Source organism: Drosophila mojavensis, unplaced genomic scaffold (genome assembly GCF_018153725.1).
Source record: "Drosophila mojavensis isolate 15081-1352.22 unplaced genomic scaffold, ASM1815372v1 contig_277, whole genome shotgun sequence".
NCBI classification, from domain to species: Eukaryota; Metazoa; Arthropoda; class Insecta; order Diptera; family Drosophilidae; genus Drosophila; species Drosophila mojavensis.
Window position 1 is genome coordinate 387591 of NW_025318822.1, and position 144179 is coordinate 531769.

General features: G+C 41.9%; 1 protein-coding gene across 1 annotated transcript; it reads right to left on the bottom strand.

The window, feature by feature from the left end:
- Positions 1–10316: 10316 nt before the first annotated feature.
- Positions 10317–107941, bottom strand: LOC6573951 (nucleolysin TIA-1). Its single transcript, XM_001999974.4, has 9 exons — positions 107737–107941; positions 106065–107078; positions 50929–51016; positions 21988–22063; positions 12583–12685; positions 12323–12515; positions 10718–11065; positions 10465–10633; positions 10317–10405 (listed from the first exon to the last, which is right to left on the bottom strand). Exons 2-9 carry the CDS (start codon positions 106357–106359, stop codon positions 10364–10366), a joined length of 1314 nt encoding a protein of 437 aa, XP_002000010.2. The 5' UTR covers positions 106360–107078; positions 107737–107941; the 3' UTR covers positions 10317–10363.
- Between the last annotated feature and the right edge of the window lie 36238 nt (positions 107942–144179).

Sequence of the window (144179 nt, forward strand, 5' to 3'; positions counted from 1 at the left end):
AGTTAATTCTTGGCAGTTTGGCCGCTGGGAAACGGCCTCCGGCCTGATGCAGTGGGGCATTGCCGTAACAGTTGCTTAAAGAGTATATTGGCTTGATTGTTTGCACGAAATTCTATATATTTTATTTTAAATTTTATATCTGTGGTTGATCTTTCCATACTTCAATCAAGTCAAGATCCGTTTGCGTATCTGTTATATAAATTGATCATATAGTGAAGTTTCTTATAAGAGTAGATTATATAATCCATTTATATTTTGATGTTTTTATGGCTAATCTTTTCATGCTTAACTCAAGTCAAAAGCCACTTATCTGCTTAATAAGTATTATTAATAAACAATATTAATATATCACATTATAAGACTAGCAATAAAGAGTATATTGGCCTCATTAAAAAAAAGAAAAAGAAATTATTTATATATTTTATTTAATTTTTTTTCTATTTTTAGTACTCTTTTCAGGCTTTATTTAATAACGTCTCTTCAATAATTATAATGCTAAAATTAAGCACAAAACAAACAATATAAATTGATCTTATTTTAGAGTTGCTTAAAGAGTATATTTTATTTATTCTTTATACTAAATTAGATATTTTCTAGAAAAATTTTTCATTTTTGGTTTGCATAAAAAATGAATTCTGAATCATTAAAATCCCTTCAATTACCTGCATTCTATTCCAATATTGAAGCGTATAATTATGAGCTAATTTTAAATAATATAATTCCATCAAAGAGTTGCCAATTGCCACCAATATTCATCTTACATTAAAGTAAGGTTTGTGTACAGCTTTTGTTGTGTTTATTTGGATCTCAACCCTTATTTGTGTATGTGTATATGCATATATGTATACACATACGTATATAACAGTCGCATGCAGATTTCCATCCATTTTCGTTTTGTTGAATCAAAGTTTTGTTGGCACATTAAACAACCTCTGCCAGCGGCAATTAATTTGGCTTAGTTGAGTTTAGTGCACTTCCGTTGCACACGGCGGCCATTTTGTCGCAGTGCCGGATGAACAACGGATAGACGGATGGACGGACGGACGGACGGACGGGTGGACGGGTGGACGGGTAGGCGAGCAGCCAGGCAAACAGGCAAAATGCAGACCAACAGACTGAATGGACAGGCCATGCTGCTGCAAATTCATGAGTGCTCAAATGCAGCTTTAGTTTTTATTACCATTAAAAGCGGATGCTTCATTCCGACGCCCCAAAAACAAAATGTCGCACATAACTCAAATACATAAACACAAATGCCTAAGCTCGATATACATAGGTAAGCATATGTGTGTGTGTGTGCGTGCGTGTGTGTGAAAGGCAACACAACAGGGCCTAGATGCTCAGCATTGTATTGTTGTTGGCTGGCTGCATTGATATGGCGCTCTTTGTGTGCATGCTTAACAATTTTGGCAATGCTTTTTGCTGGCAACACCTGAAATGAAATCCAGCCATGACCCCATGAGTTAACTGCTGGGCGTGGCAGCGCCCGCAACGACAACGACAATGACAACGACAGCGACAACAACAACAACAACGACAATGACAACGACTGTTTGAAAGGCTAAACTGAAATCAACTAACAACATTAACAGGGCAGCGAAATTTTAGCGACGCCGCTGCTTAGCCAGGAGATTGGGATTGGTATTAGATTTGGGTCTGGGTGTCATGCATGAGCCTCGGCATGCCAGACAATAAGCATGCATTGCCAGTGCCAATGACTGAGCGCTGGTGGTGCCGGCGGCTCTGGTGGTGCTGGTGGTCATTGCATATGCACACACGCAATGCATGCGCCTGGGCGAAACAGACAAAGCGCGCCGCATGCAGCCCGAGGCTGGAGGGGCACGAGATGCGAACGCATTTAGGTACTCCGGTGCAGTTGTTGTAGTCACTTGGCAGGACTCTGTATGGTGCGGATAGGTGGGCGGCTGGTGGGTGGTAGGTAGGAAGATTGGGCCTTTGGCGCTTCAACGGCGTCACATATGCTGCTAACGATAATAGTTTTCTGCGTAATTTGTTCGCAATTTCAGAGAAGAGCCGCGTGGATATCGCGCTGCCGAACTTGGCTCCACGCGTGTGTATAATTTAGTGGCACTGGCTAGGCATATGGAGCTGGTTGAGAAGAGCTGGGAGCTGGCACTGAAACTGGAGGTGGAGTTGGAGCGCCCCTTTGCTCGCTGACACTTTTCGCTTTGACTCGTTAAAATTCATTTTAATTTGTAGTTGTAGCTGTAGTTGGTGCTGTAGCTGTAGCTGTTTGCCCGGGCACTGCCGCTGGCCATAAGGAGAGGCCAAGCCGCGTGACAGACAGCACGAGTATTGGAGCGAAACAGAGACGGAGACAGCGCCACAGAAACAGAGAGCAAGTGAGAGAGATAGCGTGGGCGAGCGAACAGGATGGCGCACGTGTCTCTGAAGCCGCATCCTGCGTAGCTTTATAAACAATTTTGAATTTTGCGGTTGCGCGAAAATTAATGGACGCCTCGCTTTTGTGCGGTTTTTGGTTGCGCTGCCAGACGACCGAGCAGCACATGGCGCATGGTTGCGGGGCAACGGCTCAACGTGACGTTTAGGCAAAGGGGTAATGGTGTGGGGAGCGGGAAGTGGGGGACACAACGCGTAGCACATCGTTTGCTTTTAGCGCTGGCGACGATGGCGGCTAGATTTTAGACATTTTGTCATTAGTGTTTGCATTCTAGAAACGAGATTGTTGTTTGTCGTTGCGGTTGCGGCAAGAAATTGCAGCTCCTGATGCCAGAAGATGCCTGCAACATCATACGCTTATTTATGGCCAGAGCCCGCATCCAGCAATCAATTAAAGCAATAACAGCAACGCTAAGCCAAACAAAGCACAACAACAGGAAGCCCCGTCAAGTGCTATTTAAGATACAACAAATACACACACACACACACACATACATACACACCCACACAGACATGTAGAAAAAAGTTTGTTGCAAGTTGCCAATGATTGTCAGGCAGTCGCATGTGTGTATTATGAATAAGCTAAGAAACTTTTGCCTTGACTCTGGCGCAGCTCTTGCCACCGCCACACTCCTTGCCCTTGCCTCTCTTATCATTGCGATGCAACGAGCTAAGGAGCCATTGCTGTTGCTGCTGTTGCTGTTGCTGCTCCAGCTCCTGCTGGAGTCAGCGAGCGAGCGCGGTTAATAAAACAGACAAACACTCAAACTTTTGCTATAAAAATATCTGGCTGGATAAGCGTGAGAGGCGGGGGCGGGCGAGGGCGGGCGAGGGCTGTGTTTTTTAAGTTGGCAGTGTTGTTTGCTTGCTAAACAAGTGCTATTAAAAGAGCATAAAGGTGAAAGGTGGGCGTGCCCGAAAGCACTCATAGTGCGCAGCGTCAGTCGTAAAGGGTCTCCATTTGCAGCTGTACTACAGCGAAACGGCTCCGTAATAAGCCCCCACCAAATCTATATGCAGCTCACAATGCCAGCAATCGCTCGATGCTCTTGATACCCTGCACTTACAATTTGGAAAAGGCATATTCAGCACCGAAATGCATATTGAAACTTATAGAGCTCGTCCTTACTTTACTTTGTATAATACGGAAATTAGATTCCTATGCCCTAGTAAAATTGTTTGGAATCTCTGTGAAAAGCAGGGTATTCGGCATTCCTGTATACCTTGCCTATTTGCATTGTTTTTTAGTGTTATTTTGTGTATGCTTGGTTTTTTGTATTCTATTTAATATATAAAGAAACTTAGGTGCACTTTTGTAGTTGGCCTCTTGGCAAGCTTTTTTATATGCCACAAAATGAAAGAAAGCAGCTCAGGTAAAACAAAAATAATCAAATATAAGAAAAACTTGCAACACACTCAAATTTTATAAGTTTTTTTAAGCTTCATATTTTAGCATTGCCGAGTAATAATAAAAAAATATTAGCCACTAAAAATGCTGTGATGTCAAGTCTGAAACTTCATCAATAAACAACTGTTCAAATCTTTAACAACTTCTAAGAAATTGAGAGAAAATTTAGGTCACAATAGAGCTTGTCAAGTAATGCGATATTACTGCGAGAGTTCAAGTCGAACTGATATTTTCCAAGTAATTATTTATGTGACTTGTGATTTTGGATCCTAATACTTGAGAAATAGGCTGATAAAAAAACGGTAAAACTGCATATTTCATGGAATTTTGTATTTAAGATTTGTATATTTTGTGGCCTGTCTGGCCGCTGATAGGCTGGTATAAAAACTCAATTTTATTATAAAAAAAACCATTATACCCTGATTTCCCATTGAAAATGGGTTCAGGGTATAAAAATAATTTATATCCTAATTCAATAGGAAATATTGTTCCTGCTCACGTCATTAATAAGGATATTCTGCTTTGCCTATTATGGGAATCCAGAGAGATCGAAGAGGAAGCTAAGCAACGCTTGTGACCTACTGAACTTATATCAAATTTTCAGAGTTTCATTAGACTCTATAATCTTATCTTCACTTCTTTTCATTGTTAATTTTGTAAACTCTCTAATCTGCAAAGAGCAAAAAACATATACATATGATAAATAAGTGGAATGCAATAAACTATATGGGTATGAAAAGAATCATAGTCAAAAGTAATTAATTAATTAATTGCAGCTGTAGCCGAGTAAATTAAGAATTAAGTAATTGTTAAATAATAAAGAAAAGCTAGTTGTCGTATTTGTATTGATGGTTCCACGAACGAAGAAACCGCAAGTCGCCAGATTACAGTAATATTAAAGGAACCTATTATTAATATTATTATTATATAAATTTATCTTAAATATGAAAATCATATTAAACTTCCAGAGTAGAAAATATTTTTAAATATATTTTTAGGAATATTCGTTTGAGTGAGCTTGTACGATTAAATGCTTTAATAATATTCTATTTATTAGCTTAATTATATATTATATTAATATACAGTAATATATAAGTGTAAGTAATTAGAGCAGCATATGAAGTTTGATTTGTTAAAGAGGAAAAATCATTCTGTTTGCGTCGTTCTCCCTGCTCCCGTTCTGCTTCTGCCCGTTCTCCTTTTACTCGCTCTAAAAAAGCTTGCTCTCTCTATGTGCGCTTCCTGCAGCTGGGCAAATGAAGAATGAAAGCATTGAAACAAGGAGTCGCAAGCTCAAAATTAAATATCTTTGAACTAATGATAATGTAATATATGTATATCAAAACTATTTATGCTTATTAAATATTCTGTATTTTCTTATAATTACAATTAATTCATTTAATTCATGTTCCATATATTCCTGTTTCGTCATACAAAAAAAAAAAAAAAAAAAAAAAAATAATTAAAAAAAAAAAAAAAATAAATAAATAAAAAAGCACAGATATTGTTTTGAAAGTCTCTCTTGTAATAAATTTAATTTGAATGAATTCGTCACCTGCATCAATTTCTGGCCAAGAGAATGTTTTTTTAATAACTACACTGAGCTTGGCTCGTGCAAATGGTCGTATGAGTAACAAATGAATTTAATGGTTGCAATACTGAATAGTCGTTGCTATTAGCTATTAGCTGTACTTTTTGCTGGCTGTACCAGCGCTGCAAAAGCGGCACAAGCGGCATAATAGGTTCAATGACAAAGGCGACTGCGGCGATCCCAAAGTGCAAAATGCAGTAAAATATTGAAATTGTACAGTTTCCCGTTGTGCAATGATGCGTGATGGCAGTCAAGTTTTTGCCGCTGACATCGAGTGACGCTACAAGCGAGTTGAAAGGTGCACTCAAACACACACGCACACACACACACACACACACACATGCATGTAGACGTGTATGCGCAGTGAGATTTGGATTTTACGTGACCAGCATGTGGCAGTTGCATTTGGCGTTCTTGCTGCCATAGCAGCTGCAGCGGTGGCAAACCGAGTCAAGTGGAAACGCGACATGTGCAAATGCAGACAGACACATTCAGTTGTATTTATGAAATTTATATGTATAAATACATACCAACTGATAGCTCTCACTCTTAAAGTGCTTTCCAGATTTTTCCAGAATCCATTTGAAATTAAGCAAATTCGAATAGCCAAGTCCGACTGAAGCGTGCAACTAGGCCAATCTCGAACGTTCTTTTGAATTAGTATATAAATTGATAAAAGTTTAACTGTGCTCAAAATAATCGAAAACTAATATCGTTTCAGTGTACAAGAATAAAAAAGATTATTCATTACAGCATTTAAAAGATGTTATATATAATTTCTATAATTTATTTTATATTAATATATACATAAAAATATCCAGGTAATTTATAATAGTTGTATTAATATTATATATTATTTCTATAATTTTTTTTTATTATATATAATTTTTTGAAATTTATTCTTTATAAAAAAAAATTCAATTTGATTGTTTCGAAACCATCTGCAAATTTCCCGATATCAATATATAGAAGACAGAAGACTTTGATTTTATTAAATTAATAAATTATCAATAGAAGACTTTGCTAAGAATTTCTGGAATAAAAAAAAATTTTCAATTTCTACCCACTACCACTAACCACTAAAAAGTATTTTTTTTTTACAAATATATTTTTAATTATTCACTTGATGTCCTCAATTATATACACATATCCGCTGATGCATGCATAGATATAGGTATGCATGCTTAAAGGGTATGTCTCAGTCTTGCACTCGGTTAAAGTGCTTTCTCAGTTATTCTTTGTCGTTCTCATACACGCTTCAATCAACGCTCCATAATAGACGTTAAGGATTTACTCACCTCTGCCCACCTTAATTGGTATTCCATAAATGCAAAAAGAAAAAATGCAATCATTTTTTATTTATTTATTTATTTATTTCTCCTTTTATTTTTTGATTAACATTTCCATTTTATTTGATTATTTTCCTGCTTTTCCGCATTTCACTATGCATATTTTAACTGGTTCGCCTCCACACCTTACGTGCAATTGTGTGTGTGTGTGAGTGTGTGCATGTGTCTGTGAGTGCATATGTGTGGTTTTGCTATGTGCGTGTGTTCGATTTGATTGGATTGGATAGGCTTTGAAAGGCTCTTAACATAATTATACCATTCTGCTTTCACGCTGTTCATAATTATTCGTCTGTTTTACGCTCTTTCTATTTAACCTGCTGCTAATTCCAATGCAATTACATGTGTGTCTGTGTGTGTGGGTGCCTGCGTGTGTGTATGTGTGTGGGTGGCTCTTGTCATTTTCAACATATTTCTGTTCTTTTATGCAGCTTTGTTTAATCTCTGGCATTTTGTTGTTTTATACATTTAAATTTATATTTTTATTTATTTCTGTATGGATGAGTGTTCATGTGTGCTATTTGCTTTCACAAACACAAACACACATACATTGATAGACATTCTTTAATCATATGCATTCTTTTTTGTTTTGTTTTTGTTTTTTCTTTTTTTTTTTACCATTTATATATATATATATATTTATATGTACATACACAACATTGAATCATTTATTGTTTTAATTTTTGTTTTTGCCCTTTTATGTATATGCATTTCGCTTAAACCATATATGTGTATATATGTATATGTGTACATAATTAAATACAATTATGCTAAATACATAGCCATATCTCATATTATAGGTATTATAGGTATTATAAAGATGTTTGCTCCACACTCATTCTATTTCATTCTGTTTTCTTTTCTTTTTTTTTTCTTTTTTTCTTTTAACTTCTTGTATTGTATTCTTATAATTTTGCTTTAGCCCTTTATGTTCAGACACTTATCAACACACAAATGCTTAAAGGTATATTCAATTGTTTTTCTTTGCTTTCTGCCAAGATGTCTTCTTCTTAAATATCTGCGCTCCTCTTCTTTTTTCTATATAGTGTATTCATTTGTGTGTTTATTTAAAAGTATGCATAGCTTTTTTCTTTGGTAAGCAGACAGTTTTTTTGTTTACTCAAATAACATTTAGTATATATATATAGATAAATATATACATATGTATATATATATATGCATACATATACATATTTATATATTTATATAAGTATATATAGATTTTTGTTTGTTTGTTTGTTTTTGTATATATATATATAATATGTAAAGTTAAAGTTTGCAAACAACGCTGCACAGTTTTTGCCATTGGCTCTCAAAAAACACGGTTTGCCAAGTTTTAAAAAATAAATCAGTTTACTTTGTCAATAGCATCGTTTACTCTCATCGCATTTAATCACAACTTAGAGAAATTAGACGCACTTCCTGTTGGGCTCTCCACAGTTCCCCAATCCGCCAAAGTGGGCTAATTTTAATTTTAATATATAATATATATATATGTATTTTTTTTCTTTTTCGTTTTTGCATTCTTGTAAAAAATAGTTTACAATTTTGATGATTTTCGATTTTGTGGTTCGCCTTAGCCTTTGTTGTTTTTGTTTGTTTGTTGTTTTGTAAATACCATAGATAATTGTGTTTCGTTAACATTTAACATATAGTATATATATAATATATAGTTACAATTACAATCTTAACTAAACATTGACTAAACTTTGAAATTTGCTTTACTACACGTCGCAGCTGACGTCACAAGGTTCGCGCTGACCATATATATATATGTATTTATAATTTACTTTTTAATTTTAATTTCATCTTCTTTTCTTTTGGTTTTCTGTTCTATTTGTTCTCATGCTCATTTACTTTCTCTAAATAATTCACTATCCTCTGCCTCAGTTGGCTCGACTTTTACTTACTTAATAATTGTATTTTGTTCACATTTACATTACACAAATACATGAAGAGATTTCTATATAAGTTACACCTCGATTAATTACGCCCACATATCAAGTGCTGCACTCCTAAGTAGTTGTGGGTTCTCATGGGTACATCTAGATGTATTTTATGTTAATAATTTTTATATTCTTCTTAGAGTTTCCTTTTGGTTTGTGTTGCTTTATCACTATGTTTTACCTATGTGCACATTTTCTAATTTTGCCTTTTGACTCGTGTTTACATTTAGCTATTTCGAAGGTATTTCTGTGTTTTCATTTGAAATTGTTTTTATATATATATATATATATTTTTTTTTTATTTTTTATTTTTATATCTATATAGTTTTTGACGATCATATTAAAATTGTAAGTTTTAGTTTTCGATTTCATTTTGTTTTGGTTCTTTTGCTCAATGGTTAAACTTAACAAACTTTTGGAATTAACTTATTGAAGTAAGTGGGACCGAACTCATTCGCCGCATCTGTTAAACCGGATCTTAAATTAGGCACATCTAATAAATTAGTTAGTTAAGTACTCGTGTCGAGTATCTAATGCTTCAAGGTGGTGTCTGCTCAGCTCAGCTCAGCGTCCGAAGATAGTAGCGAATCAGCTTAAATAGTTTGGATCTCAGTCAATAGAAAGATTTAGCTCGAAATCTTCTTCCTCTGGCTACAAACACCAACTATGCGAGTGGAATCGAAAAGACTCTTTGCCCCATCAACATACAGAAAACCTTGGACCTTAGCATCAACTCTATTCCAACTCCGATTTCTGCTGCTATATATGTATGTCTACCATAGTTACGACTATAACTAGAGCTGCCTTAGCGCCCCACGACTGCGAGCATATAGACACCAAATAACACACATGTATATCATTTAAATAATTTTTTGTTTCTTGATTGAATTAGTTGTACATTTAATGTTTATTTAGCTATTGCACATTTGGCTTTATTGCTGTTGCTGTTGCTGTTGTTGCTGTTGCTCTTTAAACTTAAACTACGTTTGCCTTCATTTTGCAGCTAATGGCATTTATTTCTATTTTCTGTTTTTCGTTTCTATATTTATACTAGATTTATTTAATATGCTTTGCTTGAATTCTGAATATCTGATGTGATAATCTTCGATCGGCTTCCCTTCTGTTTGCTATTCAAACGTGTCCACTCTTTAATGTACTGGCTACTGCTTCACTTTTCGCTATGCTAATTTCGCTAACATGTCGACGCGGGTAATGAAATAAAACTTGCCGTTGCTCATTCACTCGAATCTTAATCTTTGTACAGTTCGGGCATGCCATAGACTGGATTTACTTGGCTCGCAGGTGGTTGCTGCTGCTGAAGCTGTAGCTGCTGCTCGCTGCTGGGCATCTGCTGGGCCACCCACTGTGGCTGCGCGTAGTGCAGCTGTGGTGCGTACTGGGTCGTCGGTTGTTGTTGGTGGAATTGCTGCTGCTGCTGCTGTGGCTGCAATTCGTAGGTCTGTTGCTGGTGGTGGAGTGGTTGCACATGGTGGTGCTGTGGTTGCTGTTGTAGCTGGAAACGCGGCTCCTTCACATAATCGCCGCACGGTGGCTGCTCCTGTTGTTGCTGCTGCTGCTGCTGGTGCTGCTGCTGCTGTTGTTGCTGCTGCTGCTGCTGCTGTGTGGGATACATGGCCACCGCTCATGGCAGCTACACTAGCAAACTGGGTGCCAGCCACTCGTCCTCTGCCAGCTGAAAGTGCCACAAGCTAAGTATCGAGCATACGCCGTAATGCTGGCCCGGCAACTTACCTGCGGACTGACCTGAAACTGTTGCATGGGATAGGCAACAACACCAGCCGCCTGGGGCAGAGCCCCGCCCACGCTCTGCGTGATCTGTGGCGCTGCAGCGGCCGCTGCGCTGGTCAGCTGCGCCTGCGGCGGCACACTCTGCCAAGTGCCCGGCAGCTGAACGCCCATGCTATTTGGGGGTTGAGATGTGAGAGTGGCGTTATACCTATGCCTTGGCTTGCTTCTTCATATTCAATTAACAAGATTCGCTTACCCCATGTAGCTGGCCTGCTGATAGCCCGCGAATTGACCGTAGGTGAAGCCCTGCATGCCCTGCAGGAACTGGCCCGGCTGCAGGGCGCTGGCCGGTGCTGCAGTGGGATATGTGGGAGCTGGTGGATACCAATAGCCGGCCACTTGCTGCCCATAGGCGGCAGCTGCTGCGGCTGCGGCGGCCGCCGAGCCGAACGGAAAGCCCTGCGCCAGCGCCTGGCCGGCGATTGCGGACATGTGATTCGGATCGCCGCTCTCCTTGCCCCACGCGCACTTCACCGGCTGCTGGTTGATCTCCGTATTATTAACGGCCACGATGGCGTGTGTGGCGGCTTCTTTTGTCGAGAATCTAAGGGCGCAATTTAGTATGTGTGTAAGTGTGGGTGTGGTAGCAGAGTGTAAAGTTAGAGTAAGCTAATTTTCTAGGGGGAGCTGGCAGCAGATTGACCTGCTTAAATTTCCATTTAACCTGCAGCAGCAGCAGCAGCAGCAACTTCGACAACAAGTTGTGTTTGTCAGAACAAAGCGTAAAAGTGGTACAAGCGTCTGTGGAATTGTTCTTGTGCTTGTAGTGGCTGCTAGTTGAGAGTCGATTTTGTTCTTGTTGTTGCTGTTGTTGTTGTTGCTGCTGCTGCTGCGGCTGCTGCTGTTGTTGTGGCTGAGTTTGAGTATAACTGGTGCAACTGCGCAAGCAGCGGCTACGGCAGAGACCACTTGTAGTCCCCAAGCTCATTATGTTACAAAGCGCCAAACAATGCCAATGCGGCTCATTCGCTCTCTTTTTCCCCCTGCCGCCGCGCCACATTGCCGGCTGTTCTACATGACCCGTTAGCCCTCTCTTCCCCTCTCTCTCTCTCTCTCTCTCTCTCTCCCTTTACATACCACAGAAATGAGTTTTGGACAGAGCACAAAAGGCGCACATGAACCTGTCCAGCAGCAGCAGTAGCAGTGCATTGCCCCGCCCTCTTTGCCTGCTGGGCTTTTCGGGGCGCCCTTAAGCCCCAGCACTCGCCTGGTGGCCCAATGGCGCACCATTAAAACCCTATCAGCATTCGCGGCGGCAGCTGCGATCTGCCCGCAGCTCAGATGCATTCCCTCGACTCGTGTTCCTCGATTTTGACTACTTTGTGGGCGGATGGGAGAGGAGTGGGCTACATGCTTTTTTTTTAAAAAATATTTTCATCTTTCATCTTTTTTTTTTTTTTTTTTTTTTTGCATTGGCATCGAAGTTGCTGCTGTTATTGCGTTTCATTGTTTAGCTGGCTCAAAATTGAGCTGATTGTTGTTGTTGTTGCTGTTGTTAATGCGGTTGCTGAGTGCAAAGTGTAGTTGATTTATTAACGGTGCTGTGGCGCACCGCCGTGCATTCAATTGCAACGACAGCGACAGTAGAAAAAGAGAGAGACAGAGAGTGAGAGAGACGGAGAGAGCGGGGCAGGGGACTAGTTGCCGAAAACGAAATCAAAATGGCGCTAAACAATGAGTGAATGTGGCACAGGCGTCCGCTGCTCGCCATTGTTACTCCCCAACCAACAAACTCTGCGCCTCTTTAGACATAGACATTGCGAACATTGCGTATACGCAATGGGTGACTGGGTCTACTTACCGCACAAATGCGTAGCCTTTGTCCTTGAACACGCGTATCTCCTGGATGGTGCCGTACGGCGAGAATGTCTTCTGCAATATCTCCTCGTTGAGGAAGCCAGAGAGGGCGCCGTTGATGCCGCCACAATACACGGTGCAGTTGGTGGGGCTGCTCTGGTTGTACACCTCGTCAAAGGTCAAAGGCTTCACGTTGACTGCGAGTAGGTAAATCACACATAGATACAAGAATATTATTTTGGGAATGTGTCTGTGTGCACTTACTGTCTGCCTTGGTGGCCGGCGGTTTTCGTGTTGCCCAATTTGTGCGTATGGAACGCGAGCCTAGCCACTGGCCGTTCATGGCATTGATGGCGGTTTCCGCTTCCTGCAAAGTGCCAAATTAAATGGAAAGCAATTAGCTAAAAGCTGAGCGCTATTTGCCACAGTTTGTCTAGCCGCTTAAGCCGCTTACAGCCCGAGCTGCCGGCCAGAGCAGCCAGCAGCAGCCAGCAGCAGCCAGCAGCAGGCTCCAAGTAAAAACATCAACAAACAGCTCAGAAAGTGTTGAAGAAAAAACAATTGCGTTCGTCGAAAAGTTGCTCCTTGCTGCCAGCGACATTGTTGCTTGGCCACCGTTCGACTCAGGCTTCCTCTCGCTAATCCAGCCACCAGCCACCCCAGCCTTCCCCCCGTCGGCCTTTGGCGGGCGCCGCATGCACAAATTATAATTTCAATTTGGCGAAAAAGGTATTTCGTGCGTATCAAACGTGATTCATATGAAAATGATTGCAGCCAGCTGCAACTCTTGCATGCAGCTGCTTAACTGCGTGTGTGTGTGTGTGTGTGTGTGTGAGTTGGGCGTTACAGAGCAATTTTCGTTGCCGCATACTGAAAGACCAAGTCGCAATCGAGCTACATTGCCATTATGAAGTTTGTTGGCATTTGGCGGTGCACGTTTCGTGCCGAGCGGCGGTGGTGCAACACGGACTGTGTAACCAGGCACCGGCCGCCGATGGTTCTCTTAAGCTTTTTCTACTTTTAACTTTCCAGGTACGTGCCACGCTCGAAATCAGGCACAAAAAGATATTGAAAGTGTCGCCCCACGCTATGCTCTGTAAAAGCAAATTTGTCTCTATGTGGAAGTCCCAGTCATAAGCTCATATATACCGAGCTGAGTGCGATGGGAGTGGTAAATAGCGAGAGAGGTATATGTATAGTAAAAAGACAATACTAAAAATACAAAAACAAAAACATTTATATACATTTGTGTACATATGTATCAATAAAGAAATCTTAGCACTGCTTCATCATAAAAGAGATATGAGGAAATCTTTAATGAGCTCTTATCTGAAGAAAGATCTGAGAATCGATTCGAAATTGTATTGTATATATATACTACATTTGAAAATATGGAAATTAATGGAGAATATATTAAAATCTTACACTCTATTTTATATCTAAAGAGAGATCAGTAAAAGAATAAGGGAAATTAATTATATTAAGGAGACCTGACATATAAATTCATTACAAATTGCAATTCATAAAAAAAAAAAAAAAAAAAAAAAAAATGGTATAACTGAAGAAGGAATGGATTATGGAATGTAAAGTCAAGCACTGGAAAACATAGAAAAAATTAAAAACTTTACAATATATGCTTAATAAAATAATTGTTACACAGCAGTTCTTCAATCATATTCTATTCTCTATCTGATGAGAGAGTAGATGAGTTGAAATTTAATTTAAATTATATATAATAAACTTATAGCTTCACTGAACAGTTCATTGAATAGTATTTTCGCCTGTCTAAGGTTATATTTGCTTTATTGCTTTGATTTATTTGAATTAAGCAGATTATTAAATATTTAAACGCGAGATAGCTTAACATTTCATTGCAATAAATATGTAAATTAGTTATAGCAATATCTGATAGTTCATTCAAGAGTATTTCCTAGTCTATCCATGTGCCTTGACTCTTTGGTAATTTTTTGCTTTAATTTAACCACTTGAACAGAAGTCAACAATTGAGTGGCTGCCCCCAGCGATAAACCAAGCAACTGTCGCGCAACTTTGTCCATAATTTAAACTGAGTGAGTGTATGTGTGTGGCTGTGTGTGTGTGTGGCTGTGTGTGTGTGTGTGTGTGTGTGTGTGTGTGTGTGCATGTGCTTTGCCTCGGTTAAGTCACGCAGTTTGCGTGCGTGCGCATTTTTATGCATTGCCAGTTGCATTTTTCATATTTGCATAAACTATAAATTTTACATTTTTTAACCGATACGCATCGTTGATTGCGACACTGCAGCAACAACAGCCAGGACAGCCAGTACGGTCAGGACAACAATCAGGACAGCACCGGCCCAGCAGGGCAAACAATGCGACGGCCCGCTGCACCGTCTCCGACCCCGTTCAACCGAAGCTATTTAAATATTTTACATTTATTTATCAGCCGTGGCACTGAGGCGACTGCAACTTTAAACAGCCACATGCAATATTTAATTTACTGCCAACAACCAGTTGTTGTTGTCGTTGTTGTGGCTCCCCATTTGGCATGGCTTCATTTGACAGGCGGTCTTCAAGTGCAGTCGCTGTAACAAATGCAGTTTGCAGCTTTTTGCTGTTGTTTCTGCTTCTGTTTCTGTTTCTGTTGCTGATTCCGATTCCGATTTCAATTCTGTTTCAGTTGCTGTTTCATTTTCTGTTTCTTTGGCTTTGCCAATTGCAATTGCAATTCCATGTGTCAACGGAAATTGTCTTAACAAACGGTCAGCTTAGCTGTTGGCTCGAACTTTGGCAGCAGCCAGCTGATGGCCACGGCTAATGCAATGCCACCGACAGAGTGAACTTTGGCCAAAACTTGCCTTTGCTGCTGGCCAACATGTTGTTGTTGTTGTTGCTGTTGTTTGTACAGCCTGGCAAAAAGTTTATCAATCATTTTGGTGGTAAATTGCTCAGAAAACATTTGGTGAACATGAACTGCAAGGCGTGAACTGAAGTGCATCTTCTCGAGACTTGTTTAAGACTCAGGCAGCAAATTTGCTGCCATGATATTTATGAGTCAGCCATGAGCGTAAATACGCTTTTAACTGCTCCATTGCCTGTCATAAGTTTGCATTTACGGTGCACAGTGCGAGGACCTTTAAATAATTTGCCAATTCATCTGGTGTGCAAGTGTTGGTTGAGTGCCGCAACCTGACACCCGATTGCCTGGCCTCAACTTGCCAAAACTATTTATGAAACTTCCATTTAGAGTACAAACATACACACACACACACACACACACACAGAGAGAGAGAGCTCGAAAACAGCATGAACAAAAGCAAAACCGCTTCAAAAAATGTGTAAAACTAATTGCAAAGTTTCCGGACAAAAACATGGGGAAAATAACAAACGGAATGAACAGAATATTTTGGTTCTATCAAGACAATTTGTGGCAATTGCTTTTCGTATCATTGGCATTGCCACTGCCATTGGAGTTTTAGGCAATCTTTGTGGTATGGCTGAGATGTCGAGATGTGGCATTGCCATTGCTGTAGCATCCGTTCTGGGTAGACAAAATTAATTAATTGTGTATGGAAAATTTGCAGCTAATAGCGAAGAAAACTTTAGACATGTTTGCCTGCTTGCGGTTGGGACAACTAGCACAACCAGAGCCAGAAACAATAACTGGAATGGAGACGTTTGAATTGAACATACGACTAGGAGATACCCTGTATAATCTGTGATACACATAGCTCTAAGAAATTGGATTGATCATCTAGATATATTTCTCTATATGCATATATTTTACCTATAACATATGAATGTATTCCAATTGAGTGAATTGAGGCAGCTGTAATTTGATTAAATTTTATTCAAGATCTCGCCCTGTTGGCTGGCTACTCGAGTGGGAAACAGAACGTGTGCTAAGCTTCAGGAATTGCACGAATGCTGAAATTCGGTTGCTGGGGAAACAAGTTTATTTAATGGAGACGACAACTTCCGCTTAAGGAGAGGATAATTAATTTCCACGAAAGATGGCGGCAAAAGTTTCTGGCTCGCTGGACGGCCAAATTTAAAGAAAATTTTCTGTAAATTCAATTTGATGTTCAACTTGTTGTAAGTCATTTTGTTGGAACTTTTGCCGTGCGCCTTTGTAAATATTGATTACTTGATAAGCGTTGAGAATCCTTTAATGCCCCCGCATGGCCTTAAAAAGGGAAATGAAACTGCCAAGCGGCCAGGATGGCTTCCTGGCAATAGTATTGGGATATGGTAGGGGCAGAGTCGGTACGTTGGTATAAGTCAGAAAAAGTTTTTGTTGCTGTGCAGCTCGAGAAACAGAAGCAAAAAGGCGAAATACCTTCATTAAGCGAATGAAGAAAGCAAAGTAAGTTGAAGAATTTTTAAGTGGTTTAAAAGGGTTTTGTCATACTTTTCATCTGGATACCACCAACATCCTAGGCCGGGGTGGGTGTCCAGCCCCCATTGTAACTGCCGCAAATGGGTGGGCTGACGTTTTGTGTACGCAACACAAGTCGGCAGCAAGACATTTTAAATGTTTATTAAAACAATAAGGAAATGGTTTGTGCCCAGCTCGAGCAACAAAAAAAGAAACAACAAAAAAAAAAAAAAAAAAAAAAAAAAGGCTAAACAGGAAAAGGAAAAAAACTGTAGCGAGCGAAAAGGTGAAAAAAGGCAAAGTCAAACATACAAAAGGGGGATTATCCTCACACAAATATTCTCGAAGAAAATGAGAATGTGTTGCCTTTTTTTCCACTTGCTGCCGTTTTGTCTTTCAAATAAGGTAAGCAGACGCCGAAGCATTTAGTGTTGGTCAATCCGCCCATTCAGCTCGCCGGCCGCACATCATCAGGCTAAAAGGATTCGCAAGTCGGGTTTCTAAGCCAGTTTTGTGAAGTTCTTCGGTCAGATTCATTAACGTGGCTATTTAGATAAGCGCCCGACCTGTCAAAGCAGCCGCTGCGTCTTTAAGGTCGCCCCTCACATCCAGTTCGGATCTTTAAAGTCGCAACGTCAGAAGCGACAACGTCTCCAGCAATCACCAAGCAGCAACGGTCAATTCGTCTGGCAAACTCATGATTTCTGGGCATCTCTGATGATTTCTTGATATTTATAGAATAACTCAAGTGGCAAATCGTTTACACACTTAAAACGCTGTCCCATTTGTCGCATTCTAAAGCATCAAACATATATCGATGTGTAGACCGACAGTGAGCGGGGCCAGCTCACCCTCACCCGCCCAATCGATGGCTAAAAAACTGTTTTCATTTCGTTTTGACCAAAAACGTTTTCGATTTTTGCCCATCGCCTGGTCGGTCACACATCACAACATTTTCAATGGAGTGGGTGTGGGCGAGGGCATGGGCGTGGACGTGGACGTCGGCCTGAAAATCAGTATTTTACGCAAGAGCGCATTTTTGTCAAGACATAATTCCATGGGATTTATTTGTGTATGCCATTTTTTTCCTTTTCATTTTTGCTTCTTTTTTTCCTGTTTGGATTCTCTTTTTTTTTTTCATTTCGATTCTGTTTCCCATCAGCTTCCCGCACCCCTCTCAATTGTTTTTTATAGTCGCTGCCCCCCAGAGCCGGCTCTGTGGCCGTCTCTGTCCATGTGTTCAGCATGTCCAGTGGGTCAGCTTATGCGTGTGTTGGCAGTTTTGGACCTAAAATCACTAGTTTCTGAATTATTATGGAAAGCACAAAATGAATGTTCAGGCCATTTATATTTATAACCGAGTTTTGTCCGCTTCACCGAATTTATTACACAGAACTTTTATTCGCTATTTTGTATTTCCAATGAAATTAGCTTGAACTCGAAGCGAGCTTTAAAGAGCAATTGTAAAATACTTGACTTTGGTTGGCTTTTCGAATCACTAAAATATGGATAAAATATATATCAGAAATAAAAAAATAAAAAACAAAGTCATATCGCATATGGAAATGATTTGATGCATTTTACATATCTATTTACCTTCTCTTCTATCTTCATCTATATTTCTTCTATTCTTTATATGTCGTTATTTGCATATCTTTGCATATAAAATCTCTGACAATGCATATGCTCTAAGGAATTTGGTGTTTCTGCTTTCCTTCAGTTCACAGTGTTTTTTCCTCAAATTGAAAAAAAAAAGCTTTAGGTCATTTCCACAGTCGTGATTTTATAAGATTTTTCATTGACAAATACTTTTCTATTTTGAAAAATATGAAGAGCAGAGAAGAGATATATATATAAGTATATCAGTCGACCAGCTCGACCATGAAAGGAATAAAATCAAGCATCAATAGAAACATTCTATATAAAGCACGCGCAAATTGTTTCCAAGAACTTCAAATTTCAGATCATATATATTTAATATATATTTATGTACATTTATATAAATACATTATATTATATTTTATAATATATATATATATATATATATATATATATATATATATATATATATATATATATGAATTCATTCATTCTGAGCTGAAAGCAACAGCAATCATAAGCACAGTTTATGAAAAGCAGAAAAGCTGCACTCACTGCCGAATCAAAGTGTCGCAAGCATTGTCAGCAAGGGGCGCCGCAGCAGCAACAGCAGGAGCAGAACTCGTTGGAGGGACTCGGGCATTATATCTTGTTCACTGCACACATTTTGACAGTTAAAAAAAAGTGAAAAGTACACTCTAAAAAAGTTGATCGCATTGTGCAACGCACAAAGCTGCCAACTATTGTTGCCCGCCGCCTCAGACAGTGGCAATGGCACCTGCTGCTCTAATGCGATTAAAGGCAGTGCCTCGACTTGAGCCGGCGCCGTACATTGTCTGCAATCACTTTGAAGTCAATGGCAGTTGTGGCAGCGGCCACTTAAGATGTAAGCAACAATAGCTGCAACAGCAGCAACTGCAACAGCAGCAACAGTCGCTCAGCGGCTGTGCAGTCGTTGCTCATATGCCGCGTGAGCCGCATTCTCGCTTTGTCGCATTGGCGTGCAATAATATGTTAATGTGATGTGTGATAATAACTGATGCTGCCAACGATGCCATTAGCATTTTCAAGCAGGCAGCTTCAGCCGCTTCATGCCTCTACTTCAGCTTCGTGTGTATTGCATTTAATGTTTACGCTCGCGCTTCGCATTTTGTTTTTCGTTTTTCGTTTTTTTTTTTCCTTTTCTGTTGTGATTTATGATGCTAATGACACGCAGCCAGGAGGCGCCAGGGCAGACTTCTAGGGCTGCTCCTGCTTCTGCTGCTGCTGTTGCTATTGCGGCTCTCGCCTCTCTTGATGGTTATTAAATTAGGGCAATTTGTGTACATCGTCAGCGTTGGCTGGTGTTTATTTAAAACATGTTGCCAAACAATTTACGCTCAATATTTGAGGGCTCCTTCAGCTACGCATTATGCAAAGCTCCCGGATTGGCGAAATGCTTATGCGCAGGCGGAAGTGCAAAATGAAGAAAATGTTTCTTCCTTTTCCGTTTGCAGTTGCAATCGAAGTGCACACAAATACACACACACACACACACAGCGTATGTGGGGTTAGCAATGCGAATCTCTCTCTCACTCTGTGTGTGTGTGTGTGCAGTAAGCCATTCGAAAAATAACTTTTCAATTTCCGCAAAACCACAGAAAATATATAAACTTTGCACAAAAATTTAATAAAACTTTTCGCATAAATAAAATTTGCATTAAATCAGCTGCAAGCGACGGCAGCCATGGGTTGGGCATCGGCTTAGAGCGGCGCATATGAGTGTCTATGTGTGTGTGTGTGTGTGTGTGTGTTGGTGTGTGTGCGGTCGTGCTAGTGTTTGTGTGCAAAACTCATGTCGAGAAACTTAATTTGAAATATTTGAGTTTGGTATTTGGAGCGCGTTTGTTTTTCTTTCATTTGCCTTGGCTGCCGCATCGAAACTAATCGAGAAAGTTCGAAAATTTGTCGTTAGCCCCTCCCACCCGCCTCCCCACACCCTAGAGCATTGATGCAACATAAAAAGTTAACTAGTTAGTGGCAGCGATGCATTTGACACATCGCAGCCGCATTTTGAGAGCGCACCGAAGAGCTCACCAAATTGCGTATACGCCGCATTGCCGCCGCCTCCGCACTCACGTTTGCTGGAACAGAACAAGAGCAGCAGCCACACTGGTAATATGGCTTAGCCCTCGGCTTACGACTGACTGACTGACAGCCCAGCCAGTGGCTATGTGGCCGTGGCAAAGTCTAAGTGTCATGGATTATGCCATGTGTATATGTATTTGCAATAGTTCGCATCTCGTTCAGCTACCGTCTCACTTGCTGCTCCTCGCTCACGCTCCTGCCTAATCTGTGTACGCTTTGTGAAAATATTGATATTGGCATTAAAATTTAATTAACAACTCGCAACGAATGCTGCGTAATTAACTTGGTGAGCCCTTGGCTTTAACGTCACTCGCATGAACGACGTGAGCATTGATTTGACTTTAGCTTTGATTTTGATTTTGATTTCGATTTTGATGTTGATGTTGGTATTGATTTCGATGCTTACGCATTTTTTCTGCATGGCTGCTTGCCAGCTGAGTTTTGGATTCCTTTGAACCCAGCCTCACACTCGGCTCGGGCGTCAACTTTCGGCTTTGTCGAATTTTCTACCTATTAAGCATATGAAATTCAATCCCAACAAATACAAACACCCACGCACACTCAAGCATTGCTACGAGCCATTTTTACCCTTATCACTTGTGGTTTAAACACATAAAATATGAAGCGAAAACGCTTTCCGGCAGCTTCCTCTTTTCCTCTGTCGAGCCACCGTGAGACTCGTTGCATCTGTGGCAAAGACTTGGGGCAAAATATTGCCTATGCGTGACTCAAACTGCACACTTTTATCCATACTCTCTTTCCCTCTCTCTATCTTTCTTTTCCTTTATTAATTGTAGGTGGATTTGAATTATTCATTTAAGTTTATCCCAAGGCTCAACAGAGCAGGGAATCATTACCTATGTGCATAATAATTATAATTAAGTATTTCCCAAAAATATTCCAAACTGAGTCAACATTTCAATTCTGCGTAAAAATATTCTAATATAATTTTCCTTGCCTATAATTCATATTGTTACAGAAAATTATATTTAGTTGTATTATATTTAGCTGCAGTCATCAAAATATTAGTTGATTAGTATAAAAAATTATTTAAAAATAAATAAAGGAAAAAATATTAAATTAAATAAAAAAATCTATAATTATAATAAAATAAATTAATACTAATTATAAAATTATAACAAAATTTAATTAAATATGTATTTAGTTATTTAATAATAGAATATAAATTTATAACAATATACATTAATATTAATATTCATTGAATTTTATTTATTTATATATATTTTAATTCATTATTTTGAATTTACTACTAAGTTTTATTCTTGCACAATACTATTATCACTACTTCTTTTTTAACAGTAGTTGTATAGTTTCCCAAGATTTATATGTACATATTCACCTTATGGGACACTATTCACCTGCTGTATATATGTATATAAAAGATGAAAATAGTTGCTATCAATCAATGTGGCTAGCGAGTTGGAATGTTGAAGAATGACATAATATATTAATTGTTTTCACTTTGAGCTTTTATTGCTATTTTGTTTTGCTATTGTTGAGTGCTGCTGGCTGTGATGGCCTTTGATGTTCGGGTGTGACAGCTAAGCTAGTTGGCTGACGACTTACCGATTTTTTGACAAAGCTGACGAATCCATAGCCCTTTGATTTTAGTGTCTGCGGATCGCGCACAACTCGGCAGTCTCTGCAAATGACAGATGAATAGGCATTAAAACAATATTAACATTGCGATGAATAACCTCTTATTATCTAATTATTTTAAAGGGAGAGACTGGGAGACTCGTTTAAATTTATAAATTCTATATTAAATTCTTACTTCACCCCGTCAAAAGTGACATAGAAAGCCTGAGGATGGCCGCAATGAAGTGCATAAGCTGAAAGTCAAGTGTCGCTTGCCAAGAAATCCAATAGAATTGCATGTGTGAATAAAAGGTGTTGGGAATTGGATTTCCGTATGGACGAGTCAAGATAGAAGTAGAAGAGGAAGAAGAAGACGAAGAGCAGCAGAATTATAAAGACAGCTTCTTAAGCACCTTAGCATGCGGCTTATGCGCTGGGCGTGGCGTTGTTGGCCGTTAGCCGTTAGCCGTTAGTTAAAAGGATTTCAGCTGCAAAATGCCACAGAAAGTGTTAGACCACGTGTCGGATGTTGGGCTCACTGGAGAGCAGCAGCAGGGCTTTAAATATGTCTGCCCGTCTCGCTTAAGCCACGAAGAAATATTTTGCGCTACCCACTGATGAGTGTGTGGTATATATACATATATATAAGTATGTATGTGTGTGTGTGTGTTTGGGCTTGTAATACTTGGCTCGACCGCAACACTAACACGAACAAACATCGAGTGAAGAAAGGCCAGAGAGAGTGAGTGGGAGAGAGAGAGAGAGAGAATGGGCGGACAACCCGCATGTCGACCGCGGCATTTAAAAAAGGCCAACTTGATTGTAAATCACGATAAAAGTCAATTTTTAATATGAGTTTTAGCTTAGCCCATGCCCACACTTCGGCCCATGTAAAGCGGCAAAAAAAAAACAAAAAATAAAAAAATAAAATAAAAATGAAAGAGAGTAAAAAAAATTTATTTTAATGGCCTTTGGCTCGGCTTTAGCTTCAGTTTCAGCTTTCAGCTTTCAAGCTTCAAGGCTGCAATTTATGGCGCTGACCAAGAGCGAAATTGCATTGGTGCAGGCCAATGGACCGCGCGCTCGCTGGCCAAGCCCAGTGTAATCGATACGCACATAAATATTGGGGAAAAAGCATATTTAATTAAACTTTAATATTTATTAGCTACCAAAGGAATTCGACTGCAATTGCTCGGGGCCATGAAATTGGGCTAGGGAATGCCGATTGGACATGGGCTTGTGTTTGGGATTGGGCTTGGGCTTGGGTTTGGGTCTGGGTTTGGGTTTGGCCGGAATTGGTCGGGTCTTGTCTGGTTACCTCTGTCTCGTTCTCTGCGGTCTGGCTGACACGCAAACAAACTAGTGTACATGATATGAAAATACACACACACAGGGTCAGACACACACACGTACATACACACATTCATAAGTCCGGCAACAATGCACACAAATAATGAAATAATGCAGCCGCCCTTTTGCCTGGCTTTGATTGTGCCAACAAATTAAATATATGCAAGACAGAGAGAGAGAGAGATAGAGAGAGAGAGATAGAGAGAGAGAGAGAGAGTGTGAGAAAGGCACGCACATGCAGATATATGCATTGCATGTTTGCCGAGGCTCCAAGCAAACTTATCATATTTCACAATCGATAAGCATCAGTTCATATTTTCCTAACATTTTTGTTCAAACATTTCGAGCAGCAACAAAACAGCAAGGCTTTATATATATATATATATATATATTGGACTATATATATATATATATATATGTATATATGTCTGTGTAAGGCAAATAAATGCGTAAATTTCGATAAGCACTCGCTGGAGTATCGTATTGCAATAATATGCTCGAGCATTTAACATAAAGCAAACATAACCTTTGGCATGGCTCAAGAAATAAATCCGAATGTGAAGTCAGCTGCTGCAATAAATATATTTGTAAATGAAACATATGATATACAGATATACATGCAAGCGTATGTATGTGTAGATGCATATACGTTGCTTGGTCTGCCACTTCGCTTCAATGGCTCTCAAACTGTTGCCATAGTTGTTATCATGCACGAAAAACTCAACTCAAAAATTTTTGACTACGTCTCCGAGTGCGGCAACAACTGTGGCAATTTATCCGCTGACGTTTACTTATGCAGCAGTCAAGTGTAGTGGAGCGGGACGGTATGGGGACAGGGCGGTGCGAGGTGGTGCGGTGTGGTGCCATGGGCGACGTGTCGAGGGCGTGTGCATACCCGTACACTCTGTTTGCACTAACAATTGAGCAGTGATGTTGGGTGGCAACGAACAAACCCCACACACACACTCACACACACACACAAGGCATGTCTTATTGAAAGGATAAATTTATGTGCATAAGCAGGACTCGTGCATGTGTGTGTGTGTGTGTGTGTGGTGTGCGGAGTGTATGCAGCTCAGGCCAATCAATATCTTTTTTACAAATATTGGCAAAAGTTTTGCGTTTGCTTTTACTTTGGCTTTGGCTTTGGCTTTGGCTTCAGCTTCGGCTCTGCTTTTGGCTCTTGGCTCTGTTTCTGTCTGCAGCTCAAAAATAAATTTCCAAAAAATATTTTCGTATCTTAAGTGCATAAAACTATAAACGTTAAACAAAATATTTCGCACACACACACACACACACACACACACACACATACCCGAATGCGGTTATTTATACTACATATTTTGGCTAGAGTCCCAAGCCTTTAGCCCGTGCCTCGTGCAGCTTTTGGCCCGCACTCTCTGGGGGGCAACTACTCATGCCCCCGGCCCGAGGCTGAGTCTCTTCAGTGTATCTTTGGGGCGCGTTGAGCGCATTAGTTGGGAGGTTGTCGCTATTTTGGCTCTTACAATTGGTTTATGCTAACAATGCCCCCAAGTCTCGGCGAGCGAGTCTGTGTGGGCTTATCTATTGTGCGGCATGTGCGGTGGAAATTCTTTTGTGTTTGAATTAAAATTGCATAGTTGATTTATAGAGAAATTCGAGATCGTGATGATGCAGATGCAGATGCTGCTGCATCGAACTGGCGCGCTTGCCGTTTGTCGTTTGTTTGGCTCGGGTAAATAAGATGAAAACTTATGCATGAGATTTTTACCGTAGAGGACAACGAAAGTGAAATGGCCTGGCCTGGTCCTGTCTGGCGTAACCCATCGAAGAAATGCTGTAAAATATCACACAAGCAACGAATGCCCGATTGCATAAACAATAAATTGCCAAAGCGAATGCCACTGAATGGCAATCCACGAGGACTCCGCACCCCGCACCCCGCTCACCACTCTTCGCTTATCGCCAGAGCCAATATTTATTTTTGAGAAAGCTAAACTATCATTACAAATTGTGAATGGCTCGAATGTGATGTATAAATGCGAAGCATATCAATGGCTAGCGAGCCTGAGTCGACTCAACCAGCAATTTGCAATTTCCTGGCCACTTGAAGACGCCTTATCGATACTTCATCGCACTCACATAACGGCACTTTCTATATGTTTTGCAGCTCGTGTGCGATATTATGCAACAGAGCGTGAGCGCCAGCTCCACTGCATGTAAACACAAATTACTCAGCAGTGCAAACAAATAGGAGTCGATAATATCGGTAGAGCAGCGTGTGTCGGGAGGAGGTGAGGCGAGGCGAGGCGAGGAATAGCTGAAATCCATCACAGAGTCAATGAATTGCGGCTGTCCTTAAATTTCTTTTGGCCAATTTTGTTATTGGCCTGGTCCAGACATGTATCAGCGTTCAGCAATCAGCATCCAGAGCTACTACGTCCACATCGGCATCCAACAACATCGTCAGCTTCATCATCATCATCATCACGATTATTGTCGTTGGCAGGATGTTTGAAATTTTTGAAATATATATAAATATATATATGTATGCATATATATACATATCTTTTGTGGCCATGTTTGCATATTGGCCCATTGACTGGGCAGCATTTTTTCGCTGCTCCGAATTTTTTGCCAAATATTCCAGCGAATTTTTATGCGATTTGCTCATCTCATTTCTCTCGTTCGCCTTTAACATTTTATTGGCTTGCCTGGCGGCATGGGCTAACCGGGTGAGTGGGCGTGGCGTGGCGTGGGGACGTGGGGGTGTGTGGGCGAGGTTGGATTGGTTGCAGTTACATCGATCAGATTAAATACAGTTGTAAATTCAAATGAAATGCAAGCGCGCGCATTGCTTGAAGTGGTTTCAGTGGTTCGGGGCTGGGTGGGTTGGGTGGATTGGGTTTTTGCTTAGCCAAGTATTTAAAGTGGCTTTACCCGAGAATTTTATGAGTGGCTCTGTTATTTGAATTGACTTCATTTGCTGGCCAAAAGCTAACAGCGCTTCAATTTAATTCCAAGTCATAAATCGATGCGGCATGACTCAAAGTGAAATCGCCAGGCGCTGAGCTGCGGCGCACCCTTTGCATGCACTCAAGCTCGCCGGCTCGGGGCGGGCGTGGAAACTGGGGGCGTGTCACGTAGTGTAGCTCGGCGACAGTGCGGCATTTATTTACACTAACATGGTAAATTCGCATTGAGACAATTTCATGCTCATCTGCATAAAATCAATTCCATTTCGGAGACAATTTGAAGATTGGAATACAAATTTCGAATTATCAACGTGGGACACGAACAGAAGTCAAATGCGCCCAGCTCTGTCGCACCGGCCAAACAAATGGCCAAAGCAGCGATCGTAATCAGCATTGAACTGGCCAAAAAGGGCCAGCATAAAGAGAGAATGAGAGAGGGAGAGTATCTCCGCTCTTGCTAAGCAATGCTGTTACTGCATGCCTGCTCACTCCTGTGTTGGCCGCCACGTTTTTCATTCCTTTCAAGCATTTACACCATCGACGCGCTGGACGGCAGCGGCTTGGAGTTTTGGGGCAAGCGCCAGCGTCATGCATACGTAATGCGGCCGGGGATGCCAGCGACGCAGCACAGCCAGCAGCAGCAGCAGCCGCAGCAGCAGGGGTAGGAGAGGAGTATTAGATGCAAAGGCAGAGGCAGCTGCTTCACTAATTCCACAGCAGCAGCCGTCTGTCTGCCTGTATCTCTATCTCTACCCCCCCCTCTCTCTCTCTCTCTCTCTCTCGCTCGCTGTTTGAATTGGAGCGCGCAGTGCAGCGGCAAATTATGTGGTGTGTGATTTGCCACAGACATTTCACCCAGCCTCCCGGCTTACACAGCAATTGCCCCAGCTCACAGTCTAGTTGCAACTCGACTTACTTCTCCTGCTTTTGTGCCCAGAGACGCGATTCGAAGACACAGCCGCGGCGCAGGCGATATTTCAGCACCAAAAAGTCAAAGAGCCAAAGGCAAAGCCGCAGAAAAAGAAGAGGCAGAATAAGAGGAAAAAAATAAAGAATGGGAAGACAAAAAAATCGGTCACGAATTTGCATGCAACTCGTTACGCCTGGCACTTGTGTGTTAAGCCCGGGCGGCGCCACCAAACCCCCCCACTCACACTTACACTCTCGCACGCTTATAAAAAACCATATCGATTTTGCAGTAAATAAAACATTCAAAGATTGAAGTTACCGCTTTTGAGCTTAGCCGAATGGTGTGTGGCCTCTTTTTATGGAGTGCGCCGACAGTCGGCGGCAGCGGCTTCTGGTGGCTGCTTGGCCTGCCTCGATGGCGCTTCCTTTTATGGCTTCCGTTTTCATTCATTTTTTCCTCTTTTTGTACAGCAGCAGCTGTTGGTGGGCTGGCTTTAGGGATTGATATGTGGCGTGAAGAGGGGGGCACAGCCAAATTGTAAATATTTTTGTCGGCCACGTAGCGGCACAGGAGAAAATATTGCATTTTTCGCTTGGCATAATAAACGATGTGCCAAAAAAAGCCACAAAAACCTCGAAAAAGCAACGAAAAATACAAACAGTTTCAGAGCATTCACACACACACACACACACACACATACATATATTAGGGTTAACTTAGTGTAGAATCGTAATGGAGCGAAACGGGCAACTGGAAAGGTCATTTTAATTGTTGGCTTGGCTCATTAACAAAAGCAGCTGCAGCAGCAACAGCAAAAGGTCTGATATAATTAATAGTAATTTATTTATTTTATCTTGTTGTAGATTAGAATAAATACAAAATTAAAAGTAGCTTAATAATTAAGCACAGGCAACTGGGGCCTTCGGATTGATTTAATTACAATTAATTAAGATCGAAAGTCTGTTTTAATATAAGTACAGCAAACTTCTGAAACAGTCGCTCCCAGAGTCAATGGGACAAGCTGACTAATCGGTTGAAGGATCTTTAAATTTAATGATTACTGATGATGATTACTCGACTACTGCAAAATAGTATTGCATTGCACATTAACATATGCAGATTACATCGGCGAGGCGAGCTTCTACGAAAAAGACTCGCGTTGCATACTTAAAATATACAAAATAAAATAAATAAATAAAAAGCAAACAAAATAAAAAAAAATAAATAAAGCAAAAAAAAAAAAAAAGACATAAATTAAAAACAAATAATTTAAGCAAATAATATAAAATAAAATAAAATAAAATAAATTAATTAACAGAAGTCTTTCTTGCTCACGTGAGAAATTTATTAAATATTTTTGACATACATTAAATAAAAATCAGTTTCCACAACAATTTTATGAAAGTTTTCGTCAACATTAACTTTTCTTCTTTAACTATGCTGGCTGCCTAGTGCTTTAGGGGTAAGTCATCTCCATTGCGCTCATACCCTTACATATAACTGAAATCGATTCCATAACAGGAAAACTTTGACATATGACAGCAACTGGTCAACCATGATAGCATCAGCTATCAGCTCATCATATCACCAACAGCAGCTCCTGTTTTTTTGCAACTGTGGCCAGCCTTCATTCGTATTTTTCATACTTCCCATTGAACATTTACAAAAATCAATTGCCTTAACAATTTCAAAGTGAACTATTTGCTTGACCTGTCCATTAGACTGTCATTATTGCTTACATAATATATATCTTGGCTCTATGGAGTATCGAGTGTGTAATGTGCCCTTTGTTTTAAGCTCTTCGGATTGCGATTGCACTATATATAAATATGACTGCTGCAGAATACTATATTAGCTGAAACTAATATAGACCCTGTTTCCACGGAGGTCAAGAGAACGTTCAGTATATTTGCAATCTATAACTGTCCGCTTGTGTGCGCTCTGCAAAAGCCATCAGCTAAAATCGCCCAAGCCGGTCAACCAACTGTCACACATGGCCAAAACGACGCCGACGTTGACAAAAAAAAAAAACACAAAAACAAAAGAATTGGAAATCAAATTAAAATGGCGCCGCTGCCATTTTGCCGACACAAATGTCTCTATATATGAGTGTGAGTGTGTGAGTGTGTTATGCAAAAGTTGCTCGATAAATTACGATTTGCCTGAGGCATTTGATTTAGCATGAATTATAGAAATCACAGAGAAATTGAGAAAGAGGGAGTGAGAGAAAGAGTGAGAGAGAAAAAGAGAGAGAGAGAGTGAGTGAGTGTTTTGAGTCTATATTTTTAAAGTTTAATTTTCTTGTTTTAGCAATTTATATTTATATATGTATGTATGTGTATCTGTATGTATATTTATATATGTAGATTTGCATGAAATGCTGCCTGCCCCCGGCTATACATTGAAATGAGTACAGTTAACCCCAATGGGAAGGCCGCTTGATGGTGAGGGTAAACGGGTTTTATTTATAACGCAACAGCTATATCCCCATTGTGGCAACTATAGTTTCCGCTGCTGCCGCCTTGCACTGGCCACGCCCGGACACACGTCAATAAAAGCGCTTCAAACTGTCCACATTGAAGCAACGACCAGAGCACTGAGCACCGAGCTGGTGCAGCAGTAGCAGCAGCAGGAGGGGAGCAGCAGCAGGAGCAGGAGAAGGGGAAGCAGTGGTCGCGCTGAAGCAGATGCGATGTGTGGTTGGCGATAAGGCTACTTTAACGCTGTCCTGTCCCCATTTTGTGCATGATACGAGTATACCACGTGGACCGGCCCCTTTCATGTTTTGGCCAATGACAGCAGGGTGGGGGCTGCGGGGCAGCGAGGGCGGTGCTGTGGACGGATTCAGGGCTAGCCGAGAAGGCTGTGGCGTTGCATGGCGTTTCAAACATGCAAATTGCTTGCGGTTCGCTTCGGTTTTTCGCTTTCAATGAGTGCCTCGCTTACAGTTTACTCGACTTTTATTTTACGCCACACACACACACGCAAATCGAAACTCTCTCGCATGTGTGTGTGTGTATGCGTGTGTGTTGGGTTGTTTTTATGCGCCAGTGCCAGTGCCAGCGCCAGTGCAAAATGCAGCTACAAAAAATCCATTTAGATTAATTAGTTTTAAAGCGAAACAAGCGCTGGCATAGAGCGAAAGAAGGAGAGCGAGGTCGAATCGGTTCTTGTGGCTAGTTTAATGGCCGTTGCGCTCAAATCTCTGCCTAGATGGACCCGAAAATAGCCCGGGCCGCAAGTTGCGTGCTCATAAAAATTTCAGCCCACAAATAAACACACACACAGAAAGAGAGAGCGAAACAGGGGGTGAGAGAGAGAGAGGTGCTCAGAAAATGAAATACATAATAAAAGTGAATTACTCGCTGTGTGTTTCTTTATGTGGGCGCAGCAGCTCAAGTTGAGACTCAGTTTCTGCTCGACTACACTTTGGCAACTTTGTTGGCCAAATCTGAGCAGCTTGTAGTCACCAGCTCACCGCTCCCCTCCTGCTCAGTTGGCACCTGCCAACCCACTGCAAAATGGCGTTTAATGATGTCAGAGATGAGCGACCGCAGCTGCCGCATGCCATAGACCACCTCTCTCTCCCTCTCACTCTCCCTGTGTGTGTGTGTGTGTGAGTGTGTCAATGGACGTTGCTCCGCTTGGCTGGCAGTTGTCGACCTGGCCATCTACATAACTAACTAAGCGTGCCGTGTTGCACTCGCTTTTCGGTGTTAAACTTGTCGTACACGAACTGCACAGCACTTTGCAAATAAAAAACAAGATGAAACCGAAATAAAAAACGCATAAGAAGAGCAAAGCAAGAAGAAGAAGAGGAATATAGTGAAGTAAAGTTTGCTCAAAAGTTTGTGTACTACTCGCCGACAGCCGACAAAGAAAGTCAGTAGCTTACAGAGCGCGCTGCCCAGACAGGCCAGGAGTCGGGAGCTGCAGACTGGCAAGTTTATAAAGTCGGAAAATTCATCATCTTTTTAGCAGTTTATGCGGCTGTTATGCCGCCTACGTCGCGTTAGTCAGCGGACAGTTTTAGGAGAATGGGTCATGTCACAACCGATTGTAGAGGAGTCCGTTGGTCTTAACTGAAGATGCTGATACTCTATTCGAATATGGGTCTCAAACAGATACAGAGGAATCTGTTCATAACGACGCTCAAGGCACCTTTGTTATACCCGGAAGACGCTACCGTATGAGTATACTCATATAGGCTAACTGTCTGTGGATCAGAATAACCGTACTGACCAGAGTCGTTATAGCCGGATTCTACTGTATATTCGAGTGTGATTAGGAATTCAACACCAAAATCGAGTAGTAAAAAATAAATGAATATTTTCAAATATAAATTAAGTAGTTCAAAAATTAATATGTGATTTGTTTAGCTGCCAGATGCTGAAGCATTTTAGTATATATATTTGAGAAATTATCTGTGCAGAGCAGAGTTGCAAAAAGTATTGAGACTCAAGCAAGCAGTGATTACCATGATGATGCAATAAGCTATAAAAAACTAAATGATTTCATCTAAATCTTAAAATTGTAGCTTGGAATCATTCACATCATATAGAACTGATCAGATAATATATATATTCAATATTGAATTTCGTTGAGTGTATATATTTTCTAAATAGCTAGCAAAATCTATGCGTATATATAAAAAAAAAAAAATAAATAAAATAAAATGTCCTGCATTTCAATAACCAGGTCTAGTGCAGGGTATCTCTTTCGCAAGACCTACTCCCATTCATCGTTCCCCTTTTGTTGTTCAGTCGCCATTTGATAGTTTGCTCTATTAAAAACTTGTAACAACTTGGCTCGTTATCCTTTTTTAAGCCTTACATACATACACACAGACACACACACACACAATGGGAGGCCCGGCAGATATGGCGTGTAATTTGATTTGCATGCAATATCATCAGCGTCGTCTATAGTTCTATTGATAGATGAGCGCTGGCTGCAATTAAAAATGTGGATGGCGACGGCGACTGCAGCAGCAGCGGGAGGGACAAATGTTTTTTAGGCATTTATTTAGCTGGCAAAAGTTTGATTGCTCCGAGGGCAAAGCGTCTGAGGATGTGGACTGTGGGGCGGGTCGTGTGAAATAGCAGTGGAAAACTTTTGCCATTGGCTCCATTCTTTAAACTGCAAACTCTGTGTCCTCTGCTCTGTGGCCAGGGGCAAGAAAAAGAAGAAGAAGAAGAAGAAGCAAAACGAAAGAAGAAAAAACATTTTACTGCATCATTAAGGATAAGCATCAAACTGGCTTTGAATTTTGTTTGTAGCCATTCTGCGTTTTGAGCACAACTTCCTTGAGATAAGCAAGGCAGCGGCCAGGACAAAGGATGGCAATAAAATAAGGCTTTGTCCTTTAAATGGGAAAGTCGCTGCAAGTGCCACGACAATAATGCTTAAATTTGTGGCAATCGAATGGAGCCGCAGATGCGCCAGCCCTGATACGAATTCCCGCCCCCTCCCCAATGGGGCTGGACAACATGTGAACGTGCTTTAAATGAACTACCCAACTAATTAGGAAATAATTTACAGCACTAGCGAGCTATCCAAGCCTGAAACCTTCAGCCATCGCATGTCGATTGGACGCGGACTCGGCAAATAAAAGTGCAGTAGCCACCAGTTGCCATCGGCAGGAATAGCAGGAGGGGCGAACTGTGAACCTGCCCCACACAGGCTGCCCCACGTTGGCTTTACGCGCGGGTTCGCGGCGCTCGCAAGGGCGCTCTGCGAAATCCTGGCGAAATCCTTAGAAATGTTTTATTGGCCCAAGCTACGCTCGAATAAGCTAGCTTAGCGGAAGCTATTGGATTTTATGCTCATGACTTTTGCAACGTCGAGTGGCGATCCAACGTCGTAGTCGTAGTCTGAGCTGAAGCTGTAGTCGGAGCCGGAGCCGGAGCGAAAGCCGAAATCCAGCTGCTGAGAAGGGCTCGAGTTGCATTCGATGCGCCGTACGTATGTCTGAAGCACTGTCCGTCCGACTGTCAGTCAGAGTTGCCGCTTGTCGAATTGCTGGTCAGTCGGTGCATCGCCGTGCTTAAGCTCTGCGCATTGCAGCAGCTTTGGGGCATTCTTTTTGCAGCTATCCGTATTGCTTTACTGCCGGACGCGATATACTCATGGCATTCAGGTCCACCTTTGGGCGCTGATTATCTGCACGAGTCCGGCCAAAAAATCGCCATACAGCTGCTCGACTGGGCTTATTGTCTAATGAACGACTGCTGGTGTCAGTGGGCAGCAGTTTCAGCTTCCAGCTTCAGTCATTTACGGTATGTTCACCGTTGCCTGCTGGCAGTTGGCAGTTGGCTTAACAGAAGATGCAGAGCTTCACATATCGAATGGGCTGAGCGGGGCGGCTGTCATTCCAGCTGCCAGCGTTTTGTATTGGCCAAATATTTATGTAATGCTTCCAATCGCATAGCACACATGCAATCTGGCTCGTTGTCAGAAATTTTTGGTATTTTGTACTCAACAGATTTTGTAGCGCATAAGGGTTCAGCTGCGAGTACAACTATGACTTCACCCGCACAGCACAGCAGATGCTATGTACGCATCCTATATTGCCACACACACATGCACAGGCACACACGGGCACACACACACATGCATGGGAAACACAATGTGTTGCCCTGTTAATCCCGCAACAGCAATGGCAACTTCCGCCGCACCGGCGCCCCATTTGTGCCAGGTTAGAAATATTGAAAAATGTTTATTGAACAACGATATATGAAAGTGCCAACAGGCTGAAGCTGCCGTTTGGCTCTGCAAAAAAAAGGGATATGGCCTGTGTGTTGAAGGCAAAATAAACTGAGAGAAATCAAATTCCAAATTTAACAGGGATGGATGGCAGGGCTGGCACAGCACGCATGGCTGAAGTAACTGTGCTTCCCACGCAAATATCAGAGTAGAAATATTTAAGATTTTCAACAGATGTTGCTTCTTTTATAATTTACATAATACGCGAGCGGCAAAGCCAGAGGGCGAAAGAGAGAGAGTGAGTGAGAGAGAGAGAGAGAGAGAGAGAGAGAGAGAGGAAGAGAAAGATGTGAGATGTGAGCGAATTCGTATTTCTATTGTGACATCCATACTGTTCATCCATTCAGATTTTTTATTTATTTATGTACTGAGCGTATTTTAGATATTTTATTTATTTATTTATATTTATTTAGATATTCGCGCCCCAAGTAAATTTGTTTTACTGCCGTTGCTGTTGCCGCTGCTGCTGCTGTTGCTGTTGTTGTTTTATCTCTGTCTGCAGAAAAGCATCAATTATACGATGAAAGCAAAAACAATCAGCGTTCTGGTTGCAATCCGCCCACATCCCCACACACCCCTCTAGCCAAGTCTCAATAGCCTGCTGAAGAGTCTGCGCTATGCTACCTCCTCCTACTCCTGATTCTGCTCCTGCTCCTGCTCCTGCTCTTGCTCTTGCTCATGTTGATGCTGTTGTTTTTCAAAAACAACATGAAGATACATACATATACAAAAATGTAACTTCCGTTTGAAATAATTGATGATATGCTACAGCAGCAGACACAACATCCACTCTCAAGTATGCAAGCACATACATACATATATACATACATGCACATATGTATTATGTGTACATAGAGTATATGCGATGATATCGATACGTAAGTGTATACCTAAGTATACCTATGTCGACTTGACGACAAAACATACATAAGTTTATCAGTAAGAGTAAGTGTATTTAAGTTCTTGAAATGCTCGTCAAGGCGATTCAATTGCTGCATGACATGTTAGAGTAGTTACAGGTAGAAATGAAAATATAAAGTATCTTCTCTTGTATATTGCAGAAAAATTGTGTATAATGAGCACGGACATCTACCAACAAAAATTGCAATGATTTATTAATACGAATAATATAGTTAATTTAATTTTTAGAAATTTAATAATTAGAATCAAAAATTTCAAGTAATTCAAATTATTTATTTGAATGTATATATTAATAAAATAAAAAAATAATAATAAATAATTAATTGTAACAAACAGAAATTATTCATGTAAATAAAATAAAATATAAATGAGAAATTAACTATTTATTTATTTTAAATTTGTATGTATGTAAATATTATATTCAAAAATAAAAAAAAATAAAAAAAAATAATTACAATAAATAAAATGTAATAAAATAAAATGTAGCATAAACATTTTTATAACTTTTTAATCATTTCCTAATACATCGCCAACTTCATCATATATACTATATAAAAATCACACCAATATATATCTGTTCTACCTTTTCTCTTGCCAGCTGCTTAGCAATACGAGAGCGGAAGTAGCGTCAGCAACGTATATAAATATTCCATGGCCACTAATCTACATCCAGTTCACTTCCGCTGAGGAGATGCTTCCCTTGCCTTACCTTGCATGTTGGCTTTCAGGTAATTGAATGCTTTGCATGCCTAGGCTCGTTTATCTCGAGTCTGTCGTGTGAGCGAAGACATCAACTTCATTATATGCTTATATTAAACGTCATCAATAAATGAAATATACATGACCTGCTCGAGGGACTGCTCTTTGCCATCTGCTTGCCAGGCAGGGGACAGAGCGATAGAGAGAGACAGAGAGAGTGGGAGAAAGAGTGAAACGGCGAAGCAAAAACAAAAAAAGAAATACCCTAAAATATCTATCATCTCTCAGGCAAACAATACGAACTGCGAATGCGAAATCTGTTGGATGCTGCACGTTCCATGCGTTCCGTGCGTTGGCGTTTGGGCTATTTGTCAATTTGACGATTGCCGGCAATCAGCGCCGAGAATTGACAAATATCTGGGTCCCTCCGTACGCCTTGTGGCTGCTGTCAGAATTTGTCATAATTTTGTTATTTAGTCGCTCAGCTCACAATGTGATTGAACCATTCGCTCGATTTCCAAAAAAAAAAAAGAAGAAAGATATGAGGCTTTGATATTCAGTTCAGTTCAGTTTATTTAAATTAAAGAGCAATTGATTTGACTTTTTGCTGCTGGCAAAAATGCTTTATATATTTCATTTGAAAACATATATAAACTGCGCAATATTTAAACCTAAAATGGCTGAATTTATTTTTTACCCAACTACCAACAATGGAAAATGGAAAGTATAGTAAAAAAAAAGAAACTTGCACCAATTTCGAATTTCGCCATAAAAAATTGAAAATGTCAAAAACAACGTCAATCGTTCTACCAATTGGGGATTCAATGTGTTCTGTTGTTGTTATTGTTGTTGTTGTTGTTGTTGTTTCTGTTGTTGTTGTGTGTCACACAAAACGTAGAAATAAACATTGAGTGTGCTTGTTGTGTATGTTTGCCTATGCCCCCGCCGCTCTGTGTCTGTGTGCGTGCGTGTGCGTCCGTGTGTGTGTGTGTGTGTGTGTTGGTGTTGGTTCAGTTTGGCCGTTGTCGGCATGTAGTTGACATCATTGATTGATTTAGCTGTCAATTGCATAATCACTCAAGCGTTATTGTTCAACTGCTCAGCCGACGCCTGCTGGTCCCGCCCCCGGTCGCGACCCGCCCACTGGCTGCAGGCCATGTGATTCTATCTGGCGCTGACTCTGACTTGGCCGGACTAAAACAGTGGGTGGCTGACTGACTGGCATGCTGGCTAGGTGGGTGGGTTTGCGGGTGAAGGGGACGAACGCACACATATGTACGTGCACTGTCCACGTGTATGTGCGTGTGTGTGTGTGTGTGGCAAATAAACCAGCTGCCGAGTGTCGGACAATTGTCAGCAGGCTGCTGCTGCTGCTGCTGCTACTATTGCTGTTGTTGTTGTTGCTGATGTTAATGCTGCTCTTGTTGTTGTTGTTATTGTTTCTGTTGCTGTTGTTGTAATAGTTGTAGTTGCAAACCGCAACAGTGTCAGCTGTCGGTGAGATTGTTACGCAGGCAGGCGCAGGCACAGGTCCAGACAATGTCTATCTGTGTGTGTGTGTGTGTGTGTGTGGGCCTCGATATGTGCCTCGCATATTGGTAGCAGCAATTGGTGTGGCAACAAATTAACATGCCGCAAATGGAAGTAATGGCCAAGTGTTAATTGTCGTGTGAGTGCCGTCGACTTAACTCACATATTCACACACATTCGACTACTTGTGGCCGTGTCTGCCATGGCAATTCGATAATGACGTCATTGCAGATTGATTCAATTAAAAGGCAGATTCAAGAAGGTGCGGACTGGCTGGCCACAGCTTGCCAAGAACTAAGTTCACGCTATAAAAATAATAAATTACTTTCTAGTTGATTGTTATTGTTGGCATTCCTCTACATCTGCCGATTCGTCTTATATCCCTCACACACACACACACACACACACACCGATAGACACCCAAATCAACTTCTGCCCAACGGGCTGCCAAACAAGGCTCGTAAAAATGGATATGTCAACGTCCGGCATGTCAACAAGATAACAGCGAAGCGAGTTGACCCAAGCAACGAAAAAGAAAATAATAAATAAATAAAAAATAAAAAGAATAAATAAGGCCAAACAAAAGTTCAAAGCAACCATTTGCAAAAGTCAAAGCGAAAGTGCGGCTGAGTCAGTGGGCTGCTTAGCCCAAGACGTGGATCCAATAGAATACAAAATATAGGCAATATTCAATATGATTATTAGAGATATATAGCCTTATTTTAGTTAAAATAAAGTTCAATAAAAAAATAAATAATAAATAATGCTTATGGCCCTTGAATGTAAAGTTATATGAAAATTACATTAAAAGCAACTGAAAGCTTGTTTAGTAAAATTATTTATAAATAATAATAAATTAATAAAAAAATAAATAAATAAATAAATAATTAAAAATAGTCATCAGTTATATTTAATGTGATATATATATTTTTTTATTATTATAAATAATTAATAATAAAAAAAAAAAGTAATAATAACAATCATTGTTTATCTTTAATAGGTATACAAATTTGTATTGAATTGTATCTAATAATAAATTGATTAAAAAATAAATAATAATACTCTTTAATATTATATAAAAAATTTTAATAAATTATAAATAATTATAAATTAAAAAAAAAAAAATATATATATATAAAATATAAAATTAAAAAAATCTTGTGCGTTCTTTGAACGGATGTTCATCCACCACAAAACTCCTTTTGTGTCTCTTCACTTCCCTCTTGGGACTTTCGACTATTCATCATTGGACAAACGTCACGATCGATGTTTCTTAAGTAAACCTCTCCTATATATAAGTTTCTCCCTTCTAATTGCTATTCCTACGTTACTTGTTCTATTCAATGCTCATCTTAGAGTATTTCACTTTCGTGTGATCTCGCTCAGCAATTTGTCTGCAGCTCCATCTTGGCCCACAGCAATTTGAGGGTTTAGCGTGTCGGCGCCGGCCAAGCGCTAAAGTGAGCTCAATAAATCTCGAATCAACTCAAAACTCTAAAAGAGCGAAACGACGACAACTCAGGGTCAATGCGGACATTCAACAGCCCAATAGCTTGAGCCAAATTACAGAGTCATTAAAGCTTCCGGCTCTTCGGCTTTATTTATTGGCTCGGGAGCATATAGAAGGGTTTGCCTCACTCTTAATTGCTGCGATGTGAGACTGGCCAATGAGATCTGCCTGCTGCGGCGCATTCGCGACACTTGCGTGATTTTGCTTAGCTGATTTCTAGCTGCCAGATGCAGGCAAATAAATTTAAGTTTGAGCCGCGCGTTAGCAAGCAGTGGGTGTGCATTCACAGCTGGGAGCTGGGAGCTGGGAGTTGGGAGCTGGGGATGGAAATGGCAGTGGCAATGCATGTGGGTGCTGCTGCAATTGCAGCCAATGAAGGCCTGTTGTTGTCCTTGTTGGTCAGGGCGGAGCAAAGGAGGGCTGGCTGGGCGAGAGGATCGGCATGTTGCTGCAATTGCACGTCAGCGACATGTTTGTGCACTTGACAATTCATTTCATTGTTTGTAGATTGCATTTGTCGCCCCAGCTACACCCTCAATACGGCGTTCATACTGAAATTGTAAGCGTTCATGTGTGTGTGTCTGCCTGTCCTGTTGCTGTTGTTGCTGTTGTTGTTGTTGCTGCTGTTGTGGGTTGCTCCGAAATTGCATTCACAGCACGCGACGAGCGCATTTCACTTGCGCTCGACGAGCACAAAACGCTGCAGTTTATTTCTCAGCAGCCTTTTGCTACCTTTTTCATGTTTCTCGGTTTTTGTTATTTTCCTTGTCGTTTGCTTCTTTTTTTCTTCCCCTTTTTGTTTTCTTTTGGCATACGAAAATGCAATTTTCTTGGCACTTTTGCCGAAAACTTGGACTTTGTTATTCTCCTGCTCCTTGAGTGTCTCTGTGTGTGTGTGTGTGGGTGTGTGCTTGTTGGCTGCTTGAATTGCAGTATGCACGTGGTCAACAGGTTATCCTGTGGCCGCCTGCTACTCCTGGCTGCGCCTTTGCCGTCCGCCTCTGCATTTGGTGTCAGCTTTTAGCTCTCCTCTGCCTCTGCCTTTGCCACTGCCTTTGCTTTTCCTTTTACCTTTACCTTTGCCAGTTGCCTGTTGCCGGCTGCATTTATTTCCGTTTCTGAAGCTTTTTGGCATTTTGTTTGCTTTTCTCTTTGCCTTTTTGTGCATTTTTTGTTGCTGCACTTTGTGGTTTTCTCATTTATTTGGTGCCGTTGCAACAGCAACAGTAAAGCGTTTGTCCAACATATTGCCATTGCCTGCTCCAGGAGACCTTGTTGTTGTAGCTGTTGTTGTTGTTTTTGGTGTTGCTGTTCGCGCAGGAAATGACTTCAATTTGCTGTTAACAAGTTTAAAATTTCGAAATTGCTACGGAAATACACAACATGATTTCAACCTGAGCATTGGCGCACATAATTACTCAAGAGGTGTGCCCCGAACTAGAGACGCCTCCTGCACCCCCAGCCACCATAAATATGCTGGGAAAATATTGTGGCCACAAATTTCAAGCTCCTATGATGGCTTCATTGCAGCTGCTGGGGCGCTAAGGGGCGACAAGTTTCTCTCTGCTTGGGGTAGAAAAACACAGATCATCCGTTTTACCACTTACTTATATAACAAAGGGAAAGTGTCTGTCTCTCTCTCTCTCTCTCTCTCCCGCTTTACACTTTGTTGTTGCTAGATGCCAATGAACTGCTGCTGTCACATGGCGTTGCCTTGCCACTTGTTTTCAACTGGAAAATAAATTTCGCACCATTTGGCAAAATCTTTCGAGTTTCTGTGACACGGTTCACGTTTGCTCGGCTTATTCATATGCGACGTCTTTGCCCTGTCCGTTTGTTAGATTTATAAATGTGAGTACGTATACGTGATATGCCTAAGCCGCACTCCTCTCACTCTCTGTCTCTCTCTCTCTATCTCTCTCTCTGTCTGTCTGCGATAAATCAACAATTAATCAAACATCATATGGCCGTCGGCAGTTGCCAGCTGGAAACAGTGAGCTGACAGAGTCCCGAGACAGCGACATTTGCCCAAGCTCTGTGCCTATATATCATTCTGTAAGATGTTTCACACTTTGCATGCGCAATGGCACTTGAAGTGCGCTAACTCTTTACATAATATATGGTAAAAATTATTTAAAAATCATTGCCATTTGGTTATGCTCCTACTCATGCATTACCTCTAGCCATTTCACAGAGCTTTCGACAGTCGACTTTGATATGAATGCAAATAAATTGTGGTAGACTTCTCCCTCGGCGGAGGAAGAAAAAGGCAGGCAATTGCCAGTCAAGTATTTTATTTTGGCAAAGAACAGAGAGACAAAGCAAAACAGAAAAGGGTAGGTAAAAAAGATTCACAATTTGCGTCAATTACGAAATTGTATTTTGCCCAAATGAGGTATGTGAAAGGAGGTTTTTTATCTAATCAAAGGGCTGCGCTGCACCGTAAAATGAAATTTGTTAATTGCGCAGCAGGCCACAGTGCCTGACTTGTTTTCGTGATAGGCAAGGGGGAGGGAGGCAGGCAAGGGATTGGGTTGGGAATTGGCTTTGGGTTCCGGCTCCAGTTCCAGTTCCAGTTCCAGTTCCAGTTGTGGCACTTTGTAAATTGTCGACGCTTTTATTAAATTTGTTTTGGCTTTGCGCTTTGCTTTTTGTTTTGCCTAATTAATTTGAGCACTCGACACAAAGAAACGCGCAAGCGAATTAACACACACGCACACATCTGCACACATTCACGCATATACATGCATGTGTATATATTTTTGTTATTTTAATCATAAAAAGCGCGTGGCCATGCGATAGAGAGACAAAGGCACATTATCTTCGCCTGCTTGTGGACGTAGAAATGTGTTAGTTGATTATTAGCCGAGAATGGGCGAAGCCAGTGGAGGAGGGGCCGTTGCTCCCGTGTCTATAATTACGTTCGTGCCCAGAGCTAAAGAGGAACAGCACATGCAGAGCTGAGTACAGGGCATTAGGCATGCATGGCTATTTAGCCGCACACATATGCAGCCACGCCCACTCAGCCCATGTCGCGCTGGCTCACATGTATGTGCTGATTTCATTAGAACGCGTGGTGTGTGTGTGCTTGAGGATTTCGCTGCGGCTTCTCAATTATAATTTCATCCATGCGCCTGACGTGTCCTTCGTCCTCTGTGTGCTGCACCAACAACAAAGAAATGAAATTAACTCAAAGCTCAAATTAAGTATACGCATGTGACTGTGTGTGTGAGTCTGAGTGTGTGTTTGTGTGTGTGCGTGTACTGCTTGAATAATCTAATGCAATTAATCGGCTCGTCATTGCGTTGACTAAGTACAAACGTGTAACTGTCGCTGCTGCTGCCTCAGTTGCTGCTGCTGCTGCTGCCTCAGTTGCTGCTGCTGCCTCAGTTGCTGCTGCTGCTGCTGCTGCTGCTGTCAGTGTTGCCTTTGTTGTTAGTGTTGTGCATTTCAATATGCAAATTAATCTCAAATTACAACGCATCACAATGAGTAACTTTTCATAGCTGAATTAACAAACTGGGTTGGCCCTCGCATGCAATGCTTGATTAGTTCAACTCTCTCCCCCTCTGTCTTTCTCTTCTCTCTCTCTGTCTCTCTCGAACGAGTCTTGTCATTCAGTTATTGCTATAATCAAATATATAATTGTGACAAAGCAGGCTGACGTAAGCCTCTGATTTGCAATCATTCAAAATCGTTACGTCTTTAGAAATAAACTTACTCTAACCCAAATTAAAAGGATGCAATGCATTGCAATGGTTATACCTCTACTATTCTGATAACATAGTTCCATTACATTGCTTACAATGTTATATCCTATATTTAACAGTTCTCTGTTAGATAACTAAGCTAGGCAGCTGTCTCACTCTAGCATATGTAATCAAAGGCGCAGAGCTAGCAGAACAAAAATCTAATGTATAATGTGTTATTTTATTTTTTATTATTATTATTATTATTATTATTATTTATTATTATTATTGTAATTTTTCAAAAAATAAATTGATTCTTGTAATAAAAAAATATTTATAAATTTTATTAAATTACAATTTATATCAAATTAAATTTTATAATGAATTGTTTATATTTATTTATTTGTATTTAATATAAAAATATAAAATAAGCATAAAATAAATAATACAAATTGATAAATAATTTATATAATTTACATTTCAAATATTAAGGCCCTTTAAAAAGACATCTAACTGTACAAAGTTGAGTGAACTATCATTATGCAATTGCGCAAAGTGTATACAATATAAATTTCCAATAGCTGTCTAAACCTAGGATCATGTCCCGTTTCTTGCATGCATTTCAAGCTACAACCTGATGAGCTCATTCAAACAATTTAATATTAAAAAGTCGTTATGCAAATACTGCTGCCAAAACATATCAAATTGATATCAATCTGGGAACACGAGTGTTTCAATGTATTTTATGAAATGCATGGGTGAGCCCACGTGGACAGGACGAGGAGTTAGCAGAAGAAGGAGAAGAATAAGAAGTGTATGGCTAGAGCGAGCCCAAATCCAGACAAATTCAATCAATCAAACAAGAGGCAATGCCAATGCCGTTACGTGCCCGTAATGAAGTCCTGTCCAAATTTGCCTTTTCCTAAATTAGCACAAATGTTCTTTTTATGACTTTGACAGCGGCCAACGGCGATAGCAATGGCAGAGCGGCCAGAGCAATCGCAATAGCAACGGCAATGGCAACGGCGATAGCAATGCCAATGGCTGGAATGCTTTCGCTTGGCTCTGTGGCTGTGCGGCCCTGGCGTTGTCTCTAATTTCTCATTAATTTGCAAGTGAAATCAGTGAACACGTCTGCCGTCCAGCCAGCCTGGCCGCCCGTTAAAACGACAACGAGCAAAGCGTAGAGCGTGCAAAACGTAGCGACGTAACGTAAGCGAAACGAGAGACAATGGGGCGTATGAGTGCTGTATGCAAAAGGACAGCTGCGAGCGAGCAGGAGGCGGGCGCCTGGCTCGGCTCGGCTCCGCTCGGCAGTCGCTGAATGTAGTCGAATGAATGCTTGCTAGGTGTTTGCGGTGGTTTTTCGAGTATTTCGAGCGAATGGCAGCCAACGTGAGCGTTGTCAACGCCACTGTAAACTCAATGGGAAAACCAGAGGAAGAGAGACAAAGAGGGGGAGGGAAAGTGAGACGCAGGTGCTTGCCACAGAGGGTCGCGACTGTGGCTGACGCTTGGACTTAATTGAAAGGCGTTTATTTGGCTTTAAAAACGTAAATCAAATTCATTTAAATCCGCCCCCCCCTTCCCCATTCATCGTCCTCCTGCTGCCTCACCTTTGTGCTGCAATTACACGGCACTCGGCACTCGGCACTTGGACAGCGCTTGACTAGCGATTGAGGGGATGGGGCGTGGTGGTCCTGCTGTGTGCTGTGTGCTGGGGCTGGTGGCAGCTCATTTTATAGCTTGTATTTTAAATAAATGTTCAGCGCATCTCCGCGTGGCTCACCTTGCCGCAGCTGTGCAAATTCCAGCGCTTACGCCACTTTGGGCAAACAAAAGGAAGGAAGGCTCTTGACATTGGCCGTCATTCGCTTTTGTTGGATTAGCTTTGATTAGATTTGTTCCCCCTATTTGCGCAGCCAGGCTGCTGGACTACAATGAATGCCACAGAGTGTCACTCAGTGGACGAAGCACATCTGACGTTGGCTCAGCAGTCTATTGGTCCATGATTATGGGACTTGTGCGACGTCCTTTCGCCTTACTCCTGTTCGCTGCTAATTTTTCGGCTTCAGCTCTCGTTGCTCGAGTGCTTTAAAGTAAGATTTCCGTGCGGCAATGCAGCACCTGCGGCTCCTCAGATGCCAGGTTGCAGGTCGTCCAAAGGCCCATAGGCCCGCTTTGAGCCCATCATAAAGTGGGGGCCCCACTCAATCTGTGTGACTCATTGTGTCAAATTATTTTGAGGATTTATGCGTTGGCAGCCATTTTTTATGCCTCGCCTTGGCGCTTACTTTAATGGCAGTCAATTTATTGCCAATAAATTTGTAGCCAAAAAGTTTAGAGCAAGGCCAGCAGCAAAGCGGCAGAAATTTCAAACATTTTTATTTGCCCCAGTGATAAACTCGCAACATATGTGCGCGCCGGCTGGAGGGGGCGCCCCACAGCTAGGGGTTGCCGCTTTTTGGCAGCTGCTCAACATGGCCGAGCCACTGGCCAAAGCCAAAACTGCACTTAAATTCAATTTGGGCTGCGCTGCCTGCGACTGACAGCCGCAATGCGAGCCGAAACCTGACACGAAGCAGGGGCAATAGTAATAGCAATAGCTATAGCTCTAGTTGTAGCTGTAGCTGTAGCTGTAGCTGAGCATAAAGTGCCATTTTAAATGGCAGCCAAAAATTGTCGTCTTCATTGCAGCATAATTTTCGCTGCTGCTTTGTTGGCGCGATGAAAAAAAAAAAAAAAAAAAAAGTTGCTCCAGCCAGCGGCGCCTCTGGCGAGCCTTTATTCGGGATTTTCTGTTGATTTAATTTTAAATGGTGACGGCGGCCATCGTCAGGCTCTTCATTGCGCAGCGAAGCAATTTTATTTATATATTCGAGCTGCCGGCCCCTGCTGCTGGAGGACAGCGGACGATGGCGGGCCCTGCAAATTGTTTGGCTTGCCAACTGAGAGCCGTTTAGTTGGCCCTCGGCGCAGGACAATGCCAGTGTCCCATGCCCATTCAGCGCAGCTCTGTGGCAGACAGCCAGTCAGTCAGTCCATCAGTCCGGCAGTCAGTCAACTCAGTTAGTTGCAGAAGTTGGCACAGTGCTTGTCAAAAGGCAGCCAACCATGTTTGGCACTCGTGCTTTGCCTGTTTGTCAATTTTAATGAATTAATGCGTATTTTATGTGAAAAGTTGCTGCGAGAGCAAAGTAAATGAAATAAATTTATGTTGCACACGGCGGCCTCGCATCTAAGCGGATTTGTTGTCTATTATCTGAACATTAGGTTGCTCGCTCGGCCCCTGCTTGCTGCTATTGATACACAATGTGTACAAATTGAAAATAGGGATGGAAATTGTTAGCAATTTAATGATTTGGCTGCCTGAATCGGTCGCCTGCTCGGCCTCCTGCTCGGCCTCGGGCGCAAACTTTTCAACGAGCGGCCATTAAAATTATATTAAAAAGTTTACACGGCAGCCGTTTGGCCTATTTCAATTTAAGTGCTGACACTTTCGGCCCGAGCCGGGCAATGCTTTTAATTTGCGTTTAATGAAGTGGCATTTTAAAGCCAGAAGTTTGGCCGTCTCATGCTAGCTACAAATACGTATGTATACGGCTCAGGCGCGCTCTCGATATGCAGCTTCTTCGTCTAGAACAACTTTTGACACTTGCCAACAAATATAAATTGTTGCAGGCAGCGTGAAAAAGTGTCAGGCTTCTGCGGTTGCTGCAGTCGCAACTCCCAAGACTCATTTTTCACACCCGGCTAAGATCTGTGGGGTAGCAGGGGGCGCCTGGTTGACTGCCTAACTGACTGACTGACTGACTGACTGATTGTGCGGGCTCTGGGGCAAAAGTTTTTCGCATTAACTTCCGCTGCACGCCGCGTCGCGTTTGAATGCGATTTTGATTTGTCATTCGTTGCGTCGTGACAAAAGCCGACGCCTACTTAGTGCGACGCGCACAACTTTTTTACCCCTACCCCTACCCCATCTCCTTCGCATTGCCTTTGCCATTCCCATTTCCATTTCCGCAGCAGCATTCAGAAATGAAAGCAGCTCCATCAGACGGCAGGCGCCCACTTGTCGCCGATCATTGGTTTCCGTTTCCAGCCAGCCCAGCTGCAAGTCGAACTCCGCGACGTGCACAAGCGCATTTTGAAGTTTATGAAACAGCAGCAGGCAGCAGCAGCAGGCAGCAGCAGCAGGCAGCGGCGACAAATCCAACTTTCTGAATAGATTAAGTTAAAAGTTTTGCTCATTTTCAGCATCGCCTCAATTGAGAGCTGCTGCCTAAGCGTCGACGAGCTGCATCACCTATGTGAGTCCGTTGGCAAAGAAAACAAAAAAAATGAAAGGAAGAAGAAGACGAAATCAACGTAATGATGTCAACGCCACAGAACTGGAACTGGAGCTGGGCCTGGCCACGTTGCACACAGCCAAAATCAAAACTTTCTCAAGTATCATTAAAACTAACCGAAAAATGGAAAAGCGCGAACCAAAGAACGAACGAGTGAGCGAGCGAGTTTTCTTTCCATTTGCCGGTGCCTTCATTCAGCTATTATCTTGTTGATTTGCTTTCTTTGGCGCGGTGGCACGTACTTGGCCCACCTTGTTGCCGCAGCAGAAGGTCAGGTCTTCATTGTGTGCGAATCTGTTCCTGCTGCAGCGCCGCTCTTAAAATATGTTTTCCAAAGTTTGTCCAGAAGCCAGCCAGGCCAAGTTAAGCCCTTTGTTGCCAACAATAAATAGACCAGCAGCAGCAGCAGCGGCAGCAGCAGCAGCAACAATTGCCAGCCGACTGCCAATTATGGCGCGCAGAAAAGTATGCTACAGCAAATGTTATTCAATTATTTGGCAAAGAAATGGCCGCTTGTTCTGATGTGGTGGATGTGAATTCCATCAAACGAAATCCGACTAATAATGCCACTCACACAGACAACGTGTGAGGGCTTCGATTATTTATGACGGGCACATTTATGAGAGGCACCCACTCCAGCTGCACGCCATAAATATATTGCATGTAATTAATTAATCAGCCCAATGTACTGGAGTGTGCCGCTCGGGCCGCTCGTTAAGTGCGCCTGCTTAATTGCATCAATCTTAATCGCATAGCCCGGCAAGCAGCTGTAATTCGAGCAAGAATCGCCCCGGGCTCATAGATAATAGAAATTCAATATGAAGCCCCAGTCCCAGTCCCAGCCCCATTTCCAGCTCCAGCTCTAGCAGCGCTTGAATGGCTGCTGTCGACTGATTCCATCTAATTGTTGGCTGGGCTGCTCTTTGCTTGGTCCACTCGAGTTTCATTCAATAGCCAAATTATTTATTGGCCATATACGAACGACTACAGCTATGTGCCTGCCTCTAATCAAGCTGTGGACAAGAGCTGGGTCATGTGCTGGATGGCCATTGTCGGCCATATCCGACAGACGTTGCTTTATTACTTTATCTCGACTCGACTTTTGCTCCGAATTTAATAAGCAAACCATGAAAACTATTATAGCCAAATAATTGGCCTGATTAAATGCGCTTCAATGTGAAATTGCAACAGCTACGACGGAGGGAGCTCGGGTTCATGCCTTAAGCCTTATTGAACACGTGCTCGAGCTCGTGAGTTTGGGAAATTAGACTCGAACCGGCTTCCCAAGGCGTCGTCTAATGAGTTTCGTGGCAACGCAAACCCGCAAAAACTTGAAGACATTATAAATTTACGTAAGAACTTGTGCTGTCATTATTTAAAACCACGCCAGCACACAGAGAGAGAGTGAGAGAGAGAGAGAGAGAGAGAGAGAGAGAGCGAGAGCGAGATAGAGCGATGCTCATATACGTATGCATATACACATATCTATATTTATCAAAGCTTTTCTTGGTGATGTTGTTGTTGTTGTTGGCTAGGGTAAAAAGTGTATGCAAAGAAACTTTTAGTTAATTAAAAAAAATAGAAGCAGCAGCAGGAGCAGCAGGGGCAGGAGGAGCAGGAGCAATGGGGCGAAATTGTTGTATAAATTTTGCTCCTTATGCGCGACTAAATGAAAAATCTACCCATGAGTGTTGTTAACCTGATGAAAAGTAGGTAAGACCTTAAGCGAAACAGGCAACGGCGACTGAGAATAAGACTTTGACTGCGACTACGATGGCGACTGCGACTGCGACGCTGGCAGCGGCAGCACATTTGCGATTATTTCCCACGCGGGCACTCAAAACATAAAGAGCAATAAATTAAAAGCTAAGGCCACAGACTACGGCTAAGTACGACAACTACCATGACAACGACGAATACGACGACAACGACGAGGATGAGGATGGGGATGAGCAGGAGACTGTAGACTGTCGACTGCCAGGCCATCAGCGACATCAAGGATTCTGATGAAGCAGCGCGCGCGAGCGTCCTTCAAGACGCTAAAAATCAAATAAAGGAGCACCGTTCATTTGCCCCGGGCAGCCACTTTAGGTGCAAATGAAAAATGTAATTATTTCGTAGATTTGCGTTCACAAAAATAAACACGCGGAAAATGTTACTATTTGACGGCCTCGGGCTCCACTTGAGCAGTGGGACGGACGCCGGCTCCTGGTGCCATTGCTGCCTGCTGCTGCTTACTGCTGCTGCTCACAGCCTAATGAGCAAGAGCCAAACGGGAAAAACTTAAAAAGGCAAAAAGGCCCATAAAATGTTAAATAAATAAATAGTGGCTGACACAGAGCATTGGGCCAAATGAGAGCAACTTTTGTAGCTGGCGTTTGCAAAATCTCAAAGAAATTAGCGCATACAACTTGCGGGCATGGCTCAGGTGCACTGGGGGGCGTGGCAGCGCCCGGCTGCTGCTCATTAATTAAGAAAGTGGCAAATGAAAAGCCAGCAAAACACGCTTCAAATTAAGGGGCTTCCTAGTGCGACGACGACGACGACGACGAGTCGTTTGCCGTTGACCTGTGGGCGGTGGGTGGTGGGCGGTGTTCAGGTGGGTGGTGGGTGGTGGGCGCTGTGCTGTAGGAGTGGCAGTGGTCCGTTCGTACTGCGAATAAATCAGGTTTTATTTGCTTTCACTTGTTCGCTGCTCTGATATTATGCTTCCCCCATTTTCATTCGGTTTGAAGGGCGCTTTGTTTGCTGCCGCGTCGCCGCTTGCGGTTTTCCAGCATTGGGGCCACTGCATTTTGTTGTTGTTGGCTCAAACAAAAAAGTCGAAAATTAAATTATTAATTTATTGCCCGTTGCTCGAAGCCTCGACACAGCTCCACTTTCTATGGCCCGGTCTTCTTTTCAGCATAAAAAAGAAAAAGGCAAACAGAGAGAGAACCAAAATAACCTGCTCGTTACGTTACTGTGGCGCCACATTCTGTGGCTTTCCTCAGCTCAGCTCTCTGCTCACAGCTCTCAGCACTGGCCCCCACGGCTTGCTAATTATTCATAAATAAAGCGTACATAGGTCGCTGCTGGGGAATAGCTGCGCCGACAGGGCACAGCATTCGACGTTTGCTTATTTATTTAATAATTTGCACAAGTGCCGCAAAATGTTCTTTGATTGAAGTTAATGCGCCGGCCAAAAAGCAATTCGCCAGTCGCTGCCATAAAACCAAACGGGCAAACTGGGCTCATGGCTGCTGACTGTTGGCTGTTGGCTGTTGGCCTACTTAGGCTCGTCGATCGCAGTCGCAATGAAAAAGCAATTAACAGCCTTAAATGCTCATAGATATATAAAATTAATTTTCATGTTTAACAAATAATCAGAGCATACAAACAGCCCCATTTGCCCAGCTTCCGTTTGCTTTTTGTTCCTTTTCCTTTTGTCGGAGAAGTCTTGAAATTTCTGTTATCAATGGACATCTGAATGGTTTTGTTCTTTCAATGATTAATTATTTGAGGCGCATGAGAATACATTAGAGGCCAGTTATAAATGTAATTCGAAAAATGAGTATAATATATTACTATTGAAACAAAAACCGAAGACAAACTAATGTCATAAATCTGATCAGAGTTTTAGAGTATGACATTAATTCAATAAAAATATTAAAGAGAGTAATACGTAATAAAAAATAAAATTAAAATAATAATAAGTAATAAAAAATTAAAAAAAAAAAAAAAATTAATAAATAAATAAAATTAATGATAATATTAATAAATTAAAACAAAATAATAAACAAATAAATAAAATAAAAAATAATAATAATAAATACTTACATACATACATACATACATATTGAATTGAAATATTCTTATATAACACAAGCAAATATCTCTTTGGCCTTCAAGACACAGCACAAGCCTGATGACAATAAATTAGATTTGATATTTGGTAGTAGATAATAAATTTCATCTGAATAAAAATCTTGTATACTCGACGGCTAACCAAAAACGAAATATTCTCAAGGTAAACAAAGAAATATTTTCAGCTTTTCTGAAAATTTAGCTCTGATATATTTTGAATAATATTTATATAAGTCAGATCATATATATACATGTTTCATCTCTTCCTCAAATGCATATAGAAAAATTCCTATATACTTTTGTATACATACTATTAAATATATTAATATAATTAATATAATATAATATAATTATATATAATGCGGACTCATTTTGTTCATCAAATCATATTGTTTATTCAACTTACGATATTTCTCCAAATGGTGTGAATGCATCCTTCAGCTGCTGCGTCTCGATCTCAGCACTCAAGTCGCCCACAAAGATGTGAAACTGTTCTGCAATGACAAAAGAGACGAAAACACCGAAAGGCAATTACAAAGTGGAACGCTCACAAGTTCAACTAAAACTAATTAAACGCCTGGCAACCAAAACTCATCAGCAGCTCCAGCCTGAGGCCAAAGCACTTGACGTACACTTGAGACCCACACGAGAATCGCTGGCAACACTTGCCGCTCGTCGGTTGTCGGTTGTCGGCTACTGAAATCGCAACGTGCAATTGCGGAGGTGGTGTTTGGATCTGCACTCGTGGCTGAATTTTGGGCTTGACATTATCAAATGCCGCTTGTCGGGCAGCCGGTCCGCAGTCGCACGTCCGGCTTAGTTGCGTTGTCGAGTTGTTTGGCAAGCGGCGCTTCCAGTTCCAGTGCAGACACTGCAGACACGCTTCTTTAGGCTACTTGAGGCCAGGCAGCCAGGCAGCCAGCCAGCTGGTTGCCGCAGATACTGGCATATATAGCTGTGCGTCCAACAGGAGCTGTCGCCTCGACTGCAACGTGCCAACAGGCAACAGGCAGGAGGCAACAAGCAGGAGGCAGCAGCAGGTGCTGGACACGAGAGGCGCCCAAGTGTTGTGACGAGTCATCTCTCTGTGTGTATGTGTGTGGGTGTCTCTATGCAGAGAGATGCCAGGCACTCGCAGATGTAACAATTTTCTCTGCTATCTCTCAGCTGGCCAACTCGTCTGCTTTTGCTGTTGCTTCCGGCCCGTGTCCGTGTTCGTGTCCGTGCCGAAATGACATAGTTTCGTATTACAAGGAAATTGCACTTGAATATGTCAGTCAGCGGCAAAGGCAAATGTATGAATGGCACTGTGGGCGTGGCACTCATTTGCTGCCACTGTGGCAACAGCGTTGACAAATATGCCAAAAAACGTATTTCCCAGCGTGAGTTTCCCAGTTCCCTTTACCCATTCTCGTCTTTCGCCTCCTCCTACTCCTGCTCCAGCTCTTGCCAATCCGCCTGGCCATTTGGTTTATCGTGTCTGCAGCTGGCTTTGGCCACGTTTAAGCTGCGCGTCGTCCTGTAGCTTGGCACGCGCTCCTCCATTTGTCCGGCTAAACGGCAGGAAGTTGTGCTAAGCGTCATTTCCGTTGTTTTGAGTGATTGCAATTGAGATACGGTTTTTGCGGTTTCTTTTTTCGGGTTTGGGCTGAAGCGCCGGCACTTCGCATAAGTGGTTCGAGTTGCACCACACTGATGTCTGATGTCCGATGTCCGATGTCAGGCGTTCGAGTCTGCTTAACGCTTAATATAATTTAAAGAGTTTACAAACATGGCCTCTTCTGCTCTACTCTGGATTGTTTCAATGGAATATATTTAAATTTGAAAATGCATTGCCCCATCAATCGTGGTTCAATTCATCTTCTCGAATCACAGAGTCAAACATTCCGTGTGTGCAACTAAATCTGCTCCAACCTACAATTTATTGCCCCGAGCCTGACAAAGTGCAGCAGGAGAACTCGTTACACTCAACAGCAGACTCGGCCGTAAACAACAGGCCATAAACTTCAAAGCGTATTCACACAACAAACTTTTTTCCCTTCCGCATCTGGTCAATTGGTCAGCCGAAAACAATTAAATCAGCGCATTTCATTTAGCAACAACAACAAACACAATGGGCGGATTTACACATCGGGTCTGGTCTCGTCTGGTCGGGCATGTGAGCCAATAAAGTTCCAGCAGATGAAATGGCGGTTACTGACCTATGCTCTCGGCTGTAATGATGTCGGGATATCTGCGAGGACTTTGTAGAAACAGCAATTAATCGCCTGCAATCTGGCCAAAGCATTGCGAACAATTAAGGATGGGCCACATAAAAAAGTCCAGCCAAACTTGAAAACGGGGCATAAAGCTAGACAAAGCCCGGCGCAATGAATTCGCAGCCAAACGCCAACAAACGAAAATGAGCCAACATCAAGGCTGAAGGCGTCCAGCGAGTGGGCGGGGCAGACGAAGACGGAAATGTAATTCAACATAAAAAATATCGTAAATCTTAAATTAGAAATTTCGCACATTAAAAACTTGGAAATTGCATTTAGCTGCTGCTCCTGCTGCTGCTGCTGCTCTTGCTGGTTGTTGGTGCGTTCTTTGCACGGCCTTCATTCATTGAGTCGGCCGGCAAACGAATCCAAATTCCCACAGCAGAAATGCCCCAAAGTTGTGGGCGTGGCCGCAGCGGGTCGACATAAAGTCCATTGGCGCACATTTTTAATGAGTTGGACATAAAAAAGTTGGAGTTTTTTGAAAAGCTGGCGGTGAAATAAAGCCAATGAAGCAGTGGGAACACTCACACACGCACACCTACAGAGAGAGAGAGAGAGAAAGTAAGACACGACCATTGTCTCAGCTCGCAGCTCTATCTAGTCGCTCTGCTGTTGTCCTCGCCTGTTGTTTTATTGCATAATCGTGAGTCAATCAGCGACCTGGGACCGTCGCAGCTGCGCAGACCACGCGGTGGGCAGCGGGCAGCGGGAGGCGAGCGACCTTCATCAGTGCAAGTCAGCCAATAAATACGTGCAGCTGCCGGTCCTCTGGGAGCTGTGGGCTAAGCAACGAGCAGCTTTTCACACACCTATGAAATTACATTTTGCTGCAGCTGCCCTTTAATACGGCCTCTCAATTTTGCCATTTACGATTGAATTGCGAGCCCGTCGAATTGCGCATACGCCCCGTGGGCAGTGACCCTACTTGTCTCTAGTCATCGCATTGTGATTGCAATTCGCTTCAATTTAGCAACGCCTTTATCGCACTTTAGTCGTTGCGCATCAATTGGAAATTCAAAATTTTCACCGTGTCCCAAGTGCACGAACTGCATAAGAATCTATATGCTGCCTGCCCACTGATGACGTCATAAATGGCCTGCAAAGTTAGTGAGCTCGTGTTTTACTTTTATCATTCCTATGTGGAGGGCTTTACTTTTATTTATTTATGAAGAAACGTAAAAATTGTTATCGTGCCTATTCGGTTTGTAACTATCGATTTTTTTGTTTTTTTCCTTTTTTTTTTGCATATGCAAATAGTTCTAACTTTAATTATCGAAATGATGTAAAGGTTTTATTTTTTTTTTGTTTTTTATTTTATTTTTATTTTTTTTTTCAGGGATGAAACTACGTTTAAATTTTGAATCTGAACTAAATATAAATAAGTTAGGATACAAAAATGTATATTTAATTTTTATTTTTATTTGTATAGCAAAGTAAAAATAAAAATAAAATTAAATAAATAAAAACAAATATCATATTTTTCTATTTTATTTATGGAATATCTATACTTTTTCTTTTAATTTCTTTTTTACTTTTTGCAACTATCGATATAATTGTATTTTATATTATTATACCTATCGCAGACTTTCTTCAGCTTTAATAATTGGCCTGGCATATTACACGAACAATGTTTATAATGCCAAAATAAAATGCGCTACATCTCCTTCCATACATTAAAAAAAAAAAAAAAAAAAAACAAAACTGAATAGAGTCGGCCGAGTCAGTGTGGGTCTGCCTACAGGCAGCGCTTGAAGTATGCACACAGTTCCAGCAAGTGTTTACCTTCATTTGCGTGCAGGCAGCATAAAGTGAACTCAAGTGAAGCTTGTGGCAATGGAATGTTGCGGGGGCCAGCATAGCTGCCTCGATCCACCCCCGGATGAGGCATACATTTTGGCATATGTCCAATGCGCGAACTGAAACCGGACTGACTACAAATGTGGTTGAAATGTACGCGAAAAGCGGCAAACCGCAAAAGTAGCTGAACAAACACAAATGTGCGACGCCAAATCGTTGGTAACTATATATGTATACAAAAAAAAAAAAAGAGAAGCCCAGGCCCAGGGTGGAAAGGTGATGGATATATGCATATGTGTGGGGTCTTTGTGTGTGTGTGGGTGGGTGTGCAGAGTTGCCCCACCGTTGCCATGTTTTAATATCTCTGTATTGGTATGAGTGGAGCAACAAATGCAAACACAAATACAAATATAAACACAGATGCTAACTAACCACAGCAATCGGCCATGTGTGCGTGTATGTATATACACTCACGGTGTCCAACACAGACACACACACACACACACACACATAAAGCGGGATTACCACGTTGGCGAATTTTGATGTATTTTCAACGGAAATAATGTTACACTGGCACTTGTACCTCTTTAGAGCAACACCCGCAAGACACACCGTGCTGCCAGCATCAACAACAACAACAACAAAAACAGCAATAACAATAACAGCAGCAGCAGCAGCAACAACAATAAATGCAACGACTATCAGCGTACATTGTTGGTTCGAGTGCCTGCATGCATGGCTCCAACTACATTCAGTGCATCATCCAAAACAACAATAGCACTGATAAAAAGGATAAAAGCGTAAGTGGGCAGAAGTCCTGACTCGAATTGCTGTACATTTTTCATATGAACACTCGACTGTAAAATGCATTGCCTCTTGAATGAAATCAACAACAACTCAAACACACATCTCCTGCCAACAACAACAGCAACAACAACAACAACTCGAACAACAATAAGCGGAAGTGCTCCGTAAATATATTCAAGGCGCAGCCACAGGCACAGCCCCAGCTCTGACCATTGCTATCGACGTAGCCCCAAGATAAGATTTGCCATTCAGTTTTCAGCATGCAGCACACACTGTATACGGTCTGCCATGCAACAGGCTTACACTTGTGGTAAATACTGCTGAGCATTGAATAGAGGACATAAGGATGCGAAATTAGGCTCGCCCACCTCACATCGTCTTCATATTCAATTTTGCTCTTCATTTCTGAATAGAACAAGAGATCAAAGCCTCAGCTGCACAGCCGAGAGCCCCACAGCTCTTCAGCAACTAAGCTGATTATGATATTTATTCCCAGCATCGATTCTACATACATACATACATATATGAATGAAATATGACTACACGCTGCAAAGTTCTCTCGAAAGCAGCATACAGGAATATGAGAGAGATTTAACTACCCCTAAGCCTAGTAAGGGTTTTGGTCAACAATAATCTAAAACTTAAATTTGCACAAGATTTTAAGGCCAGTAATTTTTGGCAACCAGTTGATAATTAAGTCGACTTTTGTGCGTTTCTCTATTCCTATTGTAGTTCTCAATAATCTCCGGCTGTTGACTTAATATGTTGGCTTAGGCATCTAAGGATTTTAGGCTCACAGTCGACTTGAATTCTTTAATATTTTTGTGCTATATAAATTGATGATATTATATTTCTTTCTGTCTGAGGATAAGTCTGTCGATGTTGGCCCGTATTTTATATACCAATATTATATATAATATGGCCAATCATTGACAGACTGAAATGCAGATAGATAGCTATACAATATAAAATACCCAGATTTTAATTCGTATTATTCAAGTAAGTTCTCTCGCTTAATAAGTTTGTAAACTATGCATTTAATATTAAAAAAAAAATAAAATAAACTGGTAAATAGTTTAATGTTTTCCTCTTGAAATAAATTCTGTACAACGCCTTAATATGTTTCAGATTCCTTAGTATCCTTTAGAAAAGGTAATTGCTTTGACTCCATTGATTTTCAGGGAAGCTCGAGCTTTTTAATTTGAAGCAAACTGAGTTTCCTTTAGAGAATTTGTTTTGTATGTTGAAATGTGTACAATGACTCTTTCAATAAATATATTATGACTCTATTTGATTAAATAAAGATGCTAATATGTTTTTCTAGCTAACCTAGGTAAATAAATAAATAAATAAAATATTGTATGGATATTAAAAAAGAGGATGATGTACAAAAATAGTTCATTTAAGATTCCCATTTAGCTGATGCTATGTCAAATATGAGTGCTAGTGCTTTCTTCTAAGGCTCAGTCATTTGGCATAATTTAATTGACATATTTAATTATTATTCCTGGAATAATTTAATTACTACTTATTCTGCCAAAGAAGTTTTTATCATCATGTTAGTTTACTATGTAACTCTCGTTGGCTGAAGGTTGCTGTCTCCCAGATACGTATATTCTTTAGATGATATTGTAATAGGACTCGGCAAACTCCTATTCCATATCTGCCCATGCAGGCCAGTGTACTTGTATATGTATTAAGTTATAAACAATTGGAAATGCACTAAGCTTTGTAACAGCATTCACGCACATGCTGTAAATACCCATAACATTAAAAGCATTTCAGCTGTTGGGGAAATAAAATGGAAAGGCATTGCGAGCTGCTGCCAAAGGTTTGATGCACACTAAGCGCGCGACCTCAAAGCGCATTATATGCTGTAAAATGTATTACTTTCTCTTTCACACATACGCATACGCAAAGAGGGGACTGCAAAAGAAGAAGAGGGAAAAATGTATATATATATGTATATATATATAATAAGCTTTTGTGCAATTGCGAGCAGTTGCGGTCTTTTCTCGCCAACCAGCTGAAAGCTAATTCCAACACACGGCACAAAAGGTGGCACAAATAGACGAGATATACCTATTGTGTGTGTGTGTGTATGTGAAGGGCATATGCAAACGTCGAATGGTGTGCGCAACACAATGCAATAACAACAACAACAACAGTAACAACAACAGTAGCGGCAACAACAAGAACAATAACAGTAACAGCAACAATAAAATCAAAAGGATTTCTGCAGCCGCAAATGCACACGGCGTATAACATTTAGCCCGCGGTATGAATGGCTGGCGGGCGCTGCAAGGACGCGGCTGCCTTGTAGGTGTGGCTCCCGACGATGTGGACTGCGGACTGCGGACTGCGGGTTGTGGTGTGGTGCGATGCATTAACACACGGGCCAATAAGTATGCAATGCGCTGTGACATTTTTAACGCCGTCAACAAAGGCAGCAGCGCCAACAATGTCGACCAGCTAACCAAAGCAGCTAACCATCCGCCCCTCCCCCTCGTTCTCATGATGCTGACGGCGTCTGCTGCGCAGGAAATCACGATTACAACGAGTCAAAGCACCTCACACAAACACAGAGAGAGACATAGAGAGAGAGAGAGTGAGAGAGAGAGAGAGACACATGAGCAGCAGCAAGAGCTGCAGCAGGGCGTCATGTGTCTTTGCGCGTAAACGTGTCGTTATTTGCATGGTGACAAAATTAGATTTAAATATGGCACACCCGGGCACTCCCCTCCGGCCTTAGAGCTGTGGGAGCTGCTGGCGAAATGTCAGCGCATGTCCTGCTGATCGAAATGAGCTGACGTCCCGGGCGCAGCCATTAGCTGTGACACACGTCTATCGAGTGGCTCAGTTTTTTCACCGCATTTACGCTGCTTTTAATTGGCGTTAAGAGGATGTTCGGCATGCCCCCGCGATGTGGGGCCAGCAGCTGCAATTGCTGGGTGAGTGCATCGAAATTGTTTTTTAACACTCACTGAACACGGAGTGTTTATTGAAATCGAAAACAACACTAAATGTAATTGGAAAAACTCTTTGAGTCCTAGTGAGGATTTAGGTGGATTTCATGTAGTTGCCGCTCTCCCTTTCTCTCTCTCTCTCTCTCTCTCTCCCTCTATTCTAACTATTTCTGTCTCCTGACTCTCTCTATCGCAGCGAAATCAATTCGATTTCATATTTACGTTTATGTGAAAAGTTTTTCAATGTAACAAGAAGCGACTCAAAATCAACGAGCTCGTCATAATGGAATGAATCTAGTGAAACTCATTCCATATTGATCCTAAATTGAGAACAGCAGAACAAGAAATATATTTTTGTTTTATTTCATTTTATTTCTCGCTGAGAGCTGAAGAAATTTTAGCAAATATATTATTTTCATTGTACGCATGAAAATTCTCACTAAATATCGGATTATATAAAACAGAATGAGCTCACAGAATGAGCTCACAGCTACTTAGTTATTTTGTATGTGTATTTTGCCTGGTTTTGCCCATTGTACTTGACAGCGGCAGCGCCTCGGCTGTCTTCATCATTATGAAACGTAAAACGAAAGCGATTTACAGTAATGCCAACACTTTGCCACCCCGGCATTTGCTTGGCCCAATTCGCCTCTCACCCACACGCCCCCTTCTCAATCCACCACTCCCCGACATTGTTGTTAAATGAAGAAAGTATTTTTCAAATGCGAATTTCCGTTATGCGCATCGCGTTGAGCATGAAGACATTTTTGACTATTGTCTGCCGCACAGCAATACGAAGAGCAGAGCGAGAGCTCGAAAAGCAGCAACAGCAACAGCAACAAAGTCTGTGCGAAACTATTGCCAATGACAACGACAACGACAACGACAGCGACAAGGACAACAGCGACGACAGCGACAGCGATGAGGAAGACGTTGATGATGGCAAGCGCTTCCGCCTTTGTTGTTGTTGCTGTTGCTATTGTTGTTGCTGCTGTTGTTGTTGTTGTTGTTGTTAGCGTCCTCGTTGTCGGTGCTCTGTGTGCACGACACACAAAACATTGAATGACATTATCCTTTATTGCTTATCCCATGCTTTGCGCTCTTTACGCTCCACGCTCCATGCTCCATGCTCGATGCTCGACGCTCGATGCTCGATGCTTGGTGCTTGGGTTTCGCCGACAGCTGCGCTCGGCACATTGGCACGCAAATGGCAGAAGCAGGACATGAACTCAGTCCGTTTGCTCTGGCGGAGAAAGTCAAAAGGGCAACGCGGCGTATGCGTTATATTAACTATGACACTGCTCGAGCTCGAGCTCCAGCTCCAGCTCCAGCTAGAGAATCGAATGCAGTGGCCCAGCGGCGCTGTGTGGGATGGGCGGGTGTAGCGCGGCCAGCCGCATTGTGTCCGCCAGGACAAACTTTTTCATTTCCCCGCGGAAAAATTTTCAAAAATTTCATTTCACAATGTCTAAAGAAAAACTTTGCGCCAAAGACATAGAAACTAGTTAGAACTGATTGCGGAGGGGACGAGGTCAACAAAGCTGAAAGTCGTGTCGTTCGTTTGGCTAGTTCGCTCTACTCTCTCTCTCTCTCTCTCGCTCTCGCTCTCTTTTACACACGTTCACACACACAGCCGCTGAATAAGACAGAGGCAAACGCATTTCAGCGAAATAAAGTATTCAAATAAAATATGCTAAAATCTTTGAAGTACTTCAAATAGCAAAAAGTGCAAAAGAAACAAACTGAAACGAAAAGCGAAAATAAAATAAAAATTGAAAATGGAAATGGGAATGGAAATGGCACACAGTCGAAAAGTTTTGCGTTCGGTTAAGTTCGACTTGGAATAAAATGGCAAACGCGCATAAAAACCATAGACGGGCATAAAGAAATGGCTAGAACGGCTGAGGAAAGCAAAAAATAGAGCCGACAAAATGCAAAGAATAGCAAGAGCAAGAGGAAAAGCAAAAGCAAAAGCAACAACAAGAGCGAACCAAAAAGTAAATATCGTTTATGTTGTCATAACGCGCCATGCCCAGCAGCCACAGCTGCTTCGTCGACTCTGGCTCCTTATCATTTGAATTTCTCGACGTGTTTCTCGAGCTGCCTCTGCTGCCGCGGCTGAGGCGATAAAGATGCGATAAAGTGAGAACAAGTTTGCGAGATGACTGAAACAAAGTTTTGACCGAATTTCGCAGTTTACGAGCCAGTCCCGCCCGATTCTTGACGGACGTTTGCTCGCCCAGCGAAATTGCCAATTTGTGTAAATTATTAGTTCAAGTGGCTCAGCAGCGAGAACTAAATCGGATATCGCATTGTTGACGTCGCTTCATGACTTTTTTCTCTTCTTTTCTCTCTTCTATATCTATATATATTTTTTTTGCGTTGGCCTGTCGGAAATGTCCAATTTAATATAAATAATTTAATTTGATTATTCGCATCGTGACGCATCTGAGTGCAGGCATATGTGTGCGAGCGTAGGTGGGTGGCTGGCCACGCCCACTTTTAGCATACTTAATTAAGCAGAAATATTGCAGCAAAGTTTCCAATGCGCAAAAGTTGAAGCTGAAGCAGCCAACAAAAATAACGTACAGCAATTGTATTAAAAATTCATATTTGCCTAAATTTGTTTTCACAAGCTGTTAAAAGAGTGGGCATGCAGAGAGATAGAAGGAGACAGAGAGCGAGGGAGAGAGAGAGAGAGAGAGAGAAGGACGTGCTTGGTCCCACATATGTAAAATGCACAGCTGTTAGGTTTAATTTAACTGCAAATAATATATAAGCTATTCCATCTACGTTACGTTATGCATGCTGTGTGTGTGTGGGTGTGTGTGTGTGTGTTACGAGTTTTGTGTGTGTATTTGTCTTGTGTGCTATTGTTAGCTTTTCGCTGCTTTGCCTGCTCCGCTGCTGGGAAACTCAAACACGCAACACTCATGTGTTGGCCCAGAAAATTGTTAACCAAATTTTTGGCTTGCTCGCCGGGCGACAAAATTCATGCATGTTAAATTGTAAATGTAGAAAGTATATATACATTTAACATACGACAGCAGCAGCAGCTCACATGCACGAAAAAATATCATCACACACACACACACAGAACTCGCGCCGCTGCATTGCGAATCGCAGCCAACTTTTAGGCGCAAATTGCACGCTGATTATGACATATGCAGTTTGCGCCTGTGTGTGTGTTTGTGTGTGTGTGTGTGCAGGGTAAATTGCAAATGATGACTCTATTTGCATTATGCCGCAAGCTGCTTTAGCCAATATTACAAAAAAATTTCCCGCACAGCCGCGGCTATTTTAACTATTATTGTCATTATTGCAATCTCTGCTTCTGCATTTGTTTTCAAAGTGAAAACTGAGGCTCTCCACGGCTCGCCGTGAAAATGCAATTATCATATTATTTACTGCTTGCAGTAAGAAAAAAACTTTAATCAGAGATAGCAAGAAAAAGAAGAGGCAGTGTTTCATAGAATTATTACAAATTTTCATAAAGCCGATAATCACCTTGCAATTTGATTTATTTATACTAAATTCATTTGTCATTTTATTATTATAGTGTGGTCTTGAAGCTTCCGTTTGAAAACCTTTTCAATTAAAGCGAAACAAATGGGAAGATTAAAGAAAAATGTATAAGTATTATAAAAGCCTAATATTTCTATAATAAGCGATTGCTTTGCATCTTTTTACTTCCCCAATTTACAAATTTTTCGTCTTAAATTTCAATCAAAAATGACTTTATTTAGTAAAAACAAAAGTTAAGATTATGCACAGCGAACGAATATAGGAGCGATATTATGTCTCTTTAAAGCGATAGAATAAAATAATAATTAAATATCACATTCCAAATTACGCAATGTAAAGTAAAGCAATAGAAAATATAGCTGGAGATCAATCGATGGTGACTATAGTTATTTGAGAGCCATTCCAAGAGACGATAGTGATTAAACATCGATCTTTAGTCTGTTGACAGTCTCAAGTGAGAAGAGATGCAACAAGAAATTTGGTGTGTTTTATTTTATAAATTAGTCGCTCTCAGAATTAACTTCCACAGCGCATTCCACACAGCCGTAGCTCACTTTGCTGTTTCAGGCATTATCTACTCCCGACTCAGCACTCTCACCAACCTCAGTATGAAATGGAACATATTTATTTCTATTTGATGACTGGAATTTTCAGTGGTTTTGTCTATTGTCATTGGTTGATGGCTGCACAGGCATAACAAAGGCAAGCGGCAATGGCAACCAGCTCTGGTGTGCTCCTGCTGTTATATTAAAATTATTTGCCATAGTTTACACATCAGGCATTTAGCTCAGTGTGTGTTTGCGTGTCAATATGTCTATATGCCGCAAAAGGAAAAACCAAACAAAATGAAGAGCCTGCCTCATTCACGCAGCGCACTTTGTTTGCATTGGCATTTGGTGCATTGATTGTTGACATCATAAATATTTCTTTCGCGCACCGCGTGAGCCCTGGAGTCGACGTTTCGTCCGCTGGCCTGCCGTGCAGTGCCCTGTTGTCTTTATTGCACTCGTCATATCAACATTTGCTCTCTAAAAGAGCGCGTTGATTTGACCTGCACACACACACGCACACACACACACATACATACACGTGCACTGTCGCTGCAATAACGTTCAATTTGTTTGCACAAAACGAAAGCTGGAAGGCGAATGCAAATTGACTTTCTGCCAGCAGGCGACTGCTGAGTGAATGATGAGAACAAGACTGTGCTAACTACATAACTTGAACTACTAAAAGTAGCTCTAGTCAATTAGTAGCGGCCAATGGGTCGTATACGCAATATTCAGCTTAGTCAATTGCTGCCTCTCTCTCTCTCTCTCTCTCTCTCTCTCTCTCTCTCTCTCTCTCTCTGTCTCACTTTGTCTTCTTCTTTGGTTGCTTGTATTGGTCTCTTCATGTGTATTGCCCCTTGAACTTTTGCAATGCACACACAGTGAATGGAGCCAAGGCAAGCCACATTTATTGATGTCTCAATTTCCTGTTGGCAAATCACCTATTAGGAATCGACAGGCAGCTTCTTGCTGTTCACTGATGTTGCTGCTGCTGTTGTTGTGTTTGTAGCAACTGCTGGTTTTGATGGCTTTGTTGGCTCTTACAACTGCTCTTGCGATTCGTACAAATTTGGCTGGCAAATAAAACGCCAGGCATGAGCTGCAAAGTAAAAATTACCCTTCACTTGGTAATGGCCAACAATTTGTTTGGCTGCCGCCGTTGCCATTTTCGAATTGCAAAACTGCAGCGAACGTGTGTGAGTAAGCCCCTCTTCGTCTCCTTCTTCTTCTTCTTCTTTTTATTTCGCTGCCAAACTGAAGCATATACACAGTCGAGCTGCATCAGATTTGAAGCCTCATTTCTGCTCAGTTAGTTCAGCTTACGCTGATAGCTGTTTAAGCATGGTATTATGTCGAGCGTGGGCGTGGGAGTGGGCGGGGCAGGCAATATGCCACAAATTTCAATCAAACGTGCTAGCCAAAAGTTGCCACACAAGTTTCGAGCCAGGTGAACTCCCCTCGGTGCGTTGCGCGTTGCGCGTTGCCGTTAACAAACTTTTGCATTAAGACATTAGCGCAAAGTTTTTTCCTGTTGCTACTTTTCCTTCTACCTCTTATGGTTGCAGCTGCAACAATTTCTCAACAACTAATTTCTTATTTGTTTGGCTCTAGCACAGCAGCACAAACACACACACACACACACACACACACAGACGGACCGTGTGGTTATTTGGTTGATTGGCTGGTCAGCAAATGGAGTTTTCCATTTTCCATTTTCATTACATTGCCAGCGGTTTTTATAGCGGCCAGCGTGTTGCACATGAAAAGTTTTTTGGCATTTTCATTCATTGTGATTCGTCGTAGCTAGTTTCCCGCTGATGCTCGCAAATGAACCCTTTGCCCATGCGCCCGACTCCTGCCCCCATCTCTACTTAGTGGGATGCACGCCTCAATAATGCACAACATCGTATTTTGCCATTATACGGACATTAACTGCTACCTACGAACGCTATAACCTTGACATTTTCAAACAGGTTATAAAACACTTGCGCCATCCTGGCCATGCCCATGCCGCTGCCCCCCCTCTTTGGATACGCGTTAATGGCGGACAGGCGGTGCCATCTGAGCACTGCTGCACTGCCCAGCAGGGGTGGGCTGCTGCAGATTGGTGTGGTGTGCTGGGGTGCCGTGTGGTGTGCTGTGGTGCGGTGGCTCGTGTTATGGTTATGGTCACAGAGAGGGGCTAGCTGGCTGCCAGCCATGCAACGGCGCTACGCAATTTCCGTTTCCGGTTGCTGCTTGTCGCAGCGCAGCGCAGCGAACAGACAACGACAGAGGCGAGGCGCTCCAAAAATAGCGGATCCTTGCTTCGGCCTGTGCCACTGCCACTGCCTCTGCCTCTGCCATTTGGCGCGCAAACAAACCGTTAACACTTTGCTGTGTATCCAGGCTCTTGCTGTTAGCTCTGCTGTCCTGCCCCCACCCCACCCAGCAACCACTTTGCTCAACTGCAACTGCAACTTTGTGGCACTTGTTATGTTGTTGCTGCAATTTCTCTGTGTGTATTTCTTTTTGTTTCTGCGGCTGCTGCTGCTGCTGCTGCTGGCTTTGACGCGACTGCAGGTAGTAAATTTCCATTAAATGTGCATTTTTGTACAAGTTTTTGAATTAAACTTTTTGACTTGGCCATAGCTCAGCTGCTTTGGGCTTTTGGCGTCGCTTGCATCCTGCGCTGCTGTTTGCCATTTACCGCTGCCGCTTTGGCTTCTAATTTTGCAATCTTGTCCAATAACTTGAGAGAGATCGAGACAGAGACAGAGAGAGAGAGAAAAGTTAGCCTGCGCTCGCAATGCAAGCAAGTTCATTTTGGCAAGCATCATTATTTTGCGAGTTGCAGCATTTTCTTTGTACTAGCAGATTTAATCAGTTCAACTTTCTCTCTCTCCTCTCTCTCTCTCACTCTCTCGCATGCTGGTCCCCTGCGGCACATAAATTGTGTCAGTTTTTTCTAATCTATGCAGCAAATTTGTTAAGCTTTTGCTTTCAGTTGCAGCCAAGCGACATTATTTTACCAAATGTTATAATTTCACACTCCCAGCCCGCTGGCAGCGCCTGTCTCTGGCATAGAGTCATAAAAGTCCGAGCACCGGGTCAGCTTAGTGGGTCGCTTGACCAGGCTCAGCCATGCCATATGCAAGGATATGCATATACACACAAATGCATATACATACACATACATATATTTATATATATATACATATATGTATGTATGTATAGCTGCTGCTATTATTTTTAGAATATGACCGAAACATGCAAAGATTTCTGCTTCTTCTCGGCTGCCGGCAGTCGCACACAGAATGCAGCGCCACAGTTTGACATTGAAAAATGTGAAAATTATGCAGCAAACATTAAAGAAACTATGTAAATTGGATGCTGCTGTGGCTCCCTTTGTTTAATGGGCTTGAGAGCGGACAGACAGCCTGCGACTCTCTGGCCGACTCGGCCGACTCGAGACTGGGGCCATTCAATTTTATTCGGCCAGCCAACTTCGGGCCACGTCTAATGGTTTTAATTAAGCGACTCGTCGCGAGAATTGCATGTCATGCATGAAATTCATTAGGTTTTGCCGAGTCTGTTTAGTGTCAGTCCGCCCGCACTCCTGCCGCCGCAGCAACGGCGGGAGCAGCAGCTGCCCTCTGCCGTGCCCTATTTGATATACTTATATACATACTTGCTGGCATTTTCTTAAGCAAAACTTTGCTGGCAACTAAAACCAAACTTGACATAGTTCTAGCCAAAAATTGCAGCTACAAACTTACTTAATTTCTGCCAACTGCACTTACCCAGCGCGCCAAGTGTCGTCCTGACTCGGTCGGAGCGGGCTGGGGTTGGGCGGCCGGTTGGCCGGGCTTCTGGTTGGGTTCGCTAGAAATGGGCGTGGCACACATGTCGCACTTATTTGCATAGTTAGTCAAGTTTTGCTCGGGCCACGTCGCGCCGTAGTTCTGGGCGCAGAGTATGTGAAGAGCCACTCAGTTTGGCACTATTTCTACAGGCAAATAAATACTTTGGCCTAAAAACTGAATACGGCTGAAAGTTTCGTGCCTAGATTGAGGGAAGCGTCCGTTATTTATATTTGACACTTGCTAATTTTTCATCGTCTTGATGTCTGGCTGATGAACATGCTTATATAAGTGAGTCTGTGTTAGCTTCCTAAGTTGTTTTGCAAATAAACATTGAAAGAGCTACAAACATATCTCTATTTATATTTATTTTTGTTTTAAATTAAAAAATAAATGTATAACATATAATTGACTTTTATAATATATACAGAAAAAACATACTTTTGATATTTGTAAACCCTGCAGCCATTGAAAATGGGAAGCCATTGTGTAATGACAATTTCTATAGTTTTTATTATGAATAATTCTTTGAAAACAATGTCTTTATTTTTAAAGAAATTAATTAGATTTTATATGTATATAAGTTTGTTTAATGTTTATTGATTTATTTTTTTAAGAATTTAATGAGGTTAATTATTTTCATAAAAAGTGTATACTTCTTATGTTAACAATACATTATTTTTAGAATTTTCAGTATTTTTAGTATTTTTTCAGTATTTTTAGTATTTTAGTATTAATAGTATAAATAATAATATTTACGCTATTTATGGATTTATTTTTAAAGAATTTAATGAGGTTAATTATATTCGTAAAATATTTATAAGTATATTATTAACAAAACATTTTTGTTTAGTATTATCATATTTTTAGTATTTTTTAGTATTTTTGTATTTCTAGTGTTATTTCTATAAAATATTATATATTTTATTATAAAATAATATATTTATTTTTCCAAAATTTAATTGAATTTAATATACTAAACTTTATTATTAATAAACTATTATTTTCAATATTTTAGTATTTTTAGTATTTGTGTTATCTAATTAGATGACTTCTGTTCGTTCAGAACATATTATGTTCTGTTGATCGACCCAAATTGTTAAGTGCAAAATAAATAATCCTACGATATAATTGATTTGCTTCTTCTTTTTACCCATTAGGGCTTAAGTAATACGAAATATTGTCTAACTGCTCTCATTAAATATTTCGATTCATTTTCAATTCATGGTTTCCTGAGTTGATTCATTAGCCAAATTCATTTCGTTGGCTGCACACAGCTTGTCGGCGTGGCTGGCACTTATTTGCCGCATATGAATTTGTGCATGGATGAAATGGTGTTGAAATCTGTGCTGGGCCCTAATGATTGTTCATGTCAACAATTTGCAAAACTAAATGAACACATTTTGCAATCATAAATTATGCAAGCGCTTCGAGTGAGTTCACAGCAAGCAGGAGAGCAGCTTAAACTAGCTGCCAGCTGGACCAGCAGCAGGAGTAGCAGGAGTAGTGCCACGTTCAGCATATTCGCACCTGTGTGTGTGCATGTGTGTGTAAGGGGATGGCAGGCAGGAATACAGGTGTCAGGCGGCAACTGCGGCTTGTTAGCTAAACTGCCAACGCAACTATTACGGTGAGAGCAGCTCATAAAGCAGAAAACAGCAGCGACGGCAGCAGAGCGTCGACATCTGCATGAGGTGTAGGGCACGGGTTGAGGGGGCCTGACATGGCATCCTACTGACAACATGTGTTTGAGGTGAAGCTTATAAATAAATTATTGATAAGCATCTGGCATGAAGAGAGAGAGAACGTCAAAAGTTCCATGTTAAAATAAGCACGAAATAACAAGCTTTACAGCAGACAGTTGAGCAGGCTGACAGGAGGCGGTCCAAAGTTGTGCTAGCCGCAATGAGCGAACGTTGCGAGTGTGTTGTTGGTAGTGTTAATATGGTTGCTGTAGCTGTTGGCTTTTATATTTTTGCAAATGCATAGAAATTACGAGCGAAACTAAAAATGCGAATTGCAGAGCAGACAACAGCAACAACAACAACAACAACAGCAACTGGCACAAAGTTGTTGCCAGCGTGTTGATTAATTTTCGCCTCTACTGCCACAGCACATCTCTTCCGGCATGGCCGCTGTCTGTGCACAAGTGTGCCAGCGAATTTTGGAGCGGCACACTTTTAGGCAGCCCTGCACTGCTGGGCGTCAATACGAAATGAAAATGTCGCGAGCGCTGTTGCAATTAAAATGTTAAGACAAATTAAAAATGCCAGCTGCATATGTGGAACCAATAGCGCATTATGTGAAAAGCTTTGCACTTGGCTGCTGATTGCAGTGCCTCCTGCTGCTGCCCAGCTCCCTGCTGCCAGCAGAGCGAGCAGTGCCAGCAATGCCAGCAATGCCAGCAATGAGCCGCTTGCCCAACTTGTGTCCTCAATTTGACATTTGTGTCGGCGCAGTCAGGCGGGAAGGCAGCCAAACAGGCAGAGCGTTGTTCTGTTCTGTTCTGGCCCTGACAATTGTGCATGTGTGCCTCTGCTTGGGCCTGTGTGTGCCTGTGTGTGTGTGTGCGTCTTTGTTAACGGCGACTGCCTGGCGTCGCAGCTAACATCGACAAACATCGCGCATACGCCGCGTTGGCCAAGCAAAAAGTTTGATACAGCCACGCACTCAAACTTTTAATTAATTTATTTCTGCTCAACATGCGCCTCTCTCTCGCTCGCTCTCTCTTTCTCTCTGTCGCTTTCTCGCTTTATTCGTTGTCTCTTTTACGTGCTGTGCGTTCGAGCTGGCAACTCAATAAATATTTTCGCTGTGGCCATAAATGATTTATTTGTTATTTATGCGTACAGCGCCCCACCGCACCACCGCACCACCGCACTAACGACATCGTCCAGCCTCTGGCACAGTGACTCGGCCCTGAGTTGTGTTGCAAATTAAAAACGCAGCTCGACCAAACAACTTAATTTAATGTCAAAGTAAACACGCAGCGCAATGCAACTGTCGTCGTTCTTCTTCTGCACACACACAAACACAAACACAGCAGAGCAGAGCTGAGCAGAGCTCAGCTGAGTTCAGTGCAGTGCAGCAGAGCCACGCCTCCGGGCACTCTGCTGCGTTTTTAATTTGTATGCTGCGGTCAGCGACTGGGCGAATCGCTAATGAGGGAGATCCAGAGCAGCAGAGCTGCCTGGAGTTGGGCACTTAAACGATTTTCGGTTAATTATACGCAGTTACATAATGACATTTGCACAGTGCCACGCCTACTTGGGAAACGGAATTGCGGTGCGATTGACTGAATAGTCGATCGATTATATTGATGTTGCATGCCTCGCGGTCGTTGCTTCTTACCACGACATTTGCTGATTACAACACAATTGACACATTGAATGTGCGTGTGTGTGTGTGTGTGTGTGTTGAATATCCAAAGTAACTTAAGGCCAGCCGCAAAATCTGCATGTGTAATTATGCAGACAACAAACTGGAAGGTTAAAGTGCGAATTGATGACCCCAACTGAAATTCTATACATGCTTTACCGTCTTTGGTTAACTGAGTGCGATGTTTTGATCAGGCTATAAAAACCAGAAACACTTGAGCATTTATTTATTATTTCTACTTCTTGACATTTATATTTTGCAGATAAAATACGAATTGATTTTGCGAGTCTGCTCTGGGTCATAACTCGAACAGAGACTAGAGACACAATGCAGTTTATATTCATAGTCTTGTAAAACATATATGCAATAATGACAATCCTCAAATTTTCTATTTGCTTGGCAATTTGAATTCAAGATGAGTCGTAGTACATATCATTGGGTATCTTAATTAATTCATCTATTTCAATCACTTATATATACTCATTATGATATACATTCTGCATGAGCATGGCAAATCCCGACAAGAGTTTGGCTTACTATTCATTGAAAAGGGAAGAATATGATCGGCGCAAACAAATTTCCTGTGCGCTTACAAAGGGAGAGAGCAAAGAGAGATAAAAAGAGTAAGAGAAATAGAGAATGAGAGAGAAATAATGAAAATGTGATAAATCCTTTTGAGCGGTTATAACGCTCCTATTTCGTCGTGCCTCATTTTCCCCGCCCGAGCTGCAAGCGACCGAGCCGAAGTCATACGAAGTAGTTTATACTCGAGTCCATTGTTGCCATTTTAGCCTATTTATGGCTAGATCTAGCCTATTTGGAAATGAAATAGCCTGGAAGCCTAGACTCCAGTCGAGTCATTATTCTCGCTGATTTTACTTAAGTAAGAATGCCTAAAGTGCACTCCAACCCAAACTCAACCAATACGCTAGTTACCTCTCACTCACTTATTCGATTTCATATCAGATCTCTATGTGGTATATGTTGTGAGTGAAGTCATTCAGCATTCTATTGTGTATTGGTCAAAAATTATTACAGTATATTTTTTAGAATATTATTTATTTTTTAACAGCGATACCTAATTCATAAAATGAATGAAATTGAATAGAATTGTTGCATTTGGTGTATAAAATCACATCACAATCACATGATCTTCATGATTGTGATGATGAGGCCGGAAGTATACTTAACCAACCCATTAAAACTGTGCTCTCTGGCAATTGATTGGCCATATGCAGCTACAAGGGGAAACAAAGTAACAATAATTCAAGTAAACAAGCAAAAAATAACAGACTTTAATAAAACAAACATGGCCATAATTTAAAATTATAAATATTTAAAGATTAAATAAAAAACGAATAAAAAAAATGGCACTGCGAAAAGGACAAAATAACAAAGGGACATATTATATGAGTTTTATACAAAGGAATTTATTTACACTTATGAGCGTGTGTGTGAGCGCGGGCGTATGTATTAATATGTGGCTTAATGTCTGAGGGTGTGTGTGCGTGTGCATTATGTCCGGGTTCTGCTGCAATTTGTGCCGTGTATTTATGTATTTAAATTCAATTAATAATTAAGGTGTAAATGCATTTCCATGCCGGTTAATTAAATTTGTGCGGCTTTATTAAAGGAAATTAAGTATTTTTTATGCGCTGGCCTTGTCGCAACTGGCCGCAGCAACAACCGCTGCATTCATAACAACAACAACAACAACAACAGCGGGAGACACAATATCAATATTTGAGCCAGCAGCGGCGCTGACAATGCATCATAATTACAAGTGATCATTATGTCTTCGATGCATATACATATATTCACAAATTTCAATGATATACGCAAAACAGAACCTTTGAAATGAGTGCGCAGCCCCCCAGCCGGGCTGTGTGAGGTGTGGGTCGGGGCCTGGGGCTGACTGAGTCGTATCCATTCACATCTATAAATATTTCATGCGTTGCATTGCAGTCATTATGGCATTCATTAAATATAAAGTGGAGAGCAGGCCAAGCCCAACCAGGACCGGCACAAATGCAGATAAGCACCAGCGCTCAGCTGAGGGAGACGAGCGTCAACTAAAAACCGTTGCCGTTCATAAATCTCTTATATATACACACACACATGCATACATATAGATGTATGTGCGTGTGTGTGAGTGTGCCCCTCTGTGGTCTGTAAGTGGGGGCTGGCAGCTCATGCTCACGGCCATGTTGCCACGCTTGACAGTAGTTATTCATACAAGCAAAGATACACGCACCCACACACACACACACACACACACATACACACATTGTGCGAGCGAGACGACAGCCAGCAATTGCGGGACTTGGGGACAGATGTCATGGTGTTAGTGTATTTCTGATTTGTGGTCTGACAGTTTAACCAAAATGCATGCATGTAAATTTATTTGTGCTCATTTTTGTACTCCTCTCGCCGTTGCAGCCTTCATTGTTGTTGCCGCCGCTGCTGCTGCGCTTACATATGTCAAAATATTAAATTTATGCAGCGGCAAAAACAAAATGAGCGCAAAGACGACTACACAGCCATTACACACAGCGCGGCGAGGGCAGAGCCGAGTGGACAGAACGTTGCAGGCGGACAGATGGGCACTGAATGTCAGCTCGGCTCTCTGCTGTCTACTGCCTGCTGTCGGCTGTCGGCTGTCAGCTGGCACACAATGACAACCATGGGCATCACGATTTCGTCACGCATTTCGTTTGAATAAATATATATATATTTGGATCGAGGCAAATTGAATTTCATATATTTGTTTATAACTATGCAGGAAGAGAGCTTGATTGATTTTGCGTAATGCTTCCTTTGAGTTTCAGCTGATGGAAAATTTAAGTGAAATTAATACCATAAAATGTAATTGAAAATAAATTAAATAATAATTATTAAACACACAAATTTACAAATTCATTATATTCTGAAAGATTTTTTGCAAATAAAAAATAAATGAATGAAATAAAATAAAAATAAAATAAAAATAATTTTAAAAATATTCTTTCGTATTATTATTATTATTATTATTATTATTATTATTATTATTATTATTATTTTTTATTTATTTATTTTTGTAAATGAGAAAATAAACATATGAAAGCCAAAATATTTTAGGAATAATTATGTTTTCATTTATTTTATTTTTTTTTTAAAGCTTTTAGCATTTCATTAAATAAATTATTTATAAATTATTTTTATATATATTTATTTATTATTATTTTTATTATTGTAATTTTTTTTTTTTAATATATAAATATATATATATATATTTTTCTTTAGAATGTACAATTCGTATATTATCTAACTAGTGTATATAAAATAAAAGAATAATTAAAATACAATAAATGTAAAAATAAAGAAAATTGTAATAAATACAATCTTTTAACAAAGGATTTTAACCATAACATAATAACATTTAATAGCTGTATCATGGATATATGTAAATATATGTATACTCTTCCTGCTTTGAAAAGCGCTTCAGATATTTAGTTAATGTAATTAAATTGATAAAAAAAAAAAATAAAAAAATAAAAAAATAAGAATCAATAGAAATCTAGAGATGAATTAAAATTTGATTTTCAATTAACTCTTTATTTGTAATGAAACTTTGAGTTTATATAAATTGATATCATTTTGATACATAGCATATGCAAATACTGATAGCTTTTCGGCCTTTATATAGCTTGAAAATTTGTCTAAAACTTGGATGAGTTTAGTACTTCAGAAAACATTTAATATGCATAGATTTTAGTAATCATATGTTGTACTTTTGTAGATTTATACGATTTAAGCTTGGCACAGGTAGTACTGCTTCAAACTTAAACTCCCCAAAGTCAGATCTTTGCAGGGCATTTATCCTGCGCCTGCTTTGATTTCGAGCTATTTGAAGTTGCAGTTGCAAGCTGCAAGCTGCACTTGAATTGTTTGTGCAGCCATCAGTGGCCGTTCACTCCACTGTGTTGCTCATTTCAATAGTATTTATTCAGCTAGTGTGACATTTATTTTTGCCCAGAGCCCACTGACAAGGGCACAGCGTCCATTGGCCAGTTCCGAGTTGTAGTTGTAATTGTTGTAGTTGTAATTGTTGTTGTTAAGCTTGGGTCGACTAGGTCGACCGCTCAGCATTTTGTGCTGTCGGCTTGGCACTTCTGACACTTGCAACATTTATGGATCGCTGCAATTTCGCTGGCAGCGCCGTCAATTGATGGCGCTCTGGCGACAGCCCCTGCCATACGCTGAGTAAACGCAGTGTAATTTGCAGCTTTTATGGCGATTTGCTGAGCTGTCATCCGATAATTTCCCGGAGCTGCTTCGCGTTGCTCAAGGACTTTTGGCCAGCCTCTGGCTGAGCTAATGCGGGCTGGCTCAGCTGTTGCATTCAAATGGATTTAAACACTGTTGCACGCCCACGGGCCACGATGTTTGGCTGAGCTTAATCCCTTATATTTGCTTAATTTTTTTCGTTTTCTCCATTTTAAGACCTTTTTTGTTGTTGGCACATTTTTATGGAGCTCATATCTTTTTATGGATACTTATTTTATTAAGCCTTTAAGGCAGCGCCAGCAGCCAGCGGCTAAAGCAAACTAAGAACCTTACTTTCAACTTTATTTCAACTTATTTACTTGCCAGCCATCGCATCGCCTTGGCCTCTCGGACTGCAACTGCATCTGATGCTGCCGCTGCCCCTGCCGCTGCAGCTGCAGCTGCGGCTTCTTAGATTCTATGTAGATGCAGTTATTATTTGAAATTTCATAATACTTTTACAACTTTTTGTGCAACTGTTTCGCCTGCTGGCGCTGCCTTAACGCGGATTTCATTCTCTGCCGGGCGGGCCATCCAAACCAAGCCAAACCAAGCCAAGCCGAGTGCCGACTGTCGACTGCCAAGTGAAAACCTCTGTTCCGGGACCTTCTTCTGAGCACTACCTAGTTATTTACTTTTGCAATTTTCAACGCTCCAACTACATGCCATTTGTTCCAAGCTTTCTTTGTTGATTTTTTGCTTGGCTTGTGTTGCTGCGGCTCCTTTTTTTCCTCCGTTTTTTTTTTTTCGTTGCTTTCGAAAGTTTATGTAAAACATATTTTTCTTAAATAATTTATTTTTTGCTGCTGCTGCTGGTGCTGGTTTTCTGCTGCTTGAACAACCCAAAATGAAGCTTTTATTGAGTTCAGGTGCGCTGCCTTGTTCGCCTGCCCTTCGCCCCACGTCCCGCACCGAAACTCTTTCCCACTCTTTTCCACTTTATCCCTTCAGATTTTGTGCTTGTTTCATTCTTTTACTGTTCTTTTTCAATTTGTGGCCACATTAACGTTAGGAAAATATGAAAGCACACGAAAAGTGCAAAGAAATGGCCTGCCATGCTCTCCAACTGCATTGCCCCCCATTCAGCTCAGCTCGTCCCCCCACTACACCGCTTCGCGCCCCTATGCAAAGCAGCCTGGACTAAGCAGAGCCGGAGCCGTAGTCCTGCGATTTTTTCGCGTGCACGGAAACGTTTAGCTGCCGCATATTGGGTAGAAGCGTGCCACATCGAGCTGCAGGCAAGCAACCAGCGTCTGTTCCTTTATTTTTAGAAAATATTGGCACAATTCACTGTGGCCCTTGCTCGAGCTTCTGCTTGAGAATAACCGTGCATTATACGCTACTTTGGCCGGAGCTTCAGAGCTCTGGTGTAACGTTTAGCCGAGCCGGAGGAAATGTGACTAGAGCGCCGGGTTCATAGCTCATCGTCTGATATGTATACCATAAATGTAGTCTCACCTTGGGCCAGAGCTAATGGGCTCAACATTGTTTTTGATTGCGTTGCCGCTTGCGTGTGTGCCGCTTACCTGGGGAAATAGAAGAGAGATGGATAATTAATTAGAGAGTTTATCTGATATTGTAGATATTTCTTCTGTCTGTTTAGTTTCTGCTTTTGTTTTCGATTAATCGCACACATTATGATGGATATACATGTCTGAGAAATCATTCCCAATCCTTGCCTCGCTACAAGCTATATATAAATCTATATCTATATGTATATATGTATATATATATGTATATTTTTTTGTGACATATAGCAGAGAGACGGACACTGCGGCACAGAAAACTTAATTTATTATTTTCGTCTAATGCAAACACATCAATTTGTCGCAAGTAAACACTTCAAGTGGCTTTCGTTATCTCTGTCGGAACACTGACGGCAGTCAGTGGGCGACCAGGACGGGGCGTGGCTGCTGGCCGAAATTCATTAGAAATCTAATGGCAAATAGGAAAATATATTTCGGCCATTTGGCGTGACGTACAAATTGTTTATTTAGGATGTATCCGCACAGAAATAACTTGCAGGCCCACGCCTCGTCTGGGCAGCTGGCTGTTTTTCCGCCCAGCTTTTCCAGCCACCTGACCTGTGGCCATTGACGACGTGTCCTTTTCATAATTTTTCAATAAATTCAAGAGCCATTAGGAGACACGTTCTGAGACATTTATGTCGATAACGGGTCTTCGTATTCAATAATGTGCGCATTACGTTCGCCTCTCAAGAGCAGCTCTCCCAGACAGCGGCTAGTTTATTTCAGCTGCTTCTTCTACTTCTTTATGTGTATGTGTGTGTGTGTGTGTGTGTGTGTCTGTGTGTTCTGGTGTCTGGCACTTTGCTGCTTTTCTACTTGGTTGCTGTTTAACCGCAATTGAAATTACGCGCTCGCTTCCGTTTCGGGGCTCGTTGTGGCTGCTTCAAATTTATGCAAATTGCGTCACGTGCCCCAATGATTTCTTTGTCGTTGCACGAACTCAACTGACAACCGGGTAGCAGCGTTATGCTGATGATGACGGCACCGCCTCCGCCCCGCTGCCACGCCGCGGCCACGCTGCTGCCACCGTTTGCCACTCTTTCGTGACGCGCTGCTCTCGAAAGTGTATCATTATTTAATTTAATGTAAAATAATTAGCCTGCGCCGAGCTCTTGGCCTGGTCTGGCCTGGATTGCTCTGGCCCGGCTTGGTCTGGCCTGGCCTGGCCTGGCGCTGACATTGACGTATTCCCACTGCCGACAAAACGTGCCACCATATCCAATTGACTTTGAGGCGGCACATTTGCTGTCTTGAGTTCCATTTGCGGTCACTCGATGATATATTACGCACACCCACACCCACACACACACACTCTCGCACACTCACACAGTTGCGATTACAATTGTATTCAGAACGCCTCGCATGCCCACATTTGTCCTGTAAAAAGGCAAAAGGAAAAAACTTTTCCTGCTGTTAACATAATTTCCGCAGTTGATTGATTCAGTTCGAATCGGCAGGAGCCACATGTCGACAGGGCGTGCCAGCACTTAAGCCTCTAGCCCCCCTCTCTTCACCCTCTCGCTGCTTATTGCTCGACGAAGATCCAGCGCTTAGACAAATTGTTCTTTAATGTAATTTTATTCCAAAAGTTTTCAATTTGCATTTAGCACGACGCAGCTCAATATGGCCAACAATAATTCCGTAAGCGCCCCAAACGCAGCCTCCCCTTTGGCCACGTGTCTGAAATGGAAATATATCTGAGCATAGATGTTGCATGAGAGAGAGGGGGTTGGGGGGTGTGGAAATGCTGTCGGAGTTGCTTAACTTTGTTTGAACTGTTTTAACAATATTTCAATGAGGCTCAAAGAAATGGATTGAGTTGCATGCGCTTCATCTTTTGCCAATTAAAGGTAATTCTGCATGTAACTTGGTTAAGTTGATTTTCATGCCTGCTTGGCATTCGATTCATGGAGGAAGGTCGCTCACACACAGCCACACACACACACACGCACACTCTGATCCCTCGAAATGGATGCAAAGAAGTCAACCTTCGGGTCATCGATGTGATTGCTTAACAAAGCGACAGCCCTGCTGAACTTTGGTATTAGCTCAAATTGGCAGAGGACGGACACGAGAGGGACGAATCGGCAAAGGGTATTCATTTTTTATTCGTAAATATTCATGTTGTGTCGGGCAGCAGCTGCAGCCAATATTGGGCCCTCTTGTCCCATTCACTTTAGCTGCCTTTATGACCATAATTTGTGTTGATTGATAAGCCATAAGTTTATGGCTGCGACTCGGAACGTGTGTAGCTCTGGCTGGGGGCTGGCTGTCAAAGGGGGTGTTTTTTTCATCAACACTTTGAGAGCCTTTTTATTGAGGCTCAAGTGGTTTTGTAAAACTTCAGACTAATCGGTTATCTCTTGTCGAGGCAAAGGACGATTTGATCACGTTCCACTAATGAAATGCAGCTACGCACTTGTAGTTGGCCATAGTGCACATTAAATATACTCTTTATATGCTCTGGACTCCGCCTTCAATTGCGGCCAACTGATATTTTTCTCCATTAATTGTTAGCAATTACAGACGAGGTGAATGACGCCAGCTGCGCCCATTCTATATCTGCGCGTTCAATGTGTTAAGAGGGCAAACTTGAGTCTGACTGAATTCAATTCACAATTCATACTTGTGCTCTGCTCTCTGTTATTATATTTGCCAGAGCTGAGGGCTCAGCCTAATTGCAGGCCAGTCAGAGATCTCGCGTCTGGCTAATTGCAATACATTTGCATATTGAAAATACGATTGTACATATATGATAAATTGAAAAATTTAACATATACATATATACATATACTAAATATATAATATTTTAATATATAAAATATTTTGGTATATATAAAAAAGATATAAATATATTTAAAAAATGTAAATAATAATATAAAAAATCTACTAAATCTATATATATTCTATATAAATATATAATATTATAACATAATAAATATGTTGATAAAGATAAAAATTAAATATATATATTTATGTAAAAAGATTATATACAAATTTAAAAAAAAAAAAAAATAAAATAAAAACATTAATTATATATATAAAAATATATAAAATTTTAATATATATTATAATTGTCAGATATAAAAAAAAAAAAAAATAAATAAAATAAAATAAATAAATAAATAAATATATGTATTAAAAAATATATATACAAAATTACAAAAATGTGCTAAATATTATACATATATATTACATTATAGATATTTAGCACATTCTTCATATATAATATATATAATATTTTCATATATATTAAATATTGATATACATACATGTATATGCCTGAAATAATTATGAAAGAATTTAAACTAAAGATTAGACTTATTCCTTCTGGGCCACATATGCTGTGCAGTCGGCCGCTTGACAGAAAGACTTCTATTACAATTATCGTTATTTTCATGATTGCCATTCGACAAATAGCAGTGGAAAGTTGTGAAAGCAACAACAACAATAACAACAACAGATAACAACTAATGGTCAAACATTAGTAAGAACACGATTTACATTTTGTCTTTCCACAACAACAATAGCAGCAACAGCAACAGCAACAGCAGCATTAGCAGCATGGAAATTTACATTACCAACAACAATAGCAGCAACAACAATAGCAGCTGCAGCTGCGGCTACGTCGACTGCAATGTTGGCTGCGCATAATTGCATTTGCGTTAAAACGCAAGCAAACAATTCACTTAAAGTGTAAATAAGTGCAGAAAGCAGCCAGCTGAAGCAGATGCCTCAATCGATCCATCTCTTTCGCTCTCTTGCATCGAGTGCATATGCTCTGTTTCACTCTTGCTTTCATGTTGGCTATGGCTCTTCCTGCTCGCCTGCTGCCACTCTGTCCATTTGTCTGTCTGTGTGACTGTCTGTCTGTCTGTCTGTCTGTCTGTGTAGCCGGGTCGAGTCAAAACCAAAATGGCCAAACTGACAAACGTAGACAACGGAAGTCAATCAGACAAGCAGACAGACTTTGATACGCAAGCGCACCGGATATGCTGCTGCATTGAGCCGGCGACGTACTGCTCGACGTCGTCTCGTCCTGGCAGGGGGCGTGATGGGGGAGCGAAGGCTGCAAATGTCCTGGCGACAGCAGCTGGCGATTAGGTGCACTGCGGACAGCTGTGGTCGGTCACTGCGAAGGCGGGGCGTGCGCGTGGGAGAGGGGGGGCGTGCCAAGTCTGTGGGGCAACTGTCGAGCACGACAAACGTTGTTTAACTAAATTCAATAATCGTTGGCAATTGCAATTTACGGGCTGGCAATGCCGGCGACATTTGTGCAAATACAGAAATTATAATAATGACCTGCAGCCCCGACAAGGCATCAGCCTTATGGAAGGGAGGAGGTGGTCACGACGCCCGTACCCGGACCCGGACCCGGCCTGACCGACATATGCAGCGGGCCGTAACGGAAGGGACGTCAATGTCCTTTGCTTGTCGCCAGCCGCAATTGGATGCAAATAGCATTAAGTGGCTCAAAGTCATGCAAAGGCGATTTGATGACGCATTTAACAGAGCCATCGTCCTACAAACGTAATGGTGTGTGTGTGTGTATGAGTTTTTGTGGTTTAGTTTGGCAATTACCAGGCACTTCATGACATGCACTGACCTGACGCTGACATGTGATTGAAGATACCGGCAGTTGTCAAAGACGACGAGAACGTGACAATTTCACCAAAACCGAAACTTTGTCTATTCTGAATATGACTTGACACTCGAGCAGATACATATATGTATATATATACAAATAAATTAATCATTGCTGATTAATTAATTTTCAAATTAATTCTAAGGCAAGCCGAATACACAATTCCAATTCACAAACTTCATCATGTAATTTCTCAAGTGTGACCATGCAACACAATGGGGCAAGCAAATTGAATTGTGAACAGTTCGGACAGCAGTTGAGCTCGACTTACAATCGAGCCCAATAGAACATAGATTATAATTAGTATGCGCTCATTGATATTATTTGCAATATCAGTAATGTCTGCTTTCATTGTGCCCAATCGAATATTTGCAATATAAATAGAAGAGAAAATATAAATAAATGAAAAAAAAAAAAACAAAAACAAAAAAACCAATTTTAAATATAAACATTTAATTAAGCTTACGTATATGGCGAATGAAAATATATATATGCATAAGTAAATATAATCCCATCATAGATTTTCTATTATGCAAAATTTGACCATCAAGTTTTTAGTATTTTTATTGCGGCTGCAAGTGCGTAATTCAAGTAATAGTAGCAAAGCCTTCTTTTATTATTAATTATGCAGAATCACACACACACACTCACACACACACACACACACACACACACACATGTATATATAAGCATACATAAATTTGACGCCAAGTCATTATTAAAACATAAGCCGAACATGAAAGCACTTAATGGGGGGGCGGCGGTCCTCGATAATTCTGAGGTAAGCGCCACTCGTGGCATATTCCATATTGTGGCCGGCTGGCATGGATTTCATGTGAATTTTTTGTGCCTGTTCACTCATGTTTTGTTTTAGGCATTGTTTGGCTTTTAATGCCAATTAATTACATAATATTTAATACACATGTTCCACCGCCCCCACCAGCTTGTCGTTATCATTGTAATAATGAGTAGCTAATTTATGCATAAGCTACATATTCAGCGATTACTTGGATAAATTTAGCTCAAGCAGAAACTTAATTAGTTGAGCAGTTTTTTTTTTTTTTTTTTTTTTTTTTTTTTTTTTTTTTTTTGGCATAAGTTGACAAATATTCGATTTGATATATAATTATTTTCAAATATATTATTGGCATTAATTACTTGAAGTTTTAGATATATATATATATATATAACTCTCTTCAAGATTTGACTGACAAAAATACCAAAACATTTATTTATTTAGCTTCGAAAGTATTGCTATAATACTTTAATTTATTTTCTTTCTTGTTTTCAAACTTAATCTGAATTTTGTTCACTTTATAAAAATAAAAATTTATATATCTTTTTCTCTATATTTCTTTTAGCGTAAGCAGACTTTTGTTTAAATTTAAATTAAATTTACAAATTGATATTTCGCGTGAAAACTAAAACTAAAGTTATAAACGACATTTTATAGAAGGATTGACTAAAATAAATATCAAGAGACTGTGAGTTCCCTATTTATTAATATTTATAAAAGAAAATTTTAATAATAATAACAACTGACAATAAATAAAATAAATGTAATTCAAATATTATAAATAATATTAAAATTTAATTTGATAAACAAATCAATAAATAATAATATTGTATATATATTATAATAATAAATAATTTTCTTATATTGTATTTAAGCAGATAATTCGATGTTCCGACTAATAATAATAAATTAAACCCATCAGCCCTTAATAAAGGCAAAGATATCTTCATACTATATCTGTTACATCAAACCTTTTTGTCCAGAATCTTACGGCTTTTTATCTTACGCACAGCATCAGAATCTGTTGCTCTCAATCTGAAATGTTTCCTAATAATTAAGTTGTAAAAACAAGTGTAGAAATATGTTTTCATTCGAAATTAGAATATAACTATAAGGCCAAGAACAGGGACCGAATATTATTTGTGGACTCTGTGGAAACATAAGCTCCGACAAAGGCATATTTTTGTGATGTCTGCCTTGGCTACTTTAGCAATAAATTTATGAACCATTTTTAATGATTTAAAAATGAAAATCTCGGCGTGTGGAAAAAAACGTAAAGACTATTTGGCCGAGGCGCAATAAAACTGCGTCATTTTGCTGGCATAAAAAATCGTTTTGTCCCTTGACAGTGAACATCAGCATCACAGAGAACATGATGAAAGCGAGTGAGCGATAGGGAGAGAGAAAGAGAGAGAGAGGGACAGGGAGTGCGAGTGGGAGCAGAACAAAAAACGAAAGAGAGAGAAAAAAAAATCATGTCATGTCATTGTCGGCATCGTAAAAATGTTATCAGCCATAATAACGAGCCACGATTTTCGGGCCACAGCGCTGTGGATTGGGCAGCAGATTGAACACGGATCGGGGGAGGGCGCGGTCGACTGACGCCGACACTAATGGTGCGCAGCTAATGACTGGAGAGCAGAGAGCCGTTTCTATTTCATGAAGTGCGAGTACTGCGAGCTTTAAATTTCAGCGCTCGATATTTTGCTCAGTCAGCGAGGATGCAGGAGTGGGAGTGGGAGGAGGACTGGGTGTGATGCTTGCCTGGTCGGGCGGGCGGTCCTTTCCATTAAATCGGCGCTGTGGCGGCATTTTGTCAACTTATACTTAATGGTAATAAAAAGTATATCAAATCAGTATCCTAAATCCCAGAATTGATGTTGGGCTTCCTCGTTCTGTGGCGCGGTCCGTGCTTGTGGTGCTTTCGCCTTTGTCGTTGCCTTTGCTGCTGGCTTCTCGACTGCCGTCTGCCGACTGCCGACTGCCGTCAGAGCGGGTCATAGTTTATGTTTTTTATTTGTTATCGCATTTATGCGACGGCATTTCTAGCCTTACTTACAATTCAATTTCTGAGCAGACATTGACTGTGGCCCGAGCGCCGTTTGGCCGCCCGTGCGCTTCCTTCCCGGCATTGTTATTGAATTGAAATACACGGCGGCGAGGGGAATAACCGCAAGCGAGCCCACGAAGGGCTTTAAAGCTTTAAGTGAGCCCAATGCAGCCGATTTGCGTAGCTCCCAGTGTAGTTCCACTAGAAGAGTAAATATGAAGTAAAAGTCTGAACTGCAATTCACGCTCTTCTGTTCAGCCAGCTGCATATGCAATGCCAGTTGCATTCGATCGATGATGTCGTAATTGCAAGATGCGCCCGATAGAGCCAATCCGGCGTATGCGCAATATTCGCAGCTACTGTCGCTACATCCGCTTAAGCTGCCCTGAGTGCGCCAAAAATGAACTGCCAACGCGTTGTGCACTCATTAATCAAATGTTAAGGAAGCGTAGACAAAAAAAAAAAAAAAAGGAAATAAGAACTGCCAATGTGAACCCTTTTGCCAAGATTTTTTTGTTGGACCAAAAGTATGCATCGTACTCTGGTATGTGCCCAGTGAGTGTGTCTGTAAGAGTGGCTATGTGTGTGTGTGTGTGTGTTTGTCGAAAATGCATTTAAAATATACAAAAATCCACAGCGAGGAGTTAAGTGAAAAAGGGCTTGAGCTGGAGAGGAACAGAGCCAGAGATGAGAGGAGCTTGAGCAGGCACTTCAGCATTGTATTTTATGCTATTTGCATTTCTCCCATTTTCCTCCCTACTTTTTGATGTTTTTTTTTTTTTTTTTTTTTTTTTTTTTTTTTTTTTTTTTTTTTGGCTAGGTTAGTAGCCAGTACATAAAAAGGGAAGTTGAGAGGCCCAGTGCACATACACATTCCAAAAGACACACACACACACACACACGTAGAGAGGCACATAGATATACACAAATAATACGTCTGTATGGGTCTGTGTGCACAGTTGGCGTAAAAAATGGGCGTGCCGCCCAGCGAAACACGAACAACAACAAAAATGAAGAAAAGAAAATAAAGCTGAAAAAATGCATTTTGTATGCAGATGCATGGCGTAAATTGCAGTTACGTACTAAATAAGTAAAATCGCGCTGAGTATTTTTCACTTAAAAACTTACACCCCGTCCTTCATCAGCTGAGCGCGGGACGGAGGGAGGACAACAAGCAGAGAAGAAAACGTACAAGGAGTGCCTCGGGCGGGCGGGCGTTAGGTGGGGCGTGGCAGAGGGCAAACCTCTTAATTGGATGCATGCAGGCAAAATAACATGCGAGCCTGTGCTGGGAATGGAAATGGAATTCACATGGCTGCACGTCGAGAGGGATCAGAGGTGGCCTGAAGTGGGGACCGAGTTAACTAGCCGTCAGCTAATTAAACCTGAAAAGTTGGTCACACAGACAGACAGAGAAAGAGAGAGGGAGAGAGAGAGAGAGAGAGAGAGGAGAGAGAGAGAGAGAGAGAGAGAGAGAGAGAGAGAGAGAGAGAGAGAGAGAGACAAACACATACATACTTGTCGCTGAATGGAATTTACATTAGATTGGCAATTGGACTAAGACAAGAGCCAAGCAAGGACAACAGTTAAAAGCTGAAAGCCAGCGCAGTGCCAGAGCGGCTAATTGGCTTAATCTCTGAGATTGCCCCAGTTACACACACACAGACACACACACACACATACATACATACACAAGCTGCACACGTACTTGGCTTATGAGTTAACACATGCTCAATGGAAATTCTGCTTTTCTTTAATTTTCCGCAAAGCGCTGCCTTGCGTAAGAGTTTGCTACACAGCGAGGCCGACAAATTAAGCACAATCAGAGCAGAAACTCATTTAAGGCGCGCTAAGCACTCGCAACAATTTCGACAACAGCAGCTACAACAACAACAACAACATTAACAACAACAACAACAATGCCCTTTTTTCTAAGCCTTTCACCACAAAAATTGTCCCGAGCCTAAATTGCAAACTTCCGGTTAGCTGCCAACAAAAGAATTGTGGCAGATTTTTGAAAATTGGCTGAGCTGTCAGCGTAATGAGCATGTTTACTGCTGCCGCTGCCGCTGCTGCTGCTGCTCCTGCTTCTTCTTCTTCTTCTGTTAGGCAAGAATATAATGCGAAAGGGAAAAAGTTAAGCCAAAGGTGAAACGTTTGATTGGCACAAAGGTCTCCCAGACGCATTCGCATTTAGTATGAAAATTTGTCCCTTTCATGAGCATTTTCGAACTAGGCCAGCCACCTGGATCAGTTGTAAAGCCCTCTGTGAAATGTGAAAGCGTGTTGTGTGGTGCAGTGCAGAAAGTCCTTTGCCTAAATGAGGCTCCGTGGAAGACTTTATCTATTTAATTCTTGTCTCTCTTTTTATATGTTTTATGAAAAATGAGAGAAAGAAGTAAAGTGTGGGTGCTGCGGAGCTGGGGGACGTCCTGCTGGACGGCCCACTGAATGGGTGGTGGTCAGCAAGCAAAGATGTCTGCGCCTCCTGCTCTGCTCATTTTGTCAAGTTAATGGAGAATAATAAAGCGCAAAAGTAAATAAGTAAACAGAGACAATAGCAGAGACGCGGGGCGGGGTGGCTGGCTGGGGGAAACTACAAACAATAAAAGGCGCTGGAAAAGCTGAGACGGCAAACGGTCGGAAAATAAAAGAAGTGGCATTCGGCCCAAGGCTGAGCAAACGAGCAGCCAAAAGCTGCCCAGCAGGCGGGCAGGAAGGCAGTCGCAGTAGGAGCAGGAGCAGGAGCAGGAGCAGGAGCTCAAGCAGGAGGAGGAGGGGCTGGCCTGCGAGGCATCTTTTTGTTTTATGTGAAATGCACTAAAAATATATTTAAATTTATTTCATTTTTGCACAAATGAACTGCGCAATGCGCGCAGCGGGACGAGTCCTGCCAGCCCAGGACATGCTCAAAGCGCAGCCTTGCAAAGGCTTGAGGGGGGTCCAATTTTGGCGCCGCTTGGGCGACGACTGCGAGTACGTAATAAACTTGATTGCGCATCTCTTATGTACACACACAAACATACAAACACACACACAAACATACAAACACACACACATATATATATAAGCAAAATACATATATAAATGTGTATTAAATTCATTTCGCTGCTGTGTTTGTTCGCTTTGGCTTTTTGCGCTGCTCGCTGGTTGTTGCTTTTTAAATAAAATTTTTATGAAATTTTTGGCAATTGAACTCAAGTTTTAATGGAGCGCCATAAATTAGTTCGGCCCGTCGTGCCGCGTCCCCCTCGTCCTGCCAGCCAATGTCCACTTTGGCCACTTGAGCCCCGTTTCGAAATTAGATACATGCGCTTAATAAAACACTCGAGAGGCTGGCTTTCCCCGAAAAGGGCCTTCAGCGCTGCTCTCGTCTGCGTGGATGTCTGCCCTCTGTTTCCGAATTTCCCAGTTCCCAGTTCCCAGTTCCCATTTCCCAATACCCACTCCCATTTCCATTGCCACTCCCACTCCCATTCCCATTACCACTGCCATTGCCATCCATTCATTTTCGCTTGGCAACGACATCAATTCATTTTGTGCGCAATTAGATTTTTGTTGTTTCCCACTCACACACACAAACACAAACACACACACATACTCGAACTTGCAGCTGAAGTTTTCATATCTATTTTTTTTTTCTTTTTTTTTTATACCCTGAACCCATTGAAAATGGGAAATCAGGGTATAATGGTTTTGTGAAAAGTATGTAACAGGCAGAAGGAATCATCGCAGACCCCATAAAGTATATATATTCTTGATCAGCACGACGAGCTGAGTCGATATAGCCCTGTCCGTCTGTCCGTCCGTCCGTCCGTCCGTATGAGCAAAAGAATCTCAGAAGATATAAGAGCTAGAGAGCTGAAATTTGGCATGCATACTCGTGTATACCATAGGTAGTACAAGTTTGCTTTATTTTTTCGATAACTCGTCCGATAACTTTTTTATCGAGAATAATCGAAAAATCGACTTGGTTTTTTCAGCCTAATTTTAACACTTTTAGACCTGGAGACTTTAAATTTAGGTTGTATATAAAGTTAATAGATACAAAGATTTTGTAATTTACAGATTTTGGATACCACGCCCCCTTCGCCCCCAATTTGTAAAAAACGCATTTCAAGTACTAGAGACTTGTGCTTTGGAATGTACACATATTTTAACCATATGATTACGCTCTGAAAGTTTCATTAAGATCGTATGTCTACAAAAAAAATTATTCAACAAATAAATTTTCATAATATTGCCCACATTGCAGCGCAGCCCAAGCGCAGTCGCTGCTAACTGCGCAGTCAGCAGAGCGCGTGCTTATAAGTGCATGTGTATGTATGTATGCATAAAAAAAGTCCAGACTGATTAGAATATCAGCTTGGAGGGTTCAGGGTATCTCCTAGTCGAGCAGTCTCGACTGGAGCCTTCTTACTTGTTTTTTTTCAAATTGCTGTCCAACTTTTTGCGATTGCAGTGGCCAATGACCATTCGTCGTTCGTCGTTCTCTGCTGGAGCTCTCCACTGGCCTTTGGGGGAATATTCAGAACGAGTTTTGCACGCGCAACTTTTTAGATTTCACATTTAACGCAGCGCAATATAAATGGTCACATACAGTGCTCAAAATTCCAAATCGTTGTCAGGGGAGCATCAATTGAAAACCGAATATCGAGCTCCTAGCAAGGAATGATATACTAGAGTATCGCATTTAACATTGATCAATTATATATTTATAGTCCTGAGGCATTTGAATCATCTCTGTTTGGATTATTTATTTATTGGAATTACATTAAATTTAAGTGAAGTAGTTGAACTGGTTAAGTTGAATTGTTATATGAAAATTGTATCATAATGCAACAAATTCAGAGCTTCATATGATCAATGGCATATAGAAGTCTTCTTATGCTGTGAGAATCAGGCAAAAAATTAGATTTGACAGCGAGAGAGTCGTTTCGATTGCATCGTAATTATTGTAGACGAAATCGTAGCACTAACACTGAGGCAGGGTGAGCGACATACAAAATGAGAAGAGCTAAAACGAAAGGGCTAAAGCTTCAAAATTAAAATAAAAATAAATAATTATAATATATATTTATAAATAATATATAATTACATTAAATAATATACTGTCAAAAATGTGTTATGAATCCTGCTTCAGGATTGACCCAGTTCCTGATATATACATATATACATATTCATATATAGGAGGAGATATAATTAGTATTGGAATATGTAGACTTATCTATACTTATATCTTATCAATATTTATATCAAATTTGTATCAGCTGTTTGAGTGGGATCTCAGAGTGCTATGATGAGAAGTTCTATTGAGAGATTTATGAGATAAAAGTGTACAACGTGCAAAGATCCGCTGCCCTTTGAAGGAAGTTTTTATTCAAAATGACATTAATTGTACAATTGGAATACTGAATCTTAATTAATAATGATTCTAAAGCTTTAATTACTTTATTAAGTAATCAAAATCGTTTCGAAATTAAATGTCTGATTTTCATACTAAATATTCATAATACAATACAATATAAAGAGTTTTCCATCAAAAATGCTATGAATTCAACAGCTTTGCTTCATAGCAATACTGGGAATAGATACAAAATCAATATCAAACAGACAATGTAGAGTGAAAACTATTATTTAAAGTGAGCAGAAAGTCTTTTGGACAACGTCAACAAACATAAGAAACACTTGAAATGTATGAAACGAGCTTAGAATGGAGTGCAAAGTGTAGACAATTCACAGCAATGGGAATGTCTGAAATGGAAGGGAACGAAATGGGGGAGAGGGATACGGGGGAAGAACTTAACTCTCGGGATCTGGTATGGGGAAGGTATAAATCGCTGAGCTATGTATTAATAAAAAGCATGCGATAGGGAAGACAAAGCCCAAGAAAAGAGAAAAGAAAAGAGCGACAACATAGCTGGGGAGAGGCGTCGAAAAAGTTGAGCTGAGGCCACATTACGGAATCCTTCTTGCATTATCCTGTTTGTAGATTAAAATGAACTATTGCAAGGCAACAATAACAACAATTTGGGCAACAGCAACAAACACATCGACAACGACAACGACAACGGCAACGACACTGAACAATGGCAACGGCAATCATAATACAAGCAAACGATAAGCAACACGAACGTGCGCAGCCAGAGACAAGCGCCAAAGAACGGGCGAATGAATGAAAGAAGCTCTAAAAAAAGAGGAAAGAGGAAAAAAGGAAAGAAATGTATATATAGTACAAATATACTATATATAAACATGTATATATATATGTATATCTATTTGAGTAGAAAGCTAAAAGAAAGTCTGTGAAAGACGACAGCAACAGTAGCTAGCAGCAACAGCAACAGCAACAGCAACAATAATAATAATAATGCCTGGGATAATAATAAGAATTAAGCAAGAAAACACATCACAGACACGGGTAGACAGGCATTTCCATTGAATTTGGGTTTGAGTTGGGATTGGACTCGTGTTGCCAGTAGCTCTGGCAAAAAAGGCAGAGCTGAGCTGAGCAGAGCAGAGCAGAGCAGAGAACAACACACGGCTTCCGTTTCCGCAGCCATTTTCGTGGGGATTTATTAGTTTTTGCTCGTTAGAACTGCGCACAGCTGCCGTGCCTGAAGTGTTTAAGCGAGAAGGGCCCACAGTCCAGCAGCAACGGCAACGGCAACGGCAATGGCAACCAGTCGACTTCATAAACCAACAAAAATTAACACCCTGTGCAAAGATGGAGCAACATCGACCGAATGACGTTGAGAACGAACGAGCGAGCGAGCGAGCGTCTAAAACACATAAGCTGCTTGTTTATAGTTACAGCTTATGCTACCAGGCAGCCGTCCAGCCCCACACGCACAGTGAGAGAGAGGGAGAGAGAGAGAGAGAAGGAGAGAAAGAGAGTAGAAAGCATTTTCTTTTGATAAAACTGCAGCAGCAGTTAAGGCAGCTTCTGTTGCTGATGTGCATCAAAGTGAGAATGATTGATTCAATTTTAAAGTTGTGTAAGAGTGTGCGACTGCATATGTGTGCGTGTGTGTGGGTGTGTGTGTGTGTGTGTGTGTGTGTGAATGAGTGTGCTATTTTGAAGCAGCAGTTGACTGCTGTGTGCTTTAACAAATAATCCCGAGCAGCGTCCATTCATTTTAGTGAATCCTGTGTGGGGAGAGGGGGGGGGGAGGGCCTGGTGGGCGAGTGGGTGAGTGGGTGGCCATGATGGAGCACGGTCAGCTCACATTTGCTGACTGACTTTTCCGTGCACCACCTCAGCAACTAATGCGAGAAATAATTACAAAAGTGAATTTATGTTCGGGCAGCGATAACAAATGCTTTTTAGCACCAATTCCCCAACCTCCCCAATCCAAAACCCATAACTTTTCACAGCTCGCTAAAACACTATTTATTTATTATTTTCCTTTTCAGTTTGCTTCGGCCATGGCAAGGGGAAATCAAAACTCGCGAACGAATTGCCAGCGACTCTGAATGGAGTGTGCGAATGAAGAGCTATAGTTCTTTGTTTGTGTGTGTGTGTGGGTGCGTGTGTGTGTGCGTGGGTGTGTGCGTGGGTGTGTGTTTGCATTCACATCAACATTTGCGCACTGCAAATGGTTCGTTTCGCCCAAGCTTAAGTTTCTTCATCAACTTTTGCCACATCACAGATTAAAATTTAACTTTTTGGCATAGCTTCGACTTGACTCCGACATCTCTGACTTGGCTCAATGTTTGTGTATATATGTGTGTGTGTGTGTGTGTTTGTGTGTAGTAGGCGGAAGGCGTGGCTGTGTTTTGCGGATTAAGCTGAGTGACTTTCAAATTACTGCATGCGCTCTGAAGTTCATTAGCAAGGCAAAAACTTATCAGTCTGATGCACCGCGTCGCCTCCTTTCAGCTGTGTCTGTATATAAGATGTGCCTGCACTTGTGCAATTCATTAGGCACTTTTCAGATGCTCAACTATGCACTGGCCTGCCATGGCATGCCATTGCTCTGATTGAAACCCAAATGCAGAGAGATAGGCCTCACCTGATACCGGTTAATTGAATGAGAGGCTCGTCGAGTATCGAATGCAACCAAGCAGTAATCAAATAAAGACTCATGTGTTGCTCTGCTTCTGCTTCTGCTGCTGCTTCTTCTTCTTCTTCGAACAATTCATTAATTCTTCCACTTCCCCAGTTCAGCTCAGGCCCTTCACTGCACAACCCAAAGGAGCAACAACAATCGCACCTGTGATTAAACATTTTTCATTTCTTCCATCTTCAGATTATCAGCCTCAAGTGCTTTTTCCCTTAGCTATTTTCTCTTGCCATGGCAATCACTTAAGCCGCGCAAGTAAAAAACTTACCAGAACAAAAAAAAAACTGAAATATTTTTAAGCGGGCTAAGACAATCGATGCTCCCATCGCAGTTGCAGTCGCAGTTTAATTGCCTTCTATTGATACTTGAGCGCCACATAATCGTCCTAATTACTTTGCAAACTAACTTTAATTGGGCAGCGGTGAGCGAGATAAAGGCGCCAATTATAGAGCGCCTGGCGATGAAGATTCGCCAGCCACTTGCATGTCTGGCCGCCATTAGGGCCAGCCGCAAGAGGGGCCAAGTGGGCTGGGCGGATGGGGCAAATGCAGTTAGCCACGTCTGTGTTTTTTCTTTGCTTCGCAAGAGTCTGGCAGGAGCGCTTAGCACAGCGTCTCAATAAATAATAAAATAATAATAATCCAATCATATCGCTACATCCGCGAACGGCGCTCAGTCATCAACTGCAGATGCTCGCCTCCTGCTGCTGTCTGTGGCGTCGTCTGGAGTCGTTCCCACGGCACGGCGGAAATTGCATCAGAAGACAAGCAGTCTTTAAGGGCTGCCAGGGTTGCGGCTAAGCAGCTTGAGAGCCGCATCATCGGATGCAGCGCAGTGGCAGGCGAGGAGATTTATTGTCCTGTGCAGGCGTTGCCTTTGTTTTGGCCATTTAGCTCAGCCATGAACAATGCACTCAAGCAGCTGCCAGGTCGCCCTTAAGCCCTGTTGTCTGCCCCCGATTCGAGCGGCAGCCAGGGGAGTGAGCTGGCTGTGCCTCGGCTCAACTTTTCGACTGCATGTCAAAATATCTGAGCATAAGTTGTCAAGGATCAACAGGCAGCAGCTCCAGTTCCTCCACACCCACACACACACACACACACACAGACAATGACTTGCACGGGAGCTAATTGAGAAGCGAACCACAATGCTTGCAATATTCATCTGCTCCACCTACATGTGGAGCCCAGCCCAGCCCCATTTGAGCTTCAGCCATTTTAGATAGCGATCGATTCATTGCTTATTCATGCCAGCCATGGGGAAATATCAGATTTACGATTGTCTTGGCCAAATTGCAACGCCACCTCCTGCTGCTCGGCCCACTTGCCTGAGCCTCAGCCAATACCCAAGGCGCAGCTTCGCTGGCTTAAATCTCATTTGGAAGGCGCTGCCGATTTGTCAACTCTCGATGCGCCGCCTCTGATAATGGCTTGGCTTTCGACAATTTCCTTCCTCGGAGTGTTTTTATTTCATTCTAGCGTACATTACTTTCTCTGCTCATTCTCTTATTTTTTTATACCAGCGGAAAGGTGAAAATTGCAAATTACATCAAAGTAAATAAACAACGAACAACATAGACCTATGTCTGCTGCGTACTTAGTCCTAAAAGCGCGCTAGAAGGAAGCGGCAGCTAAGGCCAAATTGAATTCGGCAATGTTGCCGCGCCACACAACGCCACGCCCCTTTTCGCTTGTCACCAGAGACGGTGCTTTCATTTCAAAGAAATTGTCATGACAAATTGAAACAATTTCTTTGGCTTTTGTGGCTTGCCAGCAACGAAACCCCAAACATTTTATGCAATAAATTAAAAAATTTGCTTACAAACCTCGAGCTGCCAACATTTGTGGCTTTGCCGTGGGTGGGGGCGTGGGCGTGGGCGTAGGCCTGGGCGGGCTGACTTGCTTTTTGGCATTTGTTTGCCATTAAATGGAGCGTGTGGTTTCTGCTGTTTCACAAAAATTGCAAATTGAGTGATTCCTGATATGCAGGCAGGCAGGCAGACGGCCCTAGGCAGCCGACAGACTGATGTGCTTAATTGAATTCCTTCGTTCCGTTTGACAAATGCACAGCTCTAAGCATATGGAGAGCTTGTGGATAAAAGCAACACGTCTCGTCTCGTTTCGTTTGGCTTGGATAATGCAATTAGAAGTGCTCTCGCACACTGAGAGCTGCAGAAAATGGCAAATATGCAGCATTCAAAATACTCGCATAATCAAATCAATGGAAGCAATTAAAAAATGTTGCAAATGCCACATGATATTTGTTGCAGGAATCGTAAAATTGAATTTTCTGCCCATTTGAAGTGAACAATTCTAGCAACGTCCAAATCATATTTACTCCATCTTCGATCTCTCAGCTGCTGACATTTCGAAAACTATATTTGGAAAGTTTCGTGGAAAAGAAAAGCCAGAGATAGAGCTGAAAAGTGAAACACTTGTCAACGCAAATGTCTCAACTTGAGCGCCAGGCTCCCCAGGCAGCGGCAATGGAGACGATATCTCTGGCCTCCATTGCCAAGGCAATGCGCACAATTTCAAGAATGTCGCCGTGGACGGGCGCCGGCGGAAGAAGCAGACGAAACGAGAGCAGAAACAGGCAAAGAAATGGCAAAACATTTAATGTAAACGTTTTGTCGACAAATGTCAAATGACCATTCGTTGGCCACCAACGGATCGGTCCGGGCTCGCCCCAAAACAAAACACACAAAAGGCGCGTCAGAGCCGGAGACAAAAGCCAAAATAAGATGCGGCCAGAGAACACCTCAAATTAATTCGATTTTATGCTCCACTCCACTCCGTAGGTAAACAACTGACTCGACTGGCCAACTGACTCGACTGGCCGTAAGGTTTGGCTAAGCAGATTAAGCGGCAAAATCAATGACAATTTGCTTGACCGACTCGGAGCGGAGTGGAGCTGAACAATGGCAGCCGCTGGCAGCTAACAAGTTCATTTCATTACGATTACCAAAATGGTCTAATTAAATGTTAATGAGATTCGCAATGTCGCCCAAGACAACCGCTGCAAGCATAAAATCTGATGTGATTACAACTTCTGTCAGCCCAGTGAAAAATATAACGAAAAAGAAATATTTATTTATATATTTAATGTGACGCAGGGCACGGGACTTGGCTCACCTGTGACTAAGGTGTGCAGAAATGTTGTAAAATGTTATTTAAAAATAGCTGCGCACAGCGAGCGAGGCACACGAGCTTTCATTAACCGCATTCAGGAGGCATTAAAAGTGACGACGGGATATCAATTTGCGCCTGCTTCTATTTACTTTAGCCCCATAAACAGAGGGTGAGAGAGGGAGGGAGAGAAAGTGTGTGCGTGTGTGTGAGTGAGGGAAAGTGGACGCTGGGTAAATAGAAAAATATGAAGCACGAAAATTAAAAAGTCTGCCAGCGCCAGGTCATTAAAATGAAAATCTTGCGACGGCATCGAAAGTACAGAAATTCCCCAGCGGACGACGCCTTGCAACATTATGATCAACCTCACATGTGTGTGACCGTGTGTGTATGTGTGCTGAAATAATTTTTATGATTATTTCTTCCTTCCGCTGGCTTTTATACTGGCCCCCTCCATGCCGCTCCTTCAGTATGTGTGCGCATTTGGCAGCCGCGTTTCTGGTGCGCTTTTCTATTTTCTATTTTCTCGGGCGCAATTTAAGTGCGCCGCAGCCAGCATCAGAGCCAAACTGCCGCTGCTGCGGCTGCTCCTGCTGCTGCTGCTGTCCCAGTGCGCTGGCGAGGCAGATAAGCACAGTGGAAATAAGCATTATGTTCCTTGAGCAGCGCCCATTGCAATGATCTGCCAAGCATTAGCCATGAGCGAGCCATTGCTCTACGCCAAGCTAGGCACCTGATACAGTGGGCGAATCTGAGTACAGTGGGCAGAAACTAATGTTGGCTTGAATTGTTTGCTTAGATCCAGGCAGTTTTTTATATTCTACTTATTTTAAATTTTATATGAGTTGAAAAATTAAATTAATTTTTTTTTTGCTTTAATAATGTGTGTTTATAAATTTTGTGCCACTGTGCCAGTTTTTTCCTTGGCTGCGTCGTTGTGTTTTCCTTTTCTTTTTTCTTTTTTGTGAGCAACTGGCAACGATATGGAATTTCTTGGATTAAATGTTATGTTGGCATTATATTTCTTTCTCTTTACGCCCACCAATGTCTGCCGTGGCCATGTCCGTGTACATTAATATATATATGCATGTGTGTCTGTGTGTGTGTGTGTGCGTGTGGGTGTGCGTCTTTTGGATGCTGTAAGTAACGCATGCTGTGTCTTAATGTCTTCTTCATGGTCCCTAGCTCTGCTTTCAATGTTGCTGTTGTTGTTGCTGCTGTTGCTGTTGTTGTTGTTGTTGTTGTTGTTGTTCTTCTGTACTTTCCGGCTGCTCGCCTCGATTGCTGCTGCACTAATAGTAGCTGCCAGAGCCGCACAAGCGTAGACTTTGACTTTTTGGAGCGGCAAAAATAGAGCAGAGAGTTAAGTAAATAATGCCAACACATGTAATACATCAGGCCGAGGGGCGAATGTGGGTGTTGGCATTTGTGCTGCTGCTGCTGCTGCTGCTGATTATTTATGATTCCTGCGGTAGGCAGTCATTGTAGTCAATTTGTATTGTGCCCGCTCAGAGCTGAGCAGAGGAGAGCCGAGATGAGCGCGGCAGTTTATATCTTATTTCGACAGTTGAGCAGATATCTCATTTAATTTAATTTTATTCAGCTGGCAAAAGCACAAGCAGTGGAGCAGGGAGCAGGTGGGGGTAGCAGGGTGCACATGCATGTAGCCTGGTTCCAAGTGCATAGAAAAGAAAATATAATAATATTAAAGCGTTTTTTTCCGACATAGAACTAAGCACTTGTAAATCCCCTCAGAGGATGTGCCGTCAAGTTAGTCTCAAACACAAACACACGCATACACTCACACACACACAGAGGAGCATGTGTCTGTGTGTGTGTGTGTGGTGCTCGTTGCACTTATCCGCAAGCAAACACTAGCGTGAGCTCCCGCCTGGATCTCGTCTGCGTGTGTGTGTGTGCGTATGTGTGTGTGTGAGTGTGGGGAAACTCATAGGAACTTATGCATAAGTGACATTAAGAAAAAGCTCTTCAAATGCAAGAAGAAAAACACTTTGGCAGGACGCTGGCTGGGCTGCCGTTGAGGAAAATGGGAAAAACCGAGCAAAGTAAAAGTTTAGCCAGCTGAAAGCCAAAAAAGGAACGATGAAGAAAAATACGGCAAGCCAACCAAATGAACGCAAAGTTTCGGCACCCATCCTCGTGAACGGAATTAGGGATATGGCTGCGTCCCCGTTTCCACGCAGCCAAGGATATGCAATCATCATGCGGATTTCCATAAGCAGCCGGCAGCTAGCAGGAGGCAGGTGGCAGGGGGCAGACGGCAGGCAACAGCAAGCGAAAGCAAATGGAATATCTATCCAGAGTAAGAGCAGCAGCAACAGCAGCAGCTCATACAAAGAAGCAGCGCAAAGAAGCCAGGCAGGAAGTGCATGTGGTATGCGCCGAGCAGGAGAGAGAACAAGATACTGAGCACTGAACGTGAGACGCCAGCTGGCAAGCCTCTGGTAAGCTGCTGTGCGCAACTGGCTTAGCTCAATTTCCCTTTTCAACTATTTTCAATGGCGTTTCCGGCATCGTTTTGACTTTGGCCCCGCTTTCCGCCTTCTGCGTTCCTCCTGCCCCCTACCGCCTCCCGCTAGCCAAATGCCTGTGCATTCCACCTCTGTGCCCAGTTCAGAAAACTGATTGCTTCGATTGACACAAGCACAAATCTAACTTCCCATCACAAACTGAACACCTTGGACCATCGAGCGTTATTCGGCATTGTGTAAAGTTTTCGCTTTGAAAATGAATGGAATCGTGTTGTCAGAGAACTTGCCCTAAGACTCTTACGAAAGTTTCAAATTAGCTGCTGTGCTAAGAGATAATAGCATATGTAATAAAAGGGTCTAAGCTGCGGAATAAATGCTTGAAATTCATTCGAAATTATCAATTTAAAATTGATTGCCTCGATCATAGTAGTAGAGTAGAGCGGAAGCTAGAGCTGAAGGCAGAGCAGAAGCCTGAGCATAACTGACGCTCGAGCGGAGGCCAGAGCTGTAGGCAGAGGCAGAGCTGAGGTCTGAGCTGAAGTCTGAGCAGATCTGAAGGCAGAGCAGAACTGATGGCAGAGCAGAGCAGAAGGCAGAGCAGAGCTGAGGTCTGAGCAGAACTCAAGACTGAACAGAGCTCAAGACTGAGCAGAGCTGAAGTCTGGGCAGATCTGCGGTCTGGGCAGAGCTGAAGTCTGGGCAGAGCTGAGGTCTGAGGAGAAGCCTGGGCAGAGCTGAGGTCTGGGTAGAGCTGAAGACTGAGCAGAGCTCAAGACTGAACAGAGCTGAAGACTGAACAAAGCTCAAGACTGAGCAGAGTTGAAGTCTGGGCAGAGCTGAGGTTTGGGCAGAGCTGAATGTAGAGCAGAGCTGAATTTAGAGCTGTAGGCAGAGAAGAGCTGAAGGCAGAGCAGATCTGAAGTCTGAGCAGAGCTGAGGTCTGAGCAGAGCTGAATGTAGAGCAGAGCTGAAGGCAGAGCTGAGGTCTGAGAAGAAGCCTGAGCAGAGCTGAAGTTTGGGCAGAGCTGAAGGCTAAACTAAAGCCTGAGTAGAGTTTGAACTGAGCTTAACCCTGAGCGCAGTTCACAGCTGCAGCAAATATAAACTGAGAAGCTTCTACACTCTCAATTACACATCGACAAAACAGCCTCAAAGTTGTTGCAATTTATGCCTGCTCTTTCACATATGTTATTATATTCGCTTAATTATTTTTTTGGGAGTCTGGGATTATTTTCATAATTTATTGACAATATTCAATGTTATATATTTATTTAGGTAAGGTATTTGGGTATTTAAGCATTATAAATTTTTAATTTAATTTTTTCACTCAGCTTATGTATTTAAATATCTGATCAGCTAATAAGCGGATAAGCATTCTATATGTTGTCCAGCCTCTGCCACAAAATCATTGCGCATTTCGTAGGCCAACACATGACCATTGACGAAATTTGCTAGCGCTTGCTTGTAGTTTTCGCAGCTGCCTCACGCCCACTCACTGTCTGTGCCGCCGCCCACAGTGCCTGTTGACCCGTGGGTCGTTGTGTTTTTTCTCCTGATTTTTTTGCTTTCGTTTTTTTTTCCTGTTCAGAGTTGCCTTTTTGCTGTGTTTGTTATTTGTTTGTTTGCTTTTTGTCGAGCTTTTGACTGTTTGCTTTGCGCTGCTTTAACGCTATTTTTGCTTTGTTTTGTTTTGTTACGCTTTCCTTTCTTTTTTTTTTGTTTTTGTTTTTTTTTTTTTTTTTTTTTTTTTACATTTGGCTTCTCTTGTTTTGCCTGGCTTTGGCAGCCTCAGTCTCAGCCTCAGTGGTCGGCCACCCCCGCAACGAGCTCTGCTCTGGTTTGTTGGCGTTTTTTTGGGCCGTAAATTTATGCTAACAGTTCTCCATTGAAAATGCATAAATTTATGTGTTTACACTATGTGCAGGCATTCGTTTGGCCACGACCATGGGCCAGGGGCCAGGGGCCGGGGGCCGGGGGGAGACGCACATGTGTTTACTTAGCACTTTTTATGGCCTGCGTCCATATCCTCGGCTGGTCACTCTATAGTCCATAGTACATAGTCTATATAGTCCATACTCCATAGTCCATAGTCCGTAGTCCGTAGTCTATCGTCCTTGCTGCATGTTTTATTTACCTACACTTTGCTTTTATTTTCAAGTATATTTATTTTGATTTTGATTTTTATTTATTTTGTGTTGGCTAGTGTTTAAGCAGGAGCTGCTGCCCCCACCCGAAACTACATATTTGGATATTCATAAATTATTATTTGCATAAAATTGTTGTGTGTGCATTGTTGCCGTTTGCTGTGCGTTTTGTTGATGCTGTAAAATGTAGCAACAGCCCATTAAACTCGGCTTACGCTCAGCCACTCTGCTGCTTCGCTGTTTTTTTGTTTTTGCTGGTTTTATCACTGGCAATCGGTCGAGCTCGCATGGCCATTGCTCAAAGACTACTCTAAAATTCCATCAGCGAGAGCCAAATGACTTTATGGTAAAGCCAAGAAAAGGCATAAAACCGCAAATGAGAAAAAAAAGGTGAATAATGTGCGCCTGCACGGGGTTAAGTAAAAAACTGCACACGTAGCCGGAAAGTCGGTGCCTCAGCCTCAGCCTCAGCTGCTGTCGATGCATTTAAACGTGCCAAAGTTAGCGGCGAAAGCACTGATGGCTCAGGGGCTTGGGAGGGGGTCGATAGTCTGCACCGCACATAAATACGAAATAAAAGCCATCTGAATGGCAGGCGACACTCAAAATCGATACAAACTGTCCAAGCAGAGCACAGAATGTAAATGGAATCGAGCACTCAAATGTTCTGTTTGTCATATGGGCAGCAGTAAAAGAGCTGGCCATTTAAGATGGCCTGGTTGCCTGGCTGGGCTGTCTCTTAAGCCGTATAGAGCACGTCGTTGTATCGTTGCTCTGCCATGAAATGGATGCCCCACTCAAGTGGTCACCCTTTTTTGGCGTTAATGAAAAATGCATGAAATTTAAATTGTGCCAAAGTGTTGACCAGGCCCACACACAGCCACGCACAGGCAGGCAGCACGCCCCAGCGACTAGGCAGGCGCTCAGGCAGTTTTGATGTGGGTGAAATCCAAGCGACAACGGGGTCAGACGACAAAGGGTTAAGCGACAGGACTCGGCGAGGGGGGGAAGGGTAGACAAGTGCAGCGAGCGATGCCAATGTCTGAATTTTGAAAATTGAGTTCCTGTCGCTTCTCTTGTTGACGGTGAAAAACATTTTGCAGGCAGCCAAATGTCGATGGCGCGAATTCGAGCCTCATTTTCTATGCGAATGCGAATGCGAGTGCCAAATGTCAATTGAAGTGAACAATAAAATGTTAAATTTTCATTTGCCATTTGGCAGACTGAACTAACGAAAAAAAATTCAAATTGAAGCAACAAAAACTCGAAATCAACCGAATCCCATGTATTTTTTATAACGTTTTCTAAAATGCACGAAGAGATCTAAGCTTAACTGGCTAAACGCGAACATTCCTACTTCGGACTTCAATTTAATTACATTAAAAATAAGCTCAAGTTAAAAATACAATTTCAAATGGGTTGCTATCAATTATATTATATAATATTAAATGGTATTTTTATAGAGATATAAATTATCTGAATAAATATTATCTATATAAATATTATTATCTTAATGTAATTTTATTTATAAATATTAAATAAAAAAGAGTTCATAAAACTCAATATATATTATTATTTTCTGCTAATTTATTTTTTTATTTTTCAAAATTTGTTTCCTTGTCTCTCTCGTTTCTCTATCTCTGGCTCTCACTCTCTCGTTTTTTCCCTTTCTTTACAATACTTTTTATATTTCTTATTTCTTTATCTTTCTGTCTTTATGTTCTTCTCACTCCTGTATGTCTCGCTCTCAATTAATCTGATCTCTAGATATCTATACATCTGTCTATACCTTTCCTCTCACATCTATATAAATATGTCTCTATACACATATATCTCCCTCTCTCTCTTTAGCTCTTTCTCTATTGCACTTACTCTTTTTCTAGTTCTCTCTCCCTCACTTTGTGTCCTGTTCGTGCTTCATTGTCTATATATTTCTCTCTTTGTCTAATACCTTTCATATTACTCAGGTTCTCACTAATAATTTCATTTAATAATAATTTTTATTATAATACGTCATTTCAAGTCCTTATTTTGTTCACTTTCAAATAGTCCATCAAATTTTATAAGCTTCGATATCATACAGATAATTTATAAATTTAAATTTCAGGTCTTTAACATTTTTTTTTTTATCTTTCCCACATTTACTTTAATATTCGAAGCAATTTAAATTTTGCAAGTAATATGTGAATATTCTAGACAGGCCTAACATTTACAATTATGTAATTGAATCCTATTATATTTCATACTCCATAATAACTTTTTGCCCACTTTTGCATTTTATCCCAAGCGAACGTATTTCATTGGTGTAAAATTGAATTGACTTAAGTGAGGTTCGTCAGAATTGCGAAACAATGTTGGGCTAGCTCTCTTATTTAATATTTGCGCAACTCTATTTTTCCGCTTCTATGCTGTGCATCAAGTGCTTAACTCAGCCAGAATTGATTGTGCGCTGCTTCAGCAGAGCTGGTCGAACCGAGCAGCTTTAAGAGGCCACACACAACACGCTCGATTGGAATGCGAGGCAAGCCAAGGCTGGTGCCACGCCCATGGCAATGGTAAATATCGTTCAACGCCCACGACCAGCAGCAACAGCGCCAATAGCGGCAGTAGCACCTTTTTTATGCGTTTTCATTTGGCCAACGTAGAAAATATCTTGCCCACGGGGCGTATTAAAATCAATTCATTTAATTTTGATCAAAGCGAAATAAATCTTTGCGCTTTTTGCTTAATTTCCTTCTCGTCGTTTGCTGTTTGTTGTTACTGTTGTTGTTGTTGTTGTTGCTGCTGCTGCTGCTGCTGTTGTTGTTAGCGAGCAAAACGAAGAAAATGAGGAAAATCCACAACAACGGCAGTGAGTAATTTGGCCTCTGTTCCAGAGCTTACAAGGCAGACCGACCGCCCGCCCGGCCGAGGGGGTGGCTCGTTGGCTCGATGGTTGCTGTAAAACGCGGAGTAAGACAAAAAGCGCAAATAACACAGAAATACCGTAAGCGAAATGAGAAATCATTAGTAAGTAAAAAGCTCTCACTCACAAGCGCGCACACACACACCCATACACCTACACACATACACAGAAAGTTCAAGACACATGAAGTGAGTGGCAGCGTGTAAAGTTTTCGTTTTCTTCTACTTATCGACGCCAGCAACGGCAACTGAATTAATTTTTCAATTCGCCAAACGAATTCATTGACTTTTTGTGTTCGCCTGCCTGTCCTTATTTCACACACACACACACAGACACAGAGAAACACACCCATCGCCCTTTCGACATTCACACACTGGCAGCACGTTCGCCAGGGTATTAAAATCCCTTAAACAGATTTCATTTCGAACGCTTTGCGGTCGATAAATGCATTTCACTTTAGTGGCTTTTACACCCACTCGCACTCGCACTCGCACCCGGAGTGGTAGTCACACACATGCACGCACCCACGCCCACACGCCCCCACACATTCATGTGCATGTCTGTATTTATGTATCACATTTACCAATGCATACTTTTCGGCGGCTGTTGCCATTTCGCTTTACCTCTTGCTGTTCTCAACGCTTTTCCAATGATTTGCTGGCAAATTACGTTTAGTCGCAGCTCGCAGTCGTGTGCCTCGCCTGGATTGGCTTTCGCTTTGGCTACGGCTACGGCTATGGCTTTTCTGCTGCTTTTTCGCTCGCTTTTCGCGCAGAGCCGGGCACAAAATTTTCCAAATTCATTTCCAAAACAAACATGCATCTGTGTGAAGCGACTGTCATTGCGCGCTTGTGTACATGTGTGCGTGCCTGTGTGAGTGTGGCAAGTGTTGCCAACCAATTTAAAAGTTTTGCTGGCGCCGTCTCCACCGGCAAAGCGAAAGTGAAGCACCAGCCTTCCCTTCACTTGTTCACGCCGTTTCGCATGCTGTCAAAGAAACACAAGCAAGTGCAGTGCGCAGCATAAGAGACTAATGCGGCATACAGTGAAGAAAGCCTTTGCAAGATGACAATGGATAGAGATTAAATGCGGCTAATCTCTATAGGATTCTCTAATTCTTGAAGGTAATTTTATTAAGTCTATATATATATTTGAATCGTTGTTAAAAATAAATATTTTTTGGGGACAAGAATTATTATAGCAGGTTTTTTAACTTTCTACCATATTTACATAAAACACTTTCCATAACAAATTCAATAAATATGTACGCTTTCCAAATTGCCAATCTTACACATCTTGACACCAATCTCATACACCGTAAACGACTATGAAAACTATTTGCTTATGATTTATTAAAAAAAAAAAAAAAAAAAAAAAAAAATAGCATATAGCTCTAAGCACTAAGAACTTTTCAATGCTCTTCAGAGATATATTTACATTAAAAAATAAAACAATATTCATCAAGATAATGACATTGATATATTCACTTCACTCAAGGAAACTTTTCAGCAAATATTAATGTAAATATTATTGTAATATATAAAAGAATTTTTTTTTTTTTAAATAAAATAATGTTTAACCTAATTTTTTAACTTTCTTTAAAAATTAAATTATATTGATATATATTTTATATATATTTAAAAACAAAATAATAATCAAATTTTGTATCTAGCATATCAAATTATTTTAAATTTCTTTTTTTAATCAAAAAATCAAAGTTTTTTCGTGAATAAAAATAACTATTTTCCATAAAAATAAAATCATGCTTCACCAAGATTTTTTTTTTATAAAAAGTCTTGAATTTGAAATGGATTGAGCAGTTTTTACAACTATTTTTCAAATTGTGAAAATTCCAATTAATTCAATGAAAAAGTTCGGTGCTCATAGCGGTATTCACTGTAGCTGTGTAGTTATTGGAAGTGTTGTTGTTGTTGCTGTTGTTGTTGCTGTTGTCGGTTAGTGTCTCTTTTTTTACACAGCCACGTTGGCACTTGTTGGCTCCTGTTGCCTTCTGCCACCTGCCACCTGCCACAGCGCGCTGCTGCAACACTTCAGATCTTGGAGTTTGTTTTTGGAGCGTCGCATAGGTTTAACTGCTGTCTGCCAATGTGTGAGTGCGAGTGTGAGTGGGTGTGTGTGTGTGTGTTTGTGTGGGTATGTGTGTTGGCAAGTGCTGCTCGAAAGTTCATGCACCGTACACTGCGGTCCATATATGTATGTACGTACGTGGCGTGTACATGTGTTTGTATAAATTTAAATGCATTCGTCTGTTTGCTGGCTACCCCACCAGCTGGCCGCAGATTCAGTTTCGTAACTGTTTTGCTTGGCTGCTGAGACCTGTGCTTCTGCTCTCGCTCTGGCTCTGTCTCTGTCTCTGTCTCTGGCTTGTGGCAAATTCAAATATATTTGAATTGGTAATGTGCAGCGTGCTTAATTATCAATTTGCAATCATTTGGAGCCAACGCTCGCCGAGCTCTGCCCGCTTGGCTAATTAGCTCTGGAGTGTCGCTCATTGCCCAGTCAATTGTCATCAGAGAGTGGCGACTGTGTCCTGACGCTGCTGTGTGTGGTCATTTGAAGCAACAAACGGAATTGGGGCATCTTTCTCTTTCATCTTCCTCCTTAGTATTCGAGCGGGCGTGGGCGGGCACTCCACTTTACTGGAGTGCTTTTGATTGTTGTTGTTGTTGTTGCTGCTCTTGTTTTTCGCAGTTATGCTGTTTCGTGTTGTCTGGCAATTTGCTCACACTCTTCGGGCTCATCAAGAACGCCTCGGCAAAGGAAAACTTGCCAGACGCGAGTATGGGAATTTTCACTTTTTCTCTGCGATAATTAAATTCATTTTCAAGTTGCTTTCGCTTCGCCCTTTGTCTGAGCGAGACGGGCTTAATAATATACCTAGACACACTTCACTATTCCAACTATATATACTTATTTTCCATTTTTCATTTTCTGTTTTTCATTTTCATTACAGTTTTAAGTCGATGGGCAGGCGCTGCTAACGTTTCATTTGCATGCAGCTTCCTGAGCCGTTGTTTCCGCCTTTGGCCAGGGACTGTGCGGGGCGCAGGAACTATTTGTGTACTCCTATAGAGTTTGTGCCATTAGCAACGCAGGAGGCGAGGGTCTGGTCTGCGCTTTGTTATCAAGTTCTGGCCTAAGTTGTTTTTAAGTTGTAAATCTCCTCGTTTTGTGCAATTTCTCCGGCCCGCTCCGACCCGCTTCGACCCGCTCCGACACCCAACGACACCAAAAATAATTCAGCTCCCAGGCAGCTCACAGTCTGTATCAAATTTTGTATTTGCGGCTGCAAATATGAAAATTGTAACTGATATTTATGCTTGTAATGCCAACGTTTGACATTTGGGCCCACTCGCCCACTGGCATCCATCGCTTCCGGACTCTGCCCTGGCCTGCCGACAATAATTCATTTCAGAATGCGTGTGCAATTCTTGTTATTGCTATGGCATGCGAATACACGAATGTACGAATTCGGCCATTCAGGTTACAGTTTCACAAAAATATACAACAACAAAATAAGAGCCGAGAGTGTCTGTTAAAATTATGACTTATTGGAATTCTCTCAGCTCAGAGTTTTAGCCAGAGGCTCTGGCACGAAGTGTAATTGAATGTGTTGCTTGGTTGCCTCGACTTTTAAATCATTGCTCGGTTGCTCTTTGCTGGTTGCTGGTTGCTGCTTGCTGGTTGCTGGTTGCCCTGGTTGCATACACATTTTCTATAAATTACTTTTTATTCCTGTCTGCCTCGAGGCAATACTTTTATTGTGTCCAGGAAAAAGTTACAAATCCAGGAAACTGACACTTTTGATTGCTACAGACAAAGTCTTCGACTGCCTGCCTATGCCAGGATGCTCGGCTGGCTCAAATCTCAAAGTATTCACAAAAAATATTTAACTTTTGATACTTGTGAATAAAGGGAGACAATTGAAATCTTTCGTGTTTAAAAGTCTCTTTCGCAAAGTTTTTCTTTTGCTAATAAAATATCCTAAGTATATTTGACTTTTATTTGTTTAATTTTTATTTATACAAGACTTTAATGCATATAAATTGAAAGTAAAAATTTCTATTTATATATAGGTCTATTCTTAATTTCATTTATCTTTTATAATTTTTATGTAAATATATATTTGAAACATATTTTTTTAATTTAGTTTTAACACTCATACAATTCATTTATTTCGATTGAAAAAATCACGTATTACTGTCAATAAACACCTTAAAAATTCTTGTTGGTCGATTGTGAATTTAAAAAAAAATCTCATACATATATATCCGACTTTCTTATCCAATTTGAGTTATTTCATATATATTTATTTTATATACAAATGGTTAGCTTACCTGGCTTGGAGTTGCTGCCCAGGATCTGCTGTTGATGTTGCTGCTGTGGATTTGACGATTGCTGTTGCAGCTGCTGCTGTTGCTGCTGCTGCTGGACATGTTGCTGCTGTCCATTGTGCTGCAGATGGGCGGCCGTCACGGACTGCTGCTGTTGCTGAGCGGCAGCGGCGGCTGCTGCAGCTGGATGTATGGCCAGCAGCTTCGTTTCCGGTGGCTTGTGGGGGCCCATCGTGATCTGCGGGGCCCCCATGGCTATAGTTGGGGCGGGCATCATTAGAGTCGACATGGCCAGCATAATTTGTGAATGAATTTTGCTACTCTTTTTAGCTCTGGCTGCTGTTGATATTGTTTTTTGTGGCCAATTGCTCGCTCGCTCTGCGCTTTGTTTCTATTGATTTGTTGACCTCGCCTCAGTGTCTTGTGCCCTGTCTCCGTGTCCGTGTCCGTGTCCGTGCCCTCTGCTGCAGCTGCTGAACTCTGTGCCAAAGGTCGTGCGTTAGCCTTTGTGTCCCTCGTATCCGTTTCCGTCTCTCGCAAGCAACTTGGACTCGCTCTAACTGACTTCGGGCAATGTTTTATATGGCTCTATATGTGTGTGGGTGCGTGGGTGTGTGTTTGTGTCCGTGTCTGTGTCCGTCTCTGTGGCTGTGCAAGTGTGTGTAAACTTATGAAATATGTTTGCCGCTCTGTGCAACTTTTCTTCGTATATTTTCACTTTTCCTGCTGTGGCTGCGTCTCTGGCTCTTCGCCTATGTACTCGATGCTGTGTCTTAGTGTGCGTGTGCCTGTGTGTGTATGTGTGTGTTTGTAGTTGTTGTTTTTATTATTTTTATAATTTTTGCTCGCTTTTCTCTTGCGTTTTGCTCATGTGTTTGTTCAACCGAAAATTCACGAACACGAGCGCACTTGGATTGTATTTTTTTTTTATATATATATATATTTTTTTTTTTATTATTATTATTGTTGTTGTTGTTCCTTCTACCGACTTCTTGGCTTTCGTTACGTTACATTCAGCTGTGGGAATGGGATAGGGGTTTATGTATTTGCCTGCCAGCCAGCAATCGCAAATTATTTTGCCTGCTGCTTATCGCTTTGCAATTTTTGTTGTGTCTGCAGCAGCAGCAGCAGCAGCAGCGAAAATTATAAATATTGCTGTCATATGTGCGCCAGACAGCGTCACAGACGAGACGAGTACTACTTCAACTTCAATGTTTTGAGCAAGGAAAAAAAAAAGTGAAGGGAGTTCTTAGTCAGCCGAGAAGCCTCAGCTCAATGTCGTTTCGAAAGTTTTTAGCAGCTACAAAAAGTGCGCACAGTTTGCAAATTATTTTCCTAGCTGCTGGTGCTCTGATGAGTTCGCAATGAACTTCAAAAGTCACTGAATGTCAGTGACTGCCAGCTGAATGCTGCAAAGAGCCGGCCAGAACCAAACAAAATCAACAAACATAGCTCAAGTTTAATGAATGTCGCCAAAGTTAGCGGCTTGAAAATGGCGAGAAATTGTTTACAGTCTGGCTAAAAACTAGGAATCTCGCATACGAGGCAAAAACAGTTGAATGGAGAGGGATCATTGCCTTGCACAATAAATGAAGTCAGCTAAATAAAATATTGAAACAAAAAACAAACAAATGCACAGAATTGCTGAGTGAATTCTAAAAGCAATTATCATTACTTATTGATGTTGCTCTGATCAGTTTCAAGTAACGCACGAGTCAAGAGACGAGCGCAACGCACACACACTCTTTAGTTAGCAATGCGACTATGCGACTATACGACTAGGCGACTTTACGACTATATCATCGCTGGCTACCCAAAGAACAGAAAGAACTCAAAGCGTACGGTACGATTTCGTACTAGACCGTTGGGCGACGCTTTTCTTACTGAACGCCAGCAGCGCACGCATTGGCCAAAATTTGATAAGCGCTGCTGCCGCTGCTGCGACGACGACGACGACGACGGCGGCAGCGGTGGCGCTATCCTGGCCAGAACATGCCAGGCGGACAGCCGCTGCCGCTGCCAGCGAGCGATCCGCGTAAGCAGTGGACACCGAAGAGGACGACGACGACGACGAGGACGACGAGCACGTCGGGATGCGTTTCCCTACATTTCTCTTCGACGACGCGCGACGAGCTGCGGCGAGTAGCATATCGACGACGACGATGACGATGAGGACGAGGACGAGGCTGAGGAGCCGACGCTGCCAATTGCCACAGTCCCGTTATTTGTGTCGCCTAAGCGAACAAGCCCCCAGTAACGCGCTCGTTCATAAAATATTCACGAATTGCTCGCTCTCACTCGCTCTCTCGCCAGTGCCAATGCGAGCTACGCTCCTCTTCTCTCCTCATCGTGCATTCTTATCGTTGCCGACGTCGTCGTTGTCGTCATCGTTTTCCCACTCGTTCTCTGCTTCGTGGCTGTCGCTGCGCTCCCGCCGCCATTTACAATATACCATTGCTGTCTCTCTATGCCTGTGTTTGTGCGCTTGTGTGTGTGTGCCGCTCGTCTCTGTGACTTCGTTTCGTTCTTTTTCGCCACTCAATTTCTGCTGTGCACCACCAGCTCGGGCCACTGCGCCGAATCGCCCAAGAGTTGAGCGCAAAAACTGATGAAACGTTGCTACAAATTTGAAATTTCATAGCAGCATCGAATATAAAATAATATTAAGTTTACTTTTTCTTTATTTTTATGTAGCTAAATACAATATATTTCGTTCATTTAACATTGTTTTACTTATATTAATTTAATTAAACCCAATCAAATCTTCAGTTCCGTTGTCATTCGACTCTTAAGACATCATCGAAAATTGTCGTTGGCTCTGTCGTTACTGGAAATTCCCATTATTTTTTATGCCCAAATGTGAAAACTGTTATACTCCTGAAGGTCCGTCAACTAGATGTTATTTGATATTTAGCAATTACTGTATTTGTCAAATAAGAAATTTAAAAAATAAAAATAATAATTATAATAATAATAATAACAATAACTTTAAATATTTATATATGAAGTAAATTAAAAATTATGCTTAATTCATGCATTTTTTGGTTTATTTTTTTATTATTATTATTATTTTTTTTTTTTACCGACTCAGAGAGCGTTGAATGGCATGTTTTAAAAAATATACAAATAAAGCAATAAATAAACTAAATATAATATTAAATAAAATAAGAAATAAATACTATTTAAAAGAAGTTAAATAACAAAATGAATTTCAAAATGAAAAAAAATAAAATAAAAATAAAAAATCACAGAAAAATTATAAAACATTGATAAGAAAATTTTTATTATGCAAAATATAAAAACATAAATAAAGCAAATTACTGCTATTTTTTTTTATTTATTTATTTATTTTTTTTAATAAAATGATGATGTAAAAGCATACATCAGATTCCTTAAGAATCCCTTCTACTCCAATATTTTTAAATTGACTAGGCACTTTATCCTTTGTATAGATGTATTATTTTAGAAATGTTATAAATGTAATAATGCACCGTATATATCCCAATCTCCCATTTATATCTTTCATTATAAAATTCCCAGAAATCAATTTATGAACGTGGAATTAGACGAAGAAAGCAGGCAGAAATTTCACATTACATTATAATAATTCATGAAAATTTCTTCAAGCGGTCTCGCTTGCAATCGCTCAATTGCGATCAGGAACCCACGCTAAGTTTTTGTGCGAAAGTTATGCTCCGCAAATATCTGCTGGCTGTATAGTAGTGAGCAGTCAGAGCAAAGCCAGAATATCTTCTTTGATGGCAAAGTTTATTAAATTCGAGGAAAACGAACCTGAATGAATGAAGGGTTACAGCTTAGTCAAAGGAAATGTGCTGAAAGGAGGTGGGGCAGAAGAAGGGGCCGCCAACTGTGGTTGTGTGGATGCTAATCAGAACGGAGTGCAACACTAGCAATGTGGCAGCCACACTCAGGCACTCACACACACGCATACACATACGGTCGTCGAAAAGTGAGCACTCATTATCAACATTTTAAGTCATAATTACTGAGAAACGTAAATAGTATGTGGAGTATAAAAGCGAACAGAAACAATACGAGAACGACACAAGGACGGTTCATATTATTGTGTGTATATGTGTGTATGTGTTTACTTTTGGAGTTGGGGGCAACAGCAGTGGAGACAGAAATGAGCGCTAAGTGAGAAGAATGCAGACCAGAGACCAATGGTCGTCATGCAGGGGAGCGAAAAAAAGGTAGCAAAAACAAGAAAATTACATAATTGCATGCAATTTAGCATGCGACATTATCATTGTCCTGGTTAGCATAAGAGTCAGAGTCATTACAATAAGACACACACACACACACATAAACTCTCACTCACTCACTCACACATATGCACTCGCGCGTGCTTAAAGAATGTGAAGGAAAAAGGCAGCGAATTGCAGCAGCTGCCACTGCGCAGAGGGGAGAGCTAACGGTACGCGTATTTGATGTCTCACAGACTGGAGTCGTGTTGCATATGCTTTAATGCAACAACAGCAGCAACAACAATAACAAGTGTGCATAATAACAAAAGTGACGTAAACAATGAGAGCCAAGCTACAGCTCGCGAGGCAAAGGCGAGCTAAGGGCCATTTTGTCTTTGCAGCCCATAAGGACAGCTCCTTTCACTGGGCATGTATGCGAGTGTGTGTGTGTGTGTGTGTGTGTGTGTGTGAGTGTGTGCGGATGTGTGTAAGCGTCAAGACAATTGCCCTTTAAATTTTTAAAATCACTTTAAATGAAAACAAAACGTGTATACCCCCCGCTGCCCGCTGCGCTGCCCTTTGTCTTTTGTTTAGTGCTCTGGCGCTTGTTAGGTAAATCAGCGTCAAATTGGACTCTGCAGCGTTCGCGTCACAAGAAGCAGCAACAGCAACAGCAGCAACAGCAACAGCAGCAACAACAATAGCGACAACAACACCAACAATAGCTGGGCAAATAACAATGGGCGAGTTAGCAGCTGGGGTGAAGGGTAAAGTTATAACGTGCTTAAGCCTCTTTAACCGAAATGAGTCTCAAAATATCTCCTCATAATGAAGTGCAAGTCTGTGTCTGTGTATGTGTGTGTGTGTGTGCGTGGGCATGACTTCTGTTTATGTGTGTAAAGACAATACAATGGCGCATTGTTTACTACGCTTGTTGTTCCTGTGGCTGAGTCTGTCGCTACTCGCGACTGAGCAGAAAATTAGGGCATTGTTTGAGCCAATTAGATATTTCGAGTGCACGGGGCGTATGAGTAATGCACATGAGTGAGAAACTGAGACTGGCTCCGAGGAGTGCCCATCGCTGGCAGTCGAGTACGGCTCAAGTATATGAAGTTAAATGACTTGAGCATGTATCTGAATACGCTGAGTGTAGCTAAGAGGCAAAGAGGCCAATATCGGGCACTGGCCGATGCCAGAACTAGAGCTGTGAAACGAGCCGTACAGTAAACTCTTAGTGGAGGGCTGTCTTTTACCTATGAGCAAGTGGCAGACAATGGCACTCACTTGGGGCAGACAGGCAGCCAGGCAGGCGTGCTCAGACGAAGGGTCAATAAATAAAGATGTTCCCAAAATCCTTGCTCAATCAAGGACACGCAGGCCCAAGCACAAGTCAAGTGCGCCCAGCGACTCCAAAGAGGGTCGCCAAATGGTCCCAGCATGAGGACAACAGAACGCAGACCGAGTCTTAATGAGGATGCTTTAAACAAAAACACCTTTCGGGCGGCAGTTTGTATTAAGCGCCAGGGCAGACAATTTCATCCATCGATGGCGCATGGCCATGGCTCGCTCGTGCGCCAGTTATATATCCGGAATGTGCAAATTCGGTTGCTTCGGAGTCGCACTAAATAAATTGATGTCCACATGCTCAAGACGACCCAAAAAGCACAGCCAACAACAACAAGGATAAGCACACACTCACACACTCTCACAGACACACACACATGTGTATATATGTATATTTTTGTTGAGAGCGTGCAGTAAAAACGAAATAAGTGAAATATTTATGCACATTTTGGGGCGAGTGGGTCTTAGCAAGGTGCTGCCTAATGGGGGTCACACTCGGCGCTTTAAATGTTTAAATAGGTGTGTCAGATAATGGAAATACATAAGTGCCCAACCAGGGAGTTCAGCTGCTTGATGAGCTCCAGCGGCAGTGCATATATACATACACACATACATACATATATATACATGTGTATATATCCCGATAAGCAGAAGCAGCATGTGAAGGCTGAATCCACTTCCCAACTCTCTCTCTCATTCTTGCTCTCTCTCTCTCCCTCTCTCTCTCTCTCTCTCTCTTTCTCCTGGCTTGTTGAAAATTGTGCGGATAAACACTTTGGGCTGCGGCCTGTTTTTAGTGTTTTCAGTGCTTTATTTTATTTTTTTTATTCCTGTTTTTGTGCGTTGTTTTCCTTGGGCTGCAGTGCGACAATTTTATTCGGTGTTGTTGTTCGGCGACCGCCACAATTTGGCTTTTAGCTGGGCTAACGATAATTTGTTTGGCAACTGCCGCCAACGTAATGAATTTTTATGCTCCTTTAATGTGTATTACTGAGACCGAGGCCCACAATGGCAAACTCCGCCTCAGCCCCGCTTAGGGCCAGCTTAGGGTTTTAGGTTTTTGCTATGCTAATTATTAATATTTTTAATTAAAATATGCTCGGACCGCACAAAAAACAAGAAATTAATAAAATATAAACAAAAATGCATACACTAACCTTCTCGGTACGCAAATACAAGTCCAACACAAATAAACACTAAAAAAGGTTTTCCGAGCACTCCGGCAAATCACAAGGAAAACCCACACCTCGACTAGCCAACTATGCGATACTCTTGGAATCATTAACTTAATTGCTTTTACGACAATTTAATCTTTTTCCAACGTGAATGAGTAGGCACGGATCCTATAGCAACAAATCGTGAGGCGAGCAACAAAAATATTTTTTGTTTGCTCAGAAAAATGCTCAAATAATTTAATTTTCTCTACGCACGCTGCACAGTTGCTGAATATTTCATAATGCCCCGACTGAGAGTAATCGAGCTGAGATAATAAAGAGCGCAAAAAGTCAAAGCAAATAGAAGTGCTGAAAAAAACAAACTTTCGTTTAGTGTTACGACAGGACGCATGCCCATTATTTTACACTGCCCACCCAGTTTGATTCCGATTCGTTGCTGTGAATCGTGATGAATGTCGAGTCGAAGCGAGTGCTGACTGGCCATGCCAATGGTTTATATGAGTAATGGGCTATTTAAATATGAGCTGTGCTCTGGCTGTGGCCTAACGTACCGCGAAATAACTGGAATCAGCCAAATTTCATCAAACAAAGCCAAATTATAATGGCAAGCTTGAATATCTGCAATTATATTTGGATTATCACATCATCACATCATCATCTGAAATGCAAGTGGATTTGTACACTAATAGCTAGTATTTGGATATTTGATACGAAACACGCTAATATGATATTGATGGCATTAATTTGGGCATCTAACGGTAGGCCTTTCAACAGTAGCAAGATTTTTATTTATTTAATTTTTTTTAATTTTATTTTTTTTTATTTATTTAATTTTTTTATTTATTTATGTTTATTTTTATTATTATTATTTATTTATTTTTATTTATTTATTTTTTTTTTTTGCAATACCCTATTACTGTACTTTCTCGTATGTAAATATTTATTTGGCTGCTATTTTCAATAGATTGCCTATTAAAATTTTGTGCTCTATCCAAGATCAATTTAAAGTTATGCCCCATAGGTAATAATAAGAGTAAATAATCTGATCAACTTAAGAGACCTTATTATATGTATAAGTAATTTGTTAGCTTTAATGCCATTCTGCACGGCATTTATTTATTTTAAATTTTATTTATTTAAATAAAAAACTTTTTTTGATAATATACCTAATTTGCGCATTCACACAGTAACTAGAATTAAATTAATTTTGCAAATTTAATTATATAATGATTTTTTGTATGTGTTCAACGCTTAGCTGCGATCTGAGGTATGGCTGGTTGTCCATTGAATGAAACACTTCTCTTTCTGATGATCTTAAATAAATAAATTTATTCTGAAAACCTTTCAAATTATTTATTTTTCATAAAAGTAATAAAGTATATGATTAAAATATCACATAAAAAATAATACAAATAAATAACATAAAAAATACCCAATCAGCTTTTAAGAGCAATATGTCCACTATTTATTGGACAGAAAACATGTTATTAATTATGATAATATTAAACTAAATATTTAATTTTGTGGCATTTAAATACAATCTAAAATTATAGTTTTTTAAATTTACTTTACTTTTCTTTTACTTTACTTTAAATAGCTGTGTGTGAGGGTAATTGATCTTTTGCTTTCGGTTATTCAAAAATGCTATCACATTTATGGGGCTAGAAATATTTTGGTGTCTGCTGGCAGAGGAGGGAGGGACATAACGAACTGCAGCGGCATAGGCAATAGACAGTGTCACAGTAACTGCACATAACTGTATAATTTATATTGGCCATTTCGCTTTGAGTCAGACGCACACACACACACACACACATACACACACACATACGCACACTGCCAAAGTGCTTTTGCGAGCAAGTAAATTGTAAAATGTCACCCATAAAGCGTAAATTGTAACAAAAAGCACTCGAGGCCACGCAGTGATTTAAATTTTTGTACTCTGTAGGCTCCGGCTGTAAAATTATGTGTCCCTCGTTCGGGTTACCCTGGCCAAGCGCGCAGCTGGCGCGGCGGTTTGGCCTACACGCCACTTGGCAACACTTACGTATTCAGAGCCCCGCAAGCATAGACAAGCGGCTCAATATATCGCATCGCATAGGCGTGACTGTGTTAGTGTAAGTGTGTGTGCGTGTGTGTGTGTGTGTGTGTGTGTGTGTGTGTGTGTGTGTTCACAATTTACACAATTCATAATTCATGCAAAAATATTGTAGAATATACTACTTGCATATAGTCACACACACATATACATACATACATATGTATACACATATATATATCTATATCTATATCTATAATGCATATGCATGGACATTGGCGATGCCGAAGCGCATAAATCTGTGCATTTGCCGTCGCGATGGTCGCAGCTGCCGGCGGCGGGCGGCGGGCGGCAAACTCTAAATGCAACTGTAAATGTAAATTTTAATGTAACTGTATCTGTATGGGCATATAACGACATTTGTGCGCGTGTGTGTGTGTGTGCTCCATTTAATTGAGTTTTGGTATGCAAAACACTGGGCCGAAGTGACAAATTGATTATCAGTTGCTGCATAAAGCATGAGTCCCTTAAATTGAATCGAAATTACATGGCGAATGCTCTGCTTTAAGTGAGAGCTCGCTCGATTATTCCTCCCCTCTCGCTCACACTCGCACACGCTCTGTTTCGCTCTGGCATATTAAAAACGGAAACAATTTATTTTACGCACTATTGAACTTTAGAATGAACGATTTTTCTTTGCCGCAATTTGAACAAATATTAAGTTTTTCTTTTTTTTTTCGGGTTGCAGTAGCGCCTGCCGCTTGTCGTCCTTCGATGTTGGTCTAGGACTTGCCTTATTCATGAATCTACTCGGCAAAGTCTGGGATTTTCTTTTATTTTACAATTGCGGCGGTGTTTTTCTTTTGTATGTTTTTTCTTGTTCTTCTTCTTGTTCTTGTTCCTCCACTCGACGACAATCAATTTTTCTTCATCACAAAATTGCATTCTGCAAACAGAGCGAGAGCGAGAGAGAGAGAGAGAGTGAGTGAGCGAGAGAGTACGATAGATTGAGAGACACAAGAAGCCATGAGATTGCAGTGAAAACACAAAAATTCACACTTTATTCATTTCCGGCAACTCGCGTCTGGTCAGCTCGGACTCGATGTTGTAAGCAAACGATGCTTGTACCTCGTCTCTCTTTCCCCCCTGGCTGCAGCCTTTCTCAATGTTTTTGTATCCATTAATCAACTTTCAAATCTTGCCGCAACAAATGAAACACGTTGGCCAACGCAGTCTGCGTTGAGCCAAAGAAAATCCATACTGAATCACCCAGCGCACTATGGGGGGCACTTAGCACTAATTTGCGGTCGCTGTGCTGCCGTTGCTGCTGCGGCGGCTGCTGCTGTTGGCGATACTCAGCAAACAGTTGCAACAGCCAGCGACAACCTGCAAATTCCAATCAAGCCCGGTCCCACATGAGCAATACCATCAGCATCATGGCGGACAGTTGGCGGCTTCGTCAGATTTCATTTGTCTCAGTGTCTCGGCCAGTGCGTGAATCGCTCTGCAGTCGGTTAAAATCTGAAGAGCCTGTTCGGCTGGTCGGGAAGAGGGGAGAGGGGAGTGACAGCTCCGACTGTTTGGGTTGCTTAAAGCGCTGGCTCCCTCGTACTCAGCGAGTCATTAACAACCGGAGATGAGATTGGTTTAATACGGTTGCCGTTTATAAATGGAATTTTTTAGTGATCCCGGCTGTGGTCCAGGCCCAAGTCAACATCCCAGCAAGGCAAGCAACCCAACCTTTGTATGATTGGGACAACGGAAGTCTTTTAATGTGTTTTTGTGAGTGCTTTCGAGTGAAGTGCGTCTACTGTGCGAAAGACTGTTGTATGTATGTCAGCTCAATTTGTGCATTTCTTATATTAAATACTCCTCTCAGAAGATAACAATAACCTTTTCAGCCAGTTTAGCAGCGTCATCAGCATATTTCTATACAATAAATTTACAGTAAACTGGACAACAAAACCTTTTCATTGCACACAATATAAGTATGTGTGTGTATAATATGGGCTAATAGTTTTACATAGAAGAAAAATATCCATTATTAGTTTAAGCCTGAGCTAATCCATTAAATATTTTAGGAAAATATAAATTCTTTTATTTTGTTTTTATTTTTTTATTTTTTGCTGAAAATAAAATGTAAAATATTTTAAAACTGTCACAAGTTTCATTCAATTTGCTGCACAGCGGGCGCCTGCTTCCTGTTTGCACCTCCAGCTGCTTGCTACGGGATATTTGTTAGTCATGCACACCCGGCGACAGCTCGGGCTGATTATTTGCCAAATTTGAGCCCATTTCCGTAACTAGATTTTGGTGTGGAGTGTAGCAGCCATCGGGTGGAGCTGCTTCGGCTGCTTGAGACACATTTTTGATCAACCATTTAGGCAGCGGCTGACCTTGTGATGCGCCACGCCCACTGCCAAAGTGGCCTTTAGGTGCCGTGAGTGGGTGGGTGGTCCCAGTGCTCAAGTATTTATGCGACGCTGCCGAGCGTAGCCGAATCCAATGAAATATTCTAAAATGCTTACGACAACGTGCAAAGTGCACTTGCACCACTCATAAGTGGTGTACATAGCTCCACCCCGTCGAAGGTAAACAAGCTAAAGGGCGGCCTATGCGAATGTGGGTGGTTGTATGGGCGTGGGCGTGGCATGTTATACATTTTGACTTAAGTTAGTTGGCTTTTACCGTAAGTTTTGGCCGATTTCACAAACTGGCAAACAGACAGGCAGCAAGCCAACATATTTTTCTTAACTGAGCTGCAACCACTTGGGCGACTCTTGTGGGCACGGGCAGAGTCCAAGTGCCTGGCTGAGTGGGTGCTGGTCGTGTGTGTGCATATATTCTGTGCAAAGTGGTGCATCGTGTTTGAGCAAGTGCGTTTAGCTAGAGTCCAGCAGCGTCTGGGCTGGAACTTTTCGACTTTTAGCAAGAGTTTCTAGCCAAAGCCAACGGTCAATTTGTTTGAAATTTGAACTATTTTGTTGCCTCTGGGACTGTGCCTAATTAAAATGGCATTAAAGCTGCAGCTTTTGTTCTAAACAATTCGACCAAAAATCCAAAAGTGAAATAAGTAAACTAAGACATGCCAACTAGCAGCAGGAGCAGGAGTAGGAGCTGAAGCAGGAGCAGTTGGCCTTCGCCTGAGACTGTGCCCAGGTTAACCAAGCGAAACAAGGACTGTGAGGTCTGTATTCCATACAAATTGCAGTCAACATGGCGAGCAAGTCAAGCGGAACTGGCAAAGACAAAATGAAATACACATGAGCGGTAACAGGACACAGAAGGCAAACAGCAATCGGCAGGCGACGCATTAGGCCAGGCAGTGACAAATAAACAGCTGTACAGCGGCGAGAGGATGTCTGTGTGTATGTGTGTATGTAGGTAGGTATATAGAGAAGGCGGCAGGATGAGGACAATTCGTCGTCATCAGCAGCTCCATTTTGGATTTAATGTAATACGCAGCGACGCGCTGAGCGAGCAACCAAACGGGCAGTGAAAGCAAAAAGAGACCTTCGAAATCGTTGCAGACATATGAAATATTAAATATGTATGGCCGCATAACACACACATACACATAGAGAGAGAGAGGGAGAGAGAGAGAGAGAGACAGAGAGCAGAGCAGTCGCACATAAACAATCATTTGGCCCCGAATAGCCGAGGCTGTGTGTAGTGAAGCAGCGCGCAAGGAAATGGCAGGCTGATGATCCCATTTCCGAGCGGTAAGTGATGCCAAAAGTCAGTCACTCACAACAGGACCAGCCACATCAACAACAGCAACAATAATAACAACAACGACAACGACAACGACAACAACAGCTACAAGAGTTGTCCGGCAGCAGAGGCAAAGTGTGTCTAGTCACACACTGGCAGCCTTCAATGAGATGGAATCGACTTGTGCATTCGCTCTGCACGGCCCCAGCATCTCCTGGGCAAAATAAGGCTACAGCTGAAAAGAAACCATGTGTGCATGTGTATGTGTGTGTGTGTGTGTGTAATGTGACTTAAAGACACGAAGACTGGCAGCAGCAGCAGCAGCAGCAGCAGGGCGCATCCATGAGCAGCTAGATTCAGTCCTTTTCATTATAATTTAAGCATGGCAACATGACAACGTGGTTAACTTTTGCTTTTTTCTCTCTCATTTCATTTTCTTCTTCTTCTTCTTCTGCTTTTCTCGTCATTTTTTTTCCAATTTTTGCTACAATGTTGCCGTGATCAGTGACTGCGGGGAGTTGCTGGCTGTTGTTTTGGTTGGTAAAATAAAATGGCCTCAGAATGCTTGCTACTTTAGCTGGTGCTGTTGGTGCTGCTGTCGCTGCTGTCGCTTTTGCTGCCTCCGTTTGTTCTTCTTCTTCATCTTTTCGCCTGCTTTTCCTGCCCTTTGACATGTTTGCGTGTGCGGCAAAGGTTGTAGCATTTAATGAGCTTAAATTCAGAGCATGTTTCTCTGAACAGCAAAAGTCTGTGCAAGCACAGAAATTATGCCAATACGAGTGGGAAAGAGAGAAAGCATTGGAAATATTTTTACATTTTAATAATGTTCCCAAAAATAGAGGCATTTCTGAATAAAAACCAGAACAAAATGGCTGTATTTATTAAAAATAATTTCTGTAAGCATCTGAATAGCTAATTTACTTATATCTATTAATTGTTTTTAAAGGAATGTTTAAAAATTTCAAATTTAACAAGTCCTAATTTAATTATTATACATATGTGTCAGTTGAGCTGGCTTCGTATCCTGACATTGGAAATGATTTTTCTTTAATAATATTAAATATATAAAATAAATATAATATAAAAATGGAAATTTGTAAAATTAAATTTTCAGAAATTTTTTTAGAACGATCTACCTTTAAAAATTATAAGAAATTAATTTTTGCTACCCTCTTCATTAAGATTTTAAATATGCCACAGTCTCAGCGATTTCCTCAAGATTCTCTTGAGCTCTGAGTACAGCAATAAAAATCAAAGTTGTCCTTATGCATATTTATAGCCAAGTACGGAGAGCATGCAAAGCTCACCTACAATTGTAATTAAACATGTTTGGACTGCTTACGAAAATGAAAAATATTTCACGTATTTACATAACCCTTCATATAGCGGTAAATATTGATATGCGAAATCAATTATACAAATATTCAGAGTGGGTAAGGCTGAATGATGTTTGCATAACTTCAAAATTAAGAACCCTGAACCGACATGCCGCAGGGCCAGAATCTCAGATACAACATCGACATATGCCTCTGTCTCTCTCTCTCTCGCTCTCTCTCTCTCTCTCTCTCCCTCTTTCTCTGTCTTTTAAATGAGCTACATGTCCTTACAATTTGTATGCATGAAACAAACAGTGCGTGCTTGCATGTGTGTGTGTGTGCGTGTGTGTTTATTCGCTTTATTATTTATTTTTATTCTTTACAATATTTATGCTTTTTGTCAGCGCTTCGCATACGAAGCAGCCGGATCAAGCGTTGCGATGGGCAATGCATTTAATTAATGAAGAAACCGCTGGGGCAGTAGAACAGACACACTCTTTTAATAAAGCTGGGTAAATAGTATGCCCGGAGACATGGTCGGCCGTTGGGGGGATGGATATGGGTATGGGGATGGGGATGGGGCCACGCATTAAGCCTTTGACATGCGCCAATCGTAAATCTTGACCAACATATCTGAGCAATGTTTGCGCAATGGCCTCCCCGTCCCCCTCCCACACTCAAACAGCCAACGGGGCAAATGAATGGGAATCGGCTGAAAAAATGGCCAACGGCGTCGCTTTGTCCCTTAACGCCAGCACTGACAAGGCCTATGCAAATATTTAGTAAATGAATCAGCGCTTTGCGAATGTTATCATTTATGCCCCGCATCCTGCCCGCCTGCTGCCCCGCATCCTGCCTGGCTACTGGACGTTGCTTATATTGTATTGCAGATTGTCCAGTTTGCTGGTCGTTTCGCCTACCAAGGGTTTTCCGCTTGACTTCTCTCTCTCGCTCACTCTCACAGGCTGTGTGTGCCTGTCTCTCTCTCTCTCTCTCTTTTCTGACAGGCAACAGCGAATTTGTCAATTTGCAGCAATGACTGTAAACAGACAAAATGGCAGTGAGCGCTTCAGCCAGGGCCTCGCTCCGAGTGGGGGCTCGGGCTGAGTGGGCCGGGGTCTCACATGCTGGACCCTACAAAATTTATGGGCCACCTCGCAGCTCACAGCTCGTGACGCACTTGTCCAGCCATTGCCGGAGCTGCCAGCGGCTATGCATACAAAACGCTGCGGCAATTATCTCAAATGCAAATGCTCCGATGCTCCGATGCTCTGCTCCTCTGATGCTCAGCACAAGGGGCTGGCCAGATGGGCGTGGTCATGGCTAAGCACGTAATGAATTGTCTTTTTGGCCATTCGATAAATTTGCGACTCTATGATGCTGCAGCTGTAGTTGTAGCTGCAGCTGCAGCATTCGCTTGCGCTTCGTGCGCTATCCAATTCGCAAAGCTCGACGCTCGACGCGAGCCCCCGGCGGGCGCTGTAAAGTATGCTACGTTTTATGGCGCGCGTGAAATACGAAGCGCGAGCGTAATTAAAAATCATAAGAAATGAAACACAAACAGAAATAAACATGTCATAGCCGGAGAGCATAAAATTGCAAATCCCCGGGCATTGCAAATCTTTATAGTTGTATATTTTTTACTTTGATTTTTTATCTGTGTGTGTGTGAGTGTGCGAGTGTGCCATAAAAATATGCCAAAAGAAAACGGGTCGAAAGAGGAAATAAAAATAAAAGCCCTGAAATAAAATAAATTGCACTCAAAAATCCTTTTCCGTGCCTGCAACTCATTACAAATTTTATTACAGATACTTGCCGGCACACAGATGCAGATGTACATATATATAGAGCTCAAGTACACACACACACACGCATACACACTGCCATCTACACAGAGGGATAGGGACAGACACAGATACTCGCACTCACTGCCAGATAGCTGCATATAAACATAGACTGACATTTAATACAACACTTGATGTCGCTCATTAAGAAGAATTCAGCGCACGAACGCCATTGCTGACACGCCCACTGGCCAAAAGCCCGAACGCCCCGAAACTGAGCTGCACTCGAGCTGAGTCCTCGACGGGTGGAGGACAGGCGAGCTAAAAAAAAAAAAAAAAAAAAAAAAAAAAAAGTAAAAATAAATAAAATAAAAAAAGAAACTGCGAATATCCCAAGCAAAACTGGAACTTGTTGCCGAATAAACAGCAGCTATTACACACACACATGCAAGAGGGAAAGAGGCTGGCCATAATGAGCATACATAGCCAGAGACAAGGCTAGAAGTGAAAGCCTGTGGACGCCAAAGGGTGTCTGTGTGCGTTACTCTAACAGCAGCCAAGTGTATGATGGGTTGTTATTGTCGTCGTCGTCGTCGTCTTCGTTCTTGCTGTTGTTGTTGTCGCTCGTTGCTCACGGAGTTGTCACCTGCAGCTGGCGACGGCAAGCGGCAGACTGCAAATGGCAACACGACTACAACTTGTCTACATTTCGTCTTGTGTCTACCCATCCATCCCCTTGTCTTCTGCTCTTCTTCTTCATCTCTGCAGCTGCATATGCGTGTGCGTGTGTGTGTGCCTCACAAGCATCTGCTGCCATCTGTCCGTCTCTTTTACACTTGCGAGTCTCTTACAAACACTTTTCCACTTACTTAACGCATTAGATGCGACACCAGCTAAACATGCGGATGACTGCAACTCCAGCGATATCGCCACGAACAATTCGAGAGCAGCTTGACTGGTATGGATGCAACTATGTAGCAGGCCAGTAGCAATTAGTGGTGGAGAGTCATCGCAGGGGATGATAGCTAAGCAAGCACATCCGATAGTGACGATAGTTTTTGAAGAATCATCTATAGTGCGACGATGAGTAGCAGAGAGTCTCAAGAGGAAAAGCAATTAGTAGATATGCAATACGAATTTATTCTGTTTTCAAGAAAATTAATATAAAAATTATTTTTTTTTTAAATTAAATTAAAAAATAAATAAAATAAAATAACAAAAATATAAAAAAATATAATAATATACAATAATAAATAATAAATAATTAACATACATTTAATATAATATAATATTCAACGACATCTGGCAGCCCTATAAAGCAATCCATATTCGACGAATCCATTTTTTTTCCAACTTTTTTTATGTTCAAGATAATAAATACTGAATTTGGTTAAAGTAGATTAGTTGACATAACTTTCTGAGGTATCTCCGAATGACCGCCTTCATCCTGTACGGCGTATTGTGCCCGTCACTGTCAAAGGATATAGGGTTACCATATATGTTGTCAAATGCGGACAGCCCTGTATATATTGCATATTGGATTGATATGCTGAACTCCCATGCAGCTGAACCAATTAATATGTATATCAAGTGCATCACTTTGATGCCTACCTTATTTTATTTTATATGAAATAAATGAAAAAAAAAAAAAAACAACTTTTTTTTCGGCCTTTCGACCAATTTATTGAAGAATTCTTTTTTTTTTTTGCTTATAAATCAAAACGCTTATGGTCTTTTGATGCGTGGCTTATGGGCAGCTTTGGGCTGTCAAACTTATATCATTATGATTGTGCTGTGCACTACAAAAAGTTTTTATTCAGATTTCATACATTCCTTTAATGGCCAATCAAGGCCAGCGCTGACAAGTCAAGCGGTACGCAGCATCAACAACGGCAACGGCAACAAAAAGAAACCCAAGTATGTCAAATTAACAATGTCATCAAAGAGATTTAACATGTTGGCGCTCCATGTCCTGGCCGCCTGCCCGCCTGTCCGCCTGTCTGCCTCCTGGCAGGCTGCGAGCCTGGCAAACCGTGTCCTTCTTCTGCATGCGATTACAAGGCAAATCTTTTCAAAGCTTTTAACAAACACGCTCAACCATACACAAAATGGCGCTCACACGTACACACAGAGGAGAGAGAGAGAGAGAGAGAGAGAGGGAGACAAAGAGAGCGAGAGAGAGATACTGTATGAGGAGATGCCAAAAAGTTTGAATTAAAATGCGTTTATTTGGGCTTTTAGCACGATTCGAATGGAACGAGACCGACTGTGGCAATTGAATGGGGGCTTGAAACTGGAGAGGCGAAAAAATCTTAACCCAAATAACTTTGGAAACTATTCAAAACGTTTGCTTAATATTCGCCTGGTGGGCTGAGTCGTCCTAGTCGAGGATGCCGAGTCGCGACTCTCTGGGCGCCCACACGAGCCAAATGAAAGCATTTGGTAATCCCATGTTATCTTGATCTCTGCTCGGTCACACACACACACACAGACACACACACACACATGCACACACGCACGCACACAGAGAACCGCTTGTAGACTTGTAGTGATGTTTAATATTAAATCTTATTAAAATATTCAAAAGCCAGACTCTCAGTCGGGAGGCTAAGCTTGCTAAGCATTTATAAACATTAGCACGCAAACATGGACGCGACCAAAAACGCGTTGGCAAACATGAGCGGGCATCCTCTCAACTCCCTAAACTTCAACAGACCCTCCCTCTCTACCCTTGCTCACTCTCCCTCTCTTGCTCCCATGAGCCGAACGTGAGCGCTCTAAATGTATGCAATGCCAAACCCCAAAAAGCGTCACACAGCTAGTCAGCAAGTCGGCAAACACAAGCAAGCCCTTTACACACACACACACACACACAGACATACACTCACTCATACAACCATGTACTCATATGCAATGCTCAGCAGTGGCCACGCCTCTTACCACAGGCCCCTTTCCCTGGCTAAATTGTTTGCAAGCATTTCTGAATATTTTTTTCTTTCTCTAGCTTCTCTTTTGCATCGATGTGTGTATAAGTGTGTGTGTGTCTTTTGAGGCGTAAGTTGTATGGGTTGTGCTTAGAGAGTGTTTAGAGCTTGCTTAAAAATGTATCAATGGCATGACAAGTGTGACCGCAGGGCGTCAGCATCAGCGTCAGCGTCAGTGTCGGCGTCAGCTTCGGCGATGTCATCGTGGCTGTTAGTCAGCGCCGTCAACGCTGGCGCCTCGAGGAGCCAAATAATTTGGCGCCCGCAACATTTTTCAAGCATTTTTACGATTATCGATTCCCAAGTCATCCAAAGACAAATAGTTTTGTTTGTCAAAGCATTATCCGCCGCATGCTTTACGCTCAGCTCAAAGAGTTATGTATACGCCGCATAGGCCCAGCCAACCCAGTCAGCCCAGCCAGCCCTGTCCACCTGACGGAGTGGGTAGGCAGCAGCAGCAGCAGGAGCCACAGCATGCGGCGTTAAGCTGTTGTGCCAAATGACATGGAAAGATTGCAAAAATGCCACAGAAGCATTTGAGTCGCTAAAGAGGACGGCCGAGGCAGTGAGTCGAGAGGAAGGCTTAAGTTCCAGTTGTGGCAGCGATTATGTTTCAAAGATAAGCACCAGGCTCTAAAGTTGCAAAGTAGAAACAAAAATAGAAATGAGCATTTCTTTAAAATTATCCAATATTTAAGAAAATCTTTGAGTGAGAGAGAGAGAGAGAGAGTGAGACAGAGAAACATGTTAACGGTATGTAACACAGAATGTGAAGGCGACGTGTATTAAGTGTGAGTTTTATTTGCAGTGAAGCAACTCTTTTTATCTAGCACGGCACAGAATGAACTGCTGCAATTAGCTGGGAAATTCATTCGCTGCGAACGAAGCAACTTTATCTTAGCGCCAGCAAATAATTTCAGGCACTTACAGCACCAGCGCGCAGCGGCAGCAGCAGCAGCAGCAGCAGCAGCAGCAGCAGCAGCAGCAGCAGTTGAATCTCGAAAATTCAAAGCACATTTAACACTTTCCAAATGAAAACAAGCAACATAAATTTGGGGCCCGGCAATGGCGACGACTACATAGTTGGCAACTGCAGCTGCACTACAAAAATTGCAGTCACACGACGCGGCCAAGATGCCAGCTATAGCTACAGCAACATTAACATCAACAACAGCAACAGCAACAGCGGCAGCAGCAGCAGCAGCAGGAGCATCAGGTGCGGCAAGATTATCAACAACAGTGGCTGCTAGCCAAAGGGGGTGGGGGGAGTGCGGCAGAGCTGAAATGAAGGCAGCGCACGCTGGCGAGAGTTGCATTTAATTAAACTTAAACATTTTCATTGTCAAGCGAAAAATAATTAGTTGTGTGTGGCAGGCGTCGGCAGGCGGCGGCGGCGGCGTATGAAACGGAAGCAAGCTGAGCGCAGCGCACGCGGCGTATACGTAACGTGCAGCGGAAGTAATATAGCGTAGACACAAATTGAGCCCATATCAGCGTGTGTGTGTGCGTGTGTGTGTGTGTGTGTTTGTGCTTGTGCTTGTGCAAGGGAGGCTGGTGTACAAGTTTCAAAATTAAAATGAATGCACGGCTGTCGAGGCGAGCGGAGCTGAGCTGAGCTAAAAGGGATACAAGACTTTTGCACCAACAGACATTTACAAGCGCCAGCGCACACACTTAAGCAGAGCTACGCTCATACAGAGATGCAGTGAGAGACACCGGATGGCAGTTATAAACGACAAAGTCACATGCATGAGCTTGTCAAAAAACGTACTTAGTCCTACAGGCTGGCAACAGCAGCAGCAGCAGCAGCAGCAGCAGCAACTCGGGGAAGCCAAAGAAAAGTGCCAAACAAACAAGCGAAAAAACCAAGGCGTTTGTACCTACTGCACTTGTTGTTGCTGTTTTTATGTGTCTGCGTGTGTGTGTATGTGTGTGTGTAAGTGTGTGCCTGCTGTCGAAATAATGTGCAACATTAACTAACTGCGCCTGCCAGCGACAACAGGACAGCAGCAGCAGCAGGACAAGCTGTCGAGCAGCGACAGACTAACTTCACACACAAGTTCGCCCGGGCTCTGGGCGCATGAGTCTCGGCTTTCGGGCGACGCCTGCAACATTATATATTTAGCTAAGGTATTACCAGCAAACAACAGCAGCCACATAACAACAGGATGTAACTTATCTGAAATATCTCAGATTGTGTAATCGTTGCCTATGACAGAAAAATTTGATGAAATACGGAAAGCTCGCAACTAGGATTACTAAGATTATATATGAATGTTATATATGGATGTTTCCTCGATTGCATAATATGCAGCAGTCTATTCTAGGCTAGAAATTGACCAATGCTTGATTTGACAATGGAAGTATTTACAGCTATAGTAGTGCGCGAGGGTGCAGCGAGACTGGGGTTATTCCTTTTGAATTGCCCACATACCCCGTGTTGATTTTCCCAATGAATTAGAATAACAATACTATTACTACTACTACTATTACTACTACTTTTATTACTACTAGTGCTACTACTACTATTACTACTACTTCTATCACTACTAGTACTACTACTTCTACTACTACTAGTGCTTTCACTACTATTACTACGAATTTTATTACTACTAGTATTATTACTACTTTACTACTTCTTTTATTACTGCTAGTATTATTACTATTACTATTACTACTACTTCTATTACTACTAGTACTACTACTACTACTACTATTACTATGACTTCCATTACTACTACTTCTACTACTACTGCTTCTATTAATACTAGTGCTACTGGTACTATTACTGCTTCTTCTACTACTACTAGTATAATGCTATATTCTCTTGAGCGCCTTAAGTTGGGCTTAAATACATTAAATTTATAAATAACTTCTCATGCTGAATATGTACAAAAAAAGTAAATTGGGTACTAATTAAATCCAAAAAATTTATAAATGATTTACATTGATCTATGCTATGGTTTTTTAATAAACTTCTCATATAGAGATAAGTAGAGCAGCAATGCTTGCTTTTGTTTTTGTATTTACTTAATATAATATAAATAATAATAATATATAATTAATATAATCTTAAATTGTTGTACCTCTTCTCAAACTTTGTTGCACCAATTTTATACTCTCCTTCTTCAACTATTAAGCATCGCTTGCCGTGTCGAATTAATCCTTTATTTGCCAACAGCTCTGCTGTTATTTGAAACACATCGTTGTCTGGTGTAATTGGGCTCTGGCAACTGTGCGTACGGATTAATTAAATTAGAGGCATGTCAGGCGGCGCTTCTCGCCCGCTTTTGTGCGCGAGTTTCGCTGGCGCGAATATCGAAGCTTTGGCACTTTTGGGCTGTGCGGGGCACCGCCTCAAAGGGCCGATCGCCCGTTACGATGGCCAGCTAATAAATTCGGGCTAATTATGTTTTCAATTACGCAGCAAAGGCCAATTTAATATTTTACAATGGCACTCGACGGGTCAGGGTCCCTGATTGATGTGTGTCGCAGTTTTTCGCACGATTGCCAATTGCGAAAACATGACACGAACCTGTCCAGGAAGCGGAGGGCGTGGGGCAGGGGGCGGGCTGCGAGTGGTGTGTGTTTGGTCAGGGATCGCGGTTGAGCTCATTGTCTGCCTTCTAATGGCAAATGCCTGTAGATATACATATATATTTTTTCTCTCTCTCTCTCTCTCTCTTCGTTTTTGGCTCTCCACTTGCTGCGCGAATTTAATGGAAATTCTCGGCATAGCAGGACATCAAATCAATATGTCATGAGAGGGCTGCTGCTGCTGCTGCTACTGTGGCAACAGTAACAGTAACAACAACAACAGCAACAACGGCTATAGTGACGTGTTGACGGTACGCGAGCATCGTCACAAAGTGTTCAGGAAAATGGCCCGTTATTGCGTATACGCACTGCCATTCATTTTCTAAAAATATTCCTAAAAATGAATATGCGCTGCATGGACTCTTAATGGAGCTACAAGATTAACAATTTTAGTTGGAAACCATTTGGCATATTCAGTAGGAGTTTTGCTAATTTATAAACAATGAAATGAGCTACGCTGAGCTCAATAATTCTTAAGAGGGATCTATTGAAACGTCTATTGGAAACTCTGCTAATTTACAAGCCAGATGAATAGACATCTTCAGTTATCTCTCTTTCTATTCTATAGAGTATCATTAGATTCGATACAACTCTGGCCTATTTGCTTGCAGAGCTGAAAATGTCAAATGACACTCGAGATGAACCAAAAAAAAAAAAAAAAAAAAAAAAAAAATTGAAATGGAAAACAAAGCGGAAAAAATCGAAAAAAAAAAAAACAAAACGGCTTGTTCGCTGCATGCGCCTAAATCGTTGATTTACGATTCACGCCACACTGACGAGCCGTCGAGTTCGTATGGCAGCAACAACAAATGGCATTATAAAAACAACAACAACAGCAACAGCAACAACAGCAACGACAATTGCGACGAGTATGTGGCGATGCACGCATGACAGACACGCAGGCAGCCGTGCAAACCACTTTGGCGGCAATGCGTCGTTGTCCCACCCATCCCACTCCGACATCCCCCCCCACCACCCTCACATGGAAAACGTTAGCAGCGGCTCTGCTTTTAGTCTCCCCGATGTGGCTCCCATTCTCTTTCAGAATTTCTGCATTTTTGCTCTTGTTGCGCGTTTTTTTGGCGTGTTGCTGCTGGACTTGAAAAATTCTTTTTTTAAATTTATTACGTGTCTCCAGCCAATATTTCACTTTGACATGCAATGTCGCGAAATGAAGCTGTCCAGTTGCGGCGGCAGCCCCAGCTCCTGCTCCAGCTCAGCTCTTTCGGCTGCCTTGCGGCCCAGTCGCTCGTTTGATCAGGTCCGCGAAGTCCATTTGCTTGGGAGCTGAAATGAAGTGCTGCTGCTGCAGCTACTCCTGCTGCTGCTGCTGCTCCTGCTGCTGCTGCTGCTGCTGCTAGGACTGTCAATTAAAATTACGTATACGCGACGTTGGCTGGGCTGGATCTTGCGGCGCGGCATCTTCAATCAATATTGCAGTTCGTCCATTTAATTAATTTAAAATACGAGAGTATATATAGCGCTTTCATGTTTCGAATATGCAAAATGCCACCGCGCAGACACCCCAGAGACACACCCCTCAGCTACCACACACCCTCCGCACCGCCCTCTCCCCCACCCAGCTAGCTGCTGTATGGTGTTAATCTGTCTGACTGCCTGCGTCCGTCGATGCTATGCTCGGCGAGTCGCAGGGCATTTTATGCGTGCTCAAATGAAAAGGAAATGTTTTCGTTTAATTTTATTTTTGCCAGTGGCGCCATCGAGTAATAACAGCAACAGAAACAGCATGCCAGCTGGCGGGGGCCATTCACTTCCGCAGGGTGTATCAGGGATCTTAACATCTTGGTATTTGTATGCGTGTGTGTGTGTGCGCATAAGTAGGTTCTGTGAAATGCAAAAATGGCAAGGCTACCAAACATAATTAAAGACAAACAATTGTTGTTGCTGTCGCCTGGCCGACGATGCATGAACGAGAGAAAATAAAGCATTGACCACAGCCGATTACAATACAAAAACATACACACGCACGCACAAGCACGCACAGTCATGCAGCGCAGTCGACCACAATTGCAGGCTGGCAAATGGCTCTGCCTTCGGTTTGCTGCAAAAAGTTAATATTAAATAAAAGGTAAGAAATATGCACCATAAATTTTTGAGGCATATTTTTGTGCAATTAATTTGGCAACAGCAGACAAAGAGAGAGCGAGAGAGAGAGAGAGAGAGAGAGAGAGAGAGACTGAGTGAGAGAGACACCTGAAGAGGCATGCAGCGGGCAATGTTATCGCAATTATCCTGGCCATAAAATCATCTGTGCTGTGTGGAATGACGCACAGAGCAACTGAAAATACACACACACACACTCACTCGCACACACGCACAGCGTGTGAAGACCCTAGAAAATTGCATTTCCATGAGGCTTCAGCACAGGGGTGCAACGCTGCTGTGGCCCTGTTTGTGCCGTCGCTGTCGCCGTTTATTGTTGGCCAAAAGCGGCAACCATTTTGTTCATCATTTTACTTTCATTATGGTTACCTTTGCACTTTGATAGCAGTCGCCCCCACCGACAGCACCCCACCCCCGCACACACATTGCCCCTTGCTGCCTGCTGCAGCCGCTGTTTGTATGCAGGCGGCGCAATGAGCGTATTGCGTGGTTCCAGTTCGGGCTCCTCCTCGGTCTCGGGCTGGCAGAGGATCGCTGCAGCTTCCGCTCGCTCGGGCAGCAAAGCGAGCAGAAGTTGTTGTTCAATTTCCCATTTTGAGTTTACGGCAAAGAGGTAAAAAAAACACACACACACACACACATGTAAATGGTGTCAGCGAGAGCTGTGCGGCGTGTAAGATAATGGCAGGTATCACCTCATCTGTGTGTGTGTCTGTGTGAGCTGGTGTGTGTATGTGTGTGTGATGGCATAGTGAAAGCTATGCAAAAACTGTGAGCAAACAGTTTGCTGCTGAACGCAAACACCTTTGAAGGATGCACACGCGTACGCCAGTGAGAGAGACTGCGACTGTGCGTGTGTGTGTGTGTGTGTGTGAGTGTTTATTAAAGTCAGGCGCAGGCACACACAAAACACTTTGCGCGCCCTGAATACAGAAACTTGAGCAGCGGCAGCGGCAGCGCTTGCCCACCTGCCCACCTGCCTGGCTCAACCTTGCTGGGATTGCACTCACACACACACACACACACACACATACACATACAGTGGCGTTCAAAGTAAAAATTACAATCCGCATCAGCCCCTCCATCTCACTTGCTCTCTTTATCTAGCTCTCACTCTCTCTTTCTCTGGCGCTCTTGCTCTCACATGTAACTGTGCCAGTAAAACATAATTAATATGCAATTTTTTGTTCCGTTATTTTTTATTTCTTTACCTTTGGCTTGAGCTTTGCCAACGCTTTGTCGGCCACTTTGTTTGTGTTGAGCATTGTGTGCTCTACATTCAGCGCAAATGCATGTGTATGTGTGTGTGTGTGTGTGTGTGTGTGTCTATATTTATGCAACACTGCATTTTGCAGAACTCAAACCTGCTTAAAAGTTTAAGTGCTTGTATTGATTTTCAATCAATTCGCTGCCTGAGAGAATCACCAAAGAAAACTCTCTCTCTCTCTCTCTCTCTCTCTCTCTCTCTCTCTCTCTCTCAATGCAAAAGAGGGCGGGCGCGCTGACAGCTAAAGCCGTTGAACTAAAGGTATCGAATGAATTTCATTCCGGCGCGCCGTTAATTAAGCCCATTGGTGAGAATTGAAATTGAGAAGGAATCGCTGACCTCCAGGCCATATTTCCATTCAATGAATGCGTCTGCTCAAGCGTGCTTAATTGCTGTTTGTGTTGTTGTTTTTGTTCTTTGAGTTAAATCGGACTTGAGTTTTTAATATTTTAATGCCTAAAGGGAGTGCGGGACTGAGGGAGAGACAGAGAGCAAGAGAGAGGATGGGATAGTCAATTTGTTTTATTGAAAACAATGTATGAATCACAGATTTCCACAGATTTCTTCACTCTCGCCATTCACTCTCATTTAACCGACAATTTAAATAATACATAAATTAAAGATTCACATTTTATTTTTTAATTTTATTTAGTCAGAGTTGTTAGCCTGTTAGTAACCCTGTGGGATCGGTTGAGTTCACATAAAAGCACAGCTCAGCTATGTAAACACGAGAAATGGCGCAATGTGGAACCTTTATGAGTCCACCTTGGCAATTCGCAGCGGAGTTTTGTGCCTTCTGCATTGGCATAGAGCAAACACAGTGGTGGCCATAAAAACGTTGCATGCGCCAAGGCGGAGCATGCAAATGAAAGACAAACACAAGGCGCGCAATCTGAACTGACGTCCAGAGCTACGGCTCTGGCGCTGCGTAAGCGATGCAAACATACACAAAAGTCAACAATGCGGCCAACGACAACATCGAGCGAGAAGGAAAAAAAAAAAAAGAAAATCAGAAAACAGCAACAACAGCAAACAGAGGACGCATGTGTGACCGCTGGTTGGTTGATGATTGGGGGGTTGGTGGGGACACCGAGAAAGTGCATGCGAAACATGCGCAAACAAAGTTGAGGGCGCGGGGTTGATACGCCAGCGTCGGCAGCAAATGCCAAAAACAAAAAAAACAGAAAATCAGCCAAGCAACAACAACAACAACAACACTGTTGCAGCTGTTTGTAGTTACAAAAATAAAAGAAGAAGAGCCACCACAGTCACTGCCATATAGCTGACTGACCTTTGCACGTAGTCGACGTAAATTGTCCTGTGTAATTTTCAATGCTTGCCACAGACAGCATGACAGTGATAGAGACAGAGACAGCGATAGAGCTAGAGAGACAGAGACAGAGACAGAAATAGAGAGTCGCAGCTGTTGAGCAGCAACAAAAACAATATTTTAGAATTTTTATTGACGTTGCAATGGTAAAGGATCATAAATAACGCTGCAGGGCAGCAGCAACAGCCGTAGCAGCGCTGCCGACGCCGACGCTGACGTTGACGTTGACGTTTGCAGCGGCCACTCAAATAAGCTTACATATGCGTATGTCATAGATAATCAAGAGATTATACACTGCCGGCGGGCTAGAGTATCCCACACACACACACACACATACTCACACACACTCGCACACACGCATGCAGGCAGTAAAATGAGTTGCGTTTGGCAGAAGTAGCGCAAGAAATGCTCCACTTGGACGGGCGTCAAGAAAAATGCAAAAGGAGCCAGCGCCTGCTCTGCTCTCGAATCTAGTGTGTGTGTGTGTGTGTGTGTGTGCCACAAAATGATGCAGCAATAAAATTTGAAACAATAAAAGATGCAACCAGCAAAAGAGAGGCACAAAGGAAGCCGAAACCCAGACCAAAGCAGCACGAGAAGTGGTTAGCCAGAGAGTGGAAATTGCAGAACGGAGAGTGTCAGTCAGCTGGCTGCTGGCAGCGCTGCAAGTGCGACAACAGCAGGGTGCCAGCCCAGCAGCAGCAGCAGCAGCAGGAACAACTCCTGTGCATAAGCTAAAGCAAGACATTATCACACACACACACGCACACATTTGTATATGCGCACACAGTCAGATATAGCTTTACGTAAGCACAGCAGCCACTTTTCCGTTTGCTTAGAAATGTGCTGCCAAATGTTGCATTTATTTTGTGAGTTTCCGCTTGCCTGACTGTCGCTTCGGCCAACTGCAGCAGCTCCCTGCGCGGTCGCCCGACGCAAAAGACGGAAAAGGGCATCACAACAATTTACTCGGCAACATGCAGGCCACAGAAACAGGGTGTGATATGGCAACATATATAAATTTATAATATATATACATATAAACATATTGATATAAATAAATGTAGATACGTTTTGAGAGAGACAGCGAGAGAGAGGGAGAGAGTGAGTGGAAGAGTGAGAGGGAGCACAACCCTGGGATGAGTGGGTTTTGATGGAAGTCAGCAAAAAGCTTATAAATAACATAGAAATAATTACAACTTTTTAGTGCATTAGAAATAGAATTATTAAAAAATATCACTTCTAATAATAATGGAAAAAAAATCAAATTCATAATTTTATTTTATTTATTTATTTTATTTTTGTAGAAATTATATTATAATATTTTAGAGCCTTAAATAACTGAAATTTGCATACTAGTTGTGAGTAGTTGATTGAGTCAACGAACAAAATGAAGTCATAATCAAAGTCGAAAGGTCTTAGTTACATAATAAAAATTCCCATATAACTCATTTAAAACCACATATTGGATTTTATAAATATAATATAGTTTTAGTTAAATTAAATACAGCTTTAGACTTGAGCTCGCGGGCTTCAAAGTCTCTATTAAACAGTAAATGCTTGCAATTAATTTTGTCACTCCGAGGGTTCCTCGACACGGATCTCTGATTTACCTAAGTGGCATTTCTGTATATATTTATAGTATTGTACAGTATATAGTAAATCAACCGAATAGATTGAAACAACAGTAATACATTTAACTAAAATTTGAGTGTAGAATATACAAGTCCATAATGCCCCTATTGTATATCTCGTAAAATGTCTAAACACTATTTCGTTCCCTTCAAGAATATTATATATATTTTTTACATATCAGTTATACATTTTAATTTTACATTTAAATGTTTAATAAATAAGACAAGAAGCTGCAATAAAGGAATTCTAATATATATATATATAAAAAAAAAATAAATAAATAAAAAAAAAATAGGAAATTAAAAGGTTTTATTTGAAGCTAAAAAATTTTAAAACTGAAAATATACATAGACGTATTTAAAATGTCGGATAAGAGTCTATATAATTGAACTTAGTGGCTAAACAATAAAGTCAAAGATTTTACATGAATCTATACATAATTTGTTTTCAGCATAATTTCGCAGTTCTTCATAAGGGAATAAATCAACAGCCTAGTAAATATTTATACTCATTCGAGTGCAACTCTCGCTTTGCAGTTGCGACTTTCAATTTCAGATTCCAGTCAAGACGTTCGAGAGGGCAACCGAGGTCGCCGAAGACCAAAGAACAATGAAAAATTTTCCATTAGCTAACGCAAAACTTGGCGAGCAGCAAATTGACGGCAAAAATTGTGGCCCAAGCAGAGAGCAAATTTATAGCATGGCGGAGGAAACTTTAAAAGAGTTGACCCCATCCACGAGTCGCCACCGAATGGAGTCCAACTGCTGTGTGTGAGCATTGACGCAGTCTGCCAAAATGAATGTTCGCGTCCCAGCAAGAGGCGGAAGCGGAAAGCACGGGAAAACAGCTGCAATTGTTGCCTCGAGTAGCATGCGACACGTGTCCGAATAGATACACTCCAACTGGCGTTCAGATAAAGTGCCGCCAATAAAATTGTAAATTTACGGCGCATATTTTGCCAAACTTATGTTGATAGCGCAGCGAGAGACTCGTCAGAGTCGGCCCCACTCGGCCCCACTCAGTCCGATTGTGTGCCCTGCCCTGCACTCCTCTCGCACCGAAAGTTCATCAAATGGAACGAACGCCTTGACCCTGCGACACTTCTATCTGAGACTTTTGCCTGGCTCCTTGATCTAATCGCTTTCTGCACTTAATTTGAGCTACCCCAAGCAAACTTATCGCTGAAACAGAGACAATTACAGTAAGTGACCAAATGCGATGTGGACACTGAAATTGGCCCAATTGCCGGCCAACTGGCTAACTTGGGAGCCCAAACCCAAAAAGCCCCCATTCGAGTGCGTCTAGTAAGTAGCACATTTTGCCTAAATTTAACGCCCCTCTTGGGTCCGTTGGTCCGTTGGTCCCGTTTCCTTGGCACCTTAACCCTTCGCAGTCGGCCAGACGCCTTAACCACATGTGTTTTTCCCCGCTCTGAGGACGAGCTCTTAGCTCTCGACTAACTGTGTCTGTTTGCCGGCCAGGAGTAGATGCTGGCAGGAGTCGCCTTGCCATTGCTCACTAACTTAACTGGCAGCATCTGGACCAAATGACTTTGTTAAGAGTTTTCGAAACGCAATTTTCTTCATTTCAGCTATGGCTTCAGCTTCTTTATGCCCAAAACTTGCCACATTCCGTCTCCCTCACTCCTGGCCAGCGACGCGTCGCTGCTCTGTCTCTTTCTATCTGTCTACAGGGACAATGGCAGCAGGACGACGAATAAAAGTGTCACTTTCTATGGCAATTTCATAATTGCATAAGTGCAAGTGGTCAAGTGCTTTGCAATAGTTGCCTTCGCCTCTGCGTCTATCTCTGTGTGTGTGTATGTGTGGGTGTGCCCAGAATATTGACGCACTTTCTATGTGTGTGCAAATGAGAATTTGTGTATGTGCGTGTATGAGAGGAAAGTTACCAAGGCATAAAATTTTATTTAGTAGCATACTCGCCAGACTTGTGCCACAAGTTACAAAGTGAAGATATGGATGGTGCCGAGCCACCCTTGGAAAGTCGAATGAAGGCGAGTTGTCCCCTTTTACACTTTACATTAGTTTACGGCCTAGCTACAAGCTACATCACATGAACACACTTATATTTAATGTTATGTGATCATAAAGCCTCACAATTAATTTGTAATGTTGGGTACACGAGAAACATTTAAGCTACGATTTTGTAATATGTATTTTTGTTTAGGGTAACAAAAAGTTCCACAAAATATAATGTAATACATACATATATAGTAGAAGAAGTAGAAGTGACTAGCTATATGTATCTGTATCTGTATCTGTATCTGTATCTGTATCTGTATCTGTATCTGTATCTGTATCTGTATCTGTATCTGTATCTGTATCTGTATCTGTATCTATCTCTGTATCTATCTCTGTCTCTGTCTCTGTCTCTGTCTCTGTGTCTGTCTCTGTATCTGTATCTGTATCTGTATCTGTATCTGTATCTGTATCTGTATCTGTATCTGTATCTGTATCTGTATCTGTATCTGTATCTGTATCTGTATCTGTATCTGTATCTGTATCTGTATCTGTATCTGTATCTGTATCTGTATCTGTATCTGTATCTGTATCTGTATCTGTATCTGTATCTGTATCTGTATCTGTATCTGTATCTGTATCTGTATCTGTATCTGTATCTGTATCTGTATCTGTATCTGTATCTGTATCTGTATCTGTATCTGTATCTGTATCTGTATCTGTATCTGTATCTGTATCTGTATCTGTATCTGTATCTGTATCTGTATCTGTATCTGTATCTGTATCTGTATCTGTATCTGTATCTGTATCTGTATCTGTATCTGTATCTGTATCTGTATCTGTATCTGTATCTGTATCTGTATCTGTATCTGTATCTGTATCTGTATCTGTATCTGTATCTGTATCTGTATCTGTATCTGTATCTGTATCTGTATCTGTATCTGTATCTGTATCTGTATCTGTATCTGTATCTGTATCTGTATCTGTATCTGTATCTGTATCTGTATCTGTATCTGTATCTGTATCTGTATCTGTATCTGTATCTGTATCTGTATCTGTATCTGTATCTGTATCTGTATCTGTATCTGTATCTGTATCTGTATCTGTATCTGTATCTGTATCTGTATCTGTATCTGTATCTGTATCTGTATCTGTATCTGTATCTGTATCTGTATCTGTATCTGTATCTGTATCTGTATCTGTATCTGTATCTGTATCTGTATCTGTATCTGTATCTGTATCTGTATCTGTATCTGTATCTGTATCTGTATCTGTATCTGTATCTGTATCTGTATCTGTATCTGTATCTGTATCTGTATCTGTATCTGTATCTGTATCTGTATCTGTATCTGTATCTGTATCTGTATCTGTATCTGTATCTGTATCTGTATCTGTATCTGTATCTGTATCTGTATCTGTATCTGTATCTGTATCTGTATCTGTATCTGTATCTGTATCTGTATCTGTATCTGTATCTGTATCTGTATCTGTATCTGTATCTGTATCTGTATCTGTATCTGTATCTGTATCTGTATCTGTATCTGTATCTGTATCTGTATCTGTATCTGTATCTGTATCTGTATCTGTATCTGTATCTGTATCTGTATCTGTATCTGTATCTGTATCTGTATCTGTATCTGTATCTGTATCTGTATCTGTATCTGTATCTGTATCTGTAGGTGTATCTGTATCTGTATCTGTATCTGTATCTCACTTTTGAGCTCTCTCTGTACTCTATACTCCCATAAGTGTTCATTGGGCCGTGGATTTGCAATCTTTTGTTTAAGCTAACTTGTCATAGATGAAGAATACGTCCATCAGCTCTGTACAGATTCTCCGGTTTCACTCGTCATTTTGTGTCAGCCCATAGTCGAGTATCAGGTGTCTTGGGCGAGTGCATAGAGTCCAGCCTGAATGCTCATATCGTGATGTGGGCGTGGCTGGCAGCACGCATAGATTTCCATCAGTTTGCGAGAGTCCCTAGCAGCGCGCTGTGTAATTTGATGGCAAACTGTGCGCCAATTTTGCCTAATTGCCAATCTAACCTGCAATCAATGACAGCGCTGTGACGTTCTCGATGCGAATGCGAGTGTCCATGAGGGGACGCCGCCTGCTGCGGTTGCGCTGGCACACTTGATTGCTTCTTTTGGCCAACTTTTATGAAATATTTCGACGTGTTATCATCAGCAGTGAGGCAAAAAGCCATTTGCATGTGCAAATATCACCTTTGATGGCGCTCGCACCCAGACCCAGACCCAAGCCCGGACCCAGAACCCGAACCTGAACCTGAAGCTGAAGCTGAAACCCAAATTGCAATTGGCGGGCGTGTGAGTTGATGTTTTGGTGTTGGTGTTGGTGTTGGTGTTGGCGTTTGTGTGTGGGTTCGATTGCTTTTTTTTTTGTTTGTGTATGTTAACTGCCAAAAGTGTACACTCATCGTCAAAGTCAAAGGACTTTGACTCCTCGATCACGCCTGAGCGCTTGTCAGCGCTGAAAGCGATAAGGCAATTAGAAAATCGCCAACGTTGGCCAATGCAGGTGCCACGAAATAGCCAGCGAAATGACAACAAAGGCTACAAAAAAACAAACGAATGCTTTTGTTGTTGTTGCTGTTGTTGCTTCTGCTGCTGCTGTTGTTGCTGCTGGTGATGTCAATTATTTAGATTTTTTGCCAATATGCCGCAGCTTGGCATGACGACGCGAACGTCACGAAGCTAATGGCCAACTTGCACTGAAGATGACTTGCTGCCACGCCCGCTGCAACTCACTGCACCACAGTGCACCACTGCCACTACCCCAGCTCTGCCGCACCACCTCTGGTCACGGTCATTTTAGCCATTAGACTTTTGCTGCCGCCCAGCGTTCGTCGCGAATTTCTTTTAAAATGTTTTCCCTTTATTTTCTGTTTTTAAATTCTTTTTTTCTGCTTTTTTTAAGTTCGCCATTTGTCTGCCGCTGCTGCGGGAAGTTGGTGTTTTGTTTAGATGAATATGCAAATATTTTCAGTGAAAGAGAAAGAAAAAAACAAAAACAAATAAATAAATAAAAAATAAAAATGTGGTGGCAGGGCATGGCCATTTTGTGGACAGGATGTGCTGCCGCAGGACGCGCATCATTTCCGCTTAAAATGCAGCACAATTTGCCGTAAAAAGGATTTCGCTGACACCCGCGAGCGCCCACGCCCGGCCGCTCCCTCTCTCTCTCTCTATCTCTCCCGCGACTCTCTCGCCGCTTCTTAATGCGATTCCTGCAAATTGAAAAACTTAGCAGGCGTCCATAATGACAACTGCAATATATACGCGGATCCGTCGAAGCCATGGCTGCCGCTGCAGCTGCAGCTGCAGTTGCTTGGTGCATTGTCCATTTAATATGCAGCGCATCAGTAAACCGAAAATCAATAAAAGTGCAAAATATTTCAAATGGCATCGAAGTCCATGCCACGTCACGCCGCGCCACGACTCGCGGCCCGTTCGCTTTTATGACTCCTCGAGGAGCTCGAGTGCTTCTGCTGACCAAGCAGCCCGGCCGTCGCCCTCTCTGTTGCAGCCAAAAACAAATGAAGTTTTCGTCTGGACAAGGCCGTTGTTGTTGTTGTTGTTGCTGCTGTTGCCGGGTGAATTAAATGGGCGCTTTGAATTTTTTACGATGCGCACTAAAAATCCAATTTAATGAACATTTAAGAGACACACTCGCTCGCTGGCAAATGTCGTGTGCGCGGCACGTAAGCGAGCATTGCGATTACGTATACGTAACGTGAGCCTGGCAAAAAGGGCTGTCGCTGCCATATCCTTTTTAATGTAATTGCTTTTTTAAGAAATGCCGCTGCTGCTGCTGCTGCTGCTGCTGCTGCCGCTGCCGATGCTGCTTATGATGCTGTCTAAGAAAACACACAGACACGCGAGCGCTTTCAGATCACATACAGAGCGGAGTCATCATGGCATAAAAACAAGCAGAAAAGCAGAAAACTTTTGATAATGATAATGGAAATGAATTGCCAAGCGAAATGGGTGTCGGGTCAGCTACAGCAACAGCAGCAACAGCAGCAACAGCAGCAGCAGTACCAACAGTAGCAGCAGCAGCTGTGGCGCACAGTTAGCAGCTGTTTCGACCCCAAAAATCCATTTGAGGGGGTAGCACAAATTGATGCTTTGCACCCGCATGTGAAATGCCAATGAGAGCTGCGCTGCATTCAAAAGCCGCTTCTCCTTGATGGCCAATAATTATTATAAGCAGCAGCAGCAGCAGCAGCAGTAACAGCAGCAGCAGCAGTAACAGCAGCAGCTGCAGCAACAGCAGCAGCAGCAGCAGCAGTAGCAGCAGCAGCAGCAGCAGTAGCAGCAGCAGCAGCAACAGCAGCAGCAGCAGCAGCAGCAGCAGCAGCAGCAGCCACAGCAATCACCGCCACGTTATCAGCACTGAGCATTTGCCAATTAGTTGGCATCACTTTCAATGCGTTGCATTCACCAAAACTTTGCACTCGCCATTTGCAACTTAAAGTGCATCAAATTAAGGCGAGAATGGCAAATTGCAGCCGCAAATTGTATTTTCTCAGTGGCACTGAGCATACTGCGTGGTAGAGGCTTTGCCACTCGGCTTCCCGCTCCCCGCTCCCCGATATCCACACTCTGGCCACAGGTCTCTGGTCTCTGGTCTCTCAGCTAAGCCAAAGGTCTTGACATAGGCCAGTCAATTATCAGCTGCCTTTCTATTTGCTTGCACTGTAACTAGAAGCCAGCCGTTGGCTCCCGGACCGCCCGCCCTCCCGTCCGACCGCCCGCCCGCCTGCCGTTGCGTTGCGTTGCCTTCAAAATGTGATAAAATAAAACGAAAATTGCAATTTAGTCATGTACAACTAGTACACAATTAGCTCCGGGTGGAGAACGGGGCCTTTGCCAGCTCTTGCCATGTGTATACAAATATCATGCAAAGCCTACAGTCCACATGGAGAGAGCCAAGTGGACTAGCGAGCCAAATGGCAAACGTATTTACCGTTCACAGTTCTTGTCAATAGACTCAAAGCTCTCAACTCACACAGACGAGCGGCAGCTGACCTTTTCAGCAGCTGAGCAGTGAGTAGAGAAGGTCAGCTGAGAGAAAGATCAAAGTTGTAGGAGATTTTTATAAAAGTTGCACTTTATTTCTATTCGCTTTAAAATGAAGCTAAAGGCATGAAAAATCATATTTATATAGTTCAATGGAAATTATACATAGTTTAATTAAAATATAATTATTATAATAATTCTCTTCTCTTTTTCTTCTTCGTTCGTTCGCTCATTCAATTACTCAAATTCGATATTTCACTCAGCAAATCAATTGAAATACTATGCCTAATCCGTTACAATTGCTGATTTGCTAACAAGTGCAGCTATTTTCCGTTCTGTTTTAAGCTGCTCATAATTTCTCAGTTATAATTAAGCTGCACTGCACACACACACACATATACGCAGTGACACAATCAAGCACGCCCACACATAGGCACTTCACGTATGAGTAATCCGTAGTAATTGCATTAATAATTACAACCAATTTAACGTATGTGTGTGTGAGTGTTAAGCTTTCATCACAATTTCTATGGGCCTCGATTCGAGAGCTTCGTCCCATTGAATACCGAATTCCAGGCAGGCATCGATCGTGAGCCAGCTGAAGTTTGGCAACTCCCCAGGCTCGTGCCTAGCGATGGGGCAACAATGGTAAAATTAGCATGAGTTACTTTGTATATCCCTTGCGCAAATTTTGACACGTGCAGTTGGGGCTACGTCTTCGACGTCTTTGCTGCCGCCCCAAACGCTCGCTCGCGTTGCCATTGATACAATAAAGGACTACATATTGTGCCCACAAATGTTGCCGTAGAGGCTTGCGCCCATCTCAGGCCCTCTCGCTCTCGCTGCTGTTGCTGTCCCTGTTGCCTTCTTCCGTGTTCAGTTCTATTCGGTAAGTAGAATCAACAACACACAAGACGACATGAGAACGTTAAGGTTGAGCGTGGCTTCTGTCATGTAGACATGTGTGTGCCCCCTCCTATGTGTGTGTGTGTGTGAGTGTGTGTGAGTGTGTTTCTGTGGGTGTGCGCGTATTTTCGCGTAATTTAAAACCTCGTAATGCACACTTTTGCCCCAGGCATTTAACTGACAATACCCTCACCACACACACACATACACACACACACTCATACACATTCAACTCTGTCCGACTGCGATAGGCAGGTGAGCTGTACCGTTAGCTCCGTGCCGTTGCTTTTCCTTATGTACACAAGGTGTCAGGCAACGGTTAAGCTTTACTTACCACGCCGAATTAAAATGCTAGCCGAGTTGGCTGGCTGGCTCCTGCCTGCTTAAAGTGCCGAGATTGCCAGCCGTATTTCCCTGACTCATTCTGTGTAATGGCACAAGCACTTTGAAAGCATTGCCAATTTTTCATTTATTCTCATTTGGAATTTTCAGTGAAACTGCTTATGCGATGCAGGCGAATCCATGCGGCTGTCATGTAGAACAAATTGTTTTTAGTTTAACGCCAAGTTTCAGTTGCTGGCAGCCGTAGTATATCATTTCTTCTTCATGTGCAGGCTGGATTACTTTCAAGAATTTCGCTTAGGCAAACGCTGCCAGCGACATTGACACCGGGGCCAGGCCTCGCAACCACTTGCCGCTTGCCACATGCCACTCGCGGCGCCCTTAACAATGGCTAAAAGCAAAGTGACGGCAAATATTCAAATATGTTTTTGATCTGATTTGTGCCCAGCCCCGCCTACTCACTCCGTTCGCAGTGGTGCCTTATAATCTCCGTTCCTGTTGTTGTCAACGGCAACACTTCAACCGCTGCCATTAGCGGCTACAGCAACAACAACAACAGCAATAACAGCAACACAAAAATAACATCAAACACTTTGAAATCGAAGACTTTTTGCTAGTCCCTGCGACTCGTGCTGAGTGTTGCTTTTCACTTTTCCAACCGTAAATTGCCAGCAGCTAAATTTGCGGTTTGCTTTTGTTTTTTATTATTGTTTTTCTATTTACTCGCCTTTTTTTCGATTTTCGTTTTCTATATGTTTTATATAGGTTGAGTGAGTGTATATATTTTTATGTTGCTGGTCTCTATTGATGCTTCCCAGAGTTCCAGCGGCTGCTGCTCCTGTCACTGTTTGCATTGCTGTTGTTGTTGTTTTTTTTTTCTTCTTTTTCAGGGAAATTTCCCGGCGTTTTGCTTTTGTTTTGGTTTCGGTTTATTTCTGAGCACACTCGCAAATGTTCTGGTTTTGTTTGTTTGTTTAATTTTCTTTTTTTTTTCGCAACTTTTCCACACGCTTTCTTTCTGTTCCTTCGCGCTGGCTTGCTGGCTTTTAATTTGCACGCCACAATTACCATGGCCACCCCGAAATGCAGCGGCCACAATTAATTACAGTCCTGATATCATGCCACTGCCACTGCCACTGCCACTGCCGCAGTCTCAGTCGCAGTTGCAGCCGCTACCGCCGCAGCTGCGATAAAACTTTGCCAAATGTAATTTTAACAAAACCGCATCGCCGCCTGCTCAAGACAGTCAGCTCTGGTGGCCACCGCCAGCCAAAAGCCAGCGCCAGATCTTGGCTGAATTCAGCGTTGGTTAGTTTTAATTACAGCAATTGAG

What these genes read in the sequence shown, in the direction of transcription:
- LOC6573951 (XM_001999974.4), bottom strand. Translation starts at nt 106,359, where the DNA reads ATGCTGGCCATGTCGACTCTAATGATGCCCGCCCCAACTATAGCCATG. An exon ending in AAAGGCTACGCATTTGTGCG is followed by an intron (nt 11,066 to 12,322) that starts GTAAGTAGACCC and finishes TTGCGCCCTTAG; the next exon opens with ATTCTCGACAAAAGAAGCCG. An exon ending in CAGCAGGCCAGCTACATGGG is followed by an intron (nt 10,634 to 10,717) that starts GTAAGCGAATCT and finishes ACCCCCAAATAG; the next exon opens with CATGGGCGTTCAGCTGCCGG.